The following is a 134,468-nucleotide window of genomic DNA, read 5'->3' as shown; positions in this document are numbered from 1 at the left end:
TGTAAAACACCCATTTCATGTCATGAAACCCTAAACTTTCACGTCGTGAAATAGGTCCACGTAAAAAAACTCCATGAAACACCATTTCACGGTGCATGTAGATGTGGATGTGGATGTACGGATGTGAATGTGGATGTGGATGTGGATGTGGATGTATGGATGTGAATGTATGGATGTATGCATATAGATATGGATGTATGAATGTGGATGTGGATGTATGGATGTGAATGTAGATGTGGATGTGGATGTATGGATGTGAATGTGGATGTGTATGTATGGATGTATGCATGTAGATGTGGATGTATGAATGAATATGTGAAAATGGATGTATGCATGGATGAGTATAAAGAATAATGAATGTGAATGGGTATGGAAAATAATGTGTCGTCGATATGAGTAAAGGGATGAGAATGAATACATATGAATGGAATGTGGAATAAGTAATGTGGATTGAGGAGGTATAATATGGAAAGACGGAGTTCGATATAGAAACTGTATTTTGTGACTGTTTGTAAATGATTGTTTTATGTCAAGAATGCTGGGAAAGCATTTTGACCGTCTTATGGATTAAGGTCATGGAGACCTAACTGATAAAGTTGCAACTGCTGACGGAGAGTCAATGGAGGACGTCTCGCGTAGCAAGGTCGACCGAGGTCTTGACCAGCCTCGGTTCGATTTAAATGGTGAGCTTCCGGTACGGTGGATGAGGGACCAAGAAAGCGGCCTATGAGTGAAGCGCTAGGTCACCTGCGAAGGATCCTAGAGGGTGTTGACCATACGGTGCTCGGGCTTTGGGTCGCCGAAGATACCCACACGTGCGTCGTGGAAGATATTGGAACAAGGAATAAGAGTTGTTTTCTGAAACCGGGCATGGATCTGGTTGATTAACCTTGCTGTTGGTCCTCAACGGATGAGTCCATGGCTCTTTTACATGGATCTGTGGGTTGATCTTGCTGATCTTCCACGGAGACTCCATTCTGTTATATGAATATATTGCCGGTTACTATGAGCTAGGAACTATGGAAAAGGCCCCTGAGTGAACAGGTGGTGAGCGTTCTGGTTGCCAATGATGCCATAAGTATACCGATGAATGAATGACTGGAAATAAGGATTCAACCAGAGACTTTGAGGATTGTCATCAGTGACATAATGGTTTCATTAAAGGATTGTTTTAAAGTTAGCTGATGCTAAGAAAAATGTAATTTCATATTGGGTGTGTAAGTGGTGTGGCTAGTTTTATGTTTGCATGAACTTCCGGCTAGGGGGCCTTGGAACTCTTTTCCTTGGTACCTGGGACAAAACCTAACCAAATTCCTAATTGGATCCCATCACTACAGTGGTTGGGCGGTTGGCTAACCCATGGGACTGGACGGAGTTAGGCTGGACTGATGGATCTGTAAATCGAGACTCAATTTCTGTTATTACGATAGATGAAGTAAATCCCGGATAGTAATTGTTCTATGGATAGGAATCAACGGCTGTGCCTCTTGATGGGGAAAAAAGCGTTGATCCCAATGATCCAAGTGCAAGTTTCTTCCTTGATGTGACCGAGTACCTTTATAGGTGCAGTCGGATCAATTTGATCAGTAATGGTCTTGACTACGTTAGAGTATAGAGTTATCCTGGTGGAATCGCCCGTGCTTTCCGGGTAAAGGAAGTTTTTTCAGGTTCGGTTTTGGAGAAACCGACGGATTAGTCTCTTGTCCGGATATCCGTGGGGGCGAGGCCTCGAATGTGGGATCCCTGTCCCGCGCGAGAAGTGCTACTTCCGCTGCTAAACCCCGAATCCGTTGCACAGTGGGAATAGGGATCTCACAATACTTGTGTAAGTCACCAAAAGAAGACTCATCCCATGCGAACAATGCCGAACCATCCGTGTCAAGGTAGCCAAGAAATGAATCAATAAAGCTACAATCTCGTCATGTGCGTCTAGACCATATAGACCATCTAGCACGTACATCCCTCTCGTCATAGCATGAAGTTGGCGAATGCGGATCTAGAGGTCTATGTCTTGAAGTACGAAAAGTAATAATGTGTAAACTCAACAAAAGATGTGTAAACCATCACACAAAATGGCAACTCCAAATGATGTGTAGAGCCATGATGACGATGCATGAGCGGATCTTCTACGATCGAAATCGGAGATGGTACCTAAGTGATGTCGATGGCGATGATGGTGTGTAGCATGTCGGTCCAATGAAGGATAGTAGTAGTAAACCATGGCTACACATGAACACCACCCAACAATTACAAAGCATCTGAAAAACACTAACGCTGAACATAAGCCCCATAACTCACAAAATGAAATCACGTGTGAACAAACCCTAAACAATCACCAATCTACACCTATCACAATGAGTGTGAATTACCCACACAGTGTGTGTGAAGGGCCACTAGCCAAAACAAATACCACCACTGTGTGTGAGAAACCCCAAGGATAAATAAGAGTATAAAGTGGGTCACGATAGCTTGGGTGTGAATGAAGTGGCCAAAATGGTGTAGAAGATCCCAAGCAATGTGAATGGCCAAAGGATAGCGAAGTATGAAAAGAACAAAGTAAACCCTAAAGTTCCTTTTTTTTTTTTCTCAAGCCGATTTTTTTATATCCTTCTCCTCATGCTGGCATCCAACTGTGCTTCTCGTGAGAGCTCCTTTTGAGCTCGATGAAGCTCTTCTCCTTGTTGCTGAGCTTAGAGCATTATGGGGCTCTGTGATAGCTATTATGACTACTGTTGTTGGAGGTGGCCACCCTTAAAAGAAAAAAAAAGCAATAATGTGGTGAGTTTAGAGCTTCACAAGCTTTATGATGACTCGTTTGCTATGTTGAAGTGATTTGTAATGGTGGATAAAAAACCAGAGAGTTTTGCTTTTTGCGCTGCTGACGACGATAAGTCAAGCAACACATGCTGCAGCTACTGATAATGCCAACGCAAAACCACCGTAGCTAACATGCAAACCAACTAAACCTACAGTACGTTTGTTTTGAAAGTGCGTAGCACAGTAAGATTACATGGTTCTTCATTCACTGCAAGAGAGAGAGAGAGAACAATCATTTCATTGCGCTTCTGCGAGCAAAGCCTGATTTGAGATTGTTGTGCACACCACTCTCACACATCTGTGCATCTATGCCAGCTCTAGCGGCTCAAACTTGACAAATTATATTAACAGCACTGCTTCATTTTGGAGCCGGCAAAAGCTCTACTACATTTGAAGCTCTCCGATGGCACCGATGTCCCCTCCGTCATGGATCAGTACCTTCTCCATGCAGATTCAAGTGAGGTGGGGTGTCTCATTAGCATACCGAAAGGCTTACTATCTTTAATAACCACCTATTGTCGTGGTTGGGCAGCTAAGAAGCTGTGGCTATTACAGGAGACCGTGGCAACTCTGATGGAGGATGAGACTTTGGAGAAGGATTAGGAGGAAGCCTAGTACCAACTGCTTGTGCTCTAATAAGTTGATTCACAATTGTCTCTTTCCTAGCCAGCACCTTGTCTAATGCATTCATATCGGCATTTGACTTCAAGTATCAATACACATAAAATGAATCCCCTGAAGTTTCTCCAAGTCATGTTTGCTTCTGTTCGGAGCATCCCTCTCCTCAAAAGTAAATAGTAAAGTACATTTAGGCTCTTTCTCATATGCTTAGAATTTGTCTTCTAGTCTCTTGACAAAATCCTAAAGTGTCAACCGATAATAGATCTTATCATGATGAATGTTCTGAATCTCTTTTCAAGTTTTGTATTCATTCATCAACAAGCTTGTTATTACTAACTATATGTAGGTCTGAGCCTTGTAGTTTTGGGGAGCACACTGGTTATACATCGGAAGACTTGGTTCAACTCCGAAGAATCAACTGAATGTTGATCTTTTACAAATCTTAAAAGTTTGTTGCAAGCTTGCACAAATCTATGATGAATTTTATTCACAGCACCAAGATCTTCACTTCTTTGTAAACTTTATAAATCTGCACCAACCTTTCACTAATCTACACTCTGCACTAGGATATGTGCCAAGCTTTTACTAATCTGCACTCTGCTTTAGGATATGTACCAAAAACAACTACACAAGTCTGCATTTCTACAGCAAGATTTGAACTCTGCATTGTTTCTTGACAAGGCTTTCAATGTTTCTTGAAGAAATTTCAAGATCCAAGTATTTTGGTTGCTTTCCACATATATGTGTCTCTATCCATCCGTTTCTTGGCAATATTTCTTATACAAGAATGATTTCTCTACAAGAAACTACCAAGAGATGAAAGATCAAGCACTTACACGATGTCTGCACTCCAAACCTTTGCTATAGACTTGATTTGAACAAGAACTACACTCTAAAATTCTCCCAAGATTTGCATAACATCCGTTTTTTTAACCTTTCTTTGCCAAGATTTATTATAGCATAGAAAATGTTGATAGATCTCTCACTAAACAAAGAATCCCTTAAGATTTTGCTTTGAAATGGTGTATCTAGAATGGTTATGGTATTGTGCAAAAAATAGGATTTTTAAGATTATGAAATTAAGTACTAATCATGGATTAATCATAATAAACTCAAATCTAAGTGATCTAATCATAAAAGCTCATATAAATGACATCTAAAAATTTATCAAAATCTTAATCTAAAGTGATTAAACTCTAATTACTACCAAGATCAAAGCCAAGAGCTTTGATACCAAATGGAATTGAGAATCACTTGTGCACATGAAAGCTAAGATTAGAAAAATAGAGCAATCACCATCAAAGTTTGCATATAATCAAAGTAGAAATCACATACAAATCCACGATGCCTAAGTGGTTTAACCTCTCACCAAGGATGGATACAACATATCCTACACCCCCCCCCCCCCCCCCGCCCCCCCCAAAAAAAAACCCTTTGTCAAATCTTCTTCCTATTTAGTGTTGAGCTGAAAACTTAGAGCCCAAAGCGACCCCTGGAAAATGGCCATTGGCTATAGCAGCTCTTATGAACCCCTCCCCTCCTATCACCTTGTCGACTGGTAGGTGTAAATGCTTCCCCAAGTAAAATAAGGAAATGTACCTAGCTGTAGATGCTTTGTTGCATCAGCCACATCTGGAAACCTAATTAAAACATGTTTGGAGTCGTGGCCAGTTCACGCCTCTCCTCCATGATATATTTCAGCCGTTTACATTTGTCTTATATTGACACATGCAGGGGTGAGACCAAGCCAACTGTAGAGGGCATTTCTTCAAAGTTATCTCACCCCTACTACGTGTGTGAATAAGACAAAGTGAGCTGCATGCAAAATATGTACTTTTAAGTAAAATCCGTTTCCTTGCTTTTACACAGTGATCCGAAGGGAAAGAGCGGGTGTGGTGTGTGTGCGCGTGAACTCTACCCTATTTGCTCTGCCTTCATCAGCCCCCTGTCCATGTCAACCACGCGGAGAGATGGCGCATCACTGTCAGCCCTTCGCGACCCTCGTTTGTTTTTTTTTCACTTTAAAAGTCAACGTTTCCTCCAACTGTGGGTCCCCCCCTCATCGCTCTGCCTTCGTTGTTTGCTTTCAGCGTGTTCAGCCCTGCTCTCTTCTTCCTCTGTGTGTGCATGCGCAAAAGGGTTCTCTGCTTCAGCTCCCATAGTTACAGTCTTCTTCTTTTCAACAGTTATGGAAGTATCTCCACCAAATGATGCAGTTGAATATACTCGTAGGGAAAAAGGTTCTTCCAATCATGATCTTTGCAATGAGAAGCTTCATAAATTACAGGTTGTTGCTCCTTTGGATAAAAAATGTATTTAATGATGAGGAACGCTTTATTGCTGATGCTTTTGGTGATGACTTCTCGCACGATGGGAAGGTCAACCCCCTCCCTATGCATTCCACATTCCTATTGAGGATGTGGTAGAGCCATTCCAAAAAAAAAGAGCCATTCCAAAAAAAAAGAGAACATGCATTCGTTATTTTTTTCCCCATGGTTCAAGTGAAGAAATTGAATTTTGACACTATATGATTGGGGTTTTTGTGAGGTACTCTTTAGAGATAGCAAATGTTGAGACTATATGATTGAGTGCTCTACCTTCTGGTATGGAAAACAAATTGTGCATGTTTTGCCTTGGTCACCAAACAAAGATATATCAAGGTGTAATAAGGCATCGTTACCCGGTTTGGGTTGAAGTGTAGCACTTTCCTATTAAATGGGCACAACAACTACCTGTTCTTGCAACCTCTTTGGGGAAAGTCATATGTTAGCCTAGAAATGATGGGAATGCTAATCGCTTTTGTGTTCTATGGGATACAGATGTACCCACTCCACCTTCCATAGCAATTGGTTTTCAAAGAAGTGATGGCGAGTTGTTCGGTGTTGGGTACAAATATTTTAAGCTCAAATGGGGCACCTTTGCGGGTGCATCCTTTGAATGTGGCAAATTTGGTCACATGGGTACTGAATGCCCTTCAATTTTGCACAAACCCCCTCCTTCAGTAGTTCCTTTGTGGCATGCCAAGACAGTACTTACACCTCCCACTATTGTGCAACAAAAGGCTCAAGATAAGAACTCTGTCAAAAATGATGCCAGCCAGTAGGTCAAATCAACTCCCGTGGCTAGCAAGCAAAAACAAACTTCTTCTTCCTCAAATACTCCTAAACAATCTTCCTCTAAAGATAAGAATAAAGTCAAGGTACATGATAATGGATTTCAATATCCCAAGAAAACATTTTGCCTTACTTCTAGAAACTAGCAAGAAGTGGAACCTCCAAACTCGAATTCTCAATCAATGCATTCTGCTATTGTGGCTAAAAGCTGGATAAATGCTTTGTCCATAGGTCTTTTGCCTCAATAGCATGTGGAAGTGGATGTGGATATGCTACATTCCACTTGATCTTGTTCTCGATTTGCCTTGTATATAATCTGTACATACAAGTTTCTTTCTATGAAATTACAACTAAAATGCATGTCATTTAATGTTAGAGGACTTGCCTCTAGAAATAAGTGGAGACGTCTCTAGGCTTATATGCAAAGGATGCATCTGGATATTGTATGTATTCAGGAGCATAACCAGCATGAATTTACAGGGCAACAAGGATTTTTTTCTGGGTATAGTATTATGTATTCTAGTCATTATGCTTTCTCTGGCGTTGCTTTTTTGGTGCATCATGAATTGCAGCCACTACTTGAATATGGTGATCGTCAAGGGAGATGGTTGGTTATTCAATGCATCGTAAATGGTGAAATCTATCAATTCATGGGAGTGTACGCCTTGCAATCATCTTCACAAAGAAAAGAGATGTGGAATAGATTTGCTACCTACCCATGGTTGTCGAATGCTTTCATTTGTTGGTGATTTCAATAACTCTCCTCATCAAGCAAATAATACTTCTCATGTCTCACACATGTTGCGGCCTAAAAGAGAAGCATGGGATAACTTCATAGTATAAACTAATGCGGTTGATCTCTCGCTTGCTAATTATGGTAACCAACCGATCTCTACTTTCAATCATAATGTGCTTGCCAATTATTGGGCTGGATTGGATAGATGGTACATGTTGAATGTTCACCAATATGGCATATGTATATGCAAAATGTGGGTGGATTATTCTTCTTTTATGTCAAATCATGCTCCTATATGGCTGGGCATTTACTTCTATGATCCATCATTTGATGTACCGCTACCTCATTAACAACTGTTAACAGTTAACAATTCCTATTTCTCACATGCAATGTTCAAGCAAATGATGAAAGGTACAATTATGCCTCTCAAGCTGCAAATGATCGATGATACGAACGTTGCTTAGTTCTGTTTTGTCATGAGAACGCAAGCGGTAACTGCAGATTATGATCAATGGTATATGTGCAAAGCTAAACAAGCCATCTAACTGGCTTGATATACTTTACAAAACTTGCAAGAAATGTCGCGAAATGGCCCTCTCTCTAACCAGCAACAAATGCAATTGTTTCAAGTTAAAACTACTATTATCATGCATGAGGAACATAAAATGGAAAGTGTGGTCCAAGTACAAACACTTACAAGAGAAGGGATGTTCTTCTAAAGCTTTCTTTAATGCCTTACATGCAAAGAATTGTAAAGACACCATAATACGCACCAAAAAACCTAATGGTTCATGGACCTCAACTAAGTTAGAATTGGTAGACACTTGTGTGCAATACTTTACAGGTATCTTTCGGAGTCCCCCTCCTCTTGATAGGCAGTCACAACGTGCCAAAAACGAGTTTCTTACTCAAGTTCAATCCATAATATCTGCAAAAGAAAGTTTGGATTTTGAGCATCAATTTACACTGCAAGAACTTATTGATGCTTTGAACCACATGGACAATTGGAAAGCTCCCCCCGATTGGGATGGTTTGAGACTTGAATTCTTCCAAGCTTTTTGGGATGATTTGAAAAGTCCCATTCTTTACATGGTCAATACTCCTTGGGAGCATGATTTTTTGGTAGACTGTTGGAAGGAAGGATTACTCAAACTTAATCCTAAAAAACAGCTTTGTGACACACTTACAAAATGGCGACCTATAACAATAATGTTGGTGGTCTATAAATTGGTTGCCAAAATGATTGAGAGGAGGGTAGGTGATTTGTTGAATGCAAAATTACATCCACAACATTATGGATTTATTCCACGTCGACAAGTATATGATAATATAGCCAATGCTTATGTCGCTATGGAGTATGCTAATTCCACAAAACAAGATGTTTTAATAATGTAGGTGGATATTGCTAAGGCATTTGGCACAATTCATTGGGAGTTCATTAAAAAAGTCATAGTGGCTCTAGATTTCAGAGATAAAATGCAGATCATTTTCTAGTTGTATCAGGGTTGTATTGCCCAATGTATTCTACAAGGTGAATTGTCAGATGCTTGGCCTCTAGGAAAATCTGTTCGCCAGGGTTGTCCTTTGAGTGTCCTTTTTTTTATATATTGCCACCCATTTGTTTTTACTCACTACGTTTGAATTCCAAGAAATAAAGACTTTCTGGCGGAGACATATGCTGATAATACATTCTTCATGCCACAGAGTACACTTTCTAATCTTTCATGTATTATGCAAGTGCTAGACATGTATGGCAATGATGCTAGCTGATGTATAAATTTCTCAAAATCCAAATTTCTCCCAATGAAATGTATGGATTGGCACTATGATTTATGGCCTGGAGAAGTAATCCCTCCGGATGGCATTGTCAAACACTTGGGACACTCCTTGGGTTGGGGGTTGATAGCCAAACAAGCATGTAAAGACTCAAATCAGAATTGAAATAGTGAAAATTATCTACATGGCCATTACATGTACGATTGCACACTCCAATTGATCATTATGCCATACGTTCAATTTTATCTTCCATTGATCAACTAGCGAAAAGTGGATTTACACTTTTACATCATTGAAGCCATGGAGCTATTTTGGAAAAAAAGAAACCCATTAAGAAAGGCATGAGGCTCCCCAAATATCAGTATATATGTTAGGCTAAATCACATGGTGGTCTTAATATCTTAAATCTACATTTCCATGTGCCCGCCAAAAAGGCAACCCTGATTCTAACATTTCGAGAACAAAAACAACCCTGGACAATAATAATGTCAACCTTGATGACCACTATGTCTACTTTTGCATATGGTAACTAGATGCGATAGTTGGAAAGTTGGATTGCATGCTGCCATACGTACAATTTTATGCCATACATTCAATTTTATCTTCCATTAATCAACTGGCAAAAAGTGGATTCACACTTTTACATCATTGAAGCCATGGAGCTATTTTGGAAAAAAAGAAACCCATTAACAAAGGCGTGAGGCTCCCCAAATATCAGTATATATGTTAGGATAAATCACATGGTGGTCTTAATATCTTAAATCTACATTTCCATGTGCCAACCAAAAAGGCAACCCTGATTCCAACATTTCTAGAACAAAAACAACCCTGGACAATAATAATGTCAACCTTGATGCCCACTATGTCTACTTCTGCATATGGTAACTAGATGCGATAGTTCGAAAGTTGGATTGCATGCTGCTCATATATCAACCGCATGCTAAAGGATTGGAAGCATATAATGTCCACTATTTCATGGTATGGCAAGGAAGCTCTTCAAGGCAATTCCATACACTTGGAAAGTATTCATTGGTCCTCTCTACATCGTGAGTCTCTAGGCTTTCAACAGCCTCGAAAAGCATATTCCCATGCAAGATTTGCCATAAATCAAATAGAAGATGTAGTGGATGGCAGTGGCATGGTGCTTTCTTTTCTACAAGCTTCTAGAAGATATGTGCTTGGTATGCATCATAGGCCAATATAGAGAAAGCTCAGAGATATGTTGCATCCTCTCGAACCAACGTTGCCTTTAGATCCGCATAATAGAATGCATGATTGGACTTTTCAACATCCTCATGATAGATTTAATTGCATATGATTACCGCGGGCTCCATGTACCGCCATTTACTTCCACACACATGGATATAGGAGCATGCAAATCGTTTATGCGTTTTGAATAAACCTCAAAGTTGGTGGTAGAAACACCTGCAATGTATATGGAAAAATGGTCTTTCACTTGAACAAAGATTGATTATGTGGAAATGTTTGACTGGAACAATGTCGATTTCTAATATTCTTATTAAACGCGGTATTGCATCTGATAGATGTTGTAGATGTCATAGTCACATTGAGACTATGCCACATTTGTTATGGTATTGTACTTATTCTAGATAGTTCTTAGCACATCTAGCTAATGATATGGCTGCTCGTTTCCCTCATAGAAGATGCTCCTAGACCTTTTGGCTTTTTGGTGTGGGCAATCTTGGATTACTTGGGTTAGATTTTGAGCATTTTGGTCAATATGGCACACGAGGGAAGCCCGTAGGTGCTTACAAGTATAAGAGATTGTTTGAAAACAACCCATGACCTCTAGCAAATATGCAAGAATGAGATGAGATATGAGGATAAGGGTGTGAGCCCTTATATATCTCTCATATGAGCAAGTTGGCCAACTGCAGCAGCAACAGGCCGACAGTAGTTGTGAGGCATAACTCTGCCATAAATAGCCTAAAAGACTCATAAAAATGCTAGAAAAATCCTAAATGATGTCTGCTAGATGTGCTAATGAAGGGCCTCTACCGTATTCAATCAACTAGACTTTGATCCTCATCCCTTTTTCAGAGTGCATCTTAGACAATCGCTCCATGACAGTCTTCGAATGGAGCAAATTTATCTTACTCAATTTGAGCTGTTTTTTCAATGCTTCTGAGTTAATCCCACCTTGGATTAACTCCTTGTAATATTTCTCCATAATAGAAGCTATATTTTCATTTCTTTTTTTTAGTGTGTATAAGAGAGGAAAAGATTAAGAGATTGGAAATTCGATAGGTAACTTCCAGGTTACTCTCCTTTTTCTTTCCATCTCCTCACGACGGCTAGAGCTTATAAAATTTTGCTCCCTCCACCTTGGATACAAACACAGGCAAATCCGTTGTGGCATGTAAACAAAACCTCTTTGATGGTGGAAGGCCTCTCTTACTACAATATGGAAGAGAAAATTACCTCTCAAACATAGACTTTTCTTGTGGAGATGCATTGTAGGTGCATTCCCTCTTGGCACCATCTTAGCTAAAAGAAACATTGCACTTGCCTCTTGTAAGAGAGGTTCTCATCACCAAGAGACAGTTATTCATTTGTTATGGGGATGCCTCGTGCTCTCTTGGACAAATTGTCAAGGCACTTGAGATGTGTGATTTCCCAACAACTTTGAGAAATTTTTCTGTATACTTGGCCACCTTTTCCACCCTTGTCAAATTACACTCTTTTCCTTTCTTGGACCAGATACCAGGCTTTGCGGACGATCTACCACGCAAGAAATGAGCTGATTTTCAGCCGTGATATCATATGCTTTTTCCTTTTTTAGGAGGACTCTTTACCTTTCACTCCTAGATTCTTTTTTGATCTGGGAGAACTTTCCTCTCAACAATGGAAGTGTTTTTCCTAATAAAGGAGTGGTTTCACTCCAAAAAAAACAAAAACAAAAAAACCCAAAACAAAAAAAACCCAAAAAAAAAAAAAAGAAGTGTATGAGAATCAGTACTGCCATTGACTTGCAGAATTCCGTTGGTCTCGGAAAGGTCATCTATCCGCAATACTTGAGACTCGAGAGGTTAGAGGCGGAAGGTGGTGACACGAGGCCTGCTGAAGCTGCAAGATTATCACCCATTGAAGACGTGGAACCGACCGCCCATGAGTAAGAAAAGCCTGTTTTTTCAAGAAGAAGATGGTGGAACTGTTACACTGTAGTACTCTTCACAGTCTTCAAGGAGCGTTATCCAAGCATATGCTTATATGCCCATTTAGATCATTTATTTTTGGATATTCATTTTGGGCATCAAAAATGGTTTATGGACCGTTCTGACTTCGCAACAGCTCCTTGAAGATGATTTCAGGAGGCACTGAAGGTCAACCTTCACTTCTACAATGAGTGAGCTAGTACCATCCACGTCCATTAGTGACCAAATCTTTCAGGAGTAGAAGAAAGGATATTGGAATCCCTTTTTACCACGTAAAAGACGTGTGGCACAGATGGAGCCATGTTTGAGATAAACTGCTTTTTCATCGTCATCAAGGTTGCTCGTTAGTGTCTAGTGCAGGAAATTGACCTATCAGGTGTGATTGGACAGAGATTTGGGACTCCCTCCTCAAATGTGACATTTTAATTCTGATTGAATGTGCTTGTGCAGATTCCAAGACACATAAGAGGTTATCCCATGATTCTGCAGGTCGTTGACAAATGCCTCCACAAAATCCACACTGTCTCTCCTCTCTTCTCCACCTCCTCTCACCCATCTCACAACAGGTGTCATTAAAGGTCTAATCACTCATGATCAACATCACATGATGTAATCTTTAAAACCATGAGAGATCTCAAGCTTTAAATTAAAAATACCTCATCTATGGCACATGGCTCAGATGAATGAGCTTGTAGCAACACATTTTTAAAGAGGCTTCATCAATTTTGACTAGATTTGATAATAAGGCTTATTCGGTAGTGCCACATTCATTTTTGCACAAAGATGTCTAAAACCCCATTAGCTATGTCACCCCCCATTAGATAATACCACGATCACGATGATAACCCATTGTTTATGTGTACATCCTGCCAACATCCAGGAAAAAAAAAAGTGAGCTTAAACAACTGTGATTTAAGGACCTCTCTTCTAATCAGGAATTACCTTCCATCTGGCCGTTTTACTCCTTGAATAGTAATGCAAACTTTTCTAGGACCACCAGAATTTCGATGCTCATTTAACCAGATTCCCTGCAGCCAGCTCCATAAAAATCAGGTAAGCTTGAAGCCTCTTTGTGAGTACCCTATTGCAGACAGAAAAAAAGTATTCATATGAGGTAGAATTTGATGGCATTCTTCTCCTGTGTAAGAGAACGGGGTTGTACCTGCATAATTTCTCATGTACGCAATGCTTGAAACATTTCCAAGACTACTGAAAAATGGATAATTCCCATTTTCTAGTGTTAAGTGGCTAAGATGGCCTTCAATAATTACAACATGCTGGTTGCATCATCTCTACCCATTAAGATTGCCTCCATCAACAGCTTTGTTGTACAAGTGGATCACAAGGTTTCCATATAATATTGGCTGGCCTTTTTTAGTGATAGGGATGTGATGCTTTCTGTACTCCTTTTCTTAGCCATTATGTGGAGGAAGTTGCAATGAGGTTGTAATGCATGATGGTGGAGGATGAAATAAGGTTGAGCGGGAGGGGCCTGCAATTAAGTGGTGACAGTGCAACTGCCACCTATTGAAGTAGAAGATAAGAGAGCTACCCCTAGGGTAAAGTTAAATAGAACAAAGCATTCTGGAGTTAAAATGAGGAGAACCTAAGCAGGAAAGTCTGCACATGAGAAGTGCAGGAGTAGACAGAAGTTTGTGTTGATAGATAAAAGAGCTACTCCTAGGGTAAAGTTAAGTAGAATAAAGCATTCCGGAGTTAAAATGAGGAGAACCTAAGCAGGAAAGTGTGCACATGAGAAGTGCAGGAGTAGATATACCTCATATTTTAAGACCTACTTTGGCATCCCTCAACACAAACTTCTAACAGCAGCTCAAAGTTTATCCTTGTTGTCAAAACTTGCGTTGGCAAGGTCCCAACCCTCATCTGGGGTCTTTTTCAGGAGGAGCCATTGCTAACCCCATTGAGACCTTTGTATTCCAACTTGCTGGCCAACCCTTTCCAACCCTGTTGACAAAAACATTGAAAGCCGTCCGTTGGCAAGTTGGGAAAGCCCACACTGCCAAATCACATTAAGTTTGGCCGTCTAAAAGTAATGTCCTACCTAGTTGTCACCGAGTTGCCCATGGAGAGATTGTGACTGCTACCTTAAGGGCAGATCTGTAATTGCCATTGTGGTGTTGCTTAAACCTTTCAACCAACTTTTTCACGGGTTGTAATCTTGCGCATTCATCAACTTGATCCTCCTCACGCAGTTGAGCCTGTCTGAGAAACGCAACTAGCTAGACGACATGGCGCAATGTTGTGGTGTTGGGATTCGTTTTCGTTATTCATTTTTCACAGTTTTCAAAATGTTTTGGGGCCGCTGTTTTCATTCCATTGGGACGTTTTGACAACTATGGTTTTTCATGTGACCAGCTTGCTACAGTGGTACTTCAAAATGTACAATCAGGTGATGTTACTTATAAAAACAACTTTACGGCATTTGTTTAAAAAGAAATGGCATTCTCACAAACAACTGGCATGCTATAACCTTAGTTACTTTTTTATGCCAGGGCCCAGACCTGCCAAATGCCAAGACAAAATCTTCCTCCTCTGATAGGTATCACTAGTGAGCATCCCATCATTGATGACTTCACATGAGCTGAAAAGGAAAACATAATTTCAGTGTCTGAAGCATCACAGAATGCTGAGATGGCAAGTATAAATAGTCACTATCAATCATATTAAAGAGAGACCTGGCATATCATCTAAACCCTCATCAAGATGTCGATAATGATGGCCCTGTTCAAACAGATCTTTTTGATATGTTAGTGTACCACTTTGATAAGCCACGTCATTTGAACAAAAAAGTGGATCGCGTTAATGAAAGTACCTCCGGTACAATCCTGCTGAGTGAATCTTCCATATCCAGAGGGACATCTGGGCTTGCATTCTCATTGATGGTCAAACTAGCAGAAGTGTGCATCACTGTTACCATTAATGAACCCTTTTAAATAAAAAAACAAAAGATGCATCATACTTTGACGTCAGGATATGAAATCTAACATACACCATATTAATACATATAAGGGAACGCACGAGTCAATTTATGTAACACCAAGAAACAGAACTCCGTGTATATGGTCCAAAAGGACGAGGCCCGCTATATGCTCCCTCTCTCTCTCTCTCTCCCCCCTCTTAGTGACCTCTCAGGTGCATAGAGCCAAAGGATCCCACGATCCCTTCTGAGAGCCAGGAGGACCTTCAGGTGGCTAAATGACGGCTAGAAACCGGAACAAAAAACCCTCATCCCAGAATGTAGGGTGATCTCAACCAATCTAGGGCACAAAGGTGCCAAGAGAGTCCTGTGGGGGTCGATGAGAAAAAGATCCCTTTGGGGCAATGTCATAATTCTCCCTAAGTGTAGGAGTCTGAATCTGTCCAAGTAAAAGGAGCCTCGCATTCTGAACATTGCAGCTGAAAAAAGGCTACCTCTTCATAGGATTGGCTGCATCAATCCACTTCCACTCACCATGATCCCAATGAAGATTCTGATAGGACATCCAACATACAGCCATAAGCACAGAGACCCAAGGGTTACAATATCAGACGGTCATGGGTTGTCTATCAGCCTCATCCTCTGATCTAGGAAGCCTCTGTCTCAAAAAAGGTCTCATGCTACTCCAAGCTCTGATAATGGCAGTTATAAGTACCTTAGTACAAATGAAACATGAGCTGAGCATCAAAACTCCTCCACCACGAGGTACATCCAGAGATGTAAAACATAAATAAATTCTTCCAAGTCTCAGTGCTGCCTGGAAGGAAGCCTCTCACCGCTAACTTGCAAAGCATGGCACTGTATATCCAGATCTACAATATTCAAACCCCCTTCCTGTCTAGGATGTATAACAGTCTCCCAAGCAACTCTGGCCCGAGTACCAAGTGTACCATCCAAACCTAACCAGAGAAAGTTGTGGACCAATCTCCACAACTGGCCGATGCATCATGAGAGAAGCACCAACATGAGGCAATGAACCAAGTTGAGGCAAGAATTACTTGGTTAACCACCAAGGCTTTGGAGGCTAGAACTCCAAGGAAGAACCTCTTATGCTCGTAAGTACTTGTGCCAACTCTTGTGCAGGTGATATATCAACCTCAACTTGACACCCAAAATATCTCACAGTACAGCGTCTGTCAATCCAAGTAAAACCGAGCTCTACACCCAATTCACTCTTTGCGAGTCACTAATCCAAAAGCCAACAGACTTATGCCAATCAATAAGAGCCCCTGCAGCTAGGCAAAACTCCTCCAATGCAATCCAAAAGGAACATAAACATATGTAAGAGGCCTCAAGGAACATAGCAGTATCATCAAAAAGCTCAGAGTCCAAAAGCTCGCCCTCACTGCGCAAAGGTAGACTCAAACCAAAAACTCGCAGTGGAGCGAAGAAAGATGCTCATAGCCTAGGCAACAATGAGATATAAGAGGGGGGCTCAGGGGCATCCCTGTTGTAGAGATCTGGAAGCAATCACCTCTACCACCATATGCAAGCACACTACTGTGAGCATCTCAATAGAAGCATGAAATACCTCCGATCTAGTGCTGAGAAAATCCCATGCATCTAAGGGTGCCTTCGGTTTGGCCACCCACATCCAGGATTTCACCATTCCATATATAACCCCCACAACACACAACCCCCCCCCCCCCCCCCCCCCCCCCCCCCCTTTCCCCCCTCCCACAAACAAACAAAAAAAAAAAAAAAAACTGACTCACTACATACAGGTTCACTTCCACCATGACCTGGATGATGTGTATCATGATCGCATATCTACCGCCAACTCTAACAACTTGACCCTTCAGTCCCTTTCCATACACTCACAACCCAGCTGCTCCACTGCCAAACCCCCTTGTGGGTCCATATCTTAAAACAGTTGGTATGATGATGAGTGTAGGCCCACCTGCCTCTACGTTTTGCAAGAGCAAGTGACCTTGCAAATCACGAAGCGCAAAGCGAAACGGATTTTTCGTCGTGTTACTCCACGCACAAAGCGAGTTTTCCTAGTGAAGCGCGAGAATGAATTATCCCAACTCTTTCCAAGTGTGGACAGCAAGGAGGTCTGGCACAAGCTCCTGGAACACCAACCACCCACACCCAGTACCGACCCCCTCAGTTGGCACACGTAAGGACAAACCTCTACCATGCACCCAACCAACCACTTTTTGCCCCACCATCTGACAACTGCTCCACCCAATGTTGCTCACCCTTCTCAACATGGAGAGGGTATGGCAACGGATGCTGTGCGGCTCGACGACTGCAGACGTCTACACAAAGAGCACCACAGACTGTATCATCGTGGGCCTTCATTTCAGACCGTGTGTGACACCCTTGCCCCTCTCCTTTACTATATCTGGCACCTTTCCCATCATACTCACCCCCTCCCCCCCCAAAAAAAAAACAAAAATCCCGCCTCTCACTACACAGGTTCACTTCCACCACGACCTGGATTATGTGTATCATGATGCTATATCTACCGCCAACTCCAAGAACTTGACCCTCAGTCCTGCTCCATACACTCTCACAGCCCAGCTAACCACCATTTTGCACAACTCGGTTGAAAACTCCTTTCCTTCTACACACCTTAAAACATTTGGTATGATAATGAGTGTAGGGCCACCCACCTCTGCCTTTTGCAAGAGCAAGTGACCTTGCAAATCACGAAGCGGGAAGCGCAATGGATTTTTCATAATCAATGCACAGACCAAGTCTTCCTAGTGAAGCACGAGAATGAATTATCCCCACTCTTTCCAAGTGTGGACAGCAAGGAAGCCTGGCACAAGCTTCGGGAACACCAACCACCCACACCCTGTACCGATCCCCTCAGCTGGCACACATAAGGACAAACCTCTACCATGCACCCAACCAACCACTTTTTGCCCCACCAGCTGACCACTGCCCCACTTAATCAACCCCTTTCACTGTCACAAATGTCACTGCAGCCATACAAAAACTCCCGAACAGGCATACCAGGGGAATGAGGATTACTAGCGGAGCATTTTGCACACATGTGACACCGTTGCCCCTCCCCTAGCGCACACGCTCAACAGAGCTTTAAGCCATGGCTCAATTTGGCCAAAGCTTATGGATCTGTCTTAGAGTCTGAGCTCAGCTCCATTGCGGAGATGCAAGGATACTCGTACTCTACCCTGGACCATGTTTTCACACTGAGGGCCATCACTGAGGAGGCCAGATCCTAGAGACACCAGGTTTACGGCTGCTTCTTTGTGAACTTCCACAAAGCTTTTGACACTGTCCCCCAGGCACGCCTCAAGCTCATGCAAGCTTTGGCTGTACCATCGGAGATGATATGGGGGATCACAGCACTTAATGAGTTAGTTGCTGGCCAGGTCAGAGCCTCAGGAGGAATGCCACCCGAGGTCACTAGCACTAATGGGGTGAAACAAGGCTGCCCTCTTTCTCCGACTCTATTTGGGCTCTACATTGATAGATCTCCAACTTCATTGACATACTAGGTGGCACAAGATCTCCTCTAGCAGGCACCTTAGTCCTCTCTCGGTATATGCAGATGATATAGTGCTAGTTTCAGATTCAGTCAAGGGACTACAGAGGCACCAGGATGCATTGCACACCTAGACTAACGAGAGGCAAAGCAACTCTAGCCCTTCCACACACACACACGGTTTTCAAACACTTCCAGGAACCTAGTACCAAAGGATGTACGGAGCCTCCTTGGGGCCAAACCTCGGGGAGGAGGATTGACACCTTAGTAACCTGTGCGGTGATGTACGGAGCCTCCTTGGGGCCAAACCTCGGGGAGGAGGATTGAGAGGCTCCAGATTATGATATTTTCCCGCATGATCCAGAGCAAACCGTCGGTATCACACCCTATCATCTTGCCAGAGTTCAGGGCAGCCCACCTCTGCAGCCTAGATGGCCACAGGTTACGCAAACTTGCTTGGGAGTCCTCCCAACAACTAGCAGAGGGGCATGGTCAACTATGGTATACTGGGGTCACCAGTCAGTTTCTCACACAAGGCATCTAAACTGTACCGCCACCCTTTTAGTACAGTTTAGATGTCCCCTCCCTCCGCCTCACCCATCAGGATATCAACCGGATCATCCGGTCGTATCTCCTCAGCCTACACACCCACACACCACATGGCTTGCACACCCCCCCCCCACCCCCCCCAAAAAAAAAAAGCTACCCACAAGGATGCAGTTCTACAGAGATCACGTCTTGAGGGTCACAGCAAATAGATTCATCCAGAGGCCAAGATACCTGCACAGGCACATGTCACATGCCATGCGGATTGCGATTGGACAGAGTAGGGTCTCATCCCACCACCTTAAAGTGGAGACAGGGAGAGCAGAGGGCATTGCCAGAGAGGACAGGATCTGTCAACTCTGCTCCACGCCACACAGAGGTCGAGACAGAGGATCATTGACTTTCCCAACCAGCATTGCCAGGGACTTTACCTGAAGAAGCTCAGCAGGCACGGAGAGTCACAACAGGGAACTCTTCAATTTCGTTAAGTCTTTTTTCCATGGCCAAGTACAATAGGGAACTCTTGTACCATTTTCAGTCTCATAGACCCATTGGATCTTTGGGAGACGTTTAAAATGGCTTTCTTTTCTCTCTCAAGATAAAAAGCACAATAGACAAGAATTCATGATTGGGCATAAACACATATCAGAAGAGGAGCAAAATTGTGGAGCTCGAGCTCCCCCATCATGCTCACACTTCCCCCATCATTTTGGCCACCAATTTCTCCCCCCCAAACACAACGGAAGCATGGCTTCTATCCCAACGTGATCACTTCCACAAATGTTGTATTCCTAATCACGGTCCACTTCCCAGACTTTCCCAAGGAACACCATGAGCATTGTCTTTGGTAGAGGTCTTCATAGAGGAGGATGCCACATGATGAACCCCACTGGCTTCATTGCCCCTACTACTCATTGTACACAGGCCACGTAGTACGTGGGCCTTTTTTCTTTGGTTTTTCTTTGTTTTGTGTGTTTCCATGGTTATGTTTATGATCTTCAGTTTACAACATGGAACATAAGTAACACTTTTGGTCACACAGACCCATTGGGTCTTTAGTAAAGACGTTAATAAAACCTTTCTTTGTTTCTTTTCTTTCTGAAAGAAAGTGCAGGTGTATGCCCTGATTTTATCACATACATTATATATATATATATATATATATATATATATATATATATATATATATATATAATCATGATCACTTTCCCTTTTTATGTATCTTTCACACTCACCTTGCCACCAACACTTTTGAAGTTTCAGATTACTTCTCTATTGCACTAGTTTTAACCTTACTTTGAATTCCCAAACCCCCACCACTCTTCTGGGCCTTTCAGTTTTACCTATTGGTTCACTGTGGGTTTTTCCATTATGCTGTCTGCATCACTCTTGCAATCCTCTTCAACAGCACCTTTGATTTGTTCAAATATTTGTGTCATGACTTACCTCACTGTATTTGCCCCCTCCTTTTCTTGCCTTACTTGTTCAACATGTTGCCAATCACACAAGTAATTCCTGTTGATCCACCCCTCAATTATGACTCAGCACACACATTTTAAATCACATGTCAATAATCGCATCCCCCCGAAGGCATATATGGCCATGGCCTAAGTATGGACCTGCTATTAGACATTAAACAGTTAGTGAAAAGCCATGATATGCATGGTGCAACTAAAGTAAACAAAATTTATTTTTCAAAGTACTATGATGTGTGCTTCATACAAGGTTCTAAGAGAAAATATGGCAAGAAACACAACCAATAGCTGCTTGCAGTGAACGTATACTTACCAAACAGATTTGCCAAGGCAACTTGAAAGAACTTAATTTCAGGAACTGCACGATAGATCTTGTCTGTTATTATGTGGCAGCCTCTGTCACATAGATGCACACAAAATATTTCTGCTTAAACTGGTCCCAAAAGTTGAGCTTAGTGGCTTAAAAGTTTACACATTTTCTCTAAAATCAAGTGTTCAAAAAGGAGTGAAAGACAAACAAAGGTTTCTCACCTTACACATGGTTCAAGCTCAATAACTTTCTGAACCCACTCGGTGTTGGATGGTACAGAGATTGAGACTGAAAGAGAACACTTAAAGGTTCAAAGGAGGGTAGCAACAAGCAAGAATTAAAAGTATATATATATATACCTAGATGAATCCAGGAACATGCCCAAATTCACCTTATAAGAAAGTGCAATTTATAACCTCATGGTAGTCATCCACAAGACAATAAACCATCAACTCCATCATGCATAGTATGGACTAGATACTACGACATCCCCACTAACGTCATCAGTGCCCAATAGTGGGTGTAGAACTTGGTATCAATATATGCTCCCACACACACCCACACAGCATACATTCATACAAAGGACTAAGTTTTTGTCAGAGCTCCGGAGATACAGGGCAGACTTAGCCATAATGAAGCCTAGCACCAAGAATCATAACAAATAGAAAGAATTATTACAACAAAAAGGTAGTTGATAGGGCATATGCACTACTAAAGATAGAAAGAATTAACACAATATCAACTGGCTGCAACTTAGGACGAAAACATCACAATGTGAAATTTGCATGTCCACTAATACAGAATAAAGATATACCTAGATGAATCCAAGAACATACCCAAATTTATTTATTTATTTTTTTTTTTTTCAGAAAGAGACTTCTATTAAGTATGAGAAAAACATACAACAATCACAGCTATAAGCCGGAAGAGAATAGAATCACCCCAATATGTAAGGTGATTTCAACCACTGAGGAGCATCATGATGCCATGTAAGACTTGTGGTACTAGAGGAAAAAGAAGATGCCATGGTCCCATTCCCGCATAAATATCACACGCTTCGCCTGCGCAGAACGAGAGGGCCCCTAAATGCGAGCCCAAGTAGCCATAAGTGTGTGGATGATATCACCCCATATAGTACTAATGCACTGAGACCCAAAAATCTGGACACCCTCAATAGCCTCCGTGCATCTAGCTCTCTAGATCTGCCATACTGTAATACTGGCAATAATCTCCCAACTAGTGTCAATCCTCTGTCTAGGGGGTGTATAATCAGAGTGAGGAACATCCTGCATCTCTCCCATCCTGACCATTGCATATAACGAGATGCACCAAGTGGCCAACCAACCTCATCCCTAATGAACTTGTTCCACATAATAGGTTGTCGGTCAGCCTCGTCCAAAGACCTAGGAAGCCTTTGTCGCAAAAAATATCTCATGCTTCTCCATGCTCTGACAATGGCTCCAATAAGAGGGGAAGATGGTGCCCTAATATCAGCAGCCTCTGTGAACAAAAAACGTGTGTTGGGCATCCAGTCTCTCCCGACCCTGGGTGTACATCTGGAAATCTGAGACAAGAAAAAATCCTTCCAAGACTCAGTGCCTGGTAGGAAACCTCTGACCACAAGTTTACAAAGCAACGCCCTGCATTGAACATCCGGATTGATAATATTCAAGCCCCCCTCTCTTTTGGGCTGAATAACTGTGAGCCAAGCTACCTTGGTACGAGGGTGAGGTGCCATCCAAGCCCGACCAGAGAAAATTTCGGATCAATCTCCGCAATTGGCCAATGCACGCACGAGAGAAGCACCAACAAGAGGCAATAAACCAAGTTGAGGCAAGCAAAACCTGAACATGCCCAAATTCACCTTATAAGAAAGTGCAATTTATAACCTCATGGTAGTCATCCACAAGACAATAAACCATCAACTTCATCATGCATAGTATGGACTAGAATTAAAAGTATCAATAAGAACTCAACAAAGTTGGGACTTGAGAGGAGAATTCGCATTACTAAAATCTATTATGCATCCCATTGCTTCCAAAAAAAAAAAACTTGTTCATTGACTGGTCTAAATGCTTTAACAATACTGCCCAAATGAAATTTAGTTAACATGAAAATGAAGACAAAATTCATTAATCGTGGAATTCATAGTGGGGGAACTTGTGTCCTCTTCTATGCAAAATTATCATCAAGCATGTGTCAACTTTGTTTGAGTTTATGCCGATCATAATGTTTAGCAATGTCAAGTGCAAGTATCCCTACCCTTATCTCAATAAAGTACATGATGATTCTTGTTGTGCATGATGACCTATTTCATTAACAATTTATCTGAGGACTGAGCCCTGGTTGCTTGTATTAATTGTCAAGAAAGTGCATTGATAAGGGTGGGGAAACTAAGCTTTTTCTAAGCGGAGAGTACTCTAGAAGGCCTTTTACAAGGCTAGGCATTTGAGTTGTAAGAGAGACTAGGGTTCTTTTCCCTCGAACAATTATCTTTCCTAACTAGTGCAGGTCAGTAATCAACTCTTGACAGATTAACACAACAATCATGGCTGTGCCGGAACCATAGATGCTAAGAACCAGAACAAGAAACAAAAGCAGTGTGCGTGTGAGGAAATCAGACCGGTGAAGTAAAATAACCAAAAGGGAGGGAAAAGGCTTGTGCAACGGCACACCAGCAAATTGATATGATTTACAAGCATAGTTGATATTACATTCAAATACACGAACGGGAAACATGGGTAACAATATGGTCAAGACACTCAGTTTCAACATTCCCAAGGTATGAAACACAGATTCCTGGTAACTGTGACTTCAAACGCATGCTCAACAAAGATTATGTTTCTCATTTATGGAGCATTTATAGCTCCCCCCCCCACCCCCTTTCAAAAGTGCTAAGCTGAATGTGCAGGTTTTAGAGCTTCTAGCTAAAACCTTTTTTCATTGAATCATGGATGAATCATATTATCATTGCCATGAATCAATCAAGACCCCCAGTGCATGCAATGACCTTATTATGGAAGGCGTTGGCTAGGGCCATCCCCATGAGGCGCAAACTTCAGGCCAGCTTATAGAAAGTGCCCAAGATGTAGATCTACCACATAGGATTTTATGCATAGATGTTAAGGGGCTTCTGGACCAGAATATCTAGATGGAGAAAGGGAGTATTTAGAGTGCACTTATCTTGCTCACATTGGTTGCTAGGCAAAAGTGTGGGGCATGCAGATGGCAATAACTTCCTATTCTCTTTCATAAGATTTACATATTTATGGGGAGATTTGGGTTTCCAGGATTTGGATCCTTGCATATGACAATAAGTGACCTCCAAACCAATGTCCATTCTATTGCCAAGGATCCTTTAGGCTGCCCCATGATAATACTTTTCAAAGATAGAAGGCTCCCTACGGGATGCCTTGAATCAGATGAGGATAAGATTTTCCACATGTGTTCTAGGTGCTGCAGGAAGTCATCTAGAGGCCTCGTCAAAGCTTGTGTTTGGAAACATGTTTTGCTAGAAAGAGGGGCCTAGAAACAGCTCTTGGCTGCCCCTCTTCTGGACCTCAAATGGCCACAAAATTTGATTCCTGGCATTTTTTACTCATGATAAGTTTGCATACTAATTTTGGGGCCTTTCTGAGCATTTTTTTGAAATGTTAGATCCTTTGAGGACTATGGTTTGGATTCTCTTGATGTCTGCTGCTTGATGGTTGGCCTAACGGGTTGTGGAGGTTGCCTAAGCCCTCCTGGTGCACAAAGCTACCTAGATGCAAATTTGAATATTGTTACCCCACATCCAATGCCAATTTACCTTTGGCGCCCGAGTCTTGTTAACCACGAAAAAGGACACCGTGATATTGTCAATGGGGGCATGCTCTGGCTGTACATGTAATTTTTATGGTTGCTTGAGAATTGAAAGATAAGCTTTGATGCCACATACAGTCCAAGCAAGAAAGAATTTTATTTAAGTATTTAAATGGGACTTTATCTTGTTTATATCTTGTAGGTGTCTTACCATTTCCATCTCTTTCATGCCTATCATGATAGCAAATTTTGAGGCAGGTTGGATGTTGAAGCCCTCTTCCTTCCTAATTAGCATGGCTTTGCAATCTACAAGTTTGTAACAATCGTCTGCTTTCCACCTACTGTTTGTTGAAAGCCCAGCTTAGTGGCTATCTTGAGATAAGGTTTTTTATCTTTTGCCAGATAGCGTTTTCTCAGATTTTTTGTTAACTAGGGTTCCTTGTTTTCACTAATGTTTTGCTGTTTATACACTTCTGAAGCCCCTGTATGGCTAGAATTTGTTGCCCAAGCTGGTGGATTGATCTCTTCCCAGTTGAAGAAACTCTTTTGCAAGCAACGAGCTGGAAATGATGCTTTCTGCTCAGCTGAAGCGTACAGAAGCTGCATCAAGCTGTGTGGACTGATTTCTATGCCATAAAAGGCTTCTCTCACAAACAAAGAGTCATCTGAAAAACCAACCCACCATAGGACTGCCTTGGAGAATTTTCATAGGCATGAGGTACGAAAGGCTGTAGTAACATTTGAGAGAGAGAGAGAGAGAGAGTTATATTAACGTCTACGGAAGACCTCAAGGGCCTATGAGACCAAAAGTAATACAATGGTACCATGGATATACTGGGCCATGGAAAACTGAAAGAAAAAGTAAAATGTAAACATCTGACAGTACATGTGATCAACAGTTGATCCTGTGTAGAGTGAGATATGCTGTGATCAGCTAATGACGATACCCGCCTCAGCCAGAACCGATCTGATGAGAGAAAGAGAGAGAAGTAATTAATGTATATGACAGAACCAAAAGGTCTATGAGACCAAAAAGATATTACATATGATCCATGAATAAACTGGATGTCAGGACAACAGAAAAAAATAATAGACTGGCTGCTGAAAGGATCGACAGAGTCAATGTACTACATAGACCCCATGTTTACGCAAGAAAGTAGGCAGCAGAAGAACCTCGTGTGTCCGGACTCATAATGTGTCGTCCTCCTGATGAACCGTGTACCTGGCCTCAATATCCACCACCTCCCAGATCTGGAGCTAGCAAGTGGAGGGTCTGGGTTGCCAAGACCAGGGCCGTCTGGCTCTCTAGGGGGACTGTGCTGTCTCTCGGAGGACTCCCCAGGTGCATGGTTCCATGGGGACGTCTAGCTCTCTCCCAGCGGATCTCATATAGGATAAGTGTCAAATGGAGCTCTCTGGTGGGGGCCAAAGACGTCAGTTGATGGACGTCTGTGCGTATCTTCGGTGGCTGCCTCAATAGTCTATCTTTGTGGTGCATCAGCTCCATTAGGTATTGTCCCAAGCATCTATGTTCTTTGTATTGTAATACCCATGACAAGGGCACAAAACCCTCCTTGAAGCGACAATGTTAGTGTCAGCATATCTCATAATAAACTAGGCATCTATGTATGTAATGCTCCTCAAACTCAATCTCCCCAATACTGAATATCTTGCATACTAGTTTCTCTATCTCGTGGCATGCCCTCTGCTCTCCTAGTCTATTATGTACCTAACCCTAATCCTCGGGGTTAGGTCCTAATCTCGGCAAGGTTGGGAAGCCTTGCCATCAGGGGAAGGCTGCATGCACGTTACAGGTGGCTAGGGTTCATTATTATTAATAACCCATGGTTACTGGCTAATTGCTATAGTAGTCACTACATAAGTTACTTATGGATTATTGTGGTGATAGACTATTATACTTGATAGTTGGTCTTTGCCTGGACCAAAGTAGTCTTACTCCTGCCATGGTTCACAAGCAGTCTTGCGGAGGATCCCTTAGCACATGCTCTAGTGGTATGGGACACCAAGGTTGACTAGCTTGGCTTGTGGGGACTCAAACCCCTTTTTTTTTTCCGAAAACAAGATCCTTCTATTAGTTAACAAAAAACAGCCTCGAAGGGCTAAATACAAACTCGCCTCCATGCATGGAACAAGGACCAAAGAACAAAAGGGAAGGAAGGATGCACTTCACCTCCAACTGGCCGCTCTATGAGGAGAAGGCTATCTCATACAAGTGGTGGGGGAGGGAATAACCGCATCACTGGTCTCTAGTGCCAAGTGGGCTCACCACCTCCATTTGTGAGAAAAGGGCCAGGTCGCCAGAGCCTCAGGAAGGCTTCCCAACGCTTCCGCAAACGGTCAGAACCACCCTAAAGCTCCCCCCATTGGCCGCAAAGGGTATGGATGATGTCAGGCCAGATGCTCCTAATGGACTCTACACGCAAAGTGTGGGTGCCTTTGCTGCATCGAGCTCTCTAGATGTGCCATGTGGCAATGCTGCTACAAATCTCCCATCTCTGCCATGAACCAAGAGTCCAGTGACCAGTAGATGAGGCTAGGACTGGCACTGTTGATATGCTAAGGTGAGAGACTTGAAGGGCTAGCCCCCCACCTTCCAAGGGACCTAGCAAGTCCCATGCTCAACGCTCCCCATGATACATCAAGCTGGACCCTAGCATGTGGCCACTAGGTGAACGGATCAAGGGGTTCCAAATCAAGGGCCGCCCCCAGGCTCGGTGTACAGGCTGAAATCCTGACCAAGAGGAAATCCTTCTATGACCAGTAGATGAGACTAGGACTGGCACTGTTAATATGCTAAGGTGAGAGACTTGTAGGGCTAGCCCCCCACCTTCCAAGGGACCTAGTAAATCCCATGCTCAACGCTCCCCATGATACATCAAGCTGGACCCTAGCATGTGGCCACTAGGTGAACGGATCAAGGGGTTCCAAATCAAGGGCTGTCGAAGACGATCCTCGGAGGCTGACTGCTAGAGGGCCAGCCTAAGGTGATCCCATGCTTGTAATAGGCTAGCTACAAATCTTACCTAAAAAGCTGGGGTAAAGCAGCGACTCGCGAGCCCACATCTCTATGAAGATCCATCTAGTGCTCTGCGGCCAAGGGCCGCCCAGGCTCGGTGTACAGGCTGAAATCTTGACCAAGAGGAAATCCTTCTATGGCTCGCCACTTGGGAGAAGTTCTCTAACAATCAACTTGCCCAACAAGGCACGACTCTGAATGGCAGGGTTGATGACGCCTAGGCCCTTGGTTGTTACAGTTTGCTTCCTTGGGCTCCGCCGTGAGTACCTTCCGCTCCTTTCTAGGCTAGGAGCATTGGTGGGTTCGGTGCTTGAGGCTGGCCCCACAACAGCTTCAGTGGTGGCCAGAGCAGCTGGACTACCTTCGGTCAGAGTTTTGGTTCCTGACATCTCCTCCCTTCCGAAGGTCATTCAGCTACCTAGGATAGGGGGGGATGGATTGATCAGAGAGTGGAGTTTTCGGGGCTCCCGAACCAGTGCTTTATCTACAGGCAGGTCGGCCACCTGGCCAAGGCCTGCCCTTGCAGGAGACCCCGACCTCCACCGCAGTAGCAGGCCCCCGATGGCCCGCCCACAGATGCGGCTCGGCAGGCAACCTCCGGGACACCTGCTCAGCCCACCGAGACCTCGGAGTGGCAGCCTGGACAGGGGCGCCATCGAGGGAGACAGCCCCAGCAGCATGCCCAGAGACCGATGCAGCAGCAGCCACAGTCTCAGCATCACTGGGTCCCGTGAGGAACAGCTTTTCTACAGGAAGAGACCCCAGCGCCGACTGAGGACCAGGAGATGCCAGCACCCCCTCCTTCGCCCCCACCCCCCCCTCCCGCCTCGCTTCCACCTTCGCCTCCTCTCGTCCCCACTCCGGTTTTGGCAACGGCTCCTTCTCCATCCCCTTCTCCCCCCCCTCCTCCCCCCCCGCTCGCCTCAGCTCCCCGGGAGGCCCTGGCAGTTCCCTGGCGCTCACCTGCAGTCCGGCGGACACTGAGCACCGACCTTGCTCGAGCACCGCAGAGGAGACTTACCATGCCGATTCGGGCTTCACGAATATCCTCTATCCACAATCGGCTGACTCGCCTCGACACTAGATAGCGCTCGGAGGCTTTTGATTATTCCTTCGCACGGCTTTTTGGAGCAGAGGGCCCCCATGAGCCAGCACCCATCAGAGTTCATGTAGTGATACCTCCGGCCCGAGGGGAGGAGGCACTTGATTCAGCGGTGGCCTTCTCATTCCCTCTGTGGCCCTAGCGACCGGGAGTGGATGATGGATCTCGCTCTTAGCACTTTGAAGACTCAGGTAGTTGAGTTTTCTCACCATGTGAGCGATCTGGAGGTGACAGATGTGATAGGCCGACTATGGGAGTTGGCTCATTTTTTCCTTGATCCCGGGAGTGTGGATGCCTCCTGTATTCGACATCTGGTGGTTCGCATAGTGGCAGACTTAGCACGCGACCCTGGATATGTATGCATACACGAGGTTGCTCTGTCTGAGCGGGAGGCAGTCGCCATGGGACAGCCACTGGCACCTGATCCGAGATTCTTGCAGCACACCGGGTGGGTAGATTCGTAGCCGCTCGGATGGGGACTATTCTCCATCCAAGCCGCTTGCGAAGGCCCGCCGTACGGCTGAGACAGCATCCACCTTAGCAGGTCATCCATGAGGATCATCTCATGGAATGTACAGGGCCTTGGCGGCGCACACTATACACGTTACCGTGGTTGCTTGAGGCAGGAGCTTCAGAGATGCCTGGTTGGGGGCAGTATTGATATTTTGATGATGCAGGAGCACCATTTGGGTGAGAGCAGGATCCGGAGATACGGTTCGGTGATGCCTGGTAGATGGGACACCTTTTGGTCTGCAGGGTTTGGCCCCTTGGGTAGGCAGGGAGGAGTATGTATGGTCATTGCGGATGTATGGCGGCAGGCCATTGTGGATGGCGGGATCATTGTGCTTGGTAGAGCACAGTATGTCATTCTGAGGATGCATGATGAGCTCTTTGGCGTGCTCAATGTCTATGCGCCCAACCATGCTAGTGCCAGAGCAGAGTTCTGGACCCAGGTTACGGATGCATTGCCAGAGGCCGCAGAGACATGAGTTTTACTATCGTCGCCAAGCCTCTCAGTGGACGCAGCTTGGTGATAGAGTGACTGGGGAGTTTTTTGAGATTACTGGACCTCGCCATGCTCGAGCAGGAGTCCGCTAGCTCAGGAGGCAGGACGGATCGGTAGCCACCACTGAGCTCGGGGAGATCAGAGCCATTGCCACTGAGTTCTATAGAGACCTGCTTTCAGCGGAGCCAACCACTGAGGCTCGGGATGCTTGCAGACAGACTGTGTGGGCCCATGTGCAGAGGAGGGTCACAGATCGTATGCATATAGTTCTGGATGAGCCTCTTTCAGAGGTTGAGCTTGATGAGGCCTTGAGAGCCCTTCCGCGCCACAGTTGCCCTGGGGAGGACGGATCGATGCCTGCCTTTTTTATGCGATATTGGGACCTTTTGGGGCCAGGCCTCCGCAGGGGCTTTCAGTATGTTTTGGACACTAGGGTGATGCCTCAAAGCTTTTCAGAGGGCTTGATCTTTCTTATCCCCAAGGGGGAGGAAGTACCAGATGATATTCGGCATTGGAGACCTATTACGATCCTCAATACTGTCTACAAGGTCTTAGCAAAGGCCTTGAGTTTGAGGATCCAGCCCTTCCTGGGGGAGTTGATTCATGCTACCGAGACAAGATTCGTCAAGGAGCGTAGTATCCTTGACAACATTTTCACCTTCTCGGAGGCGACGGCCCGAGCTAGATTTCTCGGTGAGGACCTAGTCGTGATGCTTCTCGATTTTGAGAACGCATACGATCGAGTCGATTGGAGTTTCTTAGAGGGCACGATGCTTCGCCTGGGCTTTGAGCCAGTTTGGATTCGAGGAGTGGCGGCTTTATATTCCACAGCTTGTAGCCAGGTGCTGATGGCAGGAGGACGGGGGCAGAGTTTTGAGTTGACCAGATCAGTCCGTCAGGGGTGTCCTCTCGCCCCGTTTCTTTTTCTCTTCTTTGCTGAGGCTATGAGCATGTATCTGACGGTAGAGGAGGTTGGTTTGAGAGGACTCCAGCTCCCAGTCCGGGGGAAGGACCTGCTCGATGCTGAGTTTGCTGATGACACGGGTTTATTTTTGCATGGCCAGGAGGCCAATCTTCAGAGGGCATAGCAGTCGCTTCAGGTTTTTAGTGCAGCTTCGGGAGCATTGATCAATTGGCGCAAGACAGTGGCCTTTTGGATCAGTAGCGCTCCCACTCCGGCATGGAGCCCAGACCCGGGTTTTCGATGGATTCCTCCTGGCACAGCAGTGCAGTATTTGGGATGCCAGATTGGACTAGATTTGTCACCTGAGCAGCAGATTGCCCCGCTTCTTCTGAGCATTCGGAAGAAGCTTTTGTATTGGAGTACAGCTCGGCTATCCTTGGCTGGGAGGGTGGTGGTTGCGAATCAGGTGCTTTTAGCAACCATGTGGTACATCACGTCTTGCTGGATTTTCTCGAGCTCTTGCATCAGCCAGGTACAGAGGCTCATCAGGAACTTTCTTTGGTCTGGGCGGGACGGTCAGGTCGCTTGGGCAGTTATTACACTTTCGCTGGCCCAGGGGGGCTTGGGCATTATAGATCCAGTTGATCAGAGTAGAGCCTTATTGGGGAAGCCTATTGTTCGGGGGCTGCTTCCAGGCGCGCTGAGCCTTGGAAAGAGCTTCTTTTGCAGCGGCTGCAGGCTTGGGCTCCTCCAGCAGGGGGCACTTGGGCACCGGAGATACGATGGATCTTCATAGAGATGAGGAGGACAGGCCTCAGTAGAGGATGGGAGGACAAATTTGCCTTGAGCATCCTGCGAGCTTGGGATTTGCTGAGACCGGGACTCTCTCAGAGACCACCTCCTTGTGATGAGGAGCGGGCCAGATAGCCGCTCATCTAGAGCCCAGCGGTTCGCACAGAGCAGGGTCATATGCTGGGTTCTCGGCCTCGTCTAGCCTGGGGACCATTGGCGGCAGGCCCAGCACGTAGTTTTGGAGACTGGCAGGCCTTCTGCAGTCTCCCAGAGGAGATCCAGATGGAGAGGCTGAGTCACTTCAAAGGGGGGCTGATTATGAGGGATGGCATTCAGGAGGCACTCACAGAGGAGTAGTTCACGCCTCTCGAGCCAGTGGCCCCACGGTGGATGGGAGCCTTTACACAGTTGGAGATCCTGATTACTGTCAGAGCTTGCACTGAGGATGGTAGATGCCTCTACTATGAGATCCAGGATGAGGGCAGACTTCAGAGAGTGGAGGTGGAGTCGCCTTTGGTTGCAGAGTGCATTTTTCAGAGGATACGGGTAGTGGCCACCGCTTCTCGGAAGTGGCATATTGACCCAGACCCTCCAGATGTGGACTCTGATTGGCGCATATGGGCTTATGCAGCGCGCCCCTTGGCTCGGCTCCAGTGGGACCCTGGAGAGTACGAGTGGCATGATCCTTATACATCCCCCGAGGCCACAGAGATCACCTTTTCCCAGTATACTGTTCGGTTGGGGCGACATATTTTGACGGCGAGGAGATTGGGCTCTCCAGCTGCATCGGAGCATTGGCGGCTACAGGGAATCTCATAGGAGTTCCTGGAGGATTTTTGGACCAAGCTCTGGGCTAGTCGACAGGCACACGGGATCTCGACCTTCCAGTGGCTGGTCGCCCACAGGGGCTCTGCAGTTGGCACCTGGCTTGTTTACAGCGGTCTTCCGGCGGCCTGCGGCCGATGCGGCCACCCTATGGAGACACAGAGACATTGCCTATGGGACTGTCCTCAGGCGCAGCAGATTTGGCTCCGGATGCTGCGCATTCTGGCCCCCTCTCTCCAGAGGGTATGTATACGTGGGGTGCCGCTGCTTGGTCGACTTCGTCAGGGCCTGCTATGGGCTATGAGACGGAGCAGGACAGCCAGGCCATCAGATTCATTAGGGGCCAGCCTCGCCTGGTTCCTTCACCGGATTTCTCGTCCGCCGCCGGCTGGACACAGGAGAGGGATCTACGATGGGAGCTCCTCAGCAGCCTCACCATATGGTTCACCTGGAGAGCCCGGTGTTTCAGGGCCTTTGACGGGAGACTGGAGCCACCAGCAGAGACTGTTCGGGGGATTTGGCAGGAGTTGATCCACACTCTGCGAGGACAGTATGACCGCATCCGGGGTGACTCGGATAAGGCGATCTTGCGGCGCCAGGCCTTCCACACCACTTGGCGCAGCGGCCCCTTCTATACCCTACACGCGGGTTCCCCCCGCTGGCACTACAGGCCACCTGTTTGGCTTTTCCCTCCTCCTATTGTATGATATAGCCCCTCAGTCTTTGTACTGATATTTGTATTTTTTTGCACCTAGGGAGAGTCTCCCTAGCTGCCTTGCTTGGATCTCTGCTTTGTTTTCTTATGAGCAGGAGAGGATCTTTTGTAGCCCTACGGGCGTTTTTATATAACAAATGAAAGGATCTTTTCTCGGAAAAAAAAAAAAAACTTGTGCCAGTTGATCTACGCTCCTGATGCATGACTAGTGTTGCATAGAAACCCATTTCGTACCTGGAAACGTACGAAACTTTTTCGTATTGTACGAAACGCGTTTTTTTGTAGCCCGATTTTAATAATGCCCTACAACATGTCGTCATCGCTTCCTACGGTTTTTTCCATGCGCATTTTCCAGAGGCACTTCCCTACACGTTGCTCGATGGTGTGTACCAGCTGGCCAACAATAGTGCTCCCGTGACAGCCCCATGTGCTCCTTGGTGTCCTTGGGCCCCGTGGAGGTCTATTCTAGGGGTAATTTTCTTTTTTTCTTTATGTACGGTTTTCTCTGCAGAGCTCACAGAGAAGCATGTTTTTTTTGCTTTGTGCTCAATATTTCTTGCATATCTTCCTCCCCTTGCTCTATTGAGGCCTAAGGCTACCTACCTTGGGCAATATAGGGTGAATTTGGAGCATTTTTTCAAGGACCAAGACTTTTCTGATTTCTTTATATTATGTGTAGCACTTGCAAGACTAAGGATCTACATTTATCTCCACCTTGTAGGAGGCCTCAAACAGGTGATTCTCTTTGGAACAATGTCACCTTCGAGTCTAGATATGGTGGCTCGGGCTCCGGAAAGTGGAAATGCAACTTTTCCTCACATAAGCACTATGGCAGTGCCACCAGGCTGAAGGCACATTTGTCACAAACAAAGGGTTTTGGCATTGGGCCATGTAAGCATATGCCAAAAGAAATCTATGATAGCCTAAAGGCTTGGAAGGCCAAGCAGTTAGGTATATCCCCCTTGAGTATATCCCCGATCTGAGAGAGCTTGAAGCACATCAAAGGGTCTCCAAGCTATCAGAGAGGAAGATACCACGGAAGGTGATGTTGTAGATGGTTCTAGCTCGGCACCTCTAGCCAAAAGAACCAATCTTCCAGTGTTCAAGAAAGGACATGAGCAAGCAAGGATGCAGAAGGTTGCCATGAAAGAGGCAACGAGGGAGTTGATGAAATTGTTTATTCAATGTGGATTGTCCTTCCACATTGTCAAGACTCCTCGATGGAAGAAGGCAATGAGAGCTATCTCCCGCACTGGGTGTGAGTGGGATGGCCCCTCCTATGAAACATTGCGCACTACTGAGCTTCACAAGGAGCAACTAGCTGTGGAGATGGAGATGGAGATGGAGCCTCTCAAGGCCACTTGGGCAAAGTATGGTTGTACTTTGCTTTGTGATGGATGGATAGATGTGCCGAAGAGAAATGTGTACAACATTCTTGTGTCCTCCTGCAAAGGCACAATGTTCATTCATGCCATAGACGCATCAGTGGCAAGGACAATGGTTATAGGGGAGTTCATTATGTCCTACATGCGCTAGGCAATCAATGAAATTGGCCCTAATAACATTATGCATGTGATCACAGACAATGGGTCCAATTATGTATCCATGGGCAAGATGTTAGAGGAAGAGTTCCCCAAGATTGTGTGGACAGCTTGTGAGCCTTGACTCGATGATTAAGGATGTGAGGAAGCTTGACTGGGTGAGCCATGTATTTTCAATTGCGTCTAACATGGTGAACTTTATCACAAAAAGACCAAAGGTTTCGAGCATGTACAGGGCCAATAGTGATCTTGAGCTTCTAAAGCCCTCCAAAACTCAATTCGCATATATGTTTATTGTGGTGGAGAGACTACTTAGAGTGCGACGTGGCTTATTGCGCACTGTTGTGTGTCATGAGTTGACAGCATGGGAGGACAAGGACGAGCCCAAGTCTAAAGCATTCTCTCATATGATCATGAGAGATACTTGGTGGCAGGATGCAGAGGGGCTTGCGAAGGGACTTCAGCCCATGTATAGTGTCCTTCGGCTCACAGACATGGAGGGGAGTACCATCGGGCTGCTTTATGAGTTCATGGATAGAATTGGTGAAGCTCTCAATGCTTGCACTACCTTGTCGCCTAACAGGTGCTCACCCTTGGGCCTTAACTTTAGTCTTTGACTCTCTCTTCCTATAACTTATTTTATAAATGTATAGAGTCTAGACTTGCAGTTTCCTTGGTGCTTCCTAAATCTTAAATCTCTTACGTATGTCACATGTAGAGTTCAAGATATTAAGGACATCTAGAATCAACGTTGGGATTGGTTTCATAGGCCAATTCATGCTATTGCTTACATTTTGCATCCCCTTTGGAGGAATGAGGAGCAATACCTCAATGAGGTGCTAGAGTCAGGATGGACCGAACCGAGTATATTACCAAGTTGGTGAAAATGGGAGGTGATATATAGCTTATGAGGAAGCTTAAGAATAAGCTTCTCATTTACCACAACGGTAGCCATATGTTTGGGCGAGCTACTCCATTGCTCAAGGAGACACAGTTGGAGCCAGTGTCTTGGTGGGACAAATACGGTATCGGTACACCCAACTTAGTAAGGTTCTTGAATCTTGTATCTTTGTCTCCTATTCTTTCTAAATCTATATTCAAACGCTACTCTCTTTGACTCTAACTTTATATTCTTTTTTGTACAATGTAGAGACGGCTTGCATTGAGAATTCTCTCACAAGATTGCAGTTTAGGGCCTTGTGAGAGAAATTGGAGTACATGGGCTTTTTTTCACACAAAAAAGAGAAACAGACTCTCCACAACACAATTGGAGAGACTTGTCTTTTGCCATTGCAATCTCCGATTGCTAGAGCAAAAAGGTCATCCCATTGAGCCTCACCAAGTGAATTCTGATAAGATTGACATCACGAAGTGTAAGGAGATTCCCAACATTCCTCGAGAGGAGAGAGACATCTATTCTATGCTCTATGAGATCATGGCTCCAGCTCGCACTACACGATCCCGTCGAGAGGCTACACCTGCACCTCTAGAGGATGAGGCATTTGAGGACTCAGCTACCGGTAGTGAACGTGAGAGTGAGGCTGTAGGGGAAGAGGATGCAGATGAGGATAAGCATAAGGAGGAGGAGAAGGATGAAGTAGATAGTAGCTAGGAGCATCATTTTATTTGAACTTTGTTATTTAGTTTGAACATGTTACATCATATATTTATATACTCTTTTGATACTTTCTTGCTGCTAGCATCTAGCTTCATTTGCAATTTATGCCATGGATCATGGATTATGAGTCATGACTCATCACCCACATGGTGATCCTTTCGATTTCTGTTTAGTGATCACTATTAATGAAGTATGAAGCTTTTTCTTGGTAGTGGGGGTAGTGGCCCAATGATCAATCATGATTTATGATATCTTACATGTATTTTGTTTGTTTAATGAAATGACTTTAGTGTGGTCTCTTATAAGTTATGTCATAGGGCTAAATACATTTTTTTTAAATTATTCCAAGTTAAAAATATACATATTTTTTCTATTTTGTTTGAAACCTTTTTGGACCCGTTTCTTACCTTTTAGGAAACGTTTCAAAACATATGAAACCCGTTTAATACCTACCGTTTCAAAAACGCCTCGCAACACTCTGCGCGACAGAAGATCTCTATCGCCTCTGCAAATCTTTAAAGATTCCCCACAACTCCGGATAAGTATGCTGCTGTGTCATCTACAAACTCTGAGTATAGCAGCTCCTCCCGAGTACAGATGGGGAGAATCCATAGAGCCTAGTCTCTTGAGCTGAGAGAAAACTGCTCATGGCCTTAGCGAGGACAAATAGAAAAGAGGTATGGTGCTAGAGGGCAGCTTTGCCGAACCAAGCGAAAGGGAAAATCTGTCGCTTCTCGCTCTCTGAATGAGAACCTGACTGTGAGAGGCTGAATAAAGTCCAGAAACACCACGGATCCACTCCACTGGAAAACGCCTCCGGTACATCATGCCCTCTAGAAAGCCCAAGTCAACTCTATCATAGGCTTTCTCAAAATCGAGGAGCACAATGAGATCTTGTTGCTGCATCCTAGCTAAAGTTGTCATCTCCCAAAAAGTAAAGATGATGTCCAGAATGCTGCGTCCAAACTCTGTCAAGTGCCAAGGGTCCCGTCCCCTAAGTACCAAGGATCCTGTCCCCTAAGTGCCACGATCAACTCCTCCCAAGTAGAGTACTCTGAGCCAGAAACTATAGCCATGCCTCCTCCCATGCACCAAAAGTTGGCCTAAGGAAGGGTATGACAAAGCGTATTCCAAAAGTTGGCTCTGCCTGCAGCAACGTTCGGAGCATAAACCCCTTTTCTCTTTTTTTTTTGGCTCTTGTTTCTTTATCTGCACCTTCAGACTCAGATCTCTGTATTCTTATTCGTTTATTGGCCAACATATCAGCATTATCCTCATCCTCCTCTTCCTCAATGGTTTCAAGTACATGCACATTATCCAAAGGACCTTGGGGTTGTGCTTGTCCTTGCATTGGCACCTGATTTCCATTACTTACATCTCTATTGCCAACACCTCTATTACCTTCTGCCCTTTGAATAATCGAATACACACCTCGTGGCTCTCTCCTTGGTTGAGGACATTGAGGAGCTATATGGCCCCTCCCCAAAATTGTAGCATTGGAAGTGCTGCATTCGATTTCTTTGTGGTCTTCTGACTTGGTTCTGAATAACTTGCATGGCAAGTTTAAGATTTCCAATTTGCTTGGTTAATCTTTGAATCTCTTGATGCAAACCATCTTGTCCTCTATTTGGCTCTACAATCCTTGTCTCCACACGATGCTCCCTTTCTACATGCATGTCAACTGGCAAAGGTTCCACCACATGTCCACATATTCCATGGTCATATTTAGCTGACATGCCTGTTTCTCTTTCCTTTCGAGCCAGCTCTTGTTTCCTTACCTTTTTCTTCCATTGCTCTGTAGCCAACGTGACTACCTTAGCATAAGTGTTGGGGTCCTTGGGTTCCACCTTTTCCTTAATAACACCATGTAGCAGTCCTATAAATCTGTCTTTCTTTAAGAAATCTGGTGGTATTTGATTTTCCTCCAAAACCCTCACAATTCTTCTCCAGACCCCTTCAAACCTATTGCCGGCAAGAGCTGCTCACTGACAAAAATACAAACTCTCCTCCTACGTCTTGCAAGTGCCAAAAGAGGGAGGCCAAAAAGCGCAACTCTTGCCTAGAAAATCTTCCCACAACGACAAATATGACCCTCGGAAAGATGGTGCTCCTAGAGGAAAAGACTATCGATGGGTCCCCCGACTGTTGCTCTGGCACAAAATTCCTCACAACTTCTGTTTTCTATTGTTCATGTGTGGCATATGGAGCCTGACATGACATACATGTATGGCTGGTGGAGCCTGACATGGCAGTACATGTATGGCTCATGGAGCTTGACATGATAGTACATGTGTGGCTTGTGGGGCCAGACATGGTGTACATGTATGGCTCATGGAGCCTGACATGATGTGCTGGAGATCTTCTGTATTTATGTTCTGGGAAGGTTCCAGAAGGATCATGAGCCTTGTACATTTTAGCTGATACAACTGAGCAAATGCGTGTTTCTTCCAGTCTAGCTGCACTCTCATGTTTCTTCCAGTCTAGCTGCACTCACGTAATGCAAGAGAACATGCAAATGTTGCTTACATGAGTATAATTTGTGATGCAGATGAGCCAGATTCATTTGAAGAGGCTCATGAGGATGCATTGGGTGAAAGCCATGCAAAATGAGATGGATTCTATCTAGAAAAACAACACATGGGATTTGGTAGACTTGCCTGCTTGCAAGAAGCCCATTGGCACAAAGTGGCTATACAAATTAAAAAGAAAGTATGATGGTACCATTGACAAGTACAAGGCCAGGCTAGTGGCCAAAGGATATAAAGGGCATTGGTTATGATAAGACTTTCGCATCTACTTCTCGTATGGCCACAATTAGATGTGTTGTTGCATTGGGTGCCCATCATGGATGGAAAGTGCATCAGTTGGACATAAAATCAGCTTTTCTCAATGGGGATTTGCAGGAGGAAGTTTATGTAAATCAACCCATTGGTTTTGTGATGCATGGTCATGAAAACAAATTATGCAAGCTTCGAAAAGCACTTTATGGTCTCAAGCAAGCTCCCCAAGCTTGGTATGAGAAGATATATACTTATTTGACCACGCAAGGTTTTTGCAATAGTCCAACAGAGAGCACCATCTATGTGAAAGAGGATCATGGCACTTTGATTATGCTCATTCTTTGTGGATGACATGTTGCTAACTAGGAATGATATGGAGAAAATTTCAACAAATTGCAAACGTCATTTGAGATGACAGATTTGGGATTGTTGCATTATTATTTGGACATACAATTTGTGCAGACATATGTTGGGATTTATGTATAGCAAACAAAGTACATTCAAAAGCTGTTGCACGAATCTGGGTTTCAAGATTGTCAAACCATCTGTACTCCCATGGAGCTAGGGCTCAATTTAAGCATGTATGATGTTGGAGAGCCTTTTGATATGAATGTTTACAGCCAAGTAGTGGGCTGCCTCATATACTTATACAACACACGCCCGGATATTCAGTTTGGGATTTCCGGGTGTAGCAAATTTATGCACAGCACACGTACAAAGCATTGGAAGCAATGAAGCGGATCTTCCGCTATCTTCAGGGCTCCCTAGATCTTGCTTTGGTATATCCCACGGGGGCAGCTTGCAGTTGCATGCTTACAGTGATTCAAACTGGGCTGGTGACTACGATACACGGCAATCTATCAGTAGGAATTGTTTCTTTTTGGGGCATTCATGCATATCATGGTTGAGCAAAAAGCAACCCAATGTCGCGACATCTACTTGAGAGGCTGAGTAGTACGGGGCGGCCTTTACAGCCACAGTAGATTGTGTATGGCTATGAGGAGATTGATGGCTAATCTTCATGAGGGTCAACAGACACCCACCACCATACTCACTGACAGTCAAAGTGCTATAGCCGTAGCACAAAACCTAGTGTTTCATGCACGTACTAAGCACATAGAGATTCATTATCATTATGTCAGGGAGAGGATACATGTAGGGGAGAGTTCATTATCTTACTGCTCTACACAGGACAATGTTGCAAATCTATTCACAAAGGCGTTGCCTCAAGAGAAGTTTGAAGGTTTCCGCAAAGCTTTAGGCTTACTCTCCTACAGAGAGTGATCTACTACCGACCTTGTATAGGTTCACATTGCCACTACAAGGGAGATTTATTGGCATATATGTTATGAGTAGTGCCACATGTGAACATGGGCTAACCAAGGGCACTTTTCTGCCTGCTTTCTAACCAACAGCTCACAAAAGCACTTTGGCCAAATCGTCTAGCAACCAAGGAGCAGGGAAGAAGCTAGGCACAATTTGTACGTGTACTGACCCAAGAAATCCTTGATATCTTCTGGAATTATGCTGTAAAACAGCACAGCCAGCCTGTAGATAAGCGGGAGAAGATGTCGACCAGCCCTAGAGAGCCAGTATACAAGTCGACTAACTTCCTGTGGCCTATATGCAACTCGACCAGCATAAAAGCAATCCCTACAGCATACGTTTATGAAGTTGACCAGCCATCTGGCACCACTAGAAGTGGTCGGCCAGCTTCATGTCTCATCACTCTGCTGTCCAACAACCCTATGCTCCCTCTTGAAGGAGTCGACTTGCTCTTTTTGGCTACCCTAGCTTGTTTAGCACACCAACCTCCCAAAAAAGCAACTCCTAGGCTTTAAAAATACCTCCTCAGGTTCTTTTAGCAGCTCGCAGGATTTTGACCCAGTGCCCGGGTGCCCATCACTTATAACTGGTCTCGGTACATTAATAAAGTCCAGCCCGATGTGAACTCTCTTATAACTTATAAGTTTGTCCGCCCAAACTTTAATAAGTTTGAACTTGCAACCATAAACTTTAGTGGACAAAGGAAAAATAATTAAATAAGGTTGAGTGTGTACACTTACCACCTACAAAACACATAAAATCACCGCCTTAATCCCAAACAAGTGTGCACACACACGTCCATGGGCTGTCCAGGCGTCCCCGATGCACGTGGATATTCATAGGCAAAATACCAGGCAATGTCCAGGCAAACAAAACAAGTCACATATGCAAGTGCCTTTCATAGGCAAATGCTTGTGCGCACTGATTTGGATTAAATCTCCCAACTTGCCATCTTGTATACCGAAATCGTCGCAACCATGGGCACCACCCCTGTAGGATCCAAATACTGTACTCACTAAAGCAACTGCCCTTCCATGAGTATAGATAACTCACCAGGGTCACCAACCCTTCCATGAGTTCACCACTCACTAGGGTCACCAACCCTTCCATGAGTTCATATAACTCAGGCTCACCAACCCTTCCATGGGTGAGTTCATCATGCTCCTAGATTCTTCCAAGACAGAATCTTGGAAATCCTTCTACATGTCACAGCTCTCTAGAGGATTGTGACATCCCCCCCGACTTCTAATTAGTTGTCCCGCAACTAGAAAGCTTCCATGTATGCAATAAAGAGTTCTGGGTACTCCTTAAAATAAGCCTCATCAACCCACTTCGCATCAAGTGCTGGGTAGTTTCTGAATTTAACAAGATATCTACGAAGAGCCCAAAAATTGTCCTTTCTCAAACAGAGAAACCTTTGCTATGATACCAATGTCGCAGGCACGCACGTGAACACAGAAACAAATTGCCAAAACACAACATACAAAACAAGTCACACATGCAAGTGCATTTCACTGGCAAATGCTTGTGCGCAATGATTTGGATTATATTTCCCAACTTGCCATCTTGTACACCAAAATAGTCGCGACCATGGGCGCCACCCATGCAAGATCCAAGTATCGTACTCACAAGAGCAACTCCCCTTCCATGAGTTCAAATAACTCACTAGGGTCACCAACCCTTCCATGAGTTCGCATAACTCACCAGGGTCACCAACCCTTCCATGAGTTCATAGACTCACTAGGTTCACCAACACTTCCATGAGTTCACATAACTCACCAGGGTCACCAACCCTTCCATGGGTGAGTTCATCATGCTCCTGGACAGAATCCTGGAAATCCTTCCGCAGGTCACAGCTCTCTAGAGGATTGTGACAGGAAGAGGAGGCCGGGGCTCAGTGAAGGCTTGCACATGGTGGTGGGTGCGTAAGGGGTGTGGGGGGGAAGGGTTGGGGGGCCTCCAGGAAATTGGTGTGTCTTCAACTAGAGAATAACAATGGACACTACTGTGGGGGGCCTGCAGGAAATTGGTAGTATCTTCAACTAGAGAATAGAAAAGGACACTACACTCCTCTCTACTATCAAAGAGAGTGGAAAAGAAAGTAAAAACAAAAGAAGATTCATAGATCGACTATGCTTTTTTATCTGGCTGTGTTACTTGCAGATTTAAGCATTTTTTTAATCCAAAGTTTATAAGAGTAAAACCTGCCCACTGCGACCCTCATATTCATAAAACAAAGGTCCTAAACCGTTGTATTTGATTTAACCTTTAAAACAACTACTGACCATCATTGCTATAGGCTTCACATTTCATGCTAGCAACACCATCGATTTTAGCCCGTCCAAACTTACTTAAGGCCTGGAGAGACAAGTCAAGAGAGAGAGATGTCAACTTCCATTTGAAAACATCAAATAAGCTATTGATTATGCATTTAAACCCTAATATATTTATATCAACTATCAATTATGCACCTAAAAAACACAGAAGGCAGAAAAAATCGCCAATTATTGTTCTGTCCCCTTAAAAAGCCATTAGCATATCACAAGGCTACATAAGTGACCCTAAATAAGGGCACTTTACTTGTAGGTGACTTTAATGTCAGTTTACCTGTCTCTACTTAGAAACACCATTGGGGCCAAATTCTGTATAAAGCACTTATTTGTAGGTCCAATTTTACAATCAGGGCTATCCCCAAGCTTTACACCTCATTCGGTGAGTAATAGGCTGGCTGGGTTATCATTAGCCTTACTCTCAAAAGTTCACCCCTTTGTGTCCATCTCTAACTCTTGGTGGTTTTGCCAGCTACCATGGTTTGGGAATAAGATATTACAGTACAACAGGCTTGAAATAGATTTTGATCACTTAGGTTGATTGCAATGTGCACTTGATGTAAAGCTATGAAAGATATTAGCATCTGAAAACTTCACATATATCACTTTGACAAGACCAATACCCAAATCTTCCAATCTATGAATTTCTAAAAGAGGAGCATATACAGCTCATTACAAAAACAGTGCCAAGACAATGCAGCTTCTGGCTCAAGCACACTGTGCTTGTACGATAAATTAAGGTTTACAACAATCAACCTTAGTCATTTGAGAAAAGAATTCATCCTCGTAAGTGTAGCAAGCTAAAGAGTACACATGGCAAGAATGTTTGGAGTAATGTAATTGTCTTCATAAGGCTGACTTTTCCATGACTACAGTAGTCAACTTTCTTACCTGATTGTCAATCCGCCAGGTGGTTCAAATTGTAGCATTAGTGGAACCAGGGTTGTCAGAACCTCTAGAAACATGCAAACAGTACAGATCTTTGAAAGAGAGCTGTACAAATGTACATACATACATTCGCACATGCCTCTCCCCTGAATGTGTGTACGTATGTATGCACATACATACATACACACATGCCGAAGGAACTAGGTACTGTATGTATGCATGCATGTATTTGTGTGTGTGTGTGTGTATGAGTGTGAATGTATGTGTGTGTGTATGAAAAAACTGTAATGTTTCTAAAGTACCGTACGTTAGAAACAATACAAACAGTATGGAATGGGACAAATTTGACACGTGTTTCTATCCAACTATGAGTGGAACTCATGTTTCCTCTCCATATCTCACTCTTATATCTCCAACTTGGCTAGAAGTATACTTCATTTGGTATTAGCAGGGAACACTCATGTCCCTTATCTCTTGTTAAGTCTTTTTCTTACTTTGAGCCTTACAGAATTTAGTGGGATGAGAAATGTATTGATACATTTTGAGCCTGATCAAGTGCGTTTTTGATTGGCAACATCCAATAAGCTAAAATTAAGCTTTGGCCCCCAATTTCTTCACAATCGCAGTGGGTCAAGGGCTGTGCATCGAGCTCAAATACTGGCAATACTCAACGCATCATATTTCAACGTTGCCAAATCAGTGGTTCAATTATTGCAGCTTGACGCGACAATCGTGTGTGGCAACGTTCTCAAAGCAACTATGTAAACAGACTCTACTCCAATGGTTGTTTTTTCAATAAGGTTGTTTTTACCCAAGTTGAAAAAGCTCTGCGTAAGCCCGCTGCAACCCAAGCACTCAACTCTTCCAGTCCTCATTGCCTCTCCAGAGAATCTCCCTTGACACCTTCTGATTCTTTGGTTGGATGGCACCCATTTCTTGCAGCAGATTCAGCAGTTACAGTAGCTGTCCACAAGGGGAGCAGTTGACCAGCAGAAAAAGAGCGACGGGAAGAGAGAGATGGTTGACTTTCAGCTAGGGAGAGAGAGAAGGAAAAACCCACACCCACCTCCACAAGAAGGATTAGGACAGTCGTAGAAAAGATTTGGGAGAGGTGGTGGGGGGGATCAACTCCCTTGTGCCATGTGGCACAGCCCACCTTGAATAATGGTGGGCACCTCCATAAGGTGTCCACATATAACAATGGCCACATAGTGGGATTAAATGACCAAGTGGGTTGCCCAAGGCTGGGGTTCCCACACATGACTCTTGGGCCCCAGGCATAACCTAGTGGACCATCTAGTCTTTAATGAAGTCTGAACACCCAAAGGTTATAAACCTTTTCCCACCATTTCAATGATTAAAATGAATACTAACCACCTGTACACATGCCACAAATTATGTCAGAATACAAGGCATTCGCACGGTTCACGAGTGGGCGTCCCCTGTCCGTGAACTAAACACGTCATAGTAGGCAGTCACACAAAAACAAGTCACGCGAAAACAGTTTCAAGCAGGTAGAGATGCATGCATATGCATTATGCAATGGATATATCTCCCGTTCTTGGAACCTATAAATAGCAGGTCTTCCCGAGCAATTCTTGATGGTGACACTACACCGGCTAGGTGTGAACATCCTTGGGCACCGTCTCATGAACAATACACACATCACACTTAATATATAAAAGCCATATTGTACATAACAACTGAATGATACATGATTGCACATACATGATTGCACAAGATAATCTGCAAAAGAGACAAGCATTGCAAAAACACAGACCAGGTTTTCTAAAAATCGTCGTGCGCACGCTCCAAAGATCCCCCCCTACGCTGGCATCACCTGCACCATCCCCCCCCCCCCCCCCCCCCCCCGGCGCCCATTGTGTTCCCCCACCCCCCCCCCCTTGTTCGCTTCTCCGCCCGCCCCCCTCTCTGTGCTGTCTCCCCCCCCTTTTCCCTCTTTTGCCCGCCTCCCCCTCTTTGATGTCCGTCCCCCTTCCCTCTCTTCACTGCACAGTGCCCCCCCCCCTCTCTCTCTCTCTCGTTTCCTCACCCCTCTCCTCTCTCCCCTCCCATGCACGTTAATGCTTCCAGGCTTCTAGGGTTTTCAGCTTTATTCGGCAAGCTATGGTTCATTCTGGTCTTCACCCTCATCCCCGACCAAAGCTGACGTAGCTTGCATTTCCTTCTATGAAGCGGATCTAAAGGTTCTTGCCACGACTGTTGCCTCACTTGAGGCCTCCACCCTAACTACAAAATTGTTGGTAGCCGCCCTGCGCGCGGACAGCTCAAGGATCTATTTCAGGCCAGCGTCATTGGCGAACCTGCAAAGATCACCGATATTCACCCTCTGGGCGTGGATACTACCAGGTAGAGTTTGACTCGCCATCGGCGTCAGACCAAGTCATGCAGTTGAATCCCCTTGCACTGCATACGGCGCAAGCCTTATTTGCACGATGGCAGCACAGCTACGATCCTGCGTCTGACCCATTGGCTTGAGTTTCGGGCTTCCCAATGACAATTTGCTTCCCATGCCTTAGAAAGGAGTACCTTCCTCTTCTCTTGGTGATTGGTGGTGCCATTAGGAGAGTGATGGAGTCTCCCCCCCCCACCGCTACCTTGGCCCTTACGAGGGCAACTGGGATTCCATCCCTTCGCATCTGTGTGGCCTCGCCGGAGTCTATACCGCATTGTATATCTATAAAAGCGCGTGGAGTATTCTAGCCTCCCAAGCCAATGCTTCATTTGCAGACAAATGGGTCATTCAGCTAGAGCTTGCCCTCGGCAGCAGTCCAGGAGACCGCCTCCGGTGGTTCCTTCCCCCGGTTCTCGTGCTGACCCTCACCAAGGGGTAGAGAGAGGGGCAGGCCCTCAGGCAGTAGAGCACCAAGCCCCGACTTCGGGTGACCTAGGGGACGGTGAGTGGCGGACGGTTGGACCGCGCTCGGGCCGGCAGACGACCACCAAAGCCGAGCGCCACCGCCAAGCACGCCAGGTTGACAGATCTCAAGAGGAATCGGTTCTGTTAGAAAACGATTACGAGCATTTATCTCAACACTTTCTCATTGGTGACGCGCCCTCTCCAAGAGTGGGCCCCTCCCGCCCCACCAGTATGGTGGCCGATCCCTAGTCAAGATTCCCCCCCCCCCCCCAACCCTCAATGTTTTGAGAGGCCAGCCGGCCTCTCTGAGCCCCCGGCTGGCCCCTCCCCTCAGCTTTCCTCTCTACTGGATCCCTCACAGTAGCACCCCTCCCCGGCCTCTCCGCACCTCCGGCCTCTCCGCACCACCGCCCCCCCCACCTCCTCCCTCGGTCTCGACACCAACTTTACCCCCCGCAGCGCACTCCGCCCTGCCTTTATCTCCCCCCCCCCCCCCCCCCCCCCCCGCCCTTCTCTGCCTCTCCAGAGCACTCTCGTCGCCCCCCAAAAACCCCTGACCCGGAGCAGAGGCAATCGGCGAGATCAGTCCATCCCTTGATTCACCGATTCTCCGAGCCGATAGAGATGACCATCGCTCCACGATCTCTGCATCACCGACATTCTCACCCATTTTTAGCCTCTGGCTAGGATGGAGCTTGGAGGTTCAGCCCATTGAGGCCAGGACGGGGAGATGGTAGTCTCCAGTCTGGAGGTGCTGCTCTTTGTATTCATGCATACCTCTGCTGCAGTACCTCTTCCCCCCTCTTATAGATACCTCTACTGTGATCGATGGAGTCCGGAGCATGCATATTCGCGTGCTCGTACAGAGAGGCATCACATGGAGGACAGGATTAGTGCCCATCTGGCGCGCCTTCCCCCCGCACGGATTGTGATTATTCCCCATCTAAACCCTCGCCCAAGACTCTTCGAGTGGAGGGCAATTCCGCTAGTGCCGCATCACACCGAGATTGATATGCGGATTGTTTCATGGAACATTCAGGGTTTAGGGGATCCTTAGTGCTTTCATAGACGAGGCGTCCTACGAGGCGAGCTTCAAAGGGCCATGGTGAGGGGGAATGCTGTCGGCCGTTGTATTGCTGGCCGTCCTGGTATGCCCTGTTTTTTGCTGGCCGACGGGTTTGCCCCAGTGCTGCTGGCCGACTTGCACTATGCTGGCCGACTGGAGTTTTCTCCCAGTCGTGGGCATATTGGCTGCTGTCCGCCTGTTTTGGGCTGGCCGACCAGCAGCTTAGGGCTATATATATGGAGTGTTTTGCCCCCACACCACATTGCATCGTATGTACCGGATCTATTGTATATAGCAGAGTTTATACAGCTTCTCTCTCTCTCTTCTACTTCCACACTCAGTTTTGCGTTTTCACGCTGGTGGTTCTCTCGTGTTTGCTCATCTTCATCGTGGAGTCTTGCTACGTGTGCTCTCAGTTGTTTTTCTCATATCCGTTGCGTATTCCGACATGGTATCAGAGCCCCAAGTGGCTTGAAGGTTGGAGACATTGGAGAGCTTGCGGGACTGTTTCTTGAAGACCTTGGAGAGCTTGTGGGAGATTTGAAGAGCTTGTAGGACTATTGGTTTTTTGGTGCTGATTAGAGATCCTGTGGGCTATTCGAGACTTGGAGATTGGGTAGAAGGTGGCCATCACCGTTCGACGGCCACCTTGCATATTAGTTGCAGCCTCGTCTTCATTTTTTTCCCACCCACCCTCCCTTCACAAGAACAAATTTACCCCCCTAAGATGGCAGACTTGCTTGAGATGGTTGAGAAGCATGTGAAGATCCCTACTCTCCCCACGTTCCCGGTGGATCGACACTTGAACCGGACCAACTATGGCATCTAGAAGGTTATGATGGAGTCTCCACGGCCAAAGTTGGAGGATGGGGAGCTTTTACCCTCTACTCGGAAAGAACGGGAGGCGTAGGCACAGTTGTGGGATCATGTCAATGCCCATGTGCGTTCTTTCATCTTCCTTAATTGCACACCACAAGTGATTAATCATATAAAACATATGACGCTGGCCAGAGGGATTTGGCAGCATTTGGCTTCTTTGTACAACAGGGTATCACCCATGAAGCGGATCTCCTTGGAAGTGCAGATGCGGGTGATGGATCCTGCAAAGTCTTCAACGATGCAGGAGCACATCAACAAGTTGCAGGCTCTTCAGCACGAGGTTCTTCAAGCTGGGAAGGAGATATCTTCAGAGGACATGGCCATCACTTTGTTGTCTCATCGGACCTCTGAGTACTCGGCTTTCTACTCATCTTTGATCAGCAGTGGCAGGCTCAGCACCGTTACATGGGAGGAGCTTGTGCCTATGGTCTTGGACCAGGAATAGCGTTTTACAAACCCTCCACAAGGCGGAGGTTCTAAAGCCTTGACTGGCCACCGGTCGCAAGGCCGCAGTAAGGGCAAAGGCAAGTCTTCACAGGAGAAGTCTTCCGAGCAGGAGCCCAACTTGGCTCGTGACGCCTTGAAGGCAAAGAGGACCTATAACAATTGTGATGAGAAAGGCCATTATTGGAGAAAATGTCCTAAGCGGAGCATCGAGAAGGGAGAGAGTGCTGAGAGTTTGTAGATCCCATTCTCCACTCCGCCTTCGCATACAGTCTGGCCTGTTACTTTGTTCCGTAGAGCAACAAAATGCTCATCAAACTCCACCCATACGCCAGTCTTGCAAACCTCATGCACTGACAACACATGAAAACCAAGAGATCGGACGAAAAGAACTTGGGAGGAATGCTTCTCTCCTTTGCCATCAGGAACGATCTCTAACCTGCCCTCACTGTGAATAGGTATAGTGGACACGTCACCAATCAGGATGTGACTTGCATTCCTGCGAAGATCCTGTAATAACTCTCGGGAAGGAGTCATGTGCCTGGAAGCACCACTGTTGAGAATCCAGTCTTGAGTGTCCCTAGCGGTGAGTCCAACCGCCTCCTTGCTCGAAGAAGATGAAACGCCGGTGGCCATAAACTCCAAGTGCACAAAAGCTGGAGTCTTCACGGTTACTGCTAAGGATTTTTTAGTACAGGTTTTCAGTTAGGTGATGTGTGGTAGTTTCGTCATGACCACTTGAATGTGGATACGTTGCAGCTTGCTTTTCTGGACAAGATAGTGGATGGCTGGCCAAATGTTGGCAATAGTAGACAGGGACATTCCAGTTCTTGCGTTTGTCAGTCAGAAGAGCCTTTATAGGTGAACTATGCCCTGATGTCTCGTATCATTCGAGACAAAGAGCCTCCTGGAGTTGTGGAAGCTCTTTCCCAGAGGACTTGTAGGAAAGCCATGCAAGTGGCAAATGGTGACTTGCAGAACGAGCTGTATGTTGAGCAACCTCCAAGCTTTCAGGTTCCAGGTCAGAGGGGGTGGTTTACAGGTTCCGGAAGGCCTTCAATGGTCTTCAGCAGGTTCCCAAGACTTGGCATACCAAAGTTACAGTTGATGATCCTTGTGAGCACGTGGATGCCTCTTTGTTTCGGAAGCGGTTTGGGTCATTGATTTGGTTGCTGAAGACCAGATTGGACTTGAGCTTCCTAGTGGGCTGTTGAGCTCATTTATGTAGAGTCTAGACGCCTTTGAAGACTCATTGGGACGCAGGATTGCGGATCTTGCGGTATATGCAAGGTACAAAGGATCTTGGACTCTTGAGTGACTCAGATTGGGGAGGAGATCCAGACACAAGGAGATCTACATCAGACTACAGTTTTATCCTTGGCTCTCATGGGGCAGCAAGAGGCAGCCAACTATTGCCTTGTTGTCTACACAGGCACAGTACCGGGCTGCTTGTGGTGCTGCTTGCGAGGTGGTGCAGTTTCGAAGGTTGCTTGGCGAGATTGGGTTTCTACAGCAGGAACCCACGGTCATCCAGCGTCACTTTGTTTGAGAGAAGTTTTGCTAGAGTTTTGTTCGACGGAGGACAATGCGGCAAACCTCTTCGCAAAGGCTCTACCTCAGGCAATGCTCCGATAGCACTCCAGCTCACTGGGGTCGGTTCCACATCCAGGAGCTGAGAGGGGGTGTTAGCAATCATCTCATGTCTATACATTACACACTAGGGCCTCTGTTGTGGGTTTGCGCGCCCGTGTAGATAGTTCTCCATTTTTTGCTCATTTGTTCATTTTCCCTGTTTTTTTGGCTATGGGGGAGTGTTGTTGGCTGTTGTATCGCTGGCCGTCCTGGTATGCCCTGTTTTTTGCAGGCCGACTGGGTTTGTCCCAGTGCTCAGTGCTGGCCAACTTACACTATGTTGGCCGACTGGAGTTTTCTCCCAATCGTGGGCATATTGGCTGCTGTCGGCCTGTTTTGGGTTGGCTAATCAGCAGCTTAGGGCCATATATATGGAGTGTTTTGCCCCCACACAACATTGTATCGTATGTACTAGATCTATTGTATATAGCAGAGTCTATACAACTTCTCTCTCTCTCTTCTGTGTTTGCTCTTCAACACTCAGTTCTGCGTTTTAAGGCTGGTGGTTCTCTCTTGCGTTTGCTCATCTTCATCGTGGAGTCTTGCTGCGTGTGCACTCAGTTGTTCTAGTCTCATATCCGCTGCGTATTCCGACATTCTTTTCCTTCAGGAGCATCATCTCTCAGAGGGGCGCACCCGCGGATGCAGGAAGATTCTTCCAGGCAGGAGTCATACTCTCTGGTCCCCATCCTTCGGTCCCTCAAGGACAGGGAGGGGTGTGTATTTCTGTGTGAGCAACTGCTGCCGGCAGTGACTGGCTCAGGAGACATTGTCCTTGGCCGAGCACAGTGGATTACCATTACTATTGGAGAGGATAGCATTGGCCTCCTCAACATCTATTCTCCGAACGCTGCTGCAAGTAGAGTCCTCTTTTGGAACTCAGTATGGCAAACCATCCCTTAGGCTGACTTTTGGTGCTTGGGCGGTGACTTTAACATGATTGAGGCAGCAGAGGACAAACTTGGAGGTGGCACAGCCACAGTTTTAGAAGCAGAGTACTTAGCTTGGGAGGAAATGATTCTTGCAGTCAAGGGACAAGACCCTTGGCATCTTCTAGAGTTTGGACATAGCCCAGGCAGCCTTTGCTTCTCAAGATCAAATAGGAGGAGCACAGGCCCCAACCTCTCTAGACTTGACCGGTTTTATGTTGATGAGTGGGATTGCATCCAAGGGGATATGATTGGTATTTTGGCAGGTACCTCCTTTTCTGATCACGCCTCAGTTATTTTGTCCTTAGGGGCATGACAGGCATGTGAGCTCGAGGATTCCGGATAGCCTCATTCAAGACCCCGAGATATGCAGCAGGATAGAGCAGATATAGGCGAGATTGGATTTTATCTCAGCCTCTCAGCCTCTGCTGCATGCACATTGGATGAGGGCTTAGGGAGATCAAAAGTTTCTTGCAGGAGGCAGCCCAGAGCCGACTAGAGGGTTTTCGGGAGCAAGAGAGTAGTTTGAGGAGTAGTCTTGCCTCTTTACAGCGGCTTTAGGAGAGGTCCCCGGATAGCCAGTGGATCGAGAGTCAGCTTACCGCCGCTCGCACAGAGATTAGATTCATAAGAGGAGAGGAGGGTGGAGTACAGGTATCACGCCACGGCCTCTTTCTGGACTCAGGCTGCAGGCAAGCGACAGAGTCACAAGGGATTTCTTTGAGATAGCTGGACCCCCAAGGAGGAGAGATGGTATTCGCAGGTTGCGTGGCCAGGATGGAGCTATTGTTTTAGATCCCCCCCCGGTGAGAGCCATCGCCACGGACTTTTTTTGATACCTCCTCACTGGTGCCCCAGCATCTTCACACGTCGTAGACGCACGCGAGAGGGTACGGCGGCATACGAGGGAGGTGGTTTCCCCTTCTCTTCGGTCATTCTTATTGACACCATTTACTGCTGAGGAGTTGGTGGAGGCATTGACGGTACGGGCTTCCAGTCTCCTTCTTTCTTCGACATTGGGACCTCATGGAAAGTGGCCTTCGAGCTGCCTTCAATGAGATTATGATTACAGGTGCCATGCCAGAGAGGCTCTCAGAGGGCTTGATTCACTTGATTCCTAAGGAGGGTGGTGACAGATTGGAGATCCGACAGTAGAGACCCATCACTCTTCTAGGGACAGCCTATAAGATCTTGGCCAAGGCCATCAGCAGGAGGCTTCAGCGTTGTCTCCCCGACTTCATCCAGGACACTTTCCTCCCACATGTTATCCATTAGGAGCTCCTGGTACCGTACTTTTCCTCATAGTTGTTTCAGTTTCAGTTAGTTGTTTAATTGTTTTTAGCTTTCCTTACACAGACATTGTATCAGATCCACCAATTGTTGTAACCTTTTTGGTCTCATAGGTCATTTTGGCCTTTTTAAGACGTTAATATATCATTTCATTTCATTTCATTTCTCTCTCTCTCTCTCTCTCTCTCTCTGTGCGCTTCCGTCAGCTAGCCCCATCGTCCTCTACTCCTCCCCTTCCTCTAGCTTTAGCTTGCACCTTCTGCTCTCTTTCACATCCTCTACTGCTGCCCTCCATTGAGCTACCCAATCCCATGCTTGTCCCCTTCGCTACTTCATTCCGTCGCCTCCTTTTGTCACATGTACTCTGCACTTTAGTATATGGTGACAAGATGGCTCATCATTAGTGCAACACTGTACAACAGTAGAACCCTTTAGGATTTGATATTTGTCATACGTCGGGACCCCATTGTAATCCTCAGTCCAGGATATGTCAGGCATGAGCTACGTAGGTCATTCCTCCACCTTAGAGTGTCAGTCAGTCAATCAAGCCCCTTAACCCACTTGGAGAGAATCATTCATGCATATAGAGTCAGTAGAAGCCTTAGGGTTTGCATCAGATCATGGTTGCATATTGCATATCATTCATCTCATTTGCACAGACCACAGAGACCACTGCAAAAGCCTTGGAACACCATCTACTATTTAACCATATTTTACAGCATTTATTTTGGCATTTTTACCATATTGTTCCAACATTATCCATTTATGCAAGTTTTGTAGCAGTTGGCCAGCTTTCAGCCAGCCGACCAGCACATAAGAGCATATAAATAGCATAGCCTTGCAATCATTCATTCCATCTCATCATCATTGGAGTCGAGCGTTTTCATCCTTCAACACAAGGAGCATCAACGCTTGAGCATTCAGCCATACACCATCAAAACGCAGCATCATCAGCATTCAGCCAGAAAGAAGCACTTCAGTACCTTGAGTTTTCAGCACTCATACACCTCATCATTTTGCTACAGCCACTTTGGTGAAGGTAAAACGCAGCATTCTCATTCATTCATAGTGCATAACATAGCCTAGAAACAGTCCCAATCAGCCCCTTCTCTCAACCTCGGATTTGCAACCTTCCTACATTCCATTGGAAGAGTGCATAGGCTTGACATCGGTCATCATTGGTGCTCCTACAGCCGTGTACAATTCAACCCGACTATTGGTCTTTTAAAGGTCTTGCGTTTGGCTATCTACAATCCCAATTCAGTCCTTCATTCATTCTCTTCAAAGATAAAGCAAATACTCCTAGCAATAGGAGGAGGCCCTTCAGTGGATAATTTGGAACCCATTGGAACCCAATAAGGTGTATAGATCTATCTCTCTCTCATCTCTTAAAGTTTGAAGTGATAAAGTGGATTGCTAAAGACTCGCGAAACTCAGGATAAAGGAGGCGGTGTGAGACTTTGTGTGACAAGATCCTTCATTACGCATAATTCTGTTGCATGTTACGTTGGTATCAGATTCAGCTTGTCCACACACACCGCATCCTAGCGTGAGAGCATCCTTGGATGGTCATACTTCGCTCCGGTACGACCACCGACTTCAGTAACATGTCTACAGAGGAGATTACACATCAGTAGGAAGACGTCTCCCCCGAAGGAGACCTTGCTCTTCCTCCTACTACAAATACCATAGCTCTACTCCAAGCATAGAACCAGCTTCTTATGGAGTGTCTCCAACTCTTGGAGACAAGAGCAGCAAAACCCACTCCTCCAGTTACCCCGACTTCGTCACACTCTTCTTTCAGATGGAACAACAAAGACGAGAGGATGAAGCCAGATGGGGGGAAGAAAAAACAGACAAACGGGACTATGAGAAAGCCAAACGCAGGCTTGAAAAAGACCGGCGTCAGGCTGAACTTACCACTCGGGTGCACCAACGAGAGCTCAATCGAGAGCACATGTTACTCGAACACCAACGGGAAAAGGAGGCCTTGCATCTCAAATATCAGCACCTCTCTTCAGTTTTCCCACCCATAGGTGCCACTAGCCAGCATCCCGCGACATCGACAACCATCATCCGAACTCAATCGAATTTTAGTAAGTATGATGGTAAGTGTGATCATTTAGCTGTCAATCAATTTATTCATCACTTTAATGCTTATTTTCCATTGGCAAAGCTAACAGATCCTCAAGACAAAGTCCATGTAGCAACTCCCCACCTCACAGGTATCCATCAAACCACATCACAGGTGTCACAGCTTTTCGTTGGGATACCTTTGTCAATGACCTTAAGACCAGATTTCTCCCTCCCCAGTATTTGACCAACCTGGCAAATGAGTTCTATGGACTCAAACAGAACGGATCACCCGTGCTTTAGTTTTCCGGTAAAGCTATAGCACAACAATTAGGGTTATCTAAGCAAGCCAAGATGGATCAATTCATTCGTGGATTAGATCCTAACATCTGGTTCACAGTTCGTAACTTTGAACCCAGCACATATGACTGGGCTTTGACTCTGGCTCAAAATGAAGAAATGAAGATGAACAAAAGCAAACCTAAACAACCGCAGTCTAATACCGAACCCCAACCGGGGAAGGGTGCTCCATCTTCTAAAGACGCTAAGACAGACAACAATCGTAGCTCTAGTTTAGGCGGTAAGGAACCCAAGCCTAAGAAAACCCCTGAGGAAAAGACTAAAGCAAGCGTCACTGGAGGATATCTTCCTCCAGAGGAGGAAAGGAAGTACTAGTTAGACAACATATGTTTTTTATGTCATACCATTGGGTATGGTAAGGAGGATAGTCAAAAATGGCAAGCCGAGCAAGCCTTCAAAGAGCCTTTTACCACAGTTGCCGCAGTATCTCCCGCTCCTCCAGAACCGCCGGCTACCACCAATGCGGTTCAGCTCTTACCTTCTATGCATCTCATGCCATCTATCGTGCTTGATGCTAAGCAGGAGGGCGAGGCTACAACCACAAAGAAAAGCCTGATCTGAGCTTATGACTCTGCCAAGGGCCGCCAGTTCATAGTTCTTTTTGACATGGGCAGTTCTGATGATGCCATCTCTTCCCAATTGACCACCAACATGAGTTGTACCTTAGTGCCCTATCATTTGGAGGTGGACAAGTTTACACCTGGTCTCCGCACCCACATTTCTCAAAAGGCACAACAGTTTCCTTTTCAAGTTCAAAAGACCTCATTCCAGCAAGATTTCATTGTCTCTCCTCTTTCGAGGTGTGACATGATCTTAGGAATCTAGTGGTTTCGTCAGTATGAACCTATTCCCAATTGGAGGCAGGACACCTTTATTATCTCTAAAGGTTTTCTTGAGCCTATCATGATTCGTGGGGATAGGAGCATTCTTGGAATTTCTATGATTTCTCATCTCCAGGCCCGACGAGCTGTCCGCAAGGAAGCGGAAGGAGCATTGATTTATGCTCAGACAGCTTCTATCTCATCGATAACAGTTGTCTCATCTTCTTCTTCGTTCCCCCAGTTGGCAGATCTCCTTTTAGACATTCAGACATGAGGATGATCTCCCACCCAGTTTCCCACCCTCTCGTCCTAAGGATCATCATATCGATTTGGTCCCTAGGAAGAAACCTCCTAGCAAGTTTCCCTCTTGTCTTTCCAAGACTTTCAAAGGCAAGCTAGAACATCAGTCAGTACTCTAAACGTTTGAAACCTATTCCTTATGGACGAGTTTTCACAGTTAACACAGACCACCAAGGCTCCGGACGATGCCAAGTGCCCAGTGGAGTGATCGGCACATCAGATGGAGTCAGCTCTTCTAATAGTTTGGAGGATTAAACAAGTACATCCCTGGTAAGCATTACCCAGTGGCCCGCATCCAGGCCATTCAGGAGTCTACCATTCTCGAAATCTCTGGAAAAGACTCGGATAGGATGACCAATCCACACGTCGATACCGAAGAGTTTGGAGCTTGGCCATTATTCCATTCACAGACAGCAAATAAGTCTAGACGAGATATCCACTTCAAGGAAGGGAATAGAGTCTATTTGCATATCACGAAACAAAGATTGAAACAAGTGGGCAAATGTTGCCCCAAGCTTTCTTTCCATAGTTTTGGACCCTTTCCTATAGTTAAAAAGTTAAGTGATGTCTCCATGAAATTGAAGTTGCCTAACAGTTGGACGATGCATGGTGTTTTCAATGTTTCTTGGCTAAAACCATATGTTGGACCAAAAGTTTTTGATGTTTCAGATAAACAGCCAAACGTGGTAGATGAATCAGAAGTCAAACGTGGCAGATGTTTCAGATAAACAGTAGCCAAACGTGGTAGATGAATCAGAAGTCATTGAGCCTGAGCAGATCCTTCTTCATCATTGGAAGCATGGTTCCGGTTGAAGACTCCGTCAGTTCTATATGAAGGTCCAAGCTCGAGGTACCCACGAAGCAGCTTGGCTAGACGAAGAGTTCTTTCAAGAATACCCCCAGTTATTGGCACACTACTTGGAAGTCATGCACCTACCGCCAAGCTAAGCAGGAGAGAATGTCACATGCACTCTGCACTGTAGTGCATGGTGACAAGATGGCTCATCATCAGCGCAACACTGTACAGCAATAGAACCCTTTAAAATTTGATATTTGTCGTTCGTCGTGACCCCATTGTAATCCTTAGTCCAGGATATGTCAGGCACGAGCAACATAGGTCATTCCTCAGCCAATGTCAGTCAGTCAATCAAGTCCCTTAACCCACTTGGAGAGAATCATTCACGCATATAGACTCAGTAGAAGCCTTAGGGTTTGCATCAGATCATGCTTGCATATTGCATATCATTCATCTCATGTGCATCATTCATCTCATGTGCATCATATCACTACAAAAGCCTTGGAACATCATCTACCATTTTTACCATATTTTATGGCATTTATTCTAGCATTTTTACCATATTATTCCAACATTATCCATTTATACAAGTCGTGTAGCAGTCGGCCAGCTTTCAGCCAGCCGACCAGCACATAAGAACATATAAATAGCATAGCCTTGCAATCATTCATTCCATCTCATCATCATTGGAGTCGAGCGTTTTCATCCTTCAGCACAAGGAGCATCAACGCTTGAGCATTCAGCCATACACCATCAAAACACAACATCATCAGCATTCAGCCAGAGCATTCAGCCATACACCATCAAAACACAACATCATCAGCATTCAGCCAGAAAGAAGCATTTCAGTACCTTGAGTTTTCAGCACACAAACAGTTTTCAACACTCATACACCTCATCATTTTGCTACAGCCACTTTGGTGAAGGTAAAACGCATTTGTTGTGACACAAAAATACCATTAGGATGTTGCACCACCTCCATGCCAAGGAAATATGGGAGAAGACCGAGATCAATAATCTCAAAGGTTCCTCTTAGCTGTGCCATGATATCAGCCTGATGTGAGCCAGAGATGATTAGATCATCAACATACAGCACTAGGTAGCAAACCATCCCCTGATCAGTGTGGATATAGATATTGGAATCACAGTGAGATGGTTGAAAACCTTGGCTGCGAAGAAATTTGTCAATGCGATGATACCACACTCGGGGGGCTTGCTTAAGCTCATAAAGAGCTTTATGCAGGCGGAAGACTTTGTTCTCATGCCCGAGGAATGGGAAGCCCAGAAGTTGGTCAACATAGACTTCCTCCTCGAGAATGCCATTTAAGACGGCACTCTTGACATCCATCTGGTAGACTAGCCATTTGTGGTGAGCGGCCAGATTAAGTAAGAGACGGATTGTCGTCATTCGAGCGGTAGGTGCTGGATTATTACCCCCTCTTGACCGCCAATTAGGGGCATTGCTACCACCTTGGTTGTTTTGGCAATTCGAGTTAGTGGGGTTGTTACCTCTATTTTCCTTGGCTTTAATGCCACTCTCATCATCAACATGTCGAGGCATTTGGCAACGAGTGCAGAATCTATTCTTTTTTGGAATATTCTGCCAAGGGTGTAGAGGGTGAGTAGGTGTAAATGGCCTGGTCGTCTCCCAATGAAAGACCTTGAAATCCCATCCTCCGTGTGGTCTATATCTAAATAAGGAGAATCAACATCTGGTAAGAAAGGCTAGTCCTCCGGAATCATGGGTAGATGATCCATGCTGTGTGCTCCCAAGGTCTTCAATCCCTTTGCTCACGATAGCTCTGATACCATGTGAGGGCAAAAGGACGAAAGGACCAAATGTACGAGAGATCAGAGAAAATCAACACAGCATGAAATGAGTGTGTATATATGATGAAATCCAGTACAAAAGCTCAGTGTGAGACTCTGAGGGAGCAGAGAGGGCTGCTGTCCCGTGCTGATGCTGAGGGCGGAGAAGGCCGCGATCCAAAGCACATGGTGGGCTGCTGTCCCGAAGTAATAAGCAAAGAGGGCTGCCATCCCAATGTCGAAGTAAAGGGGGGCTGCTGTCCCAGGATAAGCTGCAGTAGGAAAACACAGAAGTGCAGAGTGTGGGCTGCTGTCCCAAGATGACATCTCCTGTAGAAGAAAATGCTGAAACTGTAAAACGCTGATGATGTTCTGATGCTGTGCAGGTGCCGGCAGTAAACAGCAAACAGTAGTTTCATTTATGAGGTGATGAAGCGCCGGCAGCAAAAGTGCACAGCAGCAGCAGCAACAGAAGTATGATGTGGTACTAATGTGATAACTGGTCAGGCTGGAACAGTAGAAGTACTAGCAGCAGCAACAAGACGATGATGCATGTAATGGAGCAGGCGCTAGCAGCAGCAGAAGTCAAGCCTGAAGAAGTCGATTGTTGTAGCAAATCAACACAGCATGAAATGAGTGAGTGTATATATGATGAAATCCAGTACAAGAGCTCAGTGTGAGACTCTGAAGGAGCAGAGAGGGCTGCTGTCCCGTGCTGATGCTGAGGGCAGAGAAGGCCGCGATCCAAAGTGCACGGTGGGCTGCTGTCCCGAAGTAATAAGCAGAGAGGGCTGCCATCCCGATGTTGAGGTAAAGGAGCAGAAAGGGGGCTGCTGTCCCAAGATAAGCTGCAGTAGGAAAATGCAAAAGTGCAGAGGGTGGGCTGCTGTCCCGAGATGATATCTCCTGTAGAAGAAAACGCTGAAACTGTAAAACGCTGATGATGTTCTGATGCTGTGCAAGTGCCGGCAGTAAACAGCAAACAGTAGTTTCGTTTATGAGGTGATGAAGCGCCGGCAGCAGAAGTGCACAGCCTGATGATGATGCGCGGCAGCACAAGTGCACAGCCTGATGATGATGTGCAGCAACAGAAGTATGATGTGGTACTGATGTGATAACTGGTCAGGCTGGAACAGTAGAAGTGCCGGCAGCGGCAACAAGAAGATATGCATGTAATGGAGCAGGTGCCAGCAGCAGCAGAAGTCAAGCCTGAAGAAGTCGATTGTTGTTGTGCTTTGCTGATTTTATGATGTGTTTATGTATATAGTCCTTTGGGCTGCTGGTCGGCCAGGGCAAGCAGTCGACCAGCAGCAAGACACACTAAAATTGCCCAAGATAAACCTTTTGGGCTGGAAAAAATACCAATATTAGGTATATTTTCACACACGGGTTTGGCGGCATACAAGAGAGGTGGTCCCCCGTCCCCCCCCTCCCCCCCCCGCTCTCTGGACTTTCCTATTGACCCCTTTACTTCAAAGGAGCCCATGGAGGCTCTACAAGCTCTACCCAAGGGCAAATGCCTTGGAGAGGATGGGCTTCCTATTTCCTTATTTCTTCATCATTGGGATATCATGGAAGGCGGCTTTAAAGCTGCCTTCAATGAGATTACGGCCACGACCTCCATGTCGGAGAGGTTGTCCGAGGGATTGATCGATTTGATTCCTAAGGAGGGTGGTGACAAATTGGAGAGTTGGCAAGCCCATCACTCTCCTTGGGACCACATACAAAATCTTAGCCAAATCAATCAGCCGGAGACTACGGCCTTTCCTCCTTGATTGATTCATGGCACACAGACATGTTTTGTTCAAGATCGGAGCATTCTGGACAACATCTTCCCTTTTTGGGAGGCAACGCTTTGGCCAGGGTTGAGACAGCAAGATTTGATATATATATATATATATATACCTAGATGAATCCAAGAACATGCCCAAATTCACCTTTTAGGAACGTGCATGTTATATACTCATGGTAGTCAACCCCACAAAACTATATAACTATCAACTCCATTATGCATAGTATGGACTAGATACTACGACATTCCCACTAACGTCATCAGTGCCCAATAGTGGGTGTAGAACTCTGTATCAAGATATGCTCTCACACGCACTCCACACGCACACACACGCACATTAAGAGCATATATTCACACAAAGGCCTTCGTACTGAGTTTCTGTCAAACCTCCGGAGATGTAGGGCAGACTCAGCCATAATGAAGCCTAGCACTAAGAGAAGTAGCAAATAGAAAGAATTAGTATAACAAATAAGTAGTTGATAGGGCAAATGCACCGCTAAAGATAGAAAGAATAAGCACAATATCAACTGGCCGCAACTCGGATGAAAAATTCACAATGTGAAATCTGCATGTCCGCTAATAGAGCTGAATTATATACCTAGATGAATCCAGGAACATGCCCAAATTCACCTTTTAGGAACGTGCATGTTATATACTCATGGTAGTCAACCCACAAGACTATATAACTATCAACTCCATTATGCATAGTATAGACTAGATACTACGACATCCCCACTAACGTCATCAATGCCCAATAGTGGGTGTAGAACTATGTATCAAGATATGCTCTCACACACACACTCCACACACACACACACACACACATTAAGAGCATATATTCACACAAAGGCCTTCGTACTGAGTTTCTATCAAACCTCCGGAGATGCAGGGCGGCAGACTCAGCCTATGATAGTTCTTCTTGATTTTGAGAAAGCCTATGACAGGGTGGACTGGAGCTTCCTGCAAGGGACGGTGTGCCGCATGGGATTTCCAGAGGAGTAAGTTTGAGGTGTTTCCGAGCTCTATTCAGCTTCGCACAGTCAGGTTCTCATTCAAGGGGCCAAAGGTGATAGTTTCCCGCTCTCTCACTTGGTCCGAGCAGAGCTGCCCATAGCTGCTTTTCTCTTCTTGTTTGTTGCCGAGGCCATGAGCAATTTTCTCTCCGCGCGAGAGACAAGGCTACAGGGTCTACGTCTCCCCATTTGCTCATAAGAGGAGGTGCTTGACTTAGAGTTTGTAAACGACACAACGGCATATACTTATTCGGGGATGACGGGAATCTATAGAGATTCGCTGATGCGATTGAGATCTTCTGCTATGCATCCAGCGCACAGATCAACTGGCACAAGTTGTGTGGGTTCTGGGTTGGCTAATCACCCGCCCTGACTTGGAGGCCAGTTGAGGCTTTTCAATCGATGCCAAGCGGCACTCCTGTTCGCTACATTGGATGCCAAGTTGGTATCGATATCTCCCTAGAGCAACAGCTAGCCCCCCTTCTTCTGAGCATTTGGAAGAAGTTATACTAGAGTTCAACCTCACTTTCCCTAACTGGCCGGGTCGTGGTGGCGAACTAGGTTCTACTCGCCACTATGTGGTACATCACTTCTTGCTAGGCGTTTTCCCGAGCTTGCATTGGTCAAGTTCCACGGTTGATCTGCAATTTTCTTTGAGTTGGTAGCAATGGGAGGCCTACATGGGCTAAGGTGGCCTAGAAAGCGATCAGCCAGCCTCCACACAAGGGGGTCTAGGCATCATCAATCCCTCTATCCAGAACCGAGCCCTTTTGGGCAAGTTGATAGTTTCTGGACTTCCTTTGGGAGGCGAGCCCTATAAGGACTTTCTACTAGCTCAGATCTCCGGGGAGGTCCCTAGCCCCAAAGCACCATATGGATTTTCACAGAGATGCAGGCTCAGCTCGTGGCGTTAGCCCAGCATTTGAGGACAGATTTGCAACCAGCCTCCTGCAAGCTTGGGACCACCTTCGGCCGGCACTTCAGCAATCCGCTCCAATTTCATCAAAGGAGCGCCTCCGTTAGCCCGTAATATGGAACCCCTTGGTCATATGTTGGGAGCCCACACACACGTTTCATGGGGAGCCTAGAGTATGGGCCCAACACGGTCACTCGATGATTGGCTTCTTTTCAGACAGCCCCCCCCGGAGGCCTAGGAGAGGAGCCTCACTAGTATACAGAACAGGTATGGTGTGACACACCTACGAGTCTGCAGGGTAGACACTAGATAGCAGCTGTTAAGAAGAGTCGAACAGCACGTGACATGTGGCACTGCCATGTGGCAATTGGGTACAATTGGTTGATAGCTACTACTAGCCGACTATGAGCATTGGTGCATATATATACATGTGTGGGTCGCCAAATCGTCATTTTCATCTGCCTTCCTCAGTGTTGTACTTCACAGACCATTTCTCTGTAGGCGAAGTGCTAGCCAAGAGTGAAAAGCAGGTCACACGGTTGTCTTCATTCTCAACCATACCTTGGTACTAGATGAGCTTCGCTCCCAATCCGTTAGTCATCATTCTACACCTACACGTAGTCAGCAAGAGACGCCGTTCACATCACCGATGGTCTCCTTCGCGGAGTCCCTCTCCACCAAATTCCCCGGACAGTTTCCGCTCGCCTTCACCGGCTCAATGTCGGGAGATTACCAGTTTGCCGAGTTCTTCGTTTACGCCTCGTGAGGAACGAGCTCAATTAATGAAACTTCTAAAGCCTCCCAAGTTCAACGCGAGATGGGCGGAGAAGTCGTAACCAAATGGACCCGCAAGATGGTTGCCACATTGGCAACCATCTCGCAACAGGTGGTTTAGATATTTCTCAGCTCCAATTGGTGTGTACGGCTTTGGCGGGTACCACTCTCTTGTGGTGGGAAGACCACCTTAGGCACCACTCAATGACTTGCTGGATTGACTGCTCCAAGGCAATCTTGAAGCAATTTATTCCCATAGATTACGAGCAGTGGGAGCGTTTTATGCAGAAACATGGTGAATTGATAACCGACTATCTTGCTCATTTTTTGAAGATTTTGTTGGGGGATGGAAGAGTCGATGTCAAGGCCAAGTGTGTCTATAGAACACTTGCACCTATGTGCTAGGGTCTTTCAGAGATAGAAAGAAGAGTGCGGCGGAATCACACATAAAACACACACAAGTCCTAAACTATTGCTTTGTATTATGTACAAGAAGAAGTAATAAAGCTGAAATTCAAGTACAAGATGTGGTTGAGAATGAAGACATCAAATCACAGCCTTGTGACCTACTGTTCACTCCCGGCTAGCACTTCGTCTACAGAGAAACGCTCTATGAAGTACAATTGTCACGTGCATCCCGCACTTGGATGCCACGTAGACATTTCTGTACAGAAGGTGCAGGACCTGGGATGGTGAACTGGTCCCATGTGAGCCCAGTCCGGGACGAGTCAGCCAGGGATCCATCTCAGTCGTCCGAGGTCAGGTGTGCACTGTCCTGCACATGAAGCAGTGCCAGTCCGCGCTGTGAGTCTCCCTCTGGAATGATGTCAGATGTTCTGTGTATCTAGTTTGCAACTGGATGCCAGACCTCTGTAGGCATGTAGGTTTGCATGTAGAGATGGGGCCAGCCCATAGGGCTACCCCAGTGCGAAGGTTTGCACTTGTAGTGTGGGCATGGGGGAGGCGTAGAACCACCCCCAAGGGGGCAGGAGGGCCCAAGCTGTGCCCACCAGCCATGGCATGGGCTGGAAGGGCTGTCGGCCAGCTTTACTGCTGCTGGACAGGTAGTCGACAGGGTTGGAAACTCTAACCAGCAGGTCGGCCAGGTGTAGGGGCAGTCCCACACCCATGCGCAGCCTGGTACTGTCCCACACAAGCATAAGCGCAGGCTGGACAGCATTGTAGGTGTGAAATGGTGGGCAAAATAAGCATTTAATGCCTATTAAAACAGGTCGTGAGCTTTTCACAGCAATCCGACTTCAGGATGCTGGCCGACCAGGGCTAGAGAAGGGTATAAAAGCCCAGCCACGAAATCAATGAGATCATCTCACAATTCACCAAGTGCATCAAGCAAACGAGGGCAAGGACAGCCAAGAGGTTGCTAACGCAAAGGGCTGAAGGACTGAAGGTCAAGGGCAGGTTTTCCAGCCAAGAAAAGGTCAAGTTTCTGTATTTGTTTTCAGATTTACATCATTCTAATAAAGCAAATACACCATCCGTGGTGGGGGCCCTACAGAGGGTCATTGGGACCCAATACTATGTCCTCTCCATCTCCCCTTTCTCTCTTTTTTTCTGCACATCTCCTTTCAGTTTGTGCGTTAATTCCGTCACGAAAAGAGTGCTGATTTCTGAGTTTTGAAGTACCGATCCTTCTCCGAAGCTTCCGCATATTACAGTGGTATCAGAGCTCACTTCAAGGACAAAGATTCAGCAAAGAAAACCAGAAAATTTTTTTCGCTCGTGTGGTTGGTTTTTAGACGCCGGTGGACTACCCCTTTCGGAGTGACTCCTGTCCCTCGAAGGACGGTTGGTTTTTAGCCTCCGGAAGCCTCCGGAAGTCTCCCACACAGATAGTGGATGGTCAGATTGCGTTCCGGAAAGGAATTGCATTTTCCCGCTATGGCGAGTTTCGGCGACGAGCGAGAACCAGAACCATGGGACCAGAGTGCACCAGGCAGCCCAGCTACCCGGCTTGAGTGTCACAGACATGTTCCAGCAGATGATGCGAGCAATCGCAAACCAGACAACCAAGTTGGATGAGCAGAAGGCGCGGATTTTGGCTCTGGAGGAGCGTTCTTGCGCTCCAGCGTCGCGTTTTCCATCTCCTCCTCCCTCTCCTTCCGTATCCCAGATACCAGATCCTCGTCACAGGGACCCTCTCGCGGGGTCACAGCCGCAGCCAAGCTCCTTGCTTGAGATGCAGATGCGTGCATTGGAGATTCGACAACGAGAAGACGATGCCATGCGACGAGTGGAACACGAGCGTTACCTCAGAGCCTTGGACGCCAGATTGACACCGGCGGCGCCCTCGAATCATTTTCCCGAGAAAATGAATTTCAGTAAGTATAATGGTAAACTCGATCCCACTACTCTTTATTCATGGTTACATCAATTTGAAGCTTACTTTGCCGCAGTTAGGAAAACAGATATTGACAAAGTGATCTTAGCTAGTTGGTACTTGGAAGGTGAGGCCATTCCTTGGTGGACTCAGTGGTGAACTTAGTATAAACTTGAGTGTATTCTGGGGTCTTCCCCAGGACAGAGCCCGGGAGCCTCTGGCTCCAAGAACTCGAACAATGCATCTAAGCTTACTCCAGACCAGAAAGCGGAGGCAAGCAAGACAGGTGGCAAGTTGAGTGCTGAGGAGCTTGCTCAATACAGGAAGGAGGGTAGATGCTTCTTTTGTCACACAAAAGGACATACTTCTCGGGATTGTCCGAAGAAGCCTCCAAAGGCCGCCGCCACCTCCACAGCTTCCGTGGTGAGCACAGCTCCCACACAGACCCCAGCGGCTACCCCTAGTTCTTCAACCCCCGGTGCTTCAGTTGGACAATTATTAGCCGGGAGCTCGAAGATAAGCAGAAGGGCGCCCATGACCAGGAGTATGAGCGCAACGAATTGCTCAAGTCCTTTGGCTACATAGGTGGCCAGAGAGTCGTTGTCTTGTTTGACAGCGGCAGCACGGAGGATGTGATCACGGCAGAGGCCGCTAGGCGTGCCCGTTTCGAGCTGACTCCGGTGGACAAACAAGTTGAGGGTTTTAGCACAGGTATGACAACGAGCGTCAAGTATGAAGCTCTAGGTGCTAAGTTAGTGATTCAGGGCATAGAGTTTGTGCGTGACTTTATGGTTGCCCCTCTTGTAGGAGCAGACATAATTTTGGGTATCCAGTGGTTTCACAAGTTTCTTCCTGATGTCAAGTGGGACAAGCACACGTTCCAGATTGATCGGAATGTGTCTAACACCCCGGTGACCATTAAGTGTGAGCCAGGTATTCCAAACTTTCCGCTCATAAGCCACTTGCAGGCTAAGCGAGCAGTCAGGAAAGGCGCACAGTGTGCGATGATTTACATCCAGACAGCCCAGACGGTGGCCAGTGCTTCCGAGAAGTACTCGGTTCTCCATGAAAAGTTCCAGAAGATTTTTCTTCGGGACAGTCTCCCTCCCCAGCTCCCCCCGTCCAGACCGGAGGATCACAAGATTGACCTCCTCCCAGGCTCGGAACCCCCGAGCAAGTTTCCGTATCGCCTTTCTAAGGCAATGGAATCGGAGTTGGACCGCCAACTCCAAGAATTGTTGCAAGCTGGCTTCATCCGCCCCAACGTGTCGCCATTTGCAGCACCGATCTTGATTGTCAAGAAGAAAGATGGGTCTTCTCGGTTGTGTGTCGATTATCGTGCACTCAACAAGCTGACTATCAAGAGCAGATTCCCGATGCCTCGAATTGACTATATTCTCGAGAGGCTGAATGGAGCTAAGGTGTTCTCCAAACTGGATTTAAAGAGTGGGTACCACCAGGTACGGATTGTAGAGGGGGACATCCCCAAGACAGCCTTCCGTACAGAACGGGCCCACTATGAATTTGTGGTTATGCCATTTGGATTGACAAACGCCCCAGCTACATTTAACCGCATGATGATGCGTATTTTCCGGGAGTTGATTGGAGTGTGTGTGTTCATATTTCTGGACGACATACTCATATTTTCAGCTACAGTTGAGCAGCATGACATTGATGTGGAGAAAGTCCTTAAGTTGCTGGAAAGCAACGAGCTCTATGTCAATGAAAAGAAGTCAGAATTTTATCTGTTCCAGGTACATTACTTGGGATATATAATTAGTGCTAAAGGCATTCGACTTGATCCGGCTAAAGTGGCCGAGATTGTTAACTGGGAAGTATCTCAGACCGCTTATGACATTAGATCATTTGTGGGTATATGCCAGGCATATTCCACCCACATTGACAAGTTTTCTGATCTCTCGGCAGACCTCACCGATCTGCTAAAGGGAGTGAAAACAAGAAGGCAAAAGATTCGAATGACTCCACGAGCGTTGGAGGCATTCCAGAACCTCAAGGTGGCTTTGTCACAAGCGCCTTGTTTAGCCCTTGCCTCGTGAGACGAACCATTTCAAGTGATCACCGATGCGAGTAACATCGCAATTGGAGGTGTATTGCAACAGACTAGTCATCCGGTAGCTCACATGTCTCGTAAGTTACTGCCCGCCGAAAAGAACTACTCAGTCTACGATCGTGAACTCCTAGCAGTTATACAGGCCTTGAAACATTGGAAACATTTCCTGTATGGCCGTGACTTTGAGGTTCGCACTGACCATCAGGCATTGCGCTGGATTCAGACGATGCCAAGTGCCCAGTGGAGTGATCGACAACACCGCTGGAGTCAGATATTCCAGCAGTTCGGTGGCATGATTGAGTACCTTCCAAAAAGGCCAATCCAGTGGCCGATGCTTTGAGCAGGAAGGGACAAGTATCTGCGATTCAGACCACTAGACTTGACCTTGTTGGTACAGGACTAGAAGACATGAAGCACACGTACGCGGATTCCGAGGAATTCGGTACACAGTGGGAACAGGCATTGGATGCCACAGGACCATGCCATTTTCTGATACGCGATGGTTGGCTTTTCTACAAAGGCCGACTATGTGTCATGAAGTCATTCCGGGCAGCTCTTCTCCATGATGCCCATGACGCCATTACAGGTGGTCATAGGGGCATGAATTCGACTCTGGAGAAATTAGAACGGCAATACTATTGGCCAAAGATGAGGCGTGATGTGTTTACATATGTACAACGCTGTGACATTTGTCAAAAGGTGAAAGCTCCTCGTGGAAAGAAGATAGGGTTGTTACAGCCTTTGCCAATTCCTGAGGGTCCTTTCCAGGACATTTCGATGGACTTTGTCACAAATCTGCCTCCCAGTCCGAGTAAGCGTAATACACAGTAACTATTGTTGATAGGTTCAGCAAATTTGTTATGCTTATTCCTTGCAGGGCCAATGTGACCGCCGAGGATGTTGCCCAGCTATTCATTCGGCATTGGTACCCGATTGGCGGGATTCCTAGGACCATAGTGTCAGACCGAGATGCCAAGTTTACCAGTCATTTTTGGAGGGCATTGTTTGATAATTTTGGTACTAAGTTGAATTTTTCCAGTGCATTCCACCCACAGACAGATGGCCAGACAGAGATATACAACCAGTTGGCCTTTGATGTGCTGAAGTGTTATGTCCACGATCAACAAGGTAAGTGGGAATCATTTTTGCCTTTAGTTCAAGCTGTTTTGAATGACTCTTTTTCTTCAGCTATTGGCAGGACTCCATATGAGGCAGCGTTTGGAAGGCCTTTCCAGTCGTCGTTAACCAGGACTTCGTCTTCAGTACCGGAGGCGAACAGAGTGACGGAGTCTTACCAGGAGATCCTAGAGTCCGTTAAAGACACATTGGCTAAAGCGCAAGAGGCCTACACCCGACAGGCCAATAAAGACCGAAGGGACATGAAGTTTTCGGAAGGGGATTGGGTGTATCTTCGGATTATGAAGCAAAGATTGAAGCAGGTGGGCAAGCGATGCCCAAAGTTGTCTTTCACGAGCTTCGGACCATTTCCCATCCGGAAAAAGATTAATGAGGTGTCTATGCAGTTAAAGCTACCTCCGAGTTGGACTATGCACGATGTATTTCATGTCAGTTGGTTAAAGCCATATGCAGGTCCACCCCCTTCAGAGGTCAAAGACGAAGCGGAACCAGACATTATTGATGAAGCAGAAGTAATGGTCCCAGAACAGATCCTTCTGCACCGTTTCAAGCATGGCTCAGGCCGAAGACTACGACAGTTTCTCACGAAGTTTCAGGACCGAGGAACTCATGAAGCAGTATGGCTCGACAAAGAATTTTTCGAAGACTATCCGGCATTATTGACGGATTATTTGGAGGCTATGCAGCTTCCGTCAAGTTAAGCAGAAGGGGATGTCACGTGCATCCCGCACTTGGATGCCACGTAGACATTTCTGTACAGAAGGTGCAGGACCTGGGATGGTGAACTGGTCCCATGTGAGCCCAGTCCGGGACGAGTCAGCCAGGGATCCATCTCAGTCGTCCGAGGTCAGGTGTGCACTGTCCTGCACATGAAGCAGTGCCAGTCCGCGCTGTGAGTCTCCCTCTGGAATGATGTCAGATGTTCTGTGTATCTAGTTTGCAACTGGATGCCAGACCTCTGTAGGCATGTAGGTTTGCATGTAGAGATGGGGCCAGCCCATAGGGCTACCCCAGTGCGAAGGTTTGCACTTGTAGTGTGGGCATGGGGGAGGCGTAGAACCACCCCCAAGGGGGCAGGAGGGCCCAAGCTGTGCCCACCAGCCATGGCATGGGCTGGAAGGACTGTCGGCCAGCTCTACTGCTGCTGGACAGGTAGTCGACAGGGTTGGAAACTCTAACCAGCAGGTCGGCCAGGTGTAGGGGCAGTCCCACACCCATGCGCAGCCTGGTACTGTCCCACACAAGCATAAGCGCAGGCTGGACAGCATTGTAGGTGTGAAATGGTGGGCAAAATAAGCATTTAATGCCTATTAAAACAGGTCGTGAGCTTTTCACAGCAATCCGACTTCAGGATGCTGGCCGACCAGGGCTAGAGAAGGGTATAAAAGCCCAGCCACGAAATCAATGCGATCATCTCACAATTCACCAAGTGCATCAAGCAAACAAGGGCCAGGACAGCCAAGAGGTTGCTAACGCAAAGGGGTGAAGGACTGAAGGTCAAGGGCAGGTTTTCCAGCCAAGAAAAGGTCAAGTTTCTGTATTTGTTTTCAGATTTACATCATTCTAATAAAGCAAATACACCATCCGTGGTGGGGGCCCTACAGAGGGTAATTGGGACCCAATACTGTGTCCTCTCCATCTCCCCTTTCTCTCTCTTTTTTTCTGCACATCTCCTTTCAGTTTGTGCGTTAATTCCGTCGCGAAAAGAGTGCTGATTTCTGAGTTTTGAAGTACCGATCCTTCTCCGAAGCTTCCGCATATTACAACAATGCCGAGGAAAGCAGATGAATATGACAATTTGGCGACCCCCTCCCCACACACCTTTTTTGTTGTGAAAACCACTGTTTCATTATAAATGCAATGTACATTCTTAACTGCCCCAACATGTAGCAGCTACTACGGAAAACTAGAAACAGTGATAAAACACGTCCAACTGGGCCATGGAAAGGCCTCCAAGAAAGTCGGCATCTTGGAGAGACTGGAGCAAGGAGAATCTGAAAAAAGCGAAGACATCCACCGAAGTGTGCCCAAACAACTGGGTGTTGCAGGCATGGTATAAACTCCATAAGGCCCAACAACGGCACCACGAAAAAAAAGAGAGCATAATCAGGGATAGAGGGATATCTACCAATTTATTCGGATGGATTATATCTATGGAGATTTCTTTCTTGGACGAGATTTATATAGATATTGGACTTCACAAGCAATTTCTATGGACGAATCTGTCCGAGTTTATAGAGAAGAAATCTTTGGATATCTCATGGATATGATGCTTTTATGGATAAAGTCCACCTCTACTCCAAGGTGTGTGGTTAGCACGGAGTATGTGGTAAGAGGTATGGTATACAGGTCTATGGATTCCTGGACTTCTTTTCTAGGGATTTGAATTCATCCTCAGGTTTATGGATTATGTTTATGACTCCCTTTTACATCTGGAATTGAGCAGATACCAAGAGTTGGCAAAGTGCCTATGACAGAATGTCTACCAGTTGGGATATTTTCAGAGGTAAAGATTATGAAAGGACCCATCTCTTAGATTGGGACATGTGGCAAGAAAGTGGACCAAAGTGAGACAAGTGGCCAGACACTTGTTAGAAAAAGGGATCAAAGTGAGACAAGTGGCCTCACTTGTCATTTCAGCTATTGTGTGGCTCTCCACTTGTCATCGTAACCTTCTCTTGCCATTTTAGCTCATGGGAGGCCCAAATCTATAAATTGGAGCCCTCTCTCTTCATTAATAGAGGCTCTCTTGATGGGGAGAAACAGTTAGGGTTTCACTTGTGTGGGAGACATACACAGAGAAGCAAGGGAGAGAGAGAGAAAGAAAGAAAGAAAGAAAGATATATTAACGTCCTGTCGAGGCCAAAGCTGACCTATAGGACAGATCAGAATACATCTTTGGTTACAATCCACTTCGGGGTATCGGTTAAAGAAAAGTGCATGTGGGATCAAAAAGAAACTAACTTCAAAGCTCTCATGACTCATGAGAGTTACATGTTACAATGGTAAAATCACCATGTGCTTAATGTGATTAGATATGTATAAGTATCAAGTTCATGTCCTTCAAAAGGAGGGTGGACCTTTAAAATCTTTGATGATAGCTTTTCCTCCTCTATAGACCGCCCACTTCCCTTGTTTCCTTGCTTCTCTGACTTTGGCCAGTTCCCCCGCTCTATTCTTTAGTTGTAGTGGGGTCAACTCATCAGAAATCCACACCGAGGTACCTTGCAATGATTTAGTCTGCTTCATTACCTTGATCTTATCAATCATATCATAGTATCGAACCCTAGCCTGTTTCCAGAGAGAGTTGTGGGGATAAGTCAACTCATGAGGCATAAGTGTGTGACTCCCCTATCACACATGTATATTGCACTAGTACACATAGTGCACTTAGTACATTAAAAGTACTAAGTGTACTATGTACTATAACTTATGGGCTTGTACACACTATAAGGGTGGGCATTATGCCTTTACCCCAACAACCTCCCACTTAAAGGCAAAGTGCCCTTAAATGAAGGAAAAGAAAAAATCAGCATGTACATGATAATATACAAGGCCAAATCAAGGCTGAAACTGGCCTCATCCAATGCCCATCAAGTGTCTGCAATGAGCAAACCGCTCCGGAGGCAAACTCTTTGTCAACAGATCAGCCGGGTTGTCATCCGTATGAATCTTAACAAGCTGAATTTGCTTGTTCTCTATCACCTCTCTGATGAAGTGATACTTCACATCCACATGCTTCGTCTTTGCATGAAAGACAGGGTTCTTTGCCAACTGGATGGCACTCTGACTGTCACAATGCAACAATGGAATATCCCCTGTATAGCCCAAATCAACCACTAACCGAGATAGCCATAATGCCTCCTTGCAAGCCTCTGTGGCTGCAATATACTCGGCCTCTGTAGTAGATAAGGCAGTGCACTTCTGCATCCTGGATATCCATGACACAGCACCTCCTGTGAATGTAAACACATAACCGGTAGTAGACTTCCGGTTATCTGGATGACCGGCATAATCCGAATCCGTGTAACCATGCACTAATGCATCCTGTTTGCCAAAGCAAATGCACATATCCTGTGTGCCCTTCAGGTATCTCATGACACCTTTCACTGCTTCCCAATGCTTCTTGCCAGGGTTGGCCATGTATCTAGAAACCACTCCCACTGCAAATGCAATGTCCGGCCTAGTAGCAACCATGGCATACATGAGACTGCCACAAGCTGAAGCATACGGAATCTTGGCCATATCAGCCCTGTCTCTATCTGACTGTGGGCTGTCCATAGCACTGAGTTTCACATATGGAGGCAAAGGAGTACTAGTCTTCTTCCCCCCGTCCATATTGAACCTCTGCAAGACTTTGCCAATGTATTCCTTCTGAGACAAATACAACACATGCTGATTTCTGTCCCGAAGTATCCGCATACCCAAACTGTGATTTGCATCACCCAAATCCTTCATATCAAAGGTTTGATGCAGCCTCTGCTTCAAGGCATCCATCTCTTTACGAGATTTCCCGGCAATCAACATATCATCAACATACAAGATGAGGATCAATAGACTGCCATCCAAAGCTTTCTTGGTGTACAAGCAGTGATCTATGTCACTTCTCCTGAATTTCTGAGATTTCATGAATGTATCAAATTTATGATACCATTCTCTTGGTGCCTGTTTGAGCCCATAAAGACTCTTTTTCAGCTTGCATACAAGCTTCTCCTTTCCACTTACTGCATAACCCTCTGGCTGCTACATATATATCTCCTCATGGAGATCACCGTGAAGAAAAGCAGTCTTCACATCCATCTGAATCAAGTCCAGATCATCATGCGCAACCAAAGCCAACACAGCTCTAAGTGTGGTCATTTTGACCACTGGAGAGAAGATCTCATCAAAGTCCACACCATATTCCTGCTTGAAGCCCTTAGCCACTAACCTGGCTTTGTATCTTGGCTTTGCATCTGATGCAACTTTGAGCCTGTAAACCCACTTGCATGGCAAAACCTTCTTGCCTGCAGGCAAATGCACCAACTTCCAAGTTCCATTTTTGTGCAGAGAATCCATCTCTGACTTCATGGCACGCTCCCATAGAGCTTTGTCTGCCCTCTGTAAAGCCTCCTTGTAACATGAGGGCTCCCCACAGTCAGTGAGCATCAAGTAGTCAACCCCTGGAACAAACCTGTCAGGGGCTCTGGAGGGTCTAGTGGACCTCCGTACCCAATGACCATCATTTGCAGGTTGCTGTCCAGCCTGCATATCACCCATTGGTGGCTCTTGTTCCATGCCATAAGGCTGAAAAATCATGCCCGGTATCTCCTCTAACTGTGGTATATCCATAGGGATATCTTCTGCCATATCTGGCTGTCCATTTGGACCATTTTCAGCACCATTTAAGGGCTGGTTTTCCTGCTGTAATGGCTGATTTACAGCCCTTTGTTGTTGTCCATGATGTCCATCATCATCAAAGATGACTCTGCCAGGCTCCTGTTGCCTTGCAGGCTCCTTATACATGCATGTTTCATCAAAAATGACATCATTGCTGCGTATGATCTTTCTATTCATGGGATCCCAAAGTCTATACCCCATTTCACCTCTGTCACCATATCCTAGGAATATGCATTTGTGAGACTTAGGATCAAGTTTGGTGCGCATTTCCCTGCGTATGTGCACGTACGCAACGCAACCAAACACTCTCAAGTGCTTGTATGACGGAGGCTTCCCTGTCCATACTTCTTCTGGCACTTTCCCACCAAGCCTCGTGTTAGGTGACCTGTTTATAAGGTGAACGGCTGTCATAACAGCTTCAGCCCAAAAACCATGAGGTAATGCAGCATGTGACAACATAGAACGGACCTTCTCCTGTATGGTCCTGTTCATCCTCTCTGCTGTCCCGTTTTGTGGAGGATCATAAGGAGTAGAGAGCTCCCTCTTGATGCCTTTAGCATCACAAAAGTCCTGAAACTGTTTGGACATGTACTCTCCACTATTGTCGGAACGCAAAGCCTTCAGTGTTTTGCCAGTTTGATTCTCAACATGAGCAACAAACTTCTGAAACACTGAGAATGTATCACTCTTCAAACGAAGAGGATAAACCCACACCTTGCGTGTGGCATCATCTATAAAAGACACAAAATATTTTGCCCCTCCCAAAGAAAGCTGAGGCATCTCACATACATCTGTATGCACAAGCTCTAACTGAGCATCTTTCTGTCCAAGAGCTTTCTTGTGGGGGCACTGTAGTTGCCTACCATATATACAATGCTCACAAAACTGAAAACTTGAAAACTTTAGAGAAGGCAAGTAACCCAAACGAGACAATTGCTCCATTCCTTTGACACTCATGTGTCCCAACCGGCTATGCCACATAGAAATTTCCGGCAGCTCGGTTGCATTTACATTAGCATGGTGACAAACACCTGCATGCATGAAATAAAGAGTGTCCACCTTAGAGCCTCTGGCAACAACCAGTGAGCCCTTACTAATTTTCCACTTTCCACGACCAAATGTGGTAACATAATCAGCATCATCAAGCTGTCCAGTAGAAAGCAGATTCTTCTTGATCTCAGGCACATGCCTGACATCATGGAGCATAAGCTGTGAGCCATCTGAAAACACAAGCCTCACATCACCTCTGCCAAGTATCTTGCATGCATGGTTATCACCCAAATAAACCACTCCTTCATTGCCAGCAGTATACCTGACAAACAAGTCTCTGCAACCTGTGACATGAAAGGAGGCACCTGAATCAATGATCCATGAGTGCATACCATGACCACCTGTAAGAAGTGAATGGGCATCAAGTGAAGAAGTAAATAGGACCTCATCCTCACTGCCACCTGCATGTGACACATTGATTTCTTCAATCTTGACTCCACTTTTGCCCTTTGGCTTTACATCTTTGGCTTCATCCTTCTCTTTGTCTTTGCCTTTTCCCTTTTCTTTTTGATCATTTTTCCATTTGTAGCATTGCTTTTTAATGTGTCCCTTTTTGCCACAATAATGGCATTCCAAATCCTTTTTGGAGCGAGACTTGCTCCTTCCCCTTTCTTGGCTTTTCCCCCTTTGCTGGGATCTCCCACGTGCATTCATTGCATTGGACTTTCCAACAGAGTTGTTTTTCCTGTTCATCTCTTCTTGAAGAAGAGCACCCTCAACATCTGCATATGACAGCATAGCATTCGAATTGCTAGTGGCTGTCCTGAATGTGTCCCAACTCTCTGGCAAAGTGCATAACAAAAAAGTGGCTTTGAACTCATCGTCCATTGCCAACTTTTGATTGATGACCTGGCTGACAATACCATTAAACTCATTTAGATGGGCTGTCATAGACGCCCCTTCCTTCATCTGAAGACCTATGAGTTTCTTCAACCAATACACTTTGCTTGAGGCACTTTGTTGGGCATACAAGTCCTGCAATCTCTGCCACATTCCCCAAGCTGTCTTCTCTTCACGAATGCTGAAAAGTAATGAGTCTGACACAGACAACATGATAGTAGATCTTGCCAGCTCATCCATATCTTCCCACTCTTCAGCAGTAAGAGAAGCGGGCATTACACCCCTTTCTTTGATAGGCTTGTGCTGCTTTTTCTGGAGCAACACATTGTAGCACTGGGTTTGCCAAATATCATAATTATGCGAGCCTTCAAGCTTCTTGATGTGAAGCAATGAAGAGCTCTCACCTGTGGTTGCCATAGCAATATGCAACCTGTCAATGCCTGACTCCCTGCAAAATGTGCAAACACTGCACCAAAAGCACACAAAGTGCTCACAGTTTTTCTCCCAAGGTTTATCTCCCACTGCGGAAGCAAGAATGCAACTTTTATCCCACTTTATGTGATGAAAACACCAAAATCTGGTTGCTGCAGATTTTGGACAGCACCTTAAATGTGCTCTTTTGCCCTTCCAAAGTACTGTACAACAGTACCAATTGCTCACAAATGATGTACCAAACCTGTACCGGCAAGTACAGCAGCTGAAATTGAACCTTTTGGTCACTCAAAACAGTGTACAGCCATGCCAAAACTTGCACAAAGCTGTGCCAAATCTGTACCAGCAGGTACAGTAGCAATAAATGCTCTTCTGGCTGTCCAAATGAGTGAAAATCAGACTTTTACAGTCCTGTACACTGCATACAACAGTTCCGAACAGAAATTGGGCAAAAGCCCCTTGACTGCAAGCTGATTTTTGAGGATTCAAGGCATAAATGTCTTGCCTGCTGCTTTGCCAAGCTCAACAAGCATACAAACTTGAAAAGCCCCTTGAATTAAGATCAATTTCTGATCATACATGGTACATTAACGCACATGAAGGCATCCAGAGTGTTCATGATGCTTCCCCCTGGCCACATATACATCAAATACATGAAAGCCCCTTGATTTACAGGCACATTGAGTGCTTGTAAGGCATCAACACATTATCCACAGCATCAAACGCGATTGCCTGCATGCAAATCAACCAAATCGGCACAAAAGCGCCTTGATTTGCACTGCAATTTGCTGCAATTTTGCCCAAATGTGCGATTTTTCACATCATACAGCATGTATGAGTGCTTAATTGCACAATTACATCAAAAGCCCCAAATTTTGACATCCAATTTCTTGCAAATTGATCCTGATTTGACCAATTTCCTGCAAATTTATCCTGATTGTGACCAATGTCACCCAATTTTGCCAATTTTGCTCAAAAATTGAGCAATTGGGCACCTGTACCTGCTCAATTGCTTGAATTGATAAGAAATTCCCAAAATATTGAAGGCAAATACCTCTGAAATTTCTGATTTTTCTGAGTTTCTTGACTTGCAGGCTGAGACAGAGGCGGTGGTGGCGGCGACTTCGGTGCTGGGCAGCTTCTGGAGCAGCTGGGCAGCCCCACCTGGCTGTGGGCAGCCAGTTGGGTAGCCCTTGTTGGGCTGCGTGGGCTGTCGTGGGCAGCCACGTATGCTGGTTGGCCAGCCCCTTAGAGGTGGTATCGGCAGGCGACGGCAGGGAACGCAGCGGAGATCTCGCGAGAGGATGAAGTGTCGGAAGGTGGAAGGGGTACGCTTGAAGGCACCACCGTTGCTCACGCGTGTTCGTTCCACGCTCACTTCGCTCCAGTTTCGCCTAGCGCCAGCCGACGCCTAGCGTTTGTTCGCTCCACGCTTCGACTTCTTGGCTTATCCGCATGCGTGTGATTCAACGCCCGCCACCAAGATAGAACTCCACGCTTCAGTTTCGCCTGGCTGCTGTGCGCTTCGTTCACGCCCACAAAGTTGTGAAGAGGAAGTGATAGAGAAGAACTACGTGCCTGATTGCTGCCTGTTGCGCTGCCTTGCTGCGCCTGACTCCTTGCTACCATCAAGGAGAAGAGGAAGGGAGGGATCACTAAGGGCTCTGATACCAGTTGATGGTTGGGCAGCCTGGGCAGCCACGTGGGCTGGCTGCGTGGGCAGCTGGTTGGCCAGCCCCTTTTGTGCTGCAAGGAGCAGGGCGACCAGGAATCAGCAGGGCGACCAGGAATCAAAAGGGGGGGGCGGCCAGCAGAGCAGAAGAGGGAGGAGAACCTGGTGACCAAAGTTCTGATACCAGTTGATGGGGAGAAACAGTTAGGGTTTCACTTGTGTGGGAGACATACACAGAGAAGCAAGGGAGAGAGAGAGAGAGAGAGTTGTGGGGATAAGTCAACTCATGAGGCATAAGTGTGTGACTCCCCTATCACACATGTATATTGCACTAGTACACATAGTGCACTTAGTACATTAAAAGTACTAAGTGTACTATGTACTATAACTTATGGGCTTGTACACACTATAAGGGTGGGCATTATGCCTTTACCCCAACAAAGATGGTGAATTAGGGTTAGGTCATGTGGGAGACATACACAGAGAAGCAAGGGAGAGAGAGAGAGAGAGTTGTGGGGATAAGTCAACTCATAAGGCATAAGTGTGTGACTCCCCTATCACACATGTATATTGCACTAGTACACATAGTGCACTTAGTACATTAAAAGTACTAAGTGTACTATGTACTATAACTTATGGGCTTGTACACACTATAAGGGTGGGCATTATGCCTTTACCCCAACATCTCTTGCTGCACACTAGCCTCTACCACCGTTACAGGCTGCCCTAATGATGGCTACTCTCTATACCTGCTATACCAGCCCTTGTACCAGCTGTACCAGCTTCTGTACTTGCTGTACCTGCTGTACCAACCACCATACCGACTGTATCAACCACTGTACCTGCTGTACCAACCACCGTACCAGCTGTATGGAGAGTTGTACTTGCTGTACCCTTTCTATTGCATGAAGACCCGTGGTTTTGGGGGAAGAATCAGTACCCACACGGAGGTATATGGATTATATTGTTGGCTCGGCATTTCTACAGCCTATGTTCCGGCTTGGTTGCCTTGTGTTGGGCTGTGTTATGGCATTTGTATATGGATAATCCGGCATCTCCCGTGGGGAGAGTAAGGCCCTCAAAGCTTGTACATGATATTATTCTCCTTGGGTAATAAAATACTCCAAGGGGGGGGGGGTCGGTCCATTCTGGCCTCTATGCGGTGTCACACGTGCAAGCTCCATTTTCAGCATTTGTGAATGTTTTGTCCAGCTTTATGTTTTATGCAAAGTGATGATAGATATGTGTTAAGGCTGTGGCCATGTTTAAATGTTTTAATACGCATTGATGGTATCAACAAGTGTGTCAAAGGCCCTAGTCCCCTGGGCACCCGCTGCGAGTTTCAGCAGGGGTGTCGGCCAGCATCAAGAAGGTCCACGACCTGTGCAAGACAGTCGGCCACCTCCAGCATATACACAGATGCAGTCGGCCAAGATCAAGGTCCTCCTGCCACCACAGAACTGCCAAGCCACAGAAAAAATAGAAAAAAAGAGAACAACACCAACAAGGGCGGGCACACCCACAACAAAGGCCCTAGTGTCTACATAAAGACAGGAGATGACTTCTAACACCCCCTCTCAGCTCCTGGCTATGAAACCAACCACAGGGAATTGGGGTGCCGCCTGAGCAAAGCCTGGGATAGCGACTTCGTGGAAGAGGTCCACCGTATTGTCCTCTGTCGAACAAAACTCTAGCAAGATGTCATCAGCAACGATCTGTTCACGAACAAAGTGCCTCTGGATGACCGTGGGTTCCTCTAGTGGAAGCCCAATCCTGCCATGCAACCTCTGCAACCTCACCACCTCACAAGCAGCATCACAAGCAACCCGGTACGCTGCCTCTGTCGACAACATCGCAAAAGATGACTGCCTCTTACTGCTCCATGAAATTGCTCCTGGGCCTGAAGTAGATCTCCTCATATCTGGATCTCCTCCCCAATCTAAGTCACTCCAACTGTGGAGTCCGACTCCATCCATCAATCCCCCTCCTGTGTAAAAGAGTCCATGCTCCTTCGCATGCTACAGAAGCCACAAGATACGCAATCCTGCCTCCCAAAGAGTCATCTGCAACCATGAGCTCAACTGCCTCATCAGGAAGCTCCTGTCCAATCTGGTATTCATTAACCGAATCAATGAACCATTCTGCTTCCGAGTCAAAGAGGCATCACACACCCCCTCTGAATCCGGAACCACAAAGCCTCGAGAGTGCGCAACATCCACCTCCTTCTACAAGTAATCAACTGCCACCTGCCTGGCTTTCCAAGAGGTCCCCGTGGAAAGAACATCCTCATCTACAGGAGTTTCTTTGTCCCGAATACTACGAGACATGAGAGCAAAAGTTACCTGTTCAGTTTCCTCTGACTGACAAACACAAGAACCACCAACATCAGTACTGGAAAGTTCCTGCCAACTGCTGCCATCAACTGGCAAGCTATCCACCATTTGGTCCGGGAAAGCCTGCACCTGCAGCGTATCCACACTTAAGTGGCCACTACCAGACTGCCACTCATCACAAACCTGAGGACCTGGGAGAGAGAGTGCTGAAAGCTTGTAAACTCCATTCTCCACTCCGCCTTCCCAAACTACCTAGCCTGTTGCTTTGGCCCGAAGAGCAACAAAATGCTCATCAAACTCCACCCGTACGCCAGTCTTGCAAACCTGATGCATTGACAACAAATGAAAACCAAGGGATGGAACATGCAACACCTGGGAGGAATGCTTCCCCCCTCTGCCATCGGGAACTATCTCCAACCTGACCTCACTGTGAACTGGGATATAGCAAATCAACCCGCCATCCTCTTGCTTCTCCTCTTCCCGCACAGTCCACCAATTAGCAACACAACAGTCCCCCTCTTGCTCACACAAATCCCAAGAACTATCAAGAGCCTAGGGCTCTGATACCATGTCAGAATATGCAACGGAGATGATGACCAAATCTGGGAACGAGCAAACGCAGTGCAGAAAAACAGCACAAGAGAGGGAGAGAGATAGAGGCGTGTAACTCTGCTCTATATACACAAAGAAGATCCCGAATAATGATACAAAGTGGCAAGGGGCTATGGGGCCATTTTCTATGGCCCCCAAACAACAGTCGGCCTGTTCATAGGCAGCCGACAGGACCAAATACTCCACAACCTGCTGACGTGTACAGTCGGCTAGCATCAAGAAGGTCCACGACCTGTGCAAGACAGTCGGCCACCTCCAGCATATACACAGATGCAGTCGGCCAAGATCAAGGTCCTCCTGCCACCACAGGACTGCCACCCAAGCCACAGAAAAAATAGGAAAAATGGGAGAAAAATACGGGGAGTGAGGAAAAATGAGAACAACACCTACAAGGGCGGGCACACCCACAACAAAGGCCTTGGTGTCTACATAAAGACAGGAGATGACTTCTAACAGTCACATGCCACATAACCATGTCAGCAGACAGTTTCACATGCACGGTTCGCAGGCGGGCGTCCCCTTACTCAGAACTACACATTGGTTAAGCAAGCATGAAAACAGCATGCAATTTCAATTGCAAGCAAACACATAAAGATGCTATGCAATGCAGCATTGGTATGGACAATCCCCATTCATGAGACTATACCAAAATAGACGTGCTGCAGGCAAGTACACGAGGTACCAGACCCAATGGAACACCAATCCACCAGGCTTTTGCAGGCATATACACAGAGGTACAAGTCCCAATGGAAAGCCAAGTCCACAGTATCACATGAGTGGCATCAATCCCCAGCATATACAACTGCCATGGACACCAGTCCAATGTACATACATGATGAGAAAGCACGGGTGGACCAATTGGGTGGCCAAATGGTGACACAGCATCCATGTATAGCAGTAACGGATCAGTGGGGATAGCATATAGCAAGGCACTGAGAGGACAGCCTTGCCGAAAGGAGCGGCTCAATGTCCAGGAGGAAGAGAGAGCATCAGCCAACAGGCAATGGGCAAAGCCATCTGCATAGAGCCAATGCGCCACATGTTGCATCCGACGACGACTGAAGCCCAAGGGGGCGAGAACAACTGCAATGAAATCCCATCAAACGGTATCAAAAGCTTTCTCAATGTCTAACTACATGATGAGAACATCCTCACTAGTGTATTTGGCATACTCTATCCCAATGTTAAGTATTAGCAATATTATCAAGAATCTGTCGGCGGGGCACAAAACCATACTGGGCAGGGTGCTAACCAGCATACAAAATGTGGGACAGCCAGAGAACCAGCATCTTAGAAACCAACTTATAAATCACTAGCATCAGAGTAATCAGACGCCAATCCAACAGACATTCACACAACGGTTTTTTAGGGAGCAAACGCAGCAAACCTTTTTCCATGAGAGAGGCATCACACCAGAAAGCCATGCATCATTAATCATGTGCAGTAAAACAAGGCTCAAATCATCCCAAAACTTAGCAAAGAACTCGACTGTAAGCCCATCCCATCCTAGGGATTTCAAGCCCAATCGACCCAATCGGGCCAAGGCAATTGTCAACTCTTCATCAATAAATGGCATCTCTAACAAATTTGCCTCATCCGCGGAGAGAATAGGATGCACTTGGCGTATGAACACATCATGTGCTACAAATTCATCTGAGGTGGAGGGTCCAGGAGCAGCAAACAAATCAGCAAAATACTGTTGGACGACAACATCAAGCTGTTGCTTATTGTCAATCCAAGTCCCATCATGCTGTTGCACCCTATGAAGGGAATACATACGTTGGGCAGTGTGGAGACTTTGAAAAAAGCCTTAGAGGAGCAGCCCTTATCCTACAATGCTTTATGACAAGAACAAACTTGCCATTTGTAGAGTTTACGTTTATGCGACCCAGCATAAGATGCAGCCATAAATCACAAGCGTGCAAGAAATCAAGCATACGATCCCAAGTGTGACGTTCCCTTAAGAGCATATGAGACCGATGCATATTATTGTCCCCCAAATCGGGTGCATTATTAAAATCCCCGCAAAGAAGAGCATGTCCCATCCAAGGGTAGGCTGTCAAACGGTGCCACATTTCAACTTGCGTAGCAAAAGTTTGTGAGGCATAAACCGAGGCAAATTCATAAATCTCCCCAATAAGCATACATTGAACGACAAGGAAACGGCCCTGCGGATCATTGTACGCAACATGTGGCTGCAACTCATGATGTACAAGCAGAGCAACACCTGAGAAAGCATAAGAACCAGCAAAATATCCTTCACGGCCCGCCAAGGAGTGTTGATTGTGCTCCTGCGAACACACTATATGCAACTTACTGCTACTAATGTAGTCCCACACTAGCCTCCATTTATTTACATGACAGAAGCTCTGAACATTGTACGTAATGCATTTGAGCGGTATATACATATGTACAAACTGCAAGAAAGTCCCACCACTCAACTCTCAGCCTGCATGGCTGCACTAGGCTGGGCCATAACTGACTGCTCATCAACGTTAGCAAGCTCCGGAAGGTCAGAAGTAGGGGCATCAGCAAGAACAGGAGTACCCGATAATGGATGCAATGAATCAGCTCCTCGAACAACTGCTGACCAAAGTCGCCCCACCCCAAATCCATCATCAAGCATAGACTCTGAGGAAGTAGAAGGAGTTTCGGTCCAATTCCTATTGACCATTGGCCTGGCTTTAAGTGGTTTCTTTGGCAATTGTCATTCTGACGAGGCAACAACCTAACTGCACCATTCCCCTTGTCCCAAACTGGCGGGGTAGACACTTTAGCTTTCCCTTTCTCACTTGCTGAGGGTGGCGAGGCACCCGAGGGACGAGACTTGGGTGCAGGAGAGGGCTCGGAGCGAGGAGGGTATGCCCGCTAGATGGCAGTGGGTGGAGGCTTTAACAAAACTTGGGGACAGTCAAATTGCATGTGACCAAACTTCCCACACTCAAAGTAGGAGCCTACAAAATTTCCCCATTTGAGTTTAAAAAAGACCTAAGAGGGCATACCAAGCAGATCAATCTGAAACACCACATGGGGAGGAGTGGGTTTACCTGTGTCCCACACCACGCAAAAACGATTGACATTGCCATTCGAACGAGGTGGACATACAACTTTCCCTAGTGCCTCGGCTAAGAACGGTAATGCAGGTCTACACTACAAAGGCAAGGCCAACACCTCCACCCAAACCGGGCATTTGTGCCTGATAAGCTTTTGATAGTCGTTGGTTGGCATCCAAGGAAAAACATACACGAACTGGCGACCATAAAACAAGGGAGATTTCTCCAAAAGCATTTGCTTATACTGTGGCTCAATAAAAATAACCTCATAAAAAACACGGGCAACTTTGTAACAGCGTGCAACAAAGCATCCTTTAAGCAAAGACTTAATCCACTATGCAACATCCCCCGCATTAGGCATGCGGCCTGAAAAGAACAGCACAACCGCTTTCTGTGCCAAACTCATTACTAAAGCATACAAGACCTGTCCCGGGATAGAAACACGAAAAGCCGGCCCTGGCTCATCCCAAGCTTGCTGAATTTCAGAAAACCCTTCTTGCAAGGTGTTAGCAAAAGGCTGTAATTCCAGATTCACACAGCGAGCAGGCACATCATCAAGCCAAACCTGGCGACGGTTAAGGTCGCCACACACACACAGCTGTACACAAGCGGCGAGCAAGAAAAAGAGCTGACGAGTATGAACCAAAGCCGCAGGGGATACAAAAGACTGAAGAAAGGCGTGCAGGCGAGCGATGGACAGAGGGGACAAAAAACAAGCTTCGCAAGAGACTCTGATTGTCACAGCAACAATCTTACACCACACACACACACACACGCATGTGCGTGGTTGCACACAGCGGGTTGATGGCTGCACAAAGGGGGGCTCAATGGCTGCACAGAGGGCAGACGCACGTCGCAAGACCTACACACACACACAAACACACACATATATATATATGCACCAATGCTCCTAGTCGGCTAGTAGTAGCTGTCGGCTAGTTGTATCCGATTGCCACATCACCATTGCCATGTCATCACTGCCACCTGTCACTTGCGTTGTTCGACTCCGCTTGACGGCTGCTATGTGATGTTTGGCTCTGCCCTCCATACTTGTAGGTGTGCCACATTCTCCCCTACTTGCATTGCAGTTGTCCTTAGCTGCACGGTGTCAATATAAAGTGCCCTTTCATAAAAGGAAAAGATCCGAGTAAAGCTCATTCAAGAGACCCAAGATCCTGAACACCGCAAGACCACTTTACGCCTACTGCGAAGGCTCAAATTCCGTCCTTGCTACGTCAGCACGAAAACCTGCGGAGAAACCTGCGGATGACCAACTTCCACTTGATCAAGCACTCTCCATCTATCCAACCGTCTATGAAAAAACACTGCAAACCTCTCAATATCCTCTAGTCCACGAGAAGAACACTCTAGAGCATGGCCGAGCAAAACTCCGCTATCCAAACTCTAGCCACTAATGCATTGGCTCAGATGGAGCACAAGAATTGCTTGTAGCGTCTCCAGTGCACCCTGAAGGAAGAAAGCAGAAACAAGAACCATTCTGCTTAGAAACGTTGCACCAAATCTATATCCATCAATATTTTGTGGCACGTGTATGTCTAACCACCCATGTCCAGTGGAACATACTCTAGGTAATACATCTATTGATACACCGAAGTCAAAACCCCGGTTGTTGTAGGTACAGTCTCCAAGAAATCTGTGTAAGATACACCAACTGGCCTATCCTCCCATGACAAAGACAAATGTGATGTCATGTCCTCTTTGTTGGGGTAAAGGCATTATGCCCACCCTTGTAGTGTGTACTAGCCCATAAGTTTTATAGTACATAGTACACTTAGTACTTTTAATGTACTAAGTGCACTATGTGTACTTGGCAAAGTTTTGCAGAGGTTCAATATGGATGGGGGGAAGAAGACTAGTACTCCTTTGCCTCCATATGTGAAACTCAGTGCTATGGACAGTCCACAGTCGGATAGTGACAGGGCTGATATGGCCAAGATTCCGTATGCTTCAGCTTGTGGCAGTCTCATGTATGCCATGGTTGCTACCAGGCCGGACATTGCATTTGCAGTGGGAGTGGTTTCTAGATACATGGCCAAACCTGGCAAGAAGCATTGGGAAGCAGTGAAAGGTGTCATGAGAGACCTAAAGGGCACACAGGATATGTGCATTTGCTTTGGCAGGTGCTGTGTCATGGATATCCAGGATGCAGAAGTGCACTGCCTTATCTACTACAGAGGCCGAGTATATTGCAGCCACAGAGGCTTGCCAGGAGGCATTATGGCTATCTCGGTTAGTGGTTGATTTGGGTTATACAGGGGATATTCCATTGTTGCATTGTGACAGTCAGAGTGCCATCCAGTTGGCAAAGAACCCTGTCTTTCATGCAAAGACGAAGCATGTGGATGTGAAGTATCACTTCATCAAAGAGGTGATAGAGAACAAGCAAATTCAGCTTGTTAAGATTCATACGGATGACAACCCGGCTGATCTGTTGACAAAGAGTTTGCCTCCAGAGCGGTTTGCTCATTGCAGACACTTGATGGGCATTGGATGAGGCCAGTTTCAGCCTTGATATGGCCTTGTATATTATCATGTACATGCTGATTTTTTCTTTTCCTTCATTTAAGGGCACTTTGCCTTTAAGTGGGAGGTTGTTGGGGTAAAGGCATTATGCCCACCCTTGTAGTGTGTACTAGCCCATAAGTTTTATAGTATATAGTACACTTAGTACTTTTAATGTACTAAGTGCACTATGTGTACTAGAGCAAATATACATGTGTAATAGGGGAGTCACACACTTATACACACATTGAGTTGACTTATCCCCACATACCTCTCTCACTCTCTCTCTTCTTCTCTGTGTATGTCTCCCACATGAAACCCTAACTGTGTTTCAGCTGAGCTTCCTCAACTCCTTCACTCTTGTGGTGTCTCCATGATATCAGACACCAAAGGTACTCCCCCCAATGCAAATGGCAGGTGAGAAGTTCTGCTGAACAACCCCAGAAACTGAAGCGATCGCCGCTAAAGCTAAAAATTCTCCATTGAGTACAAACAACAACTATGAAGACTCTCCCTCACATACCTCATTGAAAACTTCCTTTGTTCATACATGTAGCCTGATGCAATGAAGCACCCTAGGTGTGTGGTCAACTCGAGAAATGAAAAAAGCTGAGACACGCACACATGCATCTCCTTCACACTCATCCTCCGGTTCTAAAGAAGTCGCCTCCTCGAAGTGCTCCTCCGGTTCTGACGAAGCCGCCTCCTCAGGTTTCTCCTCCAAGGTCTTTGGACAATCCTTTGCAAGTGGCTTGCTTCGATCCTGGAAACCCCCACCCCAAAAGCAGTGTTTGGGTGTGTTTATCAGACATGACATACCCTTGGCTATCCATGGCGCTGATGCAAGCTCCACCCTCCTCACCTTCCCCATCGGACCGCATGGCAGGCTCAACAGAGCAGAGCCCCCTTTGGAGAATTTTGGTGGATGCACCTTGCAGAGGGTGAAGGTGAAAGGACTCCATGAGCATAGTTGGCACATTGACCCTCCTCCAACCAAGGTAGCCAGAGAGGGCTTCTGGCAATTGTGGCTATGGAAGGGTCGCCCTCTCATGCGACTTCATTGGGATCCAAGGGAGTGAAAATGGCACGACCCCTATGACAGAAAGGAGGCTCCCGGCACCCCTTTCTTTGCATACACCGCACGGCTGGGCCGAAGGATTCAAATGCTCGGGCTTGAGGGAATTCCAGCAACAATGGGGCACTGGCAGTCCCTGGGCCTCCCTTCTCAGTTTCTATCAAATCTTTGGAAGAGGCTATGGGACCCATGAAAGATCACTCTCTTTCTGTTGCAATTGGCGCATCAGAGTATCAAAACCCCATCGGATCTCCTCGTAGAACGCTCCTGGTTCGAGACTCGAAACCTGCAAACAAACAAATAAACAAGAAGGGGGTGCAGGCCTGACTCACCACCCAACCATGACAGCCGTGGACAAGCCCACAATCTCGGCTATCCCTAGCGAGCCACAAGCTGAGCTAACTAGGTTGACGTACCGACCAATCTCTACCTCGCGACGTCCCATACCGCCACAAAGCTACCCTTGCAGGCCTCGAGATTGCTGTCGGCCTCGGCTGCGTAAAGCAAGTATACGTCTGCACTAGATCCAGGCTCCAGACCATAGAGCTCTCACAAATCTCGCGAGACTCTATATGACTAATGACTAACCTTGGCCACCCTTTTATAGGTTCTTGGCCCGTCATCGGGCGTCCACACTTGAGCGCTCGCCCGTCCATACTTGGGTTCCTGCCCGTTAGTCTATCCCTAACTCAGCTCGCCAATCAGCCTGCCTAGCTCTAAGCTTCCCCAAGTCTTGTGTGCGTGTAGCACACGGTAGATACACACTGTGCACATGACATACTCCCCTTCCTCTAAGAGCTCACTCCTGAGCTCACTAAGAAGCCAAGGTAATCTCTCTGAAGAGTAGTCAATGTCTCCCATGTAGCGTCCTCCTCAATACGATCCTTCCACTTGATCTTGTACTCCGTGATAAGCGTATTACGCAATCTTCTTTCACGAAATCCAAGAATCTTTTCAGGTTTGTGTGGAACAAATGTTATGTCCTCGACATCTATGATTTCTTGAGGAGTAACTAACTGGTCTGTTCCACCTAGTACTTCCTTAAGTCTACTGACATGAAATATGGAATGAACTTTCACATGAGAAGGAAAATCCAATTCATATGCAACTGAACCAATCCTCGTGTAATACGAAATGGTCCACAGTATCTAGGGGATAATTTTGGAGATCGACCTGTCCGTAAAGTCTCGAAATCTTTCGGAACTCGCAAATACACCATCGTTCCTTCAGAGAACTCTCTGGGTGAACGATGTCTATTAGAACAAAATATGTCTCGGTCTTGAGCACTTCTAATAGATTCCTTCGCAACTTGTAACATTTCTTGCATATCTTGCAAAAAATTACGTGCTGCATCATGCTGAAGTCCTGAGAATCCTACTGTAACAGGTGATCTAGGTTGAAAACCATACATAAGCATGAAAGGACTAAAACCTGTACTCGTATGTTTAGTACTGTTATATGCAAATTCTAACATAAGAAGATAATCCTCCCATGAACTCTGTCTTTTGGATACATATGCCCGAAGCATATCTTCCAAAATCTGATTCACTCTTTCAATCTGGCCATCAGATTGAGGATGATCTGAGGAACTCAAATTCAAAGTTGTTTCCAACTTCTCAAAAACAAGTTTCCGAAAATCACTCGTAAACTTAGAGTCCCTATCACTGACTATGTCCTACGGTAACCCGTACAGTCTAAACAATTGCTCGATAAACTGCCGTGCTAATTGTGTAGCTGTAATAGTCTTCCGGGTCGGTAAAAATCTAGCCATTTTTGTCAAGCGATCCACCACAACCCAAATACAATCGTGGCCTTGATGTGTTCTTTCGGCATGCCTTTCATGAATACGTATGTGGTGATAGCCAGTACGTAAATCTATCTTCGTGAAATATTTCGCTTCTGCTAACCGGTCACTCAGGTCATCTGATCTAGGGAGAGAATAACGGTTCTTAATTGTCAGCTTGTTCAATCTCTTGTAATCTATACACATTCTCCAGGTGTTGTCCTTCTTTCTCCTAAGCAACACAGGTGCACCCCAAGGTGATTTACTTGGACGGATCTGGCCCATCCTCAAATAATCTTCGAGTTGTTTAGCCAACTCATCTTCCTCAGCTTGGCTCATCCTGTAAGGTGGAATACTAATAGGATGAGCACCAGGGATCAAGTCAATACGATGATCTACTGCCTTTTCAGGTGGTAAACCCAATGTCAGTTCCTTAGGAAATACATCTTGAAACGAGTCAAGTATCTTCTGTAAGTCTTTGCCTTCAAATACACTTAATTCATTGACATCCATGGAAGGTATGAGAAATAAAGAAAGTGGAATCAATACACAATGGAAAGCGGTATACAAAGAAGAATCCATTATATTTTCAAAATCAACTACAAGAGGTCCCTGAGAGGGATGTATACAATCACCTAAAATACTATACTGGGTGTTCCTATGCTGAAAAGAAAAAGTATGACTAGACTAATCTATCTGGACTTGGACTTGAAGAGTCTTAAACCACTCAGTCCCTAATAACAAGTCTACATTTTCTAGGTGCATAACATAGCATTCCAGAGTATCTTTGTAGTCCTGAATCCGGATTGGTAGCATCTCCACCTTTCGATCCCATACTTGCCTTCCTGCAAGTAGGCATAACTCATAGGTATGATCGCTGGGTGTCGTATCAAGACTCAATTTCTACACAAGTTTGTAGTTAACAAAGTTGTGTGAGCTGCCAGGGTCTAGAAGAATGTGGACTCTATGGCCATTCACTTCTCCATAAACTCAGAGAAGATCATGCAAGCCAAAAACTTTAGAGTTGAACAAACAATCAGAACATGTACTAGGGCGAGAAAGTACAATAACTGACGTACCTGTCAAAGACAACTGGTTAGCTGCCTTTGGCTTGGGTCCTGCGTTGGTCTTTGCACCCTTTTGCTTCAGGCACTCGTTACGCATGTGTCCTTTTTCTTCGCAGATAAAACAACGGCCCTCCTTCTTGAGCTTCAAAGCCTTAAGGAGTCGTTTCTTCTTCGCTGGAGTGGAACTTGGATTCTTCGAAGGTTGGCCCGAAGACTTTCCTTCAGTCGTGTTAGCCATAGGTGCGGAGAACTTTCTTTTATGCTTGTTCCCCTGCTCGGGAACGGGTTTAGACTTGGAAGAGACCATTGTATCATCATAGATACGAGCTGAATGAATGGCCTCGTCCAATGTTTTGCATTTGTTATTTTTAACCTGTAAACGGTATGAGTCTAGTAAACCAGCTACGCAGAACCCCAAAAGAGTAGTGGGATCCATCTTTGTAGCTTTCATTTGCAAGTCCCTAAGCTTCTGGAGGTAGACCTCATAAGTGAGGTGCTGCGAGGTCATGGTCAAAGCGGTAAACCGGACAACAACATCATAATCATCCTCTTTCTTGAGGAATTCCTTCTTGAAGATGTCTTCAAATTGTGTCCAAGTTGTTGGCTTAGAATTGAGCTCCTTCCACCAAAGCAAAGCTTTGCCTGAGAAAAAACCTGCTGCTAACTGGATCTTTTTTTCATCATCATATGGATGAAACTGAAAATGGACCTGCCACTTATGTAGCCAAGTGTCCACGATCTCCTTGGTACGCTGCTTTTGCTCGCCCCCGAACAGTTCCGGAGTAATATTGGGGCCTAAAGCAGAGGCCAAGGTATCCATACCCGAAAGAGTAATAGGGTAGTGGTCAAGAGAGAGATGGAGTTCTGCAAAGCTTACATCTGGGCGGCGATTTGTGCCTGACGTTCCGAAGAAGAAGCTTCGAGAGCTACTTTGAACTCTTGGAAATCAGATTTTGACACATAATCGTCAAAAAGATCGGCATCGGTATCTTCCGTAGCCGGCAAGCCTTCGCGTTCGACAAGGGGCTCCAACTCCGATTCTTCGGTCCACATCTTGAAGAGGGCAAGCGGAGAGAAATTTCCATGTTTGCACAATAAAAGTGTGAGGTAACTTGAGAGCTTGAGAGCTTGAAAACTCGAGAGATGTGTGGCAAGAAGCCCACTTAAGGGGTTTATATAACCTTCCCCAAAAGCAACTTGAGCTTTTGCTTTTGTGTTTATATATATATATATATATATATATATATTACTTTCTTTTAAAAAAACACACCTTTAAACCTTACAGGGGGCTTTTAAACTCTTAGAAAAAGTTTAATCTAAAAAAAACCGAAACAGCCCAAATCGGTGTTTCAATGCTTTTCTGGTTTTTTTTTTCTCTTCCCTCCTTGATTTATCGCTGCCGGCGCCTGCGTTGCTGTCGTCGGTCACCTAGCTACCGTCCATGCTTTCTTGCCGGCGCCACTTCGTGCATGCGTGGCTGTCTGCGCCAGCCTGCTTGCGTAGGCCTAGCCACAAGTCGGCGTAGGCCTGGGTGCCTATCGGCCTGGCCTAGGCACCTGCCTGCGTAGGCGTAGGCCCCCTGCCTGCGTACGACTTCATGCGTGCGCCTACAACAGCCAGCAGTACACAACCAGCACGCGACCGCCCACGACCCACATCTCACGCTTTCTCTCTCTCGTTCAACCAAAAGCAAACTTGCTTTTTCTTTTTTTCTGTTTTCTCTCACAACTTGTTCATGCGACTGTACAAGCATCTTCAGCCTTCTTCTTGCAAAGCAAAACAACCCTACCATCTACCTACACCCTCATCACGGGTTTCTTTGATGAAAAAGCAACATACTATCTCAAAAAACAGCAACATGCATAAACAAAACAGCAAGCTTCTTGAACACATACCTTTCTTCGACCTCATCTTCTCTACCTACCGACTTGCTCGTTCACGAGGCACGCTCTGATACCACTATCAAAACCCCATCGCATCTCCTCGTAGAACGCTCCTGGTTCGAGACTCGAAACCTGCAAACAAACAAATAAACAAGAAGGGGGTGCAGGCCTAAACTCACCACCCAACCATGACAGCCGTGGGCAAGCCCACAATCTTGGCTGTCCCCACCGAGCCACGAGCTGAGCTAGCTAGGTTGACATACCGACCAATCTCTACCTCGCGACGTCCCATACCGCCACGAAGCTACCCTCGCGGGCCTCGAGATTGCTGTCAGCCTCGACTGCGTAAAGCAGGTGCACGTCTGCACTAGATCCAGGATCCAGACCATAGAGCTCTCACAAATCTCGCGAGATTCTATATGACTAATGACTAACCTTGGCCACCCTTTTATAGGCTCTTGGCCGGTCATCGAGCGTCCACACTTGGGCGCCCGCCCGTCCATACTTGGGTGCCCGCCCGTTAGTCTATCCCTAACTCAACTCGCCAATCAGCCTGCCTAGCTCCAAGCTTCCCCAAACCTCGAAGCTAGTCTTGTGTGCATGTAGCACACAGCAGATACACGCTGTGCACATGACACAAAGCCTGGTAGTTGGCACTTGGCTGGCCATCGAAAGTAGGCCAGCAGCTTGTTCCAAGTGTGACCTTCTTCAGGAGTCCCAACAACATGGCTTTGGGATTGCCCAAAGGGTTAGGAAGGATTCTCCGTATTTTCACTACGGATTGTGCCCCCTGCACACACACTTGGGGCACAATTGCTTGGGCCATTGAGGCTGAGGCCGCTATGGCCTATGAGGAGGATTTGGGGGGGGGGGGGGGGGAAGCCTCACCTTACAGCTCTCATTGTCGCCACATCTCCGCAGTCCTTGTTCTCGCCCCCACTTTTGATCATTGGACTCTCAGTTCCTACCACAGATGGGAGATTCGCAAAAGTATTGTTGCATGGCATATTTGGAGAGCTCAGTGTAGCAAGGCTATCGAGGACACCCTCACGTTGACAATGGAGTCCATGCGGAGCATCTAGCTCGATATCATTCATACCCTCCATGGACATTGGGGGGAGCTTCAAGGTGGCTCGGATGGCATGCAGAAGCGCCACCAGGCCTTCCTACAAACTTGGCAACATGGTCTTTTCTCCCTAAAGTGGTGGTGAGTCCACTTGGCATTATAGACCACCTATGTGGTTGTTCCCCCTCCCCCCGGTGGAATTGTATAAGGTAGCCTTCTCCTCCCAGAGCAGCCAGCCAGGGAAGAGCAGCACCCTGCCCCCATTTTTTAGTTTTCTTGATTATCGCTCCCCTTCATGGAGTAGAGTTTGTACTTAGCCAGCATGTTTATTTTGCTTGGTAACTAATAGAAGGATCTCTTTTCACGCCGGGGGGGGGAGGGGGGGAGGACAAATAGAGCATTTATGGTTATATGTAGGTGATGTTGGGTGATGTTGTCCACTCATGATGTCATATGCATATGCACTGGCTCACTTTCTCTATTTTTGGAAGCATAACTATCAGTCTATGTAGCTAGTAGATCTTACTGTCTTCTCATGCCAATGTGCACAATAGCAGTGCTTTTGATGTATTACCATGGTCTAATAGACCGTTGCAATCTTTTGTAAGACATTATGAAATCTTTCCCTCTTGACCAAGGTCAAGGAAGTCCATAGTAATTTGCAAGAAGTAGTTGGAAACCTCAAGAAGGAAGACTCAAATCACATCCGACTTTGTGGAGCACAAACACCACGAGTGTGCATCTTTCCAGCTTCGAGTGGAAGGACTACCCAAAGGGTGGTACAAAGAGGACGCAAGTTACCACCAATATTGGTACGACATACTTGCGGCTACACCAGCCACCTCATAAGATATCATTGCCATGAGCCACATCGAAAAATGAAGCAAAAGCCACACAAGGAAGACCGTCTTTGCATTCTTATGCAGTCAAAAAAGCTAAAGGGCATAAATCTATGAATGGCAGAGGTTACACCAACCCAGATGAAGCTGAAAGGAGCGAAAATGGCCAAGATGCGAGCAGCACGTTAGGAGGGCAAGTGATCAATATTTTGCAATGGCATAGCCATCATTTAGGAATTCAGTATCCCACAAAAGTTGAATCCTACCCGAAGCCATTACGGGTCGAACTTGTATCTGGTAATATTTGGCCTCACTAGTAAGGTAACAGTGCAACTTTTTTTCCCCTATTAGGAACATTGATTGTGAGAGACATCTTTGATTCTTAATGAAGGTGAACTACAGCTTGGGTTTGGCGAGATTAAGATTCACAAGGTCCTATCACCAAAAGACAGCTTTAAGCTTTGCATACTCTGGCATATCTTCTATTGCTGAAATCAACGCTTCAATTACTAATAAGGAAAGAGGAACGGGACGACAAGAACGTACGAAGTCTCTTGCAATCGAGCGTCTGCACAACCCTTGGAGACGATGATGATAGAAGAGTTGTGGCGGTTGATGATGGCGGCTTAGCACCACAGATGGAAAGCTTGCCATCATCACAGCTTCAAGTACTTGGACAGCCTTTGATCGAGGAGGTCATCGCATGTGGATATTCATAGATTATTATACAATAATCTTTGTTTTGTAAAAACGTTTTGAATGTAAGAAAAAGTCGGTGGGTTTGTGCATACAGTATGTATGTGTGTACGCTAGTGTGCAACTACATGTATGTGTAAGTGTGTGTGTTTGTATACACGTGTATGTATGTGTGTATGCTAGTGTGCAACTACATGTATGTGTAAGTGTGTGTTTGTATATAGTGCACGTGTGTGTATGTGTGACTCTCACATAAATGCACATGTTATGTGTGTGTGTCTTTTTCACATGCATTCTTTCTATGTACCTATCATATCCACAGACACAATGCTTTTCCACACACATGTGTACTCTCTCTCTCTTCTCGTATACACCCTCTCTTACACACATGTTATTATATATTATACTTATTTATTATATATCTTTATATTTTTGTATTATTTTATTTATTTAAATTTCCTTCTCTCAACATACCCCTACCCTTTCCTCAAGTGGTGGCCTCTACATCCCTTCCCCCCCTCTCTCTCTCTCTCTCTCTCTATGCCCCAACATGTTGCTCCACCCTCCCCCATCATACCCCCTCGTCTCTTTCCCTTACTCCAACAGTTGGCTCGCTTCTAACCGCCACATGTTCCCTCCCCTCCCAAAAACTTGTGCATAATAGATAGTATTGATAGATATATTATACACATATACATATATTATTATTATTATTTTATATATATACATATATATATAGATGTGTGTGTGTGTGTGTGTGTGTACACACACACATGTATAATTATATTTATATATATATAGAACATAGTCGCCTTCATGGAAATGATATATTTACATTTACAATTTGCACTCTTCATGTACTTCTCTTGAGCTTTTTGAATATCCAATTTTACTACCTTATGAATTTGGTCAAAGTCTCTAACAAAAGAATCAATAGCCTCAATAGAATGTGAAAGATGAATCGTTAGAGTCAACAAAGTCTTAGTCTAGGCAAATCAAGAATTGTACCATTTGATTCAAAATTAAAAGCAGTAAAAAAATCAAGTTTTGTTCCAAGATTATCAAACAAAGTGGTTCAAAAATCACTACAAAACTTTCTATCTATATCAGAAATAATGATCTTTGGTAAACCATGATGCACAAACACTTGTTTGATAAAAACATGTGCAGCTTGATAAGCAATCACTATCAGGACCTTTAAGACACTGCGAGAAGAAATCTATTTCTCAAACATAAAAATTAGAGCAAACCATAGACTTGGAACAAATTACAAGCATAGACCTTACATAAATAAAATAAAATAAACATGAGAGCTTGAAAATAAGAGAAAGATCAATGTCGACACAAGATTGGGTTTAATCTCCTTTGGATGAGTGTGTACCACTCATCCATATTTATATGTATTAAAGCTTGCTTTTCAAAAATATAACTCCAAAAATAAAGCTTAAGAGATTTTTGAGTTTTTGAAAACAAGCTCAAAAACTCAAAAATATAGCAAACTTGTACATTTTTTAGCGTACCAATTGTTCCAAAAATATAGTAAGTTAAGAATATCAAGTCTTAGGCCTACCAAAAGTATAAATACTAATTGGTATGTGAGGCCTTGGCCTTCCAAAAATATAAATGTCAAAAATATGTAACCATAATATGTGTTTACATGTCTTCCAAATATCTCATTATGGTCCAATAAATGCTCCACCCTTCCACAACTAAATATCTCATTATGGTCCAGTAAATGCTCCACCTCGCCAAAACTAACAAATAGTTTGCCACTCAATCATCGCCTGCATCAAAATAATCTTAACTATATCATACCAGCAAACACAACTGATTAAACACGTTAATCCTAGAAAATGATATAAATAAAAGGCACATCCTACAAATAAAATATCCCCGACATATACACCATATCTAAGTAATGATTGTATAGCATCCCCACTTAACCATAGAGGTTATGAAACTAACACTCCTGCTCTCTTACACACACATGCTCTCTCTCTCTCTTCTCACACACAATCGCCCACACATATAAAACTCTCTCTCTCTCTCTCTCTCTCTCTCTCTCTCTCTCACACACACACACACACACACATATAATTTTATTTTAATTTAGATTAGATTTTAGTGGGTGGGGATGCATGGTGAGGTGTGCTTACTCTCAAATAAATGCATCTTACATGTAATCTCTCTCTCTCTCTCTCTCTCTCTCTCTCTCTCTCAACTCTTTTCTGTACACCTAAAATCCTCGCCTCTAGCCTCAATTGTATTCACATTATATTTAGGCCATGTGCCACTATTGTATTGAAGCCCACCACAGCCATAAACCTTGTATATATGGGTAGAGATAGGAATCAGGCACCCACTTAAGTCGGGTGACCAACAAAGCCCTCTTGTGTATATATAACTTTTGATAATGTAAATGGGATAATTCTATCATTTCTCAAGTGCAAAGGTTTCTTCTTCTCCTATCTTCTTGCTTGTTGGATTGTAGTGTACATGCTTGTGTGTGTTGATGGTATGTATGAAGTGTGCATACTTACTTGCTTGAGTGCGAGAGTGATTAAGCATGATTGTAGAAGAGAGTGACTTAAGTTTTCTAGCTTAACTGTTGCCTTTAGGAAGGATTGCTTAGTTGATTAGTGAGTAGAGAGAGGGCTTAAACAAGAGGGATTAACATACCTCTTAGCTTCTTTAGCCTCTCCAAAGGGACTTCCATGATCCAAGACAAGTGGTATAACCACTAGTACTATGACTCCTTGCTAGAGAGGAAGAAGGTTCTTGAGTTGAACAAATGGCACCATTATCGAGGATCAAGCTAGTGTTAACCCATTTTAGGATTAACAAAGGTTGTCACACCCAATTATATGCCAAAGCATGAGTAATCTACTTCAAATGTCAAGGATGGATACACCAACCTTATATAAGTACAAATAAGCTATGAAGCAATGGTGTCCAAATCTCAAACTTGGATAGGTACCCACTCTAAAGGTCTAACTGATAATTAAAGTGTGTTATAGTGAGCTAGGATTTGTTCCCTAGTGTTGTAACGCATCAATGGATTATGAGATGAAGCAATGTATAAGAAATAAGCCATCTAGAAGCTTTGGGCACATGCCCAGCCACAATTGAAGTGTGTGAATACTTATGGCCATGTAGATGAGGCAATTTCTCTCATAATGCAAGAACATTGTGTAATAGAGCTTTCCCTCTTACTAAACCTCTCTCTAATCTTCTCTTTATAGTGAGTGTGTGTGTGAGTGATTTGAGGTGAGAGGAGGAAGTAGTGTTCGTATAGTGAGTGATTTGAGGTGCAAGGAGGGAGTAGTGCCCATGGTGCTACCCATGGCGGTGTTAAGCTTGGAGACCTCACGGGTAACAAACTCGGCCATTGGAAAGATCCTCCCATGACACGTTGTTGAGGTGAGTACCCTCTTCACTATCTCTTAGCCTTAACATTTTTGGCACCGTTGCTGGGGAGCAATCCCTTGGCTTTATCATTTGTCTTTCTCTAATCTACGATTTACCCATTGCTCACACTCTTGAATATTAGAGTGCCACGAATAAGAGTGCGATTTGATGGAGATTTATGTGAAAATTGTGTGCATTTTGCTTTCTTTTATGTGTTAACATAGAGCCTATATACTTAATTTTTGCATGATAACTAAGTTTTTGGTTGTAGTGGATTACATTAACATGTAAGCATTCATACTAGGTAGCTTAATCAACAAAAGAAAATCATAAAAAGTAAAACAAAACTCTTGACTTTTGCTAATTTTCACTATTATAGTGCTCTTTTGATTAGTAAAGCCAAGAGACAAAAATCATAAAAAAACTAGAGTTTAGAGGGCAGATGGGGTCCATTGAACACATATTCATGATCTTCATGCTTAGGAGACAATTTGGCCATCATGCAAAAACATCAAAAACTTTCCAAAAATTAAATTTCAAATTTTATGCAAAATCACGCTTTTGGGTAAAACCTACATAATCACGATCGTGATTTTCATCTCCAAGATTCCGGCCATGATTTTCGAGATTACAAGGCCAAAAATAGTGAACCTTATCTTATCTTGGTCGACATGATTTTGCAGTCAATAAAAATTGATGTGATTCTACAGTCATGGCATATGGACAAATCACGATGTACGAGCGTATGTCGTGATCAATATCACGGTGTACAGTCATAATTACGGTGTACAAGTAATGTGATTCTACAATCGCAAAAAAATTAACGTGATCATAGATCACAATGTACAACCATAATCACAGTGTATGAGCGATGTGATTTTACAGTCTCACGACAAAAAATCGACGTGATTTTATAGCCACAACGTATAGACAAATCACTGTGTACGAGTGGCGATGCAATTATGCAGTCATAATAAAAATCATGCCGTACGACCAAATCACGGTGTAAAAGCAAACCTGCAAAATTACAAATCTGAAAACTTAAACCTACAGAATCACGGTGCAAGTAAAATCTTCAATCTGATCTCATGAGGATGCAATCGACATTACGAAGGGGGGGATGTTAACCCATTTTAGGATTAACAAAATTTGCCACACCCAATTATATGCCAAAGCATGAGTAATCTATATCAAATGTTTAGGATAGACACACCAAACTCATATATAAATAAGCTATGAACCAATGATGTCCAAATTAATGGTGTTTCCCACTCTCCAAGAGCGTGTGATAGTGAGCTAGGATGTGCTTCCTAGTGTTGTAATGCATATGTGTATTATGAGATGAAACGATGTATAAGAAATAGGCCATCTAGAAGCTTTAGTCACCTGCCCAACCCATAGTTTAAGTGTGTGGACACTTATGGCCATGTAGATAAGGTAATTCTCTCATAATGCAAGAGCACTCTCCCATTGTGCAATTGAGCTTTCCCTCTTTCTAAACTTCTCTCTAAATTTTTCTCTAATGTATGCTAGTGAGTGTGTGTGAGTGATTTGAGGTGAGAGAAGGGAGTAGTGCCTATAGTGCAGTGCGACGGTGTGACAACGCTCGTGGGGGAAGACGAATGGTAAGCTATCCATGGTGGTGTTGAGCTTGGAGGCCTCAATGGTTATGAGCTCGGCCATCGAAAAGATCACCACGACACGTTGAGGTGAGTGGTTCTCTCTTTGCTATATCTCTTTCTAATTTTTCCACTCTATCTTGCCCTTGGCTAAAAATTGTTGGTTGATTCGATTGTTGGACCTGTGGTCGTGAAATGATTCACATCTTTGATCGTGATGATTTATATATCCGACTGCTGGATTCTGATTGTGATAATTCATATCTCTTCGTGTTGGGACTCCAATTGTAATGATTCACATTGATAACCTCAATTGAACTAATAACACTAATACACATGGGGGACAGAGAACTTTGAGAGTTGAGAGAGCTAAGATAATAAGGCCTCTAGCATATGGGAAGCACCACAAACATAGTTTGGATTTGTACCTTCGAAACAACCAAGAGGAGCATTGTTAGGGGTGCCAGCCTGCTGCTGCGGATTCATGGGACCATCCTATGCATAGGGACCTCCTAGAATGGAACCTAGATAGACCACCATGATGGCTCATGAGCCAACTATGAAACCAAGGGAAATTGGGTTTAGAACTCACATAATCCTAGAAATAAGATAAAAAATTGATGCCATTCTGACATTGGATGAGACCTACCAGGGGCAAGATAAGACCCTCTCTCATAGCCAAGTTATTTTCATAGGTTGATGGAATGGGAGACCCCTATAGGCACCTAGCTGCCTTCAAATAATTATGTATTGTAGAAAGGGTGACTAATACTCGGACCAAGATAGCTGCTTTTGACTAAACTCTAGAGAATAATGCTTTGCTCTAGTTCGAGTTATTAGAAGATTTCTAGTAGAGAGAGACCATGGAGATTTAGAGCTTGCATTCACAGTAGGATTCTCCAAGCATAGCTCAATAACCTAGCTATACCAATTCATGCAGCTTGAACATGAGAGATTGCATTATAACCATCTCAAGGTTTAGAGCTTGCATTCATAGCAGGATTCTTCAAGCATAGCTCAATAACCCAACTATAACAATTCAAGCAACTTGAGCACAAGACTATGAGAGACTGCATCAACCATCTCAAGAACTTAAAATAATAGGTGCTCCAGAGAGGAAAAACCAAGTTAAACAAAGCTTATTTTGTTGTTCTTAGAAGGCCTAAGAAGTAAGCAACATGTGCCCCATAGAGAAAAACCAAGCTAAATAAGGATGATTTTGTTACTCTTGGAAGGCCTAAGAAGTAAGGAACTATATGATATGTTATATGCCAAAAGGCATCGAATGCTAGCATAATGTTACTTGGATGCCATAGACTTTGATGATAATTTTATAGGCATCCCAACCATACATAGCCTACTAACGATCAAAATTAGTGAATAAGACATAACCCATATCAAATGCCAAGAGTCAAGGAAGGTTGAGGCACCCAAGAATGCAAAAGACATGGCAAATGTTATAATCAAAGAACTTGAAGGAGTTCTCAAGGCTTGGCTGAGAGAGTCGAGCAATTCTCATCTAGCTCCTAGACAACAATTGACGTGGTGTGTAGTTTATAAAAGTAACCATATGGTCCATGAATGCCTAGTCCTTAAAGAAAAAGCAAACCAGTGGTGTGGATATTGTACGTTGCTTAGATGCCATAGACTTTGATGATAAATTTACAGGCATACCAACGCCTACTATAATCAAAATTAATGAGACGAAGACATAACCCACTATATCAAATGCCAAGAGTCACAGAAGGTTGGGCACCCAAGAGTGCCAAAGACATAGCAAATGTTGCGATCAAAGGACTTGAAGGAGTTCTTGAGGATGGGCTGAGAGAGTCGAGCCATTCTCATCTAGCTCCTAGATGAGAATTGACGTGGTATGCAATTTGTAAAAACAACCATAGGGCCCATGAACGCCTAGTCCTCAAAGAAATAACAAAATAGTGGTGTGGATATTGTAGAAGATTTGGAAATCATGAGATAACCAATTGCTACCATGCTTAGATAATGATGAGGATGTCACGAGTGTGCTAGCATTGAGGCACCCCCACAACCATTAGCTTTGCCCGTGCCACATCCCAGTGGTGTAGACGCAGCTTACATAAACATAAACCAGATTATGGTTAGAAATCCTTATAAGGACATGGAGGTCCCACCTCTAGTGTTATCTCCTCAACCGACCTAGCCAGGAACTACTCCTATGAGAGCCAATTATTGATGAACCTCCTATCATGCTAGACTTTCATGTTAAATACCCGAACTCAATATGGGCAAACCCAGACACTTGATGCTTGACACACATTAGTTGACCACCCTAATGCGAATAGCATCTGAAGCTTATAGACCATGGGATATCAATTCACCAAGGCGACCTTTGCTAGCATGCTTTAGATTTCAAGGCCCTCATAGAGTGGTCAACTATTAGCTCACCACCTCTTATGGTGGATCACTTGATTAATGAACTGCCCTCTCAAGCCAATAACTCAAAATCTTTTGATGAGTACATTGTCGCCACCAGTAGAGCAGGGTTGTAAATTGTGAGTGTGTCATGTCTGGCATCATCCTCTAATGATGAAAAAGAAATATCATTGAACATGGTGACAAGAGCCCAAGCCGCTATACAATTGCAAGACTAGGCTTCCTTATCCACGGCCCATAACAAAGGGGAGGCATACGCAATGCCAAATGATTCTACATTTGAAGAACTTCCCAAATTTACGAGGCAAAGGCAACTAAGGAGAAAGATCCCGAGGACTTACCAAGCTACTTAGACATTGAGGATGTTCCAGATTCATCTACCCAAATCACCCTAGAAGAAGAGCGGGGAATGGGAAACCCTGACAAGCTAATCCTCACAGATAGAACATAGAGGAACTTAGAGGAACAAAGTCATGAGGTGGCAAAGGCAACTAAGGAGAAATACCTTAAGGACTTACCAAGATACTAAGACATTGCAGGGAATGGGAAACCCCGATGAGCTAATCCTCACAGAAAGAACAAAGAGGAACTTAGGAAGAAATCTTAGAGATCGTCACAAGCCCATAGGGATGAGAGATGCACGTAAATCAAGGATCCGATGGATGATCCAGGGTACATTAAGATTGAATATATTATGGAACCTTTGATTCAGATCACTTTGGACAAAGAACAAGGGACAAAAAGTAGTAATAGATCAATCCTAATGGATAGAAAGGATGAACTCTTTGAAATGGCCAAGAAGGCAATGGAAGGATATTACCAACCAAGACTGAAGTATGACAAATCCCTTCTTCCAAAGAAATTGCAAGAATACCCTAACCCTAGAGAGGAGATCGTAAGAAGTGGCATAACACATCTAGCTAGAAATAGAAGGAACTATTGGGCCAATCTCCTTGCTTCCACCAAAGACCCTAAAACAAAGACCATTAGAGTCGGTCTTAGAAGCATCCCATGAAGGAAGTGTCTCTAGTGAGGGATCAAGAAAAGATCTACCACTAAATAACCACTCAAGAGAAACATTGAAAACTCAACAAGCTTTGGAAAAATAAGAATCCGAGAAGGAAATCCATGATGAGCCATTGGATCCAGAACACAATGAGAGACTAAGAGCACTATCCTGATGGAGAAAATGATTCATGAGAGGAAGCTTGCACTCTGAGAATCGATGATGGGAGAAAATTCATAAAGAAACTTGTCCAATTGGACGTGGGTGTCAAAAAATTAAAAATGTAACTCCTTACAGACCATGCCTTTTTATGTCAGCGATTCCAATGATGATGAGTCAATGACCATAGCAAATGTTCCTTCAAAGGCCTAAACATAAGGAAGTAGCCTCAATTGACTATAAAAAGACCTCCAAGTTAGGATGGAGAAGACAAAAAAAGGTCTTATGAGAGGGAGGAATCAAGGACATTTCTCAAAGAGGCTAGTTCTGAGGAGGCTGATCAAGAAGAGGACTAGAGAGGGACAAATCAAGAAAGATTCTCACAAGAGGATAGTTTCGAGGAGACTGATCATCAAGAAGAGGACTTGAGACAAGTCCCCTCACATTAATTCAAGAACTACAAGATTGAAAATTGTAAGGTATGTACCCTAAGACCAAAAAGGGAGAGCCCACAAGAACTAGGTATATCCTATGATGGACTTGAGGATGGTAAACAAATTGATCTAACACAACTTGGAGAAGAACCTAAAAAGGTTTGGACCCCTCAACTGATTTGACCCCCCAAAGAGGAGACCAGACTTATAGAGTTACTCAAAGAATATAAAGATGTGTTTGCTTAGAATTACTCAAACCTAAATGGAGTCTCTCCGAAAGTTTTCCAACACACAATTCCACTCATGGATGGTGCCAATCAAACAAAGGCTATACACGTAATAAAACCTATTCTAAGACTATCAAGGAAGAAGTCGCTCATTTTCGTAGGTTTCATATACAAGGTAGGACACACAGATTAGGTATCACCGATGGTCATTAGATCTTTGAACCTTAGTCCTCTGAATAGTACAACTCCTACTTTATTTCAAGGTCACATAATACTCCCCTTTCTCCTAAAATTAACCCAACCTCACTTGCTATTTTCAACCTATATGTTTGTATGTATGTATGTACATACATACACATATAAATGTATATATACATACATATATATGTATATCTAGATGTATATACACATACACATATATAAAAATATATATATATGTGTGTGTGTGTGTAGATACAAACACACACACATATACATATATGCATATATGGATACATAAACAAACTCTTATCTTGTGGAAGGTAGTTTTCTTTGTCATGTGAATATAGGAACTATGTTGGAAGAAATTACCCTTGGAAGAGGGTGGATTGGTAAGAATGACTACAGTATTGACTGGAGGACAAGGACTGCAACTCTCAAGTTTGAGAAAAGAACCATGAGTTTCCTTCTTGCAAAAAGAAAACCAGAACAAATCTCCTTGGAAATCGAGAAGTTGTTCACTCTATTACAAGAGCACATATGATTGAGCTAGTAAGTTTGATCATTCGAAAACTCCAAAGCCTCATTGAAACAACTCCAACCCTTTCCAACTTTACCATAAAAAATGGCCAACAAACCAAAAGTTGGACCTAAAGTAGAGAAGCCCAAGCCTCAACCAAGTAGGAACCCTGGGAAGAACTGAAAAATGAACTAGGAATCATCAATATCCCTACTACCTCCACTTCGCCAACTAGTGCCCAAGGATAAAGATCGACAAGTATGGGCATTAAAAGTTCCAACAATTCTAGTAGTTGTAGCCCATGCCTCTCCAAAACCCAAAGAAAGCCAACCAAAATAGGTATGGATCTTGACAGAGCCAACATACCTAATCTGCAAAGGATAGCATATGACAAGTCAGTATGGATCCCAAAGTAAGAGAAACACTAGGCAAAAAAAGATCTAACCACCCAACCATAGAACGCTCCCTCAAGGCCCAAGGCTATTATCAAGGATAGGGCTTGACCTAGTTGCCAAAGATTAAGTCCATAGAAGGGAGCCATCACTAACAAAAGAGCACAAGTCAAGGAATGTCAAAAATCATCATCGTGCTCTAAGAAGGTAATCCACAAACTAGCATAGACAAGGCAGATATGGATACCTAAAAGATTGACAAAGATAGTCATGGACCAAAGAGGACAAGGAATAGCTGAGGACTCCCATCAACCTCAGGTCTCTAGGAGAAACCATTGGAGAAAATCCTAGATGTTCTTGCCCCCATGCCTACCCAAGAAGTAGAAAAGCCCGCTGTCAAGGAAACCCTATCCCAAGACAACTCAAGATCTCTCAAGTCCTCATCTCTTACATGGGATCAAGATCTCTCAAGTGCTCATCTGTTACATGGGCCCAAGCCTTATTCATGAAGAGATTGTTATCATTAAGATCACTTCGAATCAAGGGTCAAAAGGAGTCATGACTCACCCAATAGCAATGCAATGAAGTGTGTAACCCACTCCAAGGTCAAGTAACTAGAGGCCAAAATGCACCAATGGTATAAGAGTGAAGAGTTGTGTGGTAAAAGTCTAAATCGATCCCAAACATAAATCCTAAGCACAATACACCTTCTCTTCCTTGCACATTCAAGGTCTAGTCGCTTGTGCTAGAGGGGCAAGCATAAAGGTCAAATCAAGTTGCCTATGTGGGATGTGATACGCATAAAATTTAAGAGTACAACTCAAGTTGAAAGAATGGCAAAGTGGTCCTCATAACCACCCACTATTCGCAAAAGGAGAAGCCTCGACTCCGAAAGCCACTCAAGTACATCTCTACATGGGGGACCCTAGTGAGTCACCAAGAGGGAAACCTAAATGTGACTTGGCCTATTATATGATCCATCACCTAAGGACCCATTATAATGTCCCCTTTTTGTACTAAATATTTGTTTTAACTTAACATATGAACATTAGGCACAAGAAGTTATTGAGACCCAAGCAGTGAAAAAACACATAAAAATCCATAATTTCTTGGATCATGGCAATCCGACTACTAGTGATGATAATCCCACCTTATTGATGGATCATGGCAATCCGACTACTAGTGATGATAATCCCACCTTATTGATGATTCAAAATCTAATCGTCAACTTGACTTCTGTAATCAATGATCCAAGTGCCACATCATCTTTGATCAATGATCTAAGTCTAGTCTAATCAATGATTCAAGTCAACGGACGATCGAGGTCCCACATCATCTTCGATCGATGATTTGAGTCGTCTAATTGGCAATTCAAGTCATAGTCCAAACATTGACGATCAAGGTGCCACTTCATTATAAATGGCGATTTGATTTCTTCAATCGCATGATTCAACAATTGAATCATGATCTAAAAAAATTTGATCATGCTGGTCTGGTTGCCATCTTTTGAGTCCTCCTGCATCGAGATCGCAAATCCTGATCAGACACATTTTGATCGTGCTATCTGATTGCCATCTTTTGCCTAATCAAAATCTCCCTATTTCGATCGTGCTGCCAGATTACTCAAAGTTTTGATCGTCAAAGTTTTAATCGTCCAATCCTGATTGCCAGGGTCTAATCGTCGCTATGGTTTGATCATCAAGGTCCAATTGTTGGTTTCAGATCGTCAAGTTTAGATTATTAGATTTTGATCGTCAAGTTTCAATCGTTAGGTTCAAATCGCAAAGGTCTCATCACCAAGTTCATATCATTGAGTTCAGATTTTTTTCAAGTTTCAATTATCGTGTTAAATCATCAAGTATAGATCGTCACATTCTAATAGCCAGATTTGAGATCGCACATCAAGATCATCCAAATACGATTGTCCATCACTGTCAGGACTATGGTCCTACGGAAGTCGAACCCTAGCATAAGTTAATAGCTTTCGAAGTCTCGAGAGTATTATTAGTGCTAGCGGGGTTCAGGGGTTAATGGGCGTTAGGGTTTGGTCGATGTGTGTACACATCTAAGTTAGCACGGCTCTTAAGTAAGATGGGCGGCCGGGCTAGGAGGTGTGGACACAGGCCAGGGTTTTGGTATAAAACCCAACGAGAAACCCTAACTCGTCATTATATGGTTGGGAGGTGAACCGACTTCCACCCTCTCTTCTTCTCCACGCCTAGGCTATGGCGGCTTGAGGAAGACGCAGCCGTAGTGGAGGCGTTACACTGGTATCAGAGCCAGCGGTGGTAGGCGTGACCTGCACGAGAAAGAGCTCGACGCTGCAGCAAAAGGAACAGCGCAGCCGCCGCCCGTACGGTGACCTGTACGTGGCCCGCAACCGCCGCCTACGCGCGCTTGCGTGAACAGTCCACAGCGAGCGTCGCCGCTGCCTACCCGTCGTCCGTACGGCCACCACAGCGGACGCCTAAGGCGACGACCAAGGCAGTCCGGCAGTCCTAGAAGGCGATCGGTGAGCGATCGTTGGTGCACCGTTGGCGAGCGCGCAAGAATTCTCCCTTACTTGAGTGGCACAAGGGGGAGGCTTCACCATCCAAGGAGTGGGGTTTTGAACCCACCACCTCAAGCTCCAAGGCAAGTGTGCTAGCCACTTCACCTTTTCACTTGTGTTGTTCTTCTCTTCAAAAGAACTCTACTTATTCTTTCAAGGGAGGACACAAACTACAAGGAAAGTGACCTTTTCACCTTCAACTTTCCTTCTTTCAATTTGTGAGAGGAGTTTTCTATGCTCCAAGTTTGGAAGTTTTTGGTGGACGGATCTTCAACGACATGCTACATGCAACACACTTTTTTGCATGCATGTGTTGATTGACGACTCGAGTGGTGATTTCTTCTCGATTTCCGTGCATGCAAGAGGAATTCTTCTACAACGCTTCAATTGGAGTTCGCTTTTGAAGGTAATCCGTTCTCTATTTGTAAGCACGTGCATACCATGGCCTCAGCGGAACCGTCTCATGTTCACTTCGATTTTGAGAATGATATGCATGATGTTAGTGAGGCACACCCTTTGGGTGGTGGTGTGGGTGATTCGCGACAGGCCGTTGCGCCTGATCGGGATGCCAACATGACCGATGCCGAAGGGGGTGCGAGTCCACTAGATGATTATGGTTTGGTAGACACGTTAGAGTTTGGGCGTCTCACTTCAAGGGTAGTTGCACTTGAGTGCACTATAACAAATGTCAATACCAATCTCACAAACATGAGCACGCTTTTTACTGAATTTATGGCACGTTTTGCAAGTGGATCGGCGGCAAGTGGAGGGCCTATTCCGATAGTTATGCCTCCTCTTGTTCCAAATCCTACAGTAGAATCTATTGCACCCTCTGCAACACAGGAAGGGGCTATGTTGAAAAACGTGAAGCCGCCTGTGTTTAAGGGAGAGGAGCGCGATCGTAACAAGGATGCGGTCCATACATTTTTACACAAGTGGACGGACTTGCATCGCTTACGCCGCACTCCCGCTGCTGTTATGGTCACTGAGACGAGTCTCACACTTGAAGGTAAAGCCTACAAGTGGTGGATGAGTCTACCTATTGAAACTCGCCCTAAGACTTGGGAGGAGTTTGCGGCAACTTTTAAAAAGGAGTTCTTACCGCAAAACGAGAAAGATCGGAGTTGGACAGCCTGGGACAAGTGCAAGATGGAAGGTCTTACACTTAATCAGTATGTGTCCAAATACCGTGAAGTCATTCTCAAGCTAGACGGTTTGGACGACTTTCAAAAGTTTCGTGGGTTTGTTAGAGGCCTTGATAAAGAATATCAAGCAAAGGTTAAAACCCAGTATCCTAAAACTTTGGAAGCGGCTATCCAAAGTGCCCTTATCTTTGATGACACCATGGATAAGAAGGGCATGGATAGACCGGCCAAATTCAATGGCTCGCAATTTAATGCTAATAAGCGTAAACTTGCCAGCAATTCTACTGAAAACACAAAGAAGTCTAAAGGGTCAAGTGGTCCGTTGTCTCCACAAGACTATGAACGGGCCAAGAAGGAGAAACTATGTTATCATTGCTTAGGTAGTGATCATGAGAAGAAAAATTATCCACAGTTACCTCGCAAGAATAAGGATAAGGTCAAGGAGAAGGCTGTACACATGGTGCAAATGCTTCCCTTGGATGCTGATCCTAAGTATTCTGCGGTAGAGGTTTCGCACACTGCCGAGATGCATGAGTGTAATCTCACTGCATCTATGTCGCAAGAGACAGTTGGACCACATGATTTGGTCCGTATGCATGGCTCCATTTATGGTCATCGAGTACGTATTCTCATTGATAATGGTGCCACGCACAATTTCTTGAACTATGCATTAGTTAAGAAATTAAAGTTGTCGGAGACAAAGAGTTCTCATCGTTATGTGGTGTCCACCATTCAGGGGGATGATCACGATGTGTGGGATACTCTAGTACGGCAAGTGCCTGTGTTTGTGCAAGAACACACTATGGTTCTTGACTTCCAAGTGATGAATATGTCTCGTGCGGATGTCATCTTAGGACGGGAGTGGTTGTATGGGTTAGGGTCATCACTCAAAAGGAGTTATGAACATAATACGTTTACGTTTGAGGCCAATGGTAAGCATGTTTTACTTATTGGGGAACGTGATGTACCCCCAACACCACTCATATGTAATGCCGAACTCTCTTTTTTGCAGCATAGTAATCAAATAGAAGAAGTCTATTTTTGTTATTGTGTGTCTCAAACTAGTGGGTCTGATGTGCATGATGTTTCTTCTTCAAATGAATCTTCCTCAGCGATGCCTTCTTTCTCTTTACCTTCTTCTAAAATCTCTTTAAATAATCTTAAGCAACCAGTTAATGCTTTGTCTTTGCAACAACTCTTACAAGAATTTAAAGATATTTTTCCTAATGATTTACCAGAGGGTTTGCCACCCGAACGAGCTTTGCCTCATCGCATTGATGTCGTTCCGGGCACCAAACCAATTAGTAAGCCGTCGTACAGGCTTAGTGCGACTAAAGCAGCTGAGGTGGAACGTCAGCTTGCTGATTACCTTAGTAAGGGCTTCATTCGCCATAGTGCTTCACCATGGGCATTGCCCATTCTTTTGGTGAAGAAAAAGGATGGATCCATGTGCATGTGTGTGGATTATCGCTCCTTGAATGCGGTAACCATTAAGAACAAATACCCGCTACCTAAGATAGATGAGTTGTTTGATCAACTCAAAGGTGCGAAGTATTTTTCTAAAATTGATTTATGTTCAGGATATCATCAAGTGCGTATTAACGCTGATGATATAACCAAGACTGCGTTCCGGACTCGCTTTGGACACTATGAGTTTTTGGTTAGTTTGGGCTTACTAATGCCCCAGCAACGTTTATGATGCTTATGGATAGCGTACTAAGGCCGTACTTAGGCAAATTTGTCATTGTCTTTCTTGATGACATTTTGGTCTATAGTTCGACTTTAGAAGAGCATTTGGAACACTTACGAAAAGTTTTTCAGTTATTACGCAAGAATACACTTTACGCGAAAGAAAGTAAGCGTGAATTTCTCAAGGATAGCATACAATACCTAGGTCATGTAATTTCTACAGACGGAATTGCTATGGATGCTAGTAAGGTTGATGCTATTATGCGATGGCCAACACCTCAAAGTAAGGAAGAACTTCAAATCTTCTTGGGAATGGCAGGATTTTATCGCAAATATGTGAACGGTTATGCAAAGATTGCCGCTCCCATGACTGATCAATTGAAAGGTGCGGCAATTACCTTTCAATGGCGTGAGGAGCAACAACGTAGCTTTGATAAGCTTAAAGTTGCTTTGGCTACAGCTCCCATCTTGGCAATTGTGGATCCTCAAAAACCATTTGTGATTGAAACGGATGCCAGTGCTAAGGCAGTGGGTGCGGTTCTCATTCAAGATGGTCATCCTGTTGCCTATGAGAGCAAGAAGCTCAATCGTGCTCAACAAAACTACTCAGCTTACGAGCGTGAGCTCTTTGCCATCATATATGCCTTACAAAAATGGCGACATTACTTATATGGTGCACAATTCGAGCTTGTTTTTGATCATGAAAGCATAAAGTGGTTTATGAACCAAACAGATTTGCAGGGTCGAAAGGCCAGATGGGCTGAGATCCTTCAGGAGTATGATTGCAAGCTACGCTATCGCAAAGGACGTTACAATATTGTAGCTGATGCTTTGAGTCGTATGCCAGAGATTAATTCGCTGTTATTCACAGAGTTGAAAAGCGAATTGTTAGAATCTTTACGAGGCAAATGCAAGCAGGATTCAACATACTCAAAGGTGTGGAATCATGTTCAAATGAGGGGTCCCTCTCACTCAAACGGTAGTGTTCCCAGTTCTTCCACACATGGTTCTTCTTTATCACAAGATGAACTACAGCGATGGAAAAACTTTTCCATCGATGATGGATACTTACTCCACAAGGGGAGAGTTTGTGTTCCATTGGACTTAAACACTAGGCGCCAAATTCTTTTTGAGTGTCATGATAGTCCAAGTGCAGGTCATGCGGGCATTCGCAAAACGTATGCTCTCGTAAGAAAGCATTTCTATTGGCCTGGACTTCACAAGGATGTTACTGACTATGTTCTGCAGTGTCAAAAGTGTTAAGTGAACAAAGCAAAACGTCTTAAAGCTGGCGGGTTACTGCATCCATTAGAGATTCCCGACGAAAAGTGGGAAAGTATCTCTATGGATTTTATAACGGGCTTGCCCACCGCAACGAATCGTGGACATGATGCCATTTGGGTAATCGTGGATCGATTAACCAAGCTTTGTAGGTTTGTGCCTACTAAGAAAACAGTTACAACTCCAGAATTGGGAGTCCCGATCGCAAGTTTAACAGCCATTTTTGGCGAGCAATATTCAGTAAGCTGGGTACTATGTTTAACCTTAGTACAGCTGATCATCCGCAAACAGATGGTCAGACTGAACGGGTTAATCAAGTGCTGGAAGATATGCTTAGGGCATATGTCAGCAAAAAACAATCTGATTGGGAGTCTTATTTGCCTATTCTTGAGTTTGCTTACAATAGTGCAAAGCATCTCTCGACAGGCTTTAGCCCTTTCATGTTGATGTATGGTTTTCAGCCACGTTCACCAGTGTCGGTGGGACTGGCGAATGAGAAAATCAGTCAGGTTAAGGATTTTATCCAAGACCATATGGATATGTTGCGCCTTGCACGATTAAATGTTCGTCAAGTGCAAGATCGTTACAAGAAGTTTGCGGACCAGAAACGTAGGCCACTGCACTTTCAAGAAGGTGATTGGGTGTTTGTGAAGGTACCAGAAAACTCCACCAGTTTAAAAACGGGTCCCATACCAAAATTGTCGCCCCGATTTTGTGGACCGTTTAAGATACTCAAGAAAGTGGGCCCAGTAGCCTATAAACTTGAGTTACCAGCACATTCCAAGGTTCATCCCATCTTTCACGTAAGCCGTTTGAGGAAACGCCTTATGGGTCATGAAAGGCCGGTGGATGATTCTTTCTTGGTAGAATATGTGGAACCTCCAATATTGCCTCATGAACCAGAAAGAGTATTGGATTACCACATGTTACGTACTCGCCACCAAGTTCGGAAACAAGCTCTTATCAAGTGGAAGGACCGTCCAGAGGAAGGCTCCACTTGGGAAAACATTAGTGTGATGAGGAAACATTTCCCCACTTTTGTTTTCGAGGACGAAAACTCTTTTCGAAGGGGGGAGTAATGTCACGACTATGGTCCTACGGAAGTCAAACCCTAGCATAAGTTAATAGCTTTCGGAGTCTCGAGAGTATTATTAGTGCTAGCGGGGTTCAGGGGTTAATGGGCATTAGGTTTTGGTTGATGTGTGTACACATCTAAGTTAGCACGGCTCTTAAGTAAGATGGGCAGCCGGGCTAGGAGGTGTGGACACAGGCCAGGGTTTTGGTATAAAACCCAACGAGAAACCCTAACTCATCATTATATGGTTGGGAGGCGAACCGACTTCCACCCTCTCTTCTTCTCCACGCCTAGGCTATGGCGGCTTGAGGAAGACGCAGCCGTAGGCGGAGGCGTTACAATCACTACTTGGATTTCGTGGTCGATCATACTAGGATTTCTATATAATTAAGATGCATGTAGACCCTAGCCAGAGTGTGTTCATCCGCAATAATGGTAAACCTTTCCAATGACTACACTTCCACCATATGTGACTGTTTGCAAAGATGAAACGAAGATCCACCATTGATGTGCCTATCTTTCTCAACTTATGAGGACGGAAACTAATATAGGCAAGAGGGTTGTTAACTCTTTTTATACACCTAAAGTCCCACCTCTCTAGCCTCACTTGTATTCACATTATGTTTAGGTTGTGGGCCACTGTTATATTGAAGCCCACCACAACGATAAGCCTTGTATATATTCTTTAGCCTCTCCAAAGGAACTTCCATGATCCAAGACAAGTGTGTAGTACTACGACTTCTTGATAGAGAGCAAGAAGGTTCTTGACTTGATGGACACACTCCCTCTCTCTTCTCACACACACTCTTCCACACATAGAAACCCTCGCTCTCTCTCTCTCTCTCTCTCTCTCTCTCTCTCTCTCTCTCTCTCACACACACACACACACACACACACACGCGCGCGTGCACACACACACACACACTGGTAACTCCTAATTTTAGGACTTATTTCACCTATTTTTGAGTAAAATTGGATAGTTTTTGTTACACACACACACACACGCACACATTGATAACTCCTAATTTTTACCTATTTTTGAGCAAAATTGGATAGTTTTGCTTTTTTTTTTTTGCTTTTTAGGAAAAAATAGGAAAATTAGCATATTTTAGCAAGAAAATTAGTTTTTCAGGATGTTCTTGTATTTTAATTATTAGCCAATTACTCTTATTTTTAGGGTGCAGAGGTTATATATAGCCTATTTTGATGTATTTTCAGTCAAAAATTTCATATTTGTAATAAAATGAAGAGAGCTTGAAAATGTGTTGCCAAGTCTGTTGAGACTGAGATTTCCAGCAAGGGATGAGAAATTTAACAAGAAGATGAAATTTGGAGCAAATTAGAGACTAAAATGGGCAAATTTGGGGTGCCCGAGCATTAGAGATGTGAAGAGGCACTGTGTGGGTGTGAAGGGGGACTTAAAATTTCAAGAAAATGCGGGAGTTGCGGAACCCAAAAAAGTGCCTTCTTCATGTGAGGAGGGGGCTGATTAGGGAGATTAAAGAGAGTGATTAGTGTTTTTTTAATCATGCTGAATGCTTTAGCCCTCCTTAGTACCTTCTTTTCTTGCCATTTTTCTTACCCTAACTCTTTCTTAATACCTTCTTTTCTTGCCATTTTTCTTGCCCAACTCTTCCCGAGTAGTGCATAATTAGTGTTTCATTAAAAGGGTAAGAAGAGGGAAATATAGAAGGATTGATAAAGAGGAATGGAGAAGGAGAAAAGATGAATCTCAAGGCTTGATAACACATTTCCAAGTCTCAATTTATAGATATCAAGGCATTTTTGAATGTTGGTGCTCATTTTTATGCTTAATTAGCTGATAATTAGGAAATATTAAGATCTTTAGTGAATGATTAACAAAATGTTGAAACCTATGAGTAGAATAGATCGTAATATTAAGAATCAATGCTCTGTACTACCAAGGATTGCTCATGATTAGTGGCTTCTTTATTAATTTAGATAGAATGAGGATTAATGAAGGAACCCTAATTTTGAATAACCATTTACGCAATGTGAGTTAAAATACAGTCTTCATCGAAAAAATTATGTGAAGCAAGACTCGAGTTTGACCTTCATACAAAGTATTTGCTCGGCTTCAACATACATTTAAGCCCTTTTGGAAGTATTAAGCTTTATTTATTAAATTTTTTATTTATTTATGTGCTTATACAAAATGGTTGATTTACTTGTACTAGCCATAATGCAAGAGAACTTTGTTACACTTCAAAAGCAAATAGTAATTGAGTAGGTGGTGCTGTATCAAATGTTCTAAGTGCAAACATGATTTTTTTAAAATTTTGATGAAACGTGATCATGTTGATGTACTGTTGGGGTTGCATTGCATGTCTAGGATTCTCAGAATGACTCACAAATTAGTCAAAAGGCATTCACTTTCTAGAATTATGATGGATGCAAAGATGCTCACGTGCTTAAAGCTTAGCTCAGTGAGCTAGGTTATTATTTTAAAGGTGAAAACTTCTTGAAAAAAGATAAAATTAAATGTGCTTGCAATCATTTGATTGAAAGTGTTACTTTACAGAGGAACTTGATAAAATAGAGCAAGCATCGACGAATACATAGAAGGAATTTTGGAAGCTTTTAAAGAAACATTTTCTTCCTTAATAATACAAGGCTAAAGCTCATTAACCATGGGATTCTCTATACAAAGTGGAGAAAGGAAATGTGCAAGCATATATTAACAAATTATGTGATATCTTATTACAAGGTCAAGTGTTCGAGGAGGTCAAACAAACAGAGAAAAAATGGAAATATTGCCAGTCTTAAGCAGCCTACCATTAGGGTAGAAGTTAATATGTTTCATTCTTATAAATTGAGCTTTGTTATGGATCTTGCTCTCAATTCTAAGCCCAAAACTTCTACTTCTAGATTCTCAAATGTAGAATAGTTCTTATGGAAAATTTTCTAACCCCTATTTTTTTTGGAGAAATTTTGATAAATATAACATGAATAAAGGTAAAGAGATGGTTAAAGGAGATGTTTGGAAGGATGGAAATAACAAACCCTTGAATAGTAAACCAAACAATTGTATCGTTAAGTTTCTCAAATGTCACAAGGAGCACACATCAAATTGTCCTAAGAAGAAGAAGAACCCCACACTTGTAGCTCGTTTTAATATGGTTGAAGAAGATGTGACAATGATGATTCATTAAAGCAAGAGGGTAACTCCAATCCTGACTATTTTAGATGAAGGTAAGGTTCTTATTTATGATTTGTTGAGAATTCAAGAAAAGATAAAAGGAAATCTAGTCTCAATTTTATATGATAATGGTAGTTCACATGATTTCATTTTCAAAAAAGCATTAAGAGAAGCCAATCTAGATACATCGCTTTTATGGTATTGCTTGCCCAACCTACCATAAGATGCCTTGCCATCTTACTTGCCCAACCTACCATAAGATGCCTTGCCATCTTACTTACATGAGAATGGTGTAAGATGCTCGTGAGCTTAGAGACATGATCCATGAGCCTAGACACATGTGTGAGTTGTGAGCTTGAACATGTGAGCCTGGAGGTAGGTATACCTTATATAGTATGGACCAATGATTATAGCCATAAATGTTAAGAAGTGTGGTGCCATAGAGCACAAGGAAGAGGTAGGGAGTGAGATGAGTAGTCAAGAAAGTGTGAAGCCTAGCATGAAGCCACATGAGCAAAGGGATTTATCCCACATTGTTGTACAAGCCCAAGGGTGTATCTCCTCATATAAAAGGGGAGCATTTTAAGCAATGAAATCATATTACTTGCACACATCTCAAGCCTCTCTATGAGTACAAGTCTTAATCTTGTAACCTAATTGTGCTTGAGTCTATTGCACTTACTCATCAACATGAGTAAACTTAGATTACACCCACCTTAGATTAATTCACTGTTGTACAAGCCCAAGGATGTACCTCCTCGTATAAAAGGGGACAATTTCAAGTAATGAAATCATATCACTTGCACACATCTCAAGCCTCTCTACTATGAGTACAAGTCTTAATCTTGTAACCATATTGTGCTTGAGTCTATTGCACTTAATCAACATGAGTACACTTAGATTACACCCACCTTAGATTACACCCACCTTAGATTAATTCACTCTATAGATTAGTGTAGGATTAGTGATAATCACCTTTCTCATTCACTAATCTAATCACATTAGATTAGTGTAGGATTAGTGATAATCACCTTTCTCATGCACATGATATCCATGGATTTCAACATGGTATCAAAGCCACCACTGTCCCTCTTGAGCCTCTTATTAGCATCTCTCTAGCATTATTCTTCACTAATCACATCATTAGGAGACTTAATCACATCTTATCCCATTCTTCCTCTTTGTGGCCACCACTTTTCCTCTTGAGCCTCTTATTAGCATCTCTTCAGCATTATTCTTCACTAATCACATCATTAGGAGACTTAATCACATCTTATCCCATTCTTCCTCTTTGTGGCCCAAACTTCAAGTGCTTGGAATTGCTTGTTCTCTCAATCATTAGCCAAGCCCTCTTAAGAGAGTGTTGCTTAACCCTTGGCTAAACTACAGCCGGGGGGTTTTGTTGATTTAACTCTAATCCGATCGAATTCGGTGCACTTTTGCGAACTCGCCTTTTTGCTCATTCTCCACGTATGCTTCACAATAGGCCAAGTCCTACTAGTTGTGTCTTCCACATACCATAAGGCATCTACAAATCAAATATTATGCTAAATGGTCAAGTAAATTGGCTACTACGACCAAAAAACTAGTTACCTTAAATTTACAGAGTGCGGCTGTTTTTTGAGTTTTTGAGTTGGATTTTCTTTGTGTTCCTTATCTTCTTATCAACGGAAAAGAGCTAAATCAAAAACCCCCTTCAATGCTTGCTCCCTCATGCTCAATTGAAGGCTCCAAATTTTAGCTCTCATAATCATTGTGATTAAGTGCTAATCACTATCATTAGTGTAGTATTAGCAAAAATTAGGCCAATTAAAATTCATAATTAGAAAATTAGGGTGTAAATCCATTGTGGGAATCTCTCTCTTAAATCCAACTTCATCACATTCATTTGCATTGCTTAGTTTGAGTCGTTTTTCACTCATTCAGTTCATTTTTAGTACATAGTTTGCAACTAAATCATCTTTATCAGCTTGAAATCAGTCATTGCACGAAAAAATCAAAGCTTAATCTTGTAAGAGAGTACATACACTACCATAGAGACTTGTCACAAGCTCATGGTAAGATCCTCTCATGGCATCGAACATTGGGAAGTTCATTGGGCAAGGGTTAAATCCTTGGGAAACTTATCATGGAAAAATACATGTGCATAAGCATCAAAAGCAAAATTTAACTCTATTATTATGAGCATGTCTAAAGCACAAGTGCATGAGATGACCATAGCACACAACATGGCATCCACACTAAATGTATCAAAGGCACATAAGAAAATCAAGAATCAAGTTACAACATGAAGAACGATGTCCACACTAAAGAAGTTGTCAAAGAGCCAAGAGTCAAGCCAAAGAGAAAAGACCAAGAGCCAAGAAGCAGCCAACAAGGTGAAGAAGGACATGACATCGACATGAAGAACGAAGGAAGCAACAAGGGATCTTCATCAAGCAAAGCAAGGAGATCTCGAGCCAGTAGTAGTAGCACTAAGCAACATCGAGCTATCACACCACTACCCTAGCTCAAAATCATATGTTGTAAAAGCCACCAAATGAGTAGGCAATTTTGTATGTTTTGAGCATACTTGACCATCTATGAGTAGCCACTGCCAGAGAGCGCCTAGGGGAAGTGATGCAATTGTAAATCTACTCGACCACTTGAGAGTAGCTAGTTGAGCACCCGAGGAGGGTAATGATACCCGACCACCTGAGAGTAGCCAGTTGCACACCCAGGGGGGTAATGACTGTTGTGCCTCGCATCCGACCACCTTGAGTAGCCCAGAGATATGGCACCAAGGGGGGGTGTTGAGAAGTGTGGTGCCATAGAGTACAAGGGAGAGGTAGGGAGTGAGATGAGTAGCCAAGAAAGTGCGAAGCCTAGCATGAAGCCACATGAGCAAAGGTATTTATCCCACATTATTGTACAAGCCCAAGGGTGTACCTTCTCATATAAAAGGGGACCATTTCAAGCAATGAAATCATATCACTTGCACACATCTCAAGCCTCTCTATGAGTACAAGTCTTAATCTTGTAGCCTAATTGTGCTTGAGTCTATTGCACTTACTCATTAACATGAGTACACTTAGATTACACCCACCTTAGATTAATTCACTCTAATCACATTAGATTAGTATAGAATTATTACTAATCATCTTGCTCATGCACATGATATCCATGGACTTCAACAATAAAAACCCACATAGACACATCTACCAATGTCCTTGGAAGATATTCTTGTCATATAATTTGTACCAGCACAGTAGTGTAAATTCTTAGAACAATTCTTGTTCTTTATAATTATTAAAAAGTTAAGTATAATTATTGCCCAATAAGTGTACCCATGCACACCAACTGTGTCATAGGTCTTATTTCTAGATGACTATACACTTATTACCTAATAAGTACACACCAACCCTATCATAGGCCCTGTTCCTAAATGTTCGTATGCTAGAGATGCCTATTTTACACTAGGGAAGGATGTGACCCTAGTTCATATAAAAAGGGTGTGAGCTTAGAGACGTGAGTCTAGAGGCATGAACTTAGAGATGTGGACCTGAGACACATAAATCTACAGATGTGAGCCCAGACACGTAAACCTACAGATGTGAGCCTGGAGGCATAGGTCTAGTGGCGTGAACTTGGACAGGTGAGCCTAACAGAAAAAAAAAGAAAAAATAAAAAGTTTAAAAAACTTGTTTGAAACCATTCTCAGAGTTGATCTAGAAGCACTAGAGACTTGATCTAGAACCCGATCTGGACTAATTGTTAGAAATGACAATATAATTAATTACAGCATATCAAACCAGACCTCCTTAATCCCACCAAGCCTTTGACCCCAACAAAGACCAGCACTCAACAGAGTGTTCCCTAATCAAGAAGGATCCAGTGAGGAGCTTTGGAAAGAAACGAGACAACGAAACATAGACATAAGCAAAGGAATAATGGAATACCTAGAAATAATAGCCATCATGATCCTCCCAACTCTGGATTACCAACAGGATTTGGTGGTAGACACCTTAAATTTTATGAAGAAGGTATTCAAATGCCCTATTTTTAGGTGTAGCTCTAGAGTAGGACTTGGAACCTCAAGGTTCGCTCCCACAGGAAGCGATTAAACCATGTTTGATGCCACAATGTTTCAAACATTTGGTGTCAATGACCTAATAGTTTATCCTATGCAGACCATGACCAGCAAATAGCTCAACAATTGTAGTTACATAAATGGGACATGTGTCTTTTATTGTGCCACCCGGAACAAGTGTTCCTTTAACACACCCAACACTAAGTGCACACATGGCAAGAAATAAGGGTCCATCTCTCCCACAGAAGTTCCACTCTCCCAAACAAGCCTACTATAGAAGTGACAAAGAACTAAGCTCCAATTCTTCTTTATTTGGATGAGAAACAAAAAATAAGAAAGAGTAAAGAGTCAATTTTGAGACTACCTCTTTACAAAGGGATCCATAAGGGCATTCACATAACATGTCTTTAGCTCTGCAATGAGCCTGCAATATCAAGGCTAGGCTTGCAGAGGACAATTATCAAGGCTAGGCTTACAGAGGACAAGTCTCATTGGAAAAATTATGCTCCCTAACCCTATAGGGTAAGACATCGCGTACCCTGAAACAAAGGATATCGTGCAACCAACTTCTTATGTTCCTCCACCCACTACATGAATATGCAAAAGACATGCTGAGATAGCATTTGAAATGGGAAGGGGGTTGTGACTAACATAGCACCTAGAGGCTTAGAGTTGGGCAAAACCAAGCTAATCCACATCTCAAGGATGATGACCAAATTTGATGAAACTTGAGATCCCATTTAGTATCTACAAAAGTACGATCGAATTTGTGAGGCTAAGGGATGGATTGATGATCCCACCAAGATCTTCTCATTCAATGGACTTTGCCTTAAAGGCAAAGTAGGCTAGTGGTTTAGGTCATTAAACCCACTTAAAAAGGCAAGCTAGGACATCTTGAGACACACATTCATTGTGGGATTCTCACCCAATGGAGCTAGATGAAGCCCCCCATTGTACAGATTTATAACCTCAAGCAGGAGAAGGGTGAAACTTGGTAGGAATATATTGTTAGAACCAAGTATCTCCACATGAGATGTAACACTCATACAAAAGACTGGATGACTTGTTGCTCATTAATCAAATTATGATTGATATTAAGAGCAAGAGGCTTTATGACCATCTCTGCAGGTCTAGGCACTATATCTTTGATGAGCGGCACTACCGTGAGGTAATAGACTTGGTAGACAATCTCTAAGACAAGGATGTAGAGGTTCACATGAACCAAGAGATAGGGGATGCATCATCCGAAGCCTCATCATTGGCTAGATGGCCAAGGATGCCCAACTAGACTCTAGCTTTGCTAGAGTCCTAGTCAAGGACATGAGCATGGATGAGGTGGCATATAATCTATCAACTATTTAGGCTAGTAATGATGATAGGGCTAGCCCCAAGGGAAACCTCAAGGCCATCCCCAATGAGCACCTCTCAAGTAGGACACCCATATCTATTCCCATGTAGAGATATGTTTTGGTGCATAATTTGCCATCAAAATCATACAAAAAACCTCAAGGGCATCCCCGACAAAAGCACCTCAAGCAAGACACCTAGCAGGACACCCATATCTATTCCCATGTAGAGATATGGTTTGGTGCATAATTTGCCATCAAAATCACACACAAAATCATAAGGGAATCCTTAACAAGCACCTCAAGCAAGACACCCATATCTATTCCCATGGAGAGATATGGTTTAGCGCATAGTTTATCGTCGAAAATCATGTAAGTATGGAGTGTACAACAATGCTAAGGCCTAGATAACAAGATTATTGTGCTTATTGCTAGCACCATGCGAACCATAACATAATTCATTATTGGTACCAAGGAAACCCACCACTAGGGTGGACTTCCACACCACGATAATTCTTATGTGTCAAGGCAACCATTGACCTTACTAGCTCCACCAGTCACGTCTCAACAGGCACAAGCTCCAGGGTGGACTTCCACACCACAATAATGCTCCCTATGGTAAGGCAACCAATGACCTCACTAACCCCACCAGTAACTTCTCAATAGGCACAAGCCCCAAGGTGGACTTCCACACCATGATAATTCTCCTTGTGCCAAGATAACCATTGACCTCACTATCCCCACCAATCACTTCTCAACAGGCATAAGCTCTAGGGTCTACATATCAAACCTTGTATAGACTACCACCACCAATGCCACCTTTGGTATTACCACCCTAACCAGTTTCTCCTAGAATGGCACCAATACAATAGTACTCATTGACTTTACTAGACTTTGAGAGTCTAGAATAGGATAGCTATGAGTCGGGATATCTAAGAAACCCCCAACCATTGACCATACCTCTCTTTTTGAAGCTATGGTGCAACAAAAGGTGAGGGACCTCATTAACATGGGATGCACCCCACCTCTTCAATGTTTTCACCTACAAGGGCTTGTGCACACCTAGTGCCCTAGCTCCATCCCCAAATCCAGTGCCAAACCCAAATGTCATTCCACACAGAGGCACATATTATAAGTGTGAATTCGAACATGATTTTAAGGATTGTCCCAATAGAGTGATATCAATCACTTTGATGAGCTTATTGAGTGTACAAGGAGGACTTATTTATATAGTTTCCCTTAATGCTACCATAAGGCTCTAGACTAAGTTAAGGGAATTTGCCAAGGAGACATCCAATGCAACAAAGAAGAAGAAAGCAACCCAAGAGCTAGAGGTGAAAGCCCCAAAGGATACAAGCCCTAAAAAGTCTAATAAACTAGACCCAGAGGTCTAGAACAAGAGCTTGGTAGAAACTCAATGCACCATGAGTTGTCAAAGACAATGACATTGTGACCATTGAAAGGGGTACGGATGATAGTTCCAAATCTACCTCCCTTGTGAAGATAGTCAGTGATCTCCCACTCAAACCCTCTCTTCCCAAAGGAAAGAAACCCATATACTATATGAACACCTTTCTAGGAAACTCAAGGAGTACCCTAACCCCATGTTGGAGAAAGAGAGAATAAAATAAGCCTAAGAGCTTGTAAGGAAGGTGCATGCTAAACTAGAGCCAATGCTTGAGCAAGTGGTCGAGTACAAACCATTGACCTTGCTTGAGTTGATCCCTATTGATATGCTTAGATCCAATCATAAAACTAAGGAGGGAACCTTATTGCCATCCAAAGGCCTTGATCAAAACTATAACCATTCTTAAGAGGCTACAAAGAGAGCTAGTTCCAAAGCCTCTGCATTTGGAATCAATCCAACCAAGCCCCACATTGCTAGATGCAGTGAGGGAGGACTCAGTGGGAGGTGAAATTTGGTCTTTCATGGTTCAAAATAGCTAACACAACATCTTTTTTGAGGTGATTAATTGACAACTTTATCTCATCCCTTTTTAGAGGCACCACCTCTTAGAGAAGGATAAATTCACATACCTTACACATTAGCATAGCTAGCCCACCTTAGAGTAAGTACAAGCCAATTGAGCATGAATATTGCACGAGGGATATAGCAGGCCTCATAGCTTCTTATCCTCAAAAGTATGAATCTCGATAAGCGCTCTTTTATAAAGAAATTATCAACTATGGAGAGACACATTTTATTGGATGAATGGAAATTTAAGAGCCCACACAACTAAACCTGAACTTGAAGAGGAGGAGGATGCATCATGCCATAGTGTGTGCTCTCCTTCTATACCCAAGATAAAAGGAAATCCAAATTAAGACATTAGGACTTGTTTGGGGTCTTCTTGGGCCCTTTTATTTGGACACTTAGTGAAATGCTTAAAATGCTAATCAAGCTTTGACCAAGCTAGTGGCCTAGGCCTGAAAATGCATTTTTCCTTTTCTACAAAAAAGAAAATAGGCCAAAAGGTGATCTAATCATTAGATCTTCTGTCCTTGGGAAGGAATATGGACCTAACTGCCTTTTTGTCTTGTAGTGAAGTACCTTTCACAAAGAATGAAAATTTTCGTCACTTTGTTCCCTCCCTTTTTGGAGGTGTTGCAGATCCCACTCTCTCTCTACACTCTCTCTCTAAAATGCGTTTAGGGTGTTTTACTTGGGTAAGGGCTTCTTTTTCTCTCTCTAGGAGCCATGGCCTGCAGATCTGGACCTCCTACTCCATCATCCTCTCCACCAGCTCTCATGGAAGAGCTCACCATCCCCTCTTGTGAAGGTACAGATCTACACATCCTTGCAAGCTAAAGCTCTCCATCTCCATCACTAGCAAGCTCTCCATATCTATCATCCTCTCCACCAGCTCTCATGGAAGAGCTCACCATCCCCTCCTGTGAAGGTACAGATCTACACATCCTTGCAAGTTGAAGCTCTCCATCTCCATCACTAGCAAGCTCTCCATATCTATCTCCTCAAGGCCTCCATTTCCATCTCTGTATCCATCTGCATCTCCTCCACCTCCATCTCCATCACCATCTCCATCTTCATCTCCTCCATCACCATCCACATTTCCATCCTCCACCTCCATCCTCCATCTCCACCATCTCCATCACCATCCACATTTCCATCTCTGTATCCATCTACATCTCCTCCATCTCCATTTGCTAGGTACAATGGCTCTACGGGACATCACCAACAAGCAATCAAAGTTTCGGTTGCACGTGGACTTAGACGAGGAGTATGCCACAATGCGAAGTAATCGAACGAAGGGATGTATTCCTGCTGAGGTGCTACAACTTCAAGGTGCAAAAGCCATTGATCTTTGGACTGATGGAAGCATTTATCCCCTTGATCCACAGACTGGTGCACCTCCCCCTTTTCGTAATATCACGCAGGTCGTACGCTTCTTGGGTGACGGTTATAATGGTTTCTTAGGGTACTGTCAGAGGCTCTATTCTTTGTACTTGCAGGAACTCTCAAATCAAAATCACCTCAGGAAGCTTCTAAAATTATGCAAGGCGGAAAAGGAAGAATGTGCGTCAACTTTCATGGCCACAAAGGAACATATGCTAGCTCGAGTCAAGGATCTAGAGAAGGAGGATGCAGAGCAGAAGATGAAGCTTGATGAAGGTGTGGAAAGCAGGGATCGAGCTATAGAGAACTATCTCCGTCTTCGAAACTCAACTCGGAACCTCCCCATGGGATATAATGCAAGGCAGCGAAAGCGCAAGCCTCTGAGTCTTCTTTCCAAAGATGGGGGGGCTCGCAAGCGATGTGTGCGTCAAACAAGGTAATCACAGCTTCAAAACTAGCATTACATTCCTTTTTCATATAGTTATGTCATTGACTCTGAACTATGTGATGTCCAGGGAATGTGCTAAAGCAATATTAGGTTGTTCCAATACTGAGGAGTCTATCCTTGAGCACATTATTCTAGAGCAGAAAGTAATCAATATGATAACCAATCCAGTAAATGGTGCGTTGCGTGACAAGATTCAAAAGTATTTTCTCAAGGAATTCGAGCAGATTGTCAATCCCATTGACATGCTCACTGTGTGCGACACAGCAGGTATCAGTGATAAGGGATACAGGGCTTTGTATACTTGCATCACAGCACGTCTACGAGGCAAAGGAATGACACGATCTATACTTCCAACACCATACAGTATAGTTATGGCAAGGAAGTCAGCAAACAACAATATTGCCGACTTGCTAGGCGGCTACAGATGGGTGGATGGTAGCACGCCAATGTCAAATTTAAAAGATTTTGCTTACAACAAGTTTAACAATGTTTACGTCGAGGTGGAGGCGCTTCAACGAGCTATGATTCAGTTTTATGATATGACATTAGAGGAGACGGATGGAAAGGCTATATTTGTCCTCAAATTGGATGAATGTCAGGTTGTAAAGGGCCAAAGGGTGGAACGTACAAGTCTGACACTCATGAGCAGGGCATTGAAGCGAAAGAGCTTAGACGGCGAAGATGAAATAGGTGATGCGGAGAATAACTTGCACACAAAGCGACGCAAGCAAGATTACTTTGGAGTGCAGTCTGAGAAGAACATATGGTGGGCAGGCGGCATGGACCCTTCCGCACGAGGACCATGATAGTCTGAGGTGGTACTTCACCCGTACAGGTATTCAAGGAGTGATACACAGGCAATCAAATGGTGAAGTCTTGCATGTGCCTGGCACTGGTCACTTTGAAATAGAGTGGCACCTTGGTGGTGATCTCAAGACCCTCAAATGCATGTTGGGAACTAAAAGTGGTGCTAAAACTTTGTCTCCATGCATCTTTTGTTGTCATCCAAGGATGCCAAGTGTCGCAGTGGGGAAGGCCAAACAAGCAACCAAGGTGAAAGGTCGTAAGCAGGCAAGTGCAAAGGGCTCAAATCAATTACAAAAAGGGAAGGGTATGCACGTCTGGCTCAATGGAATTATGAGCTGCAATCAAAGCAAGGCACCATCTCGCGCAGAGGAGGATGCTACTTGGAACCCTATTCTTTCAATTCCACTGTCGCGAGTACATGTGTGTACCTTGCACGCAAGACTTAGAATTCTAGACAAATTGTTGATGCTCCACATCAATTATGCTTGGAACATGGAGCCAGAGTCACGGCGAGAATAGGGCATCCAAGAGCTTGAAGTTGTTTTATCATCCGTGGGGCTTCACGTAGTGCTGTCACCCTCTCTAAGGATCGCAAAAACCCATCAAGTACCCAAGATAACCCTAATAAGATATGTATGGGTGGTGCAAAAGCAAGACACCTGCTCTCAAACTATGGTGAGGCTCAAAGCTATACACATTTTGAATTATGGAAGCAGATTTGTGATGTAATAACCTATCGAGGCAATGAGGTGACACTAGGATTGAAGCGTGCACATGTGTGGGAAGCTTGTGATGAGATGATGAGGCTTCTTGAGCGCCCGTATCTTGATGAAGCAGAGATAGCTACATTCAAGACTTTGATTGACAGATTCACAAAAGAAATGATCGATGCTTGGGGGGAAACTCATATAACACACTACATGCATATTCTCTATGCGCACAGTTCCTTCTTTCTAGATGAATATGGGTCTCTTGCACTCTGGAGCAACCAAGGCATGGAACGATCACATTACCAAGCCAAGGCCGCCTATTTTAAGAACACGGGTCATGGCAGTGGCAAGGTTCACAGCAATGCGTTTCAGGAAATGTTCAATTGGTTTTACCGTGCACTTACTGGGAGAAAGGCCCAAAAGCGAGCCGGAAATTTGTCTTTGAGGCGCAAAATCATGAAGGTGGTAGATGCAAGGTGAAAGAGAAGGGTGCAATGCGTCAGTGGCACGTGAAAGAGCGAGGCAATGGCACAGTGGTCGACTAAGAAATGGCCGCGTGTGGTTACCCACCCAATAATTCTTGTTCGCCACTTTTTGGCGCGTTCATTGTAAATTGACTTTTTTGTAATTTTGGCCCCCTATAAATATCAGTGAGTTTTATTGTCATTTTTAAAAGTCTTGACTTGTGAGCTCTCTCTCTCTTCCTCTCCCCTTGACTCTCTCGCGCGCTCTCTTTCTCTCTCTCTCGCTCGTGCACTAATATCTCATGCACATGGAGCCCCCAAATGATCCTCCCTCCAATACGCAGGATGACATTTTCAAAGACCTTGGGCCCTTACCGCGGTGGCACATAGAACTGAAATCGCAAACATTTACCCACATAGAGCTGAGCGTGTAAGGCTTGAGCGAGAGGCCCAAGAAGCCCAAGAACGCCAAGAAGCGGAGAGATTACAGAAAGAAGCAGAGGACATGGAGGCAGCTGAGAGAGCAAGAAAAGAAGTTGAAGAGACCGTCAGAACACAGGAGGATGATGAGGCAGCAAAGAAAGCACAGGAGGATGAGGCAGCAAAGAAAGCACAGGAGGATGAGGCTACCAAGAAGGCGGAAGAAGACGAGGCAGTTAGGAAAGCGGAGGCAGATAAGAAGGCTGCAGAAGAAGCTTAGGCCGCCGCAAGCAACGAGAGAAGATTAGCATTCTTTGCTGCGGAGGAGGATTGGCTTAACAAAAAAGCTCGCGGATTTGTTGCTGACCTGCGAATGGCTGGATACGAAGATGACACAATTTTGGAAGCGGCTATACAAGGTCTTCGAGCAGAATATACAAAGAGGAGAAATGAAGACACAGTAGAAAGGGAGCACCTGCCGAGTAATAGGATTCTCAATGCAATGTTAGACAGAGTCTTGGCTCGTGCACTTGGTAAAGGAAAGAGAAAACTCTCAGCTGAGGAAGTAGAAAATAAGAGACAAAAGCTTGAACGAGAAGCCAGGGCAGCAAACGCACGGAGGCTTCGTGAGGAAAAAGAAAGGAAAGATGAAGAGGAGCAAGTAAGGAAGGAGGCAGAGCAGAGAGCAGCTCAGAAGACTCCATCTGCAAAGGCAAAGAAAACTCCAACACTTGCAAAGGCTAAGAAGGGGAAAACCATTCCTAAACGCACAGAACCCCCTTCCGATAACTTCCAAGAGCAGCGACAAAAGTTCAAAAATGACACGCCAGCTTGGACTCGCCACACGCAAGCACCACCGCCCCCAACAACGCAGAAGAAGCAAAGGTGGAGACCAGGGATAGTTGCCCTTAGAGAAATTCGCAAATATCAGAAGACCTGCACACCAATTATTCCAAAGGCACCTTTTGCGCGTCTTGTCAAAGAGATTATCCTCGACCAGCGCCGGGATGTCAATCGTGTGCAAGCGGCGGCACTAGGCGCTCTACAAGGTGCCGAGGATATTTTGGTTTCGCTTTTCCAAGACGCGGTTTTGTGCATGGTGCATGCAAAACGTGTCACTTTGAAGCCATCTGATCTTCGTCTAGCTAGGCGTATCCGTGGAGACGACGCTCTCTTTCACTAGATAGGAGAAGTCTTTGTAATGCAACAAATCCGTGTTTTGTAATCTCAATTTGATTAATGAAAAACCATGTCTATTTTCAAAAAAGTTATTTTCTATTGCAAGTGATTGTCGTCTTGTCAAGGTAATTGTAGTCTTTTGCATGTAATTGTTGTCGCTACGTACATTCGACCTCATGTGAACGCTCTTCTACCACCACCCGTCCGACTTTGGCTCCGACTCGACGGGCCGATTTCTCCTACGTATGGCCCCAAAAGGGTAGATCAGATGTGCGGGGTGCGCCGAGGCTGACGGGGGGGGGCCGGTGGTCGTGCCGTGGAACCTGCGCCACGGAGCGACTGTAGCCTGTTTGACCTGGGCCGACGGGGGGGGCCGGTGGTCGCGCCGTGGAACCTGTGCGCCACGGAGCGACTGTAGCCTGTTTGACCTGGTCAAACAGGCTACAGTCGCTCCGTGGCGCACAGGTTCCACCCAGGTCAAACAGGCTACAGTCGCTCCGTGGCGCACAGGTTCCACGGCGCGACCACCGGCCCCCCGTCAAACAGGCTACAGTCGCTCCGTGGCGCATAGGTTCCACGGCGCGACCACCGGCCCCCCCCGTCGGCCTCGGCGCACCCCGCACATCTGATCTACCCTTTTGGGGCCATACGTAGGGAGAAATCGACCCGTCGAGTCGAGCCAAAGTTGGACGGGTGGTGGCAGACGAGCGTTCACAAAAATTGATTGAAACATTATGACACGACACGACAACAACATATAAACACATCAAGAAGATAAAACTTAAAATCAGCTCGACAAACATCTTGATGTCATTAATTGTTTGATTTTCACAAAAGGCAAATGAGTACATTGGAATTAGCCAACTCGCTTGATGAGCTTGGTGAAAGCCTCATGGGTGAGAGTCTTTACCAATGGTTTGTCACCAATGTGTTCGGCTATCTCTTTGGCATCAGTGATGCCTTGTCCAAGGCTAAGGCCACAAAATCCTAGGAAAGACACCGCACTTTTATCACCAAAGCTATAGATAGCTGCTTCCCTATTTACAAGAATACATTTATGGGCATTTTGGGCTATAGGGGCTTCACACAGGATGGCGCTTAGGGCTCTGCACTTCAAAAATTCAGCTTGCGCGTCATTTGAAAAGTCGTTGTGAATCACGCGAAGCATCTCGGCATTGAAGCTCGGGATGTAGTGCCATAGCGCAGCATCTTTCCCCTCCACCTCCTTTCGTGCTCCACCCTTTCGGCTTGCAAACCAGTCCATTTCTCTTGCGGTCTACAAAGTAGATAGAAGAATGAGTTGACTTCAAAAAATTACAAATTAAGAGGGAAGAAATTAGGTGTACTACCTCAGTGGCATCATCATGATCCGCAAGGTCTGCATCACTAATATTGATGCTCCCGAGGCTGACGGAATCCGAAATGGCAAGCGGCTTGTGAGGGGCAAAGATAGTTTCTGGCACACTCTCGTAGAAATCCTTGCACTGGGATATTTGTACAAGAGTCTCTGCCACAAGGGACTCTATTGAGGCATGATTTTCCGGGAGCGCAAGCACCTTTGTGACATCTGCGAAACTGAAGTCAATGCGGATGTCATCATCTTTGGACGGCTGTTGTGTGTCTCGCATGCCCGCGTACATAGCAATGACTGAGAGAGTTTCATCCTGGTGCAGCCCGAGGACATGGGCGATGTCATCCAAAAATAAGAACTCTACACCTTCTACTATGATGGGGTGTAGAGTTCGCACTTCGAGCTCTGGAACTTCATCCATGACATCGTCCCCTTCGATGTCTGATTTCACAGCCTCAGCTTGCGGCTCTTCCGCCAGAGTCACAAGTGCAAGAGATGCTTCTTGCATTGGGGTGACAATCTCCTCCTTTGGGTCAGCTTCCTTGATCAAGAGATAAGGTGTGGCTTTCTTTGGAGGAGTGGCCTTCCTCTTTCCCTTGCTTTTCTCTGTTCCCTCCAAGATCAGGAGGGCAAGAGTCATGTCCCACCTCAAAAAACTTGTGCCGATGTTGCCCATTCCAAGACCTACCAGGTTATCTTCTTCCTCCTCCCTTAGATATGTGCTACTAAGGCCTTTGAGGAATCTTGCAAGCCTGGACCTGAAATTTTTGTCCGCTTTGTAGGTATGCTTGATAAGATCCACAAGCACCCAAGTATGCTTTGTAGGTATGCTTGATAAGATCCACAGGCACCCAAGTCCCCTCCTCGTCTTCAAAGTTGGCACAATATTCAGCCATGTATGTGTCCATGTAGCTAGTGAACGCCCCAAACATGTCTAATTATGAAAAATAACTTACATACAAATGACTAGCTTTCACACTAGGCGAGCCAAACTTAAAAATTATGCCTTGCTTATTGTAAAAAATGATTTATATAGAAATGATTTATTGGGGAGAGCTCCTCCCGCTCAAGGCAATCCTAATAGGCTCTTGCTAACCTTCACATAAAGGGTCCATGAGATAACATGCAGTAGATTTTTGCCCTTTTTTTAGAGGAGGGTTGAAACGTAAAATATTTGAGAAATAGCTTTCATGCGTAATACATCCTTAATGCACTGCATGTTGCCTAAATACGTCTTGAGCCAATTTGGACTCTGCATGTACATGAAGATGCTTCAGGCCTTTGGCGATTCTTCACCCACACAACCTACCTATTGCTTCAACATTTCATTTTTACCAATCGCCTTTCGCCTCCTCGACCATGGTCTTCTTTTTGCTTCTTACGTCCTTCACCTCTTTCGGTGCCTCTAACATCCTCCTTCCCCAAGTCCTACGGGCTTCCCATCTCATTTTAAAATATTGTGTGTGTTGCTCATTTGATTTTGGTGGTTGACATATGAAATATATCTCTGTAGGCTAGCCTTCTTAAAAATTATTGAAGACATCAACAAAGTTCTTTTGTAGAAACCTTTGGCCTTTGTGTGCACATAACATGAAACTAGTCTTTTTAGATGGTTTCAATACAAAAGATGCCTCATAATGAGTGAAAATTGTAAAATCAATTAATTAGTTTGCACATATATCGAAGAACATTGGTGAATTATGGTTTAATTTTTGAAGCATTACTAAACATAACTGATGTTTTTCTATTAAAACCGTTGCTTCTGGTCTCTCTACAAGTCATGAAGCCCCCTAAATGCGCATTCTGTAAGATTTCAAGCAACCGTTTGGGCATGTGATTAGAGGGAGAGAAACTTGCAGACGCCGAGACAGAGGGAGAGAAACATAGGAGAGAGGAAGCAGGGGAAGAGAAATAGAGATGGTGATGGCACGAAAGAGAGAGATCGTTGAGGCCATGTTGAGAAAGAGAAGTAGGTAGGGGAAGGCAAAGGAGCAATGGTGGCACAAACACGGAGCGATGGTGGCAGAAGGCGTGTAAGAGGAGATTGATGTCAAACGAGAGAGAGAGAGAGAGAGAGAGAGAGAGAGAGAGAGAGAGAGAGAGAACGGTACAGATTATGCAGATTGAATTCTTGAGGGTAGAAGGTAGAGATTGTCGATTGAGAATCTGAATCCACACAAATTTTTCTTGTTGGAAATAAAGAAAAATGGTGGAGGCAAATCCCTAGTTGCTACAGTCATACACTAGAATTTATAGAGTTAGTTGGACTGCATAGGGAATTAAAGAAATTAACAAGCAGGGCTTTATAAAAAACAAATTATCTGTTAATTTAAAAAGAAAAGAAGCACATGCCTAACATGGCATCAACATCCTCTAAACATGTTCTCGTTAAAATAAACACATGCCTAATATGGCATCAACATCCTCTAAACATGTTCTCATTATCAAGAAAATAACATCCCCTAAACATTTTCTCATTATCAAGAAAATAACAAACATGGTCTATAAAGCAACTAGTTATCCATTTATTTAAAAAGATGCTTACCATTGGAAGCACAACGTTGCATTTTTTTTCATAGTGCTAAATTAAAAGTTTCCTTTCAGTAAGGAAAATTCGTCTATTCAAAGAGCAATAGCACATATGTATAACACAAATTTTTGTAATCAGTCTCGTAAAGAAAAGCATCACTGCCTATCTTTAGAGTTAGGTATGTCTGCCAAAGGTGAGGATACAATGTAATTTGCCTTGCGTTTTAATTTGTAACTTTCTCCAAAAAATGGAGAAATCCCAACCATGTCTCTTTTTGTGTCAAATATGGCCCTTTAAAATTGAGCATACACAACAGCTCAAATCTCAAACTGTCTTGCACCTATCAAAAGCCAAAAATAATTGCAACCTTTGCAAGGTAGTCCTTGAAGATAAACATGAACATCAGGAAGACTTATCCCATGGGATGGGGCATTCTCGCTAATGAGTCTAGCACAACTGTCCCAAATTGCTTCGATTAGCATATGTAAATGTCGCAACAAGTTATTGGATAGTGAAGATGAGCACCAAGATTACGAACCTCTCCCAGAGCCCAACAACTTTGAGGATTGGTTCCATGTCCTGGCTGTCATGGACACTCTTCCATAAAAGCTCTAAAAAAATTTTACATGATTGGATGGGACAAAAATCACCTCCCTATTCTTGCTCATTGTGGTATCTCGTTTGGGAGCAAACAGACTTCAAGCCAAGAGGAGGGACTCCTTCCTATAGAGCATCCTGTTTGGGAGCTAACGATGACTTTAAGCAAGAAGTAGCTAGTAGCTCATCTAGCAAGGACTCCTCCTCACATAAGCATCAACTTCTACATTGCCCGCCCCAAGAGGGAGAAAACTACATAAAAAGACTAAGAAGTGTTTTCGCCCCATGAAGATAGATCGTCACTAGCTTCTCTATCTTGAGGCCATATATCCACACAAAACCTACACCAACAACAAGAAGCTTACCTAAACAAGGTCACTATTAAGACCAAGATAGTGGTCTAGAAAAGTAACAAGGAGCCCACGAGCTTTGAGCAAGCTAATCTTTATTAGATTGGAACAATCAATAAGGTCAAGGCTGAGGTAGAGAAGGAAGTGAAACTCAAAGACTGAGCTCGTCAAACATTAAGATAAAGATCTAAGGCAAGTGCCCAAGTACTTTAAGTATTTTGACAGTGCTGCTACTAAGCACATTACTTC

The 134,468-nt window shown here is 44.7% G+C and overlaps 1 protein-coding gene across 1 annotated transcript; it reads right to left on the bottom strand.

Moving 5' to 3' along the window:
- Positions 1-12,849: 12,849 nt before the first annotated feature.
- Positions 12,850-95,346, bottom strand: LOC147642398 (uncharacterized). The gene is made up of 9 exons (XM_086806015.1): positions 95,168-95,346; positions 42,761-42,833; positions 21,250-21,316; positions 21,032-21,114; positions 15,073-15,167; positions 14,936-14,981; positions 14,762-14,841; positions 13,182-13,267; positions 12,850-13,105 (listed from the first exon to the last, which is right to left on the bottom strand). The coding sequence occupies exons 1-9, from the start codon at positions 95,276-95,278 to the stop codon at positions 13,093-13,095; spliced, it is 654 nt and encodes a 217-aa protein (XP_086662141.1). The 5' UTR covers positions 95,279-95,346; the 3' UTR covers positions 12,850-13,092.
- Between the last annotated feature and the right edge of the window lie 39,122 nt (positions 95,347-134,468).

The sequence above is a fragment of the Cibotium barometz genome, chromosome 1 (assembly GCF_041138505.1).
Source record: "Cibotium barometz isolate CiBa-2024 chromosome 1, ASM4113850v1, whole genome shotgun sequence".
NCBI lineage: Eukaryota > Viridiplantae > Streptophyta > Polypodiopsida > Cyatheales > Cibotiaceae > Cibotium > Cibotium barometz.
Note: the sequence above shows the minus strand (reverse complement) of the source record. Positions and strands in the feature narration are given on the sequence as shown.

What these genes read in the sequence shown, in the direction of transcription:
- LOC147642398 (XM_086806015.1), bottom strand. Translation starts at nt 95,278, where the DNA reads ATGATGGCAAGCTTTCCATCTGTGGTGCTAAGCCGCCATCATCAACCG. An exon ending in GAGCTTGAACCATGTGTAAG is followed by an intron (nt 21,115 to 21,249) that starts GTGAGAAACCTT and finishes TCTATGTGACAG; the next exon opens with AGGCTGCCACATAATAACAG. An exon ending in GGGTTTAGATGATATGCCAG is followed by an intron (nt 14,842 to 14,935) that starts GTCTCTCTTTAA and finishes TTTCCTTTTCAG; the next exon opens with CTCATGTGAAGTCATCAATG.